General features: G+C 38.2%; 2 protein-coding genes and 1 long non-coding RNA gene across 4 annotated transcripts in view; 2 read left to right on the top strand and 1 right to left on the bottom strand.

Annotated features, from left to right (window-relative positions):
* Positions 1 to 2,476, top strand: part of stmnd1 (stathmin domain containing 1) — an 18,728-nt gene extending 16,252 nt beyond the window's left edge. Inside the window, exon 5 of the mRNA XM_015357350.2 lies at positions 2,159 to 2,476. Within this exon, the coding sequence (XP_015212836.1) occupies positions 2,159 to 2,188 (30 nt within the window). The 3' untranslated portion in view covers positions 2,189 to 2,476. The remainder of the gene's footprint in view (positions 1 to 2,158) is intronic.
* Positions 2,477 to 12,400: 9,924 nt separating this feature from the next.
* LOC138241634 (uncharacterized) lies at positions 12,401 to 17,749 on the top strand. The gene is made up of 3 exons (XR_011190895.1): positions 12,401 to 12,968; positions 13,329 to 13,450; positions 17,311 to 17,749. It is a non-coding gene; the product is annotated as an uncharacterized lncRNA (long non-coding RNA).
* An 11,886-nt stretch (positions 17,750 to 29,635) lies between these two features.
* cap2 (cyclase associated actin cytoskeleton regulatory protein 2) lies at positions 29,636 to 142,759 on the bottom strand. 2 transcript variants are annotated; one of them, XM_069195060.1, is made up of 14 exons: positions 142,549 to 142,759; positions 119,981 to 120,122; positions 102,867 to 103,000; positions 100,519 to 100,619; positions 90,737 to 90,814; positions 85,686 to 85,829; positions 81,577 to 81,662; positions 78,538 to 78,643; positions 68,682 to 68,862; positions 59,388 to 59,563; positions 58,241 to 58,364; positions 48,716 to 48,798; positions 41,189 to 41,329; positions 35,683 to 36,623 (listed from the first exon to the last, which is right to left on the bottom strand). In XM_069195060.1, the coding sequence occupies exons 3-14, from the start codon at positions 102,988 to 102,990 to the stop codon at positions 36,540 to 36,542; spliced, it is 1,428 nt and encodes a 475-aa protein (XP_069051161.1). In that variant the 5' UTR covers positions 102,991 to 103,000; positions 119,981 to 120,122; positions 142,549 to 142,759; the 3' UTR covers positions 35,683 to 36,539. The 2 variants fall into 2 exon arrangements, with proteins under 2 accessions (XP_069051160.1, XP_069051161.1); XM_069195059.1 differs by lacking the exon at positions 119,981 to 120,122 and having other exon boundaries at positions 29,636 to 36,623; positions 142,549 to 142,758.
* Between the last annotated feature and the right edge of the window lie 521 nt (positions 142,760 to 143,280).

The following is a 143,280-nucleotide window of genomic DNA, read 5'->3' as shown; positions in this document are numbered from 1 at the left end:
TGCGCTAGGTAGGGTTGGTGCTAGATGTAGGCGGAGTCAGAGTAAACTGGCAGGGGTCAGGATCCAAGAGAGCGTTCTAGAGGCGAAGGTACAAAATCAAGTGGCAAAGAGGTAGTTGGAAAAAGCAGAGTCAAGGTCCAGGGGAGAATCAGTAGTAAGGCGAAGGCTTAGATAGAAGGTAAGCTCAGGGAGAGAATCTCAATCGTGAGCACTGACCGGGGAACTGATGAGGGTTTAAGTAGAGGACTGATTGATGCGTGCACATTTGGTACGGGGAGAGAGTGGGAATGCGGGAGCGCTTGCCTGCGTGAGGGAGATTCGTGACAGCCCTAAGGCCAGCAGCATGGAGCCTCACTTTCCTGATGCAGTCATCTGTCCTGCCAGTCTGCTGAAACCTTCTCTGCAGTCAGAACACAGTGGAGCGGCTTACTCCATAGTGTCTGGCAACACTGGCACATGACATTCCTGCTTGCAGCATGCCAATGGCTCTCACCCTAGTTTCTGGTGACATTCGAGGCATTATGGAATACACAGAAAATTAAGTGTGGCCTTTTTCTTGCAGTGACCGAGCTTTGAATTAAGGTCTTTTTAAAGGTGACCTGTTCAGGCATTGTTCCATCTGGACCTTGTTGGGTACAAGTGCACCTAACAAGCTGTCCTGTGATTGGCAAGTTGCAATGTCTCACTGCACAAGCTGTATGGCTGGTCAGAGGACAACGTTTTGTGAAAGTACATAAGCTATAACTATAGTATTCTCATTCCAGAAAATGTTGCATTTCTTTTTTCCATCAGTTTATTTTGGAATCCAGAGTCTCAAACACTGAATGTGTGTAATTGTGCTGATATATTGCAGTTACTAGTCTGAGTGCTGCATCAGAGAGTCTATGTCCAATGATCTGGAGATAAGAGTGGCCTGGGGGAGTTGAAACAGTACTGACGGTGGATGAGAACAGGCAGGACAAGGGAGCAGGGGAAAGGAGTGAGAATTATGTAGAGGTGGCAGCAGGAGAAGCAGAGATGCTGCTGCACATCTTAGGAGGCAGCGCTGAGTGCACCTAGATCAGATCACTGAGGAAGGGTAATAGGTCAGCAACAGTAAGCAAGCAGAAAGCAACCAGTACAAAGGGTGATCCAAATGGCGGAGTCAGAAGGCAGGTGCAGGTTTGAGCACTCAAAGAAAGCATGCAGATAGCTTGGAAAACTTGCTGGAGTGCAAAACTAATTCACAGGACGACTACAAACCTGAAGTAAGAATGACTTAGAACTGATTCAAAAGCAATGACAGAGGGCTGGTTAGGGGCAGAAACTGGTATCTATAATCTGGTGCTTGATGATGTAATTGCCCACTAATCAGGGGCTGACAACTCTGAGCTCCCGAGCTGACCTGGTTCTCATGGCAACGGGCTGATCAGGTTCCCAAAAAACAAATACTGTCTGTAGTCATGAAAGCTGGAGGCTGTGAGCGTTACAGGTGTAATACAGGATTATTATTAAGATTTTTCAACAGCTGACAAATTTCTCACTCAGTGTCTGCTGTAATATTATATGCCCCCTGGATTCGGGCAATCTATAATACTGTTCCCAAAGTCTGGACACACCTAGAGAATTATAAATGTCACAAGGAGTACTCAAAACCTACGGATTACCCATTGCGTAATTACAAACTCAACAAGAGAAATGGACCTCACTCCAATGTTGCAGGTCCCAAACAAAGCACTGATCAATTAAAATAGCTTTTAAACAGGTTTGTGAGAAGCCAAAAAAGTGGCATATTTCTTTTCTATTATTATGTTCTTTTCTTTCCCTTTCTTGTTATTCAAAGCACCAACCACCTAGAGACAATGAATGTGAGAACAGTGCGGTAGGTAAATGTGACACAAGTAGTATCTTTTTTTTCCTGCTTTCCTGCATGTTGTCTGGAGCATGGTTCAATGAATGCAACAAAAAAAATGCAAGGAAAAGCTCAGCAGGCATGGGCAACCCAGATCTTTGTCTTTGCATCAGATTGGAGTGTGGCACTGCTGATTACACTGTAGAAGTTTACTGGAATCCCAGTACCTAATTGTAATTAAAAAAATAACCTTCTGTAAATGAAAAACATCCTAAAAAATGGTCAATTTTTGACTACAATAATGTTCAGCTATGATATCACCCTCAGCTCTGCCACCCTGTTGATCCAGATGAATAATCCAGATGGGAGGAAGGTCATCACAGTGCACAGGTGGAGGGGAGGAGGTCTTTCTTTCCTAATGGCGGGCAGTGATATGCAGCACAGCACACACACCAATGATGTCACATGCCCTGTCTGTGGATACCACAGGCAGAGTCATGTACATGTTGCTGATGTGATACAATACGTCATAATTATTTTTAGAACATAAGAAACAACGTGATGGTGGAAACTGTACAATATGAATGCCTAAGTCTGGGTACACCCATTGTAGGCAAACACATTAAATATGTCTTTTTATGGAAATTATTGATGGTTTTTATTGTCTTTTTTGTAATTGATGTTCATATTGTTTAGGTGAAAAAAAATATTTTTTAAGTTTAAGTTCACATTTATTTTACATTCCAGCCATATACAAGCATACAGTGGAAAGAAATATCGTTCCTCCTCGTCCACGGTGCAAATACAGACAGGACACTGACATAGACATTGTAGACAGGATACACACAGTGCAAAGTGCAGATAGTGCAAATACATAATACAATATACACAACACACTGGGGGGGATTTAAACCCTGTTTCTGGAATTGGGGTGGGTGCAAGTAGATTCCAGGGTGTTGAGGAGCCTGACAGCCTGTGGGAAGAAGTTGTTAGAGCCTAGTGGAGCTAGCCCATACATATCTTTTTCCCAGATGTTAGGAGGGCAAAGAGTTTATGGCAGGGGTGGGAGGGGTCATCTACTATACTGGAGACCCTGTGTAAGCAGTGTTTGTGATAGGTGATAGAAATGGAAAGGAGGGAGCCTGGCATTGTTGAAAATAGGATAATGCTGGTAATGAACCAGGTGAGGGACCCCCTAGTTTTTCTGGAACGTGTGTGAAGTTATGAATTAAGTTAATAACTGTTAAGTTGTCAAGTATCATACAGAGTTTTGGTTTTGTAAAATTGCACAGGATAGGGAGCTACATAAAAGCTATAAACACAGCCCATGGCACTCTACAATTAGTGACTTTGTACAAATACATCGGTTTTAGGCTAGGTTCAGTAATCTGCTATATTCACTTACAGTAAGTCACCAAGGTCAGTTGAATGCTGAGGATTTCTTAAATCACATCTCAAACCTCTTACGCAGCCATACAGAAGTCCTAACCTACGAAAATGGCAGAATCATTGACAAATTATGTATGGTGGTGCACGTAGAATATTTAAATCCATTCTATTCATTAGATCATTTCAAAGAAAAAAAGTGGAACTCATTGGTTGAAATTACACAGAGTAATTTTTGTTTTGCGGGCTGTAGATAGATCAATAAGATGTGTTACAGCAGTCCAGCCCAAGACAAGCAAAATCAGGCATCAGAATAGACAGAAAATTATACAAAATAAATATAAAATAAATACATAAAAATAAATACATAGGTGTGTGCAAAATATGATGATCATAGTCACTGTAAAAACAATAGAATATGTGCAAAATGTGCATAGGTTTATACAGATTGATTGTCCAAAAAGTACAATGGAGCAACATGCTGTCCATAGACGAGCAAATGAAGGGCTAACAGTCCTAGCCTAGGGCAGCGTTTTACACCCTGACAGCCGCCGGGAGGAAAGACCTGCGGAAACGTTCCCTTGAACACCGTAGCTGGAGCAGTCTGTTGCTAAAAGTGCTCTGCTACTGATACAGATACAGGTACAGTGTGTTGAAAAGGAGTTGCTATGGAAATGCTTTTAGAGACAAAACAGATACAGCAGGATTTGGCTATTCTAGAATGGTGTGTAAACAGTTTATCAGATGTTTCCATTTTTGAACCAATGATTCCAAAGTGGTCATTAGAGTTCTGTAATACTCAGATTCTGGCTTGCAGTAGTTTACAACACTACTCAGCAAACCATAGAACACTATTTATGCTCTTACACGATGAAAACATCTACAAGATTTTCAATATAAAAGCATTTCTGTCTGTGAACGCTGCCTACAAAACTCTCATTTGTGCACTTAAATGTGTAATACCTGTTCACCATGTAAGGAAAGGGCAGCAGAATTTAATACCTGTCCAATCTGTAGGTCTTTCTGCAGGAGCTCTGGTTGTCTGGAGAGGCACTGACTCTGTCACTGTCTGGTGTGCTTCAGTGTGAGAGCAGAACTGTAACAAGCAGTGTGAAGAACCCTATGCAGGTCAGGTAGCGAGTCCAGTAGGGCAAGGTGAAGACGGAGTCGAGTATACAGGCAGTGTCATTATCCAGGAGGCTGTTAAGAGGGTGCGAACAAATCCAGAGGGCGAGACGAAGATGTAGTCAGGTTTGTCATTAGTGTTGTTCCAGGAAGCATGAAGAAAAAAGGGGATTGCAAGGTTTCAAAGGTAAGAGCTAGGAAAATGGTAGACTGTTTAATACCAAGCGGTGAAGTAAAGGTTGAGGAGGTTTAAACAGCAGGTGCGGTGGGAAGCGAGAGACATGATAGTATGATTTAGCTTGTGTGTTGTCGTTTTCGGGAATTGGATCAGGCTGGTGCCTGATTAACAGGGGTCGTGGGAATGCGCTGGCATTTATCCGAATTATGCGGTTGATTATGTGAGAGCGTGACAGTACCCTCCCCTCCAGGGTGGCTTCTGATGCCCTAGACTGCCAGTCCAGGAAGTCTTGATGAAAGTCCTGGATCAGGGTTTGGTCCAAAATGTCCTTCTCCGGATCCCATGACCTCTCCTCCAGACCATAGCCTTCGCAGTCAACCACATATTGAAGAGAGCCCCGGAACCATCTAGAGTCCAGGATCTCGTTAACTGTTAAAGCCGGGATTCCATCAATGAGACGTGGAGGAGGAGGAGGACATGGTGGAGGTCTAACAAGGGGGGACCTGTGGAAAGACTTAAGGAGGGAGACGCGGGGTGAATCCGTAGCGTTGGTGGAAGCACCAGGTGGTAAGAAACAGGCATGATCCGAATGAGAACCCAGAAGAGACTGACATAGTGAGGACCCAATTTGCTGGAATGTTGATGGAGCGGTAGATTCCGAGTAGCAACCAGACAAATTGTCCTTTACGAAGTCGGGTAAAGGGTCTGCGGCGTCGGCGAGTGGCCCTTTTGTATCGACGAGTGGTCTTCTGCAGAGTACGTTTTGCTACTGTCCAAAACAGTGGGGAAGCCCCGTAGAAGAGATGGATAAAGAGTTGTGTGCATACTCTGCCCACGGGAGTAAGTGTATAAAATCATCCAGGGAGGCAGAAATGTAGGCTCTCAAAAATGTCAGAAGACTCTGATTAATCCTCTCAGTTTGGCCGTTAGCCTCAGGATGATATCCAGAAACCGAGACTCCCGGTGAATTACAGAAGGCTTTCCAGAATCTTGAGACAAACTGGGGACGTCTCTGGGGATGTCATGGAGCCTGAAAACGTGATGCACGAACAGGTCTGCCATCTCTTGGGCGGTAAGGAAATCCACAGATATATACAACCAGTTCTCCTAGAGATTACAAAAATGGTATTGTACATGCACCAAAACGAAGCAGAAGACCCCCTTGTATCCACAGAGATGACGACAGGATGGTTGACTGGAGTATGGTGTACCCTGAAGCTACCAGTGGCAATAGAAAAAGGTTAGTAGTAATGCTCTACAGCCCTGGCTAAAGTGATAGGTGACAGTAGGGTGGAGCTGAGTGCTTCAGGTGTGATGTCCTACTTCCACTTCCATCAGCTTGCAGATACATTGTCCATCATCAGTATTGTGTAAGTATGGAGAGTTTGGGCACCTTGTACACTTTACCATCTTCCACCCATCCATCAAAAATACAGTTAACATATCTTCCACTACTCTTGTGTTTCTAGACATAAGCCTATCTATTAACCATCCACGGCTCTCTACTTCGGTCTATTACAAACCCACAGATTCACACAGCTATCTCCTAATACCTAATTTCACTCCAAACATACTAATACCTCTGTCCCCTTTTCACAGTTCCTCAGACTACGACATCTTTGCAGTGATGACATGGATTTCCAAAACCAAGCACTCAAAATGCACTCTTTTTCTGTCAACAGAGAATATCCCACCCATGTTATCGACAGGGCCCTCACTCGAGCCAAAAACAGCCTTCAGATAATCAGATCAAGCATTCCTTTGTTGCTTCCCTACCACCCTAACACACTTCCTATCCCTAGGACCATTAACGACAACTTTTCCATCTTACAGGATGATCCCTCCATCTGTACCCTTTTTTCTGACTGCCCCATCATCGCCGACCACCTAATCTGCATTACCTTCTTGTTAACATCTCCCTTGACATCTCTCACATTCACATGAGGCACTTTCTCTTGCAACAGAACTTGCTGCATCACCTGCAAATATATAACTAATGGTACGCTCATTCAAGACCCCTCTAGACAAATCTGAATCACTCAGATGACATCTGAGTGATGCATCTCTTGCAGAAAATACCCAGCTATTTACATTGGTGAGACAGGAAGGAGACTGGGAGACTGCTTCAGGGAAAATGTCAGAACTGTGAGGATCAAAGAACTCTTCAAACTCATGGTTTCCCATTTCACCTATAACACCGTCTGTGTTCTCATAGAGGGCTTTTGGAACTCCTATTGGAGAAAGACATCCAAAACCAAAAGTATCCTGAAACTAGGATCACACCTTCCCCCTTCTCTCAAACAGACTTGTTTCTGTCCAATCCTTTCTATTCATTTGCAGGTTTTGATTTCAGGCAATACTTCTCCTCTCTTGGCTTCACACCACCTAAGTTTATTTTCCTCTTTTTTCAGTGTGGAATAAGCCTTTATTTGTTCATTTGCAGCTTTATTTGTTCCTGACACAGCTACCTACTTGATAGGACATATCCACGCTGACCTTTTTTTCCAGGAGCTCATGCAGAACAGGATGAAGATTAAAATTAAAATCACCCATGACGAGGACTTCAAAGTTAAAGTTCTCTGGGAATGGATGTTTGTGAAAAGAGTGAACGTGGCACCAGAGGTACTGTACGTTTGGGTCATATTCAGTTGCTACTCAGTGCCAACGCAAAGCAGTTGAACTCATCGTGCTCCTGGATCCTGATGAGATTATACGCCACTCTCGGGTCATTTTTCACGAAGAAGGTCATCCGGCTGGCTTTGTCCAGAATACTGGAATGAGAGGTAAAGGATAGCGGTTCATCTTTGTTACCTGACTGAGTCCCCTATAAGGGACTCAGATTAATCCGTTTTCTTGACAAAGAATCCAGGTCCTGCCGGAGAAGAGGTTGGGCAGATGAACCCGGTCCACAGATTTTCATTAATATATTCTATCATAGCATTTGTTTCTGGTTAAGAGAGCAAAATGGCATCTTCTTGGTGGTTTGCAGGGTGGGTGAGGAGGCTGGGTTAAGGCTCCTTGTGCAGAGGACACATCAGCTAAATTGTGATAACAGGAGGGGAGAGAAGAAAGATCAATGGTTACAGCCCTGACGGTAGGACTGTGCTGTGTGTGACGTGTATAGCTGTGTATAGAGATTTGTTGCAATAGTCTCCTGGTGTCTTCTAAACCGCGTGGCAGTTCCATGGTATGCTTGTGCTGCACTTAAAGTGTTGCCTCATGCCATGCCAGGAGCTGAGACAGGTCAAAGGCCTCCACTGAGCACTCCTTCTGTAGCTGTGTCATTCTGTAATGAAGCAGCAAGGTAATAAAATAGCCGCTTCTAACCTATAGCCCAAAGTAAAAAAAGAAAAGACGCACAAATATATGTCGTCTCGTGTGTGTCTATATGGGACCAATCACCGATGCTTGCTCGGGCATAACACCTTGTTAACATATGTTGTTAAAAAAAACATATCTAAAAGGTCTTAAGGCTACTGTATGTGGTTGACCTCATTTGCTAGATTGCTGTGCTGCTGTCTTCACATATAAATATACATTAATTAAAGTCAGGCAAGAGCAGAGTATTGCTATTTGTTGTGCTGCACAGATAGATCTCATACAAGCTATTTCTAAAATTGAGTTGAATACTCTTAAAAGTAATATAAGCCTTTTACCTAATCAAGGTGTAAATCATAAGAAAAGGAAAATGTTATAAAAGCTTCATTTAAAAAGAATGTATCTGTTAGAAGAAAGAGGACTCTGCTGAACCAGTTTGGTGGTTTTATTGACACATTACTCTAGGCATCACAATCCCCCTCATCATAGGACTGTTAGCAAACAGTGATGCAACATGCTGTGAAAATGTACATGGTGCCTCTTAAGCAACTGGAATGACTCTAGGTAGGACATTCTTTTGAAAATGATGTGAGGAAAATTAGGACTGAATTAGGAAATGAGGGGCATTCTCCACAATACATCTTTAAGTGAATATGATAAGGCAAAACTTTGTCAAGTGCTGCAGCATTATCTGGCTTTGGTGAAACAAGCTGCCGAGGAGAAGGAAACACTAACTCTGCATATGCCTGCACAAGAACCTGCTGATGGACTGGAAAGCAGCTCTCTCACAGAACCTATGACCAAGAAAAATGTTGAACTGTTGTTAAGGAACATGTCACACAATACCTCTATGGCTTTCTGGATTGAGAAATGTGAATTCATGCATAAGGGTCAGCCTGTGATTGGTAACCATGTGATTGACTTGCTCAATACATTAACACGTCCTCTAACAAAGCATACTAGACCTTCAGGCTGGGAACGTTTTATGAATGCTATGGCTGAAATCAATGTTCTTCTTACACTCATCCCCATCCAAGCAAACAGAGATTTGTTGGAAAGGCTAAAAAAATACTCATGAAAGGGCAGGGATAGAGGCCACAGTGACTATATCAGAGATCCACCCTGTCCCTAAAGATTGCTTCAGACAACATTTGTGTCTCATGGAAAATGAAAATTATTTACAACACAAACATGGTTAACTACTGTAAGTAAATGTGTATGCTTTTTTCATGTGTTTAGCTAATTATTTATACTTTTAAAAAATGTTTGTTATATTCTGCAGTGTGCAAAACATTGACTAAGTAATTAAGTTACTGTACATTTTGAAACTTTCTAAAACATTTACTAAGTTATATTTAGTGTGAAAACTTTCCACACAACAAAACTGGTAGTTAGAAAATAAATGGAGTGGTGGATTTAAACCTGTAAAAACATTCCAATTTAAATGCAATATGGAAGATAATTATTAATAGAATTAATAATGAACATGAACGAGTCGGCAAACTTGGATACTATCAACCGCAGGGGTAAAAACAAGCCTTAAAATTAACAAGTAAAGGTTTATTACATGCAGAAAAATGTAATAGAAGAAAGGAGGCACTACGTTTCAACTTCCTGGATGTAAAATGAAATCATCGATTTTCCCACAAGCCTCTAGACACAACATGAACAGCACAGTAGGAAAGGGAGAGCCAACTCTCTGTTCAGGATCAGATATTTTTATTCCTTCTGTTAGCCAATCCCCGTCACAGTGTTTTCCACCAGTGTTGGTTATTTTGAATAGGCAGTTTTGGTTGGGGGATGGGGCTGAATTTACAGTCTCTTGCCCTTTTCTTCATTGTTTGTTCCGCAATCCCATGCTGAAAATTGTTCTTTTTTTTTCAGCATTTCAGGAATTAACCGTCACTTGTTCCCACCGTCCATTAAAACAAAGTATGCAAGTCACAAAGTCTCCCTGTTCATCCTACAGAAACCCCCCCTTAATCACAAAATCATTACTTAGAATAATTTATCAGGATAAACACTCTCATGGTGGAGTCAATGTTTCCAGAAAGAATTAACCTCCCAGTATGTCTTTGAACTGTGCAGTACTGTGCATTATGTTCTATTGTGGAGTAGTTAAGTGCAGTATTATAATAATTGCTTACACTTATACTGTATAGCGCTTTTCTGGACACTCCACTCAAAGGACTCCCCTCCACCACCACCAATGTGTAGCATCCACCTGGATGATGCGACAGCAGCCATAGTGCGCCAGAAACCTATCAGGATTTGGGGAGGAGAGCAGAGTAATGAAGACAATTCATAGATGGTTATTATTAGGAGGCCATGATTGGTAAGGGCCAATGGGAAATTTGGCTAGGACGCCAGCGTTACACCCCTACTTTTTTCAAGAAATGCCCTGGGATTTTTAATGACCACAGAGAGTCAGGACCTCGGTTTTACATCTCATCTGAAGGACGGCGCTTATTTACAGTATAGTGTCCCCGTCACTACAGTGGGGCATTAGGACCCACATGGACAGTGGGGTGAGCACCCCCTGCTGGCCACACTAACACCTCTTCCAGCAGCAAACTTAGTTTTTCCCAGGAGGTCTCTCATCCAGGTACTGACCAGGCTCACACCTGCTTAGCTTCAGTGGTTTTGCAGTTGTGAGTTGCAGGGTGATATGGCTGCAATCATACCAATTACAATGTGTAATTGTATTTGGTATGATGTAATTGATATATAAATATATGGTACAGTATACACAGTAAATAGAGTTCAATGCCATATGGTTTTAAAGCCACTGCACTATTACTGCAGTACAGTCTGTGTGAAACATATTTTTCATAATTAGAATTTAAAGTTAAATTGTTTGCTGATTACTCATTGCTGAAATTTGCATTAAGGCAAAATAAAAATGATCTACATGCAGGTGTAAAGCTGAAAGAAGCACATAGCGTTTACAACAAGCCACAGTATATTAATATTTTTTTTAATAAGGGTGGTGTGGCACTGTGGCTAAGGATCTGTGCCTGTAGCTGGCAGGTTCCCTGTTCAATGTCGTGGCCGGCAGAGGAATCCTGCTTTGTTGGACGCCTGAGCAAGGCCCTTAACCCCAACTGCTCCAGGGGTGCTGTACAATGGCTGACCCTGCACTCTGACCCCAAACTTCTCTCCCCGTACCTGTGTGTCTCATGGAGAGCAAGCTGGGATATGTGAAAAAAGACAAATTACTAATGCAAAAAAATATACATGACTAATTAAATGATCTATACTGTATATCAAATGGAGTAATTTTGTTTTTGTAAAGTAGACCTACTTTCTTATTTGTAACATTTTACATACTGTAATACACAGATTAAAATTAATAAAAGTCTAAACAGTATACAACTTAAATTCTACAACTGGAAAAAAGATTGCCCCTCAGCATTGACCATGATTCAAAACCAGGCATTTTCTGGTGAAAACTCAATTGTTTTCACATACCATGTTAAGCATTCACTGCTCCACTGGTGGCTTTACAAAGTAGTGTAGTCCCACAGCAGAATATTTTTTAAAATGGGGAAAACTCTGCATTGACTTGTGGTAAGCATGGCAAAATGTGCTGCATTATCCAGTGTGCATTCTGAATGGTTGGATCTGTAGATTAGCTATCCATTACTGACTGATGAGGGCGTTACTATATCACAATATTAATATATTGTAGCACTCTTGGGTTCACTTGGGTATGCGCCTTCACCACTGCCACCTCAGGATGTCCCCTGGGGACTCGAATCCGGGCCTCCGGCATCACTCAACAGGGACCTAGCCAGTTGAGCTAAAGGGAAATCTCCCTTCAGCCCAAAGGCTTCGGTCCCTGTTATTTACAGGGAAGGGCAGTGACGTCACCGCGCTTGTAAGACAGCTTGAACAACCTGCAATGTTGACCGTATGCGTAACATACTCCCCCGCTTAATTCGCCATCCTCGGTGAAGGGCTAGCCCATCCCGCTCCTGACACCAATGTAGCACTCTAGGGTTAACGTGGGTATGCACCCTAGCCGCTGCCACCTCAGGTCGGCCCCCCCACTGATGGGGACTCAAACCCAGGCCTCTGGCAACATTCAACAGGGACCCAGCCAGTTGAGCTAAAGGGAAATCTCCCCTCAGCCCTACGACTGAGGTCCCTGCTATTCACAGGGAAGGGCAGTGATGTCAACGCGCTGGTAAGCTGGCTCGAACAACCTGCAATGTCGGCCGTATGCGTTACAAGATAATATCAATGAGCTGTGTTTACACAACCCTAATGGCAACACGCTTAATATACACCAAAATGAGAGGCTCTAATTTCAGCTTTCTGTATTTCATGCGTATTCATTTGCATTTATTAAAAAATAAGTTATTTTAAATTTGTTTCTATTATGATTTATTTCTATACATATTTAAAACAGCACCACAGTGTAAACCACAGTATATTGACAACATACAACGTAACGTTGGGAATAATACATCTGTAGTAATTAGCAATAATATAGACATAATTTTAAGTCTTAAAGTTATTCTGACTTTCAAATATCAAATATGTATTTTCTATTTTTTCAAGGTGTCATTTTAAAAAATGAATTGTCCAGTCAGTTAATCTATAAAGTTAATTTTATTGAACCGTATGAAAGGAATACAAAAAATGTTTGCTGCAAGTGTTCGTTACTATGGTAACTATAGGGTATGCTTGGTTACTGTTTGTTACTGTAAACCATGGTGTACCCACAAAACAATACTATTATTGTATAATTATATGACAAAGAGCTTTAATTTAAACTAAAGCAATAGGACAGGGCACGGAAAACTGTGTGCAGAGCGCCAAATATTTAAACTTGCTTATTAAACTCGAAAAACTCATGTTTAGTTAAAATAATAAAAGACTGTGTATAAAAGTGCATATAATAATTTTGTTAAATTATGGGGTTGCTAACGCATTATCAGATTATTATTTCTAAATACTATATTAATGAACATTACAAGTGTCTTTTAATTGTAATATGGATGGGAAATGATATTTTACCAGTTGTGCACTAGTACGCGGGACTCATGCGGGAAGTTCTGTGATTAACAGACCACGTGAAGATTAGGACCACGAAAGGTCTTGATGTACAAGAAGATACTACAGGTTTGTACTGTAACACTTGGATTAAAAATTAAATTATATTCAATCCTCTGTCAATACAGGTTTTGATGTGGGCATTTGATGTTTTTTCCCTTGTAGTACCCTGAAAAGGCTATTAACTGTAACTATAATTGATAGATCAATATAATAAGCACTAATACAGGTGTAAGAAAATAAGTGAAAAACATGCTTTTCATCCTTTGTCATACATCTCGTTTATTGTATTGGTATGCACAAGAAATTGTCAAGTAAATGAAAACAATAACACTTCCCAACATTATTAAATTCGTTTTAGATGCTTTATTGTGTTTTTAACTTGTTGGTGTTTTATTCATGGTTTCTCTGTATTTTTTTTTCTTTTAGATGGATGATGCGACGGTAGCCATAGTGCACCAGAACGCTCACCACACACCAGCTATGAGTGGAGAGGGGAGCAGAGTAATGAAGCCAATCCATAGATGGGGATTATTAGGAGGCCATGATTGGTAAGGACCAATGGGAAATTTGGCCAGGACGCCGGGGTTACAGCCCTACTCTGTTCGAGAAACCCACTGAGATTTTTACTGACCACAGAGAGTCAGGACCTCGGTTTTACGTCTCATCCGAAGGACGGCGCTTGTTTACAGTATAGTGTCCCCGTCACTATACTGGGGCATTAGGACTCACATGGACTGCAGGGTGAGTGCCCCCTGCTGGCCCCACTAACACCTCTTCCAAAATGTCTCACAATCCTGACACTGTGGTGTGAGAGACAATGTATCAGACTTTCAAAATCCTGAACTTCAGGAAATTTTACTGTACTGCACTATGGCATTGAAGAATATTTTATGTAATGCCGAAGTGTCATAATCACTGAAAAAAGTTTTTTTTCATTCAAAAAGTGAGACAATGACAAATCACTATGAATTGCAATTAGCCTGCCCTGATCTAGATTTTCAATGTACTTAAACATGCCATGTTCAGAATGTCACAACTCAGAAATGCAACAGTGAAGTGTACATGATGAGTGATTTTGTGTCTCTTACCTTAGTGTCGGACGGAACATTAAGATGTTTTGGTAACAGGGAAGGAGGGACAAAGCAAATCAGCAGGTGCACTATGTTGTTTACTATAAATCCTCACATGCCATGTGTCTTTTCACATGTTGTGTTCAGAGGGTCATATTTAAAAAATGGTACAGTAAATTCCTTGTACTTCAGGATTTTGAGAGTCTGTTACATTGTTTCTCACACCTCGGTGTCAGAATTGAGATGTTTTTATAATCAGAGGGCAGGGCCATAGTAATGAGCAGAAAATGCAATCACCTTTTCCCAGTGTAAATTTGTGTTATTGTGAGTTTTTAAAATTGGTTTGCGATTTTCTGCAATATATTCCATACAAAAATACAATTTGGACAGTCGCTATTTATTTAGATAGTCCCTTTCACTGAGGATATATACACTAATCCATCAGGATTAAAATGACTGTAGAGAGCCATCTAAAGGCGAAAGGTGGCATAACACCAAAGCAGCACCATTTAAAGTGGAACAAAAAACGCGAATAAGCCAACTTCAGCCTCGTTTATGTCTGGGAATTCACTTCGACAAACCGCACAGTACTACTGTGAAATTAATGATAGTGAAAGTTTAGTGAAGCCACTAGTACAACAAAAAAAGCTGGTTTCGTGATTTTGATGCGGCTGATCAGCAGAACTTGTCTTTTGTGGAGTTGCGTGAACCGTTTAAAAAAAAACCAGAGGAATTATGACCGTTGTATGACGTTAAAATTCTAGAAAAGTCAGGTGAGAAGTGAGTAATAAAATAAATAATTTGTATCAGACGAGTTAATTATTTGTAAGTCGAGCATAAGACATGCGGATCTGATTTTCAAAATAAAATCGGAGCACTGAAAGCGCCGTGGAAACAGTTAGTTTAAAGCACGATGTGTGTACACCAACAGTTCAGGAGTCGAATAGAAACCTATGCCCTCAGGCAGCGGATGTGGGGCCACCTGGTGCTAGGCGGGTCTCAAGACATCCGAACGTCAATGCTGAGCCAAGACAACTGAAAGAGACAAAAATATATAGCCCCACAGAGAGAGACACACCGGGCGGACAGCAAAGCACCGGAAACAAGAGACAGGACAGAGAAGGAGAGCCCTCTGGCTAACGAGGGCGTGACATTAACCCTTATGGGTTGTAAAAGTCAGTCTTAACATACTGTAGTACTGGGTCGATGATCTTAAGTTCTCTGTCTCCATGGAATTTGGGAACTTTTGCATCCAGATAATGTATCTCTATTAATTTCTCTCTTCCTCTCAATGCAGTGTTAACGTACTAAAGGATCCAGTCACTCCGTGTCTGTATTAACCCGTCTCTCTCTGTGTGGTTCTTAATATACTACCGGGGTAAAGTTAGCTTGAAGTTCAAAAACGATTTTGGCACGCCTGTAGAGTTTTCATGAAACCTCTTAGAGTTGCAAGAACACTTGTTTTGTGTATAAAATACTTTGTGAATGCTTTCTCATCCTTCACTTTGTTGTTTTTATGACATTTGTTTGACCACGCTCGAATATTATTTTGTCCATATCTTCGCAATGGAAACACAGAACACCTTCAAATCAAATGCATTTTAAAGACCACGACTTGTGGAAATTTCCACAGCCTCTACATCAAACTATCAGTGAGCTAATGATCATTTTTTAAACCTCCGGGTTTTCAATGATGTGCAATAATGCACCAACTGGAACCCGGGGGACCACAGTGTATACACGTTCACAACGCGAGACATACTTCTCAATATGGCTTCATGCGAAAAACCCGTATATCACCATAGGAAGGAGAACAGCGCAGTCTCCAATTACCCAGACTGTAAGCATGGGAATAAAGCTTTGTTTAATTTTTGTTTTACCCTTTCTTTATGTCCTGTTTTCATTCAGGTAAGGGTCAACTATATTCACAATACTGCTGACAGCAGGAATATTCAAATATTCTTTACTCAGCAGCTTATTAAAAACAGCTCCCATGATGTTCAAACCGATTTTTTTTTACACAGAAGACTGACACACCTTTGCATTCTGAATCTCTTTTTCTCATGCTTTTATTTAATGTGGCACAATGCACTGGGATAGGGGTATTCTGTTCACATACCAATAGCATTTAAACCACAGCACCCACAATGCTGCAAGTTAAGTGTTTTACACACTAAGCAGGTCCTCTAACCTTTCTAAGCCTTGCTTTGGCTGGTGAAACCTCTTTTATTTTTTTTAAATTATTTTTTCAATATGGCATTATTAGACATGCAATACACTGGGATAGAGGGTCTTCTTCATGGTTAAATAGCATTTCAAGCACAACAGCCACAATGCTGCAACCAAGTGTGTTATATACCAGACAGCCCCCCTAACCTTATACAGCCTTGCTTTGGGTTGTGGAACCTTTCTTTATTTTTTTAATGATTTTTTGACTGTCATCAAGTGTTGTGCTCACTAGGCAGACCTCCTGACCTTTCACAGTCACGCTTTGTTGTGTGAAACTTTAATTCTCTTTTTAGGATTTTTTTAACATGGCAACTTCCACCGAGATGAGTGGGGGATGGGGTGGTCCAGGATTTTAACAACTATTATTATTGTTTGCTAGAACCAAAACAAATCTATGTTAGACATTTTCATCTTCAGCCAAAAAAACACAAACTTGTGTGTTGTAAAAAACTATTGGTTCAGCTTGTGGGCTTGGTGCAGATCAAGCTCACGAGGTGCTGTATGTCCCCCAGCTCTGAGCCCATTGGGCCTGCTGGTGTGACCAGAGCTGCAGGATAGCCATGCTGGTGGGGGTCAGTTCGGCTTTTCTGTTGGAGTGAACAGGGGGGTTACATGATGGTATTGTCTGTAGTCTGGCTGTCCTGCTGGTCTGGATGAGGGGTACATAGTGTGGTGCAGGTTCTTTTCCCATCCTGCTGTTGGTCCAGGTTGGAGGGTTGCACCGATCCTGAGTCTTGTTAGCTGGTATGGATGGGTTTGGGGGTGTTGATACCAGAGTGGTCCAGGAGGGGGGTGCAGGTGTCTTGGGGGCATTCTTGCTTTTCTATGAGTTTAGGTTGATTCTGTTGGTTGGGCTGGGAGTGAGACAAGAACACACACAGGTAGTACTGATGGGAGCACAGCTGGAGTTTAGGCTGGGAGAGAGACTCGGAGGCAATACTGATCGACATGAAGCTGACACTGGACTGGGAAAGAAACACAGAGATAGTGCTGTGCACTATCCCAGTGCTGTGCACTGGGAACAATAGAGTCAGAGATGCACTTCCTTACTGTGTTGTGACAAGTTTTCTTGGACTGACAAACATTCTTCCCAAAATTTACACATCTAGTTCCAGAACTCCCACACCTGCCAGAATCACAACAACTCCTGATCCTACTGGGAGAAGGGGGATGGAGCTCGGTTGAACTGGCAGCCCAGTATGTGATCTCCTGTCACAGCCAGAGGAACAGTGAGCCCTTCTCTCAAAAATACTTCATATTTGTATGTAAAGCTATTATGTTGTGTCTGAATTGTAAATGTCTGTAGATCTTATGTTAATTGTATATACTTTGGCAACACTGATTTATTCACCGCTCATGCCAATAAAGTTTCTTGAATTGAATTGACACAGACTGTGGTGTACTGATGGTAAGGAAGGTTTTGGAGCTCACACGGGTCTGTGTAAGAAAGAGTCAAAGATGCAGTATTGATGGGCATGAAGGGTTTGAAGCTGATACTGGCCTGAGAAAGACAGCTGAGCAAAATAACTCACATTTTATTTCTGACAGACCGCCATTATGAAGCGGAAGTGGGGCACGCACAGTCTATACAGAGCCAGCCATTCAAAATGCGCAAAGTACGCTGCATCAAAACACAGTAGGCATGGCGCATCACAAAGCATCATACAGCATGTTATGATAACCACCTGGTGGAGTTACCTTGTAAAACCACCAGGTGGAGCTAATAAAGCTTAATGTCTCATGTACAACATTTGAGCTATCGCCAGGAATACGCCCGGTTTCGAATCCTGGTCACTGCTGAGGGACAATCTTTTTCCAATTAAGAATTTAAGTTGTATACTCTTTAGACTTTTAATAATTTTAAACTGTGTATTACAGCATGGTAATCACTAAACATTAGAAGTTGGTATATTTTATAAAAGCAAGATTGCTCAGTTGGACAAAACTACACAACCTTTCACCTTCAGCATAAATATTTTATGCATCAAAGTCTTTAACTTGGTAACTTGGTGGGTTCTGGTTTTAATGTGCTTGTTCTAACATTATTAAGCTTACATTGTGTACTTCATAAAAAAGTTATAATGTTTTATCCTTTTTTAGACTACATAGTAAGAACACCACTTGCCATTATTGTAAAAAGATAAATGTTGTAGTGATTTAACATCATATTATATTAATATGGAATCATGTAACCAAGCAGTTAAAATATAACAGGTGGACATTTCAGAAACATTTTGACATCCGTTTCTTTTTAAAAACATTTATTGTCCTTGTAGTGGTAATGGACAAAGCACTGCACCCAACGGTTCAAAGCGCAATCAGAGTATTACTTTCAGTTTGTTTCTTATGTAGTGAATACATAAAAATAGTCCACTATAATAGCTTGTTGTTGGCTCTGGCGTGAATTTGTGTATCTGGATAAATTAAGTGATGGTATTGTGATTAAGGATTTCTTTGTGAAATTCTTTAAGCTAAAGGAGGGAAGAAGGGTTATTTTTACAACTGGCACTCTGTGATTCTGATTGATTTAATTCCCCTCATGCTGAAACGGATAAAGAAATCATGCAGTAGTTACAGTAAAGGAACAAGTAATAGGTTTATTCCATGCTGAAAAGAGATGAGACAAAATACAATGTTTCGGCTGTGAAGCCTTCTTCAGATGTGAGTTGAAGACCCTCACACCCGAAGAAGGCTTCACAGCCAAAACGTTATGTTTTTTACTCTCTTTTCAGCATGGAATAAACCTATTACATGCTCCTTTGCAGAGTACGCATGCTGACCCAGCTACCCACCTGAAGTAGTTGGTCTTAGTAGTGAAGTAGAAGTAGTATTGGAAGACGCTCTCTTTTATTAACAGACAATCCGACTCAAACACGTGTTGTACAGTGATATAGACGTGGGTAATGTCATCCGCATTATACAATGTGCTTATCGCGCAAATCCTGCTAAACTATAAAATAAGACACAAGAAGAGTGTTATTGGACAATTTTGTGTGGCTCTGGCAGAATTTCTCTGTAAACTGAAGAGTTATAGAGGAGACACGTTGTATATCGCCTCTTTTTACACTTGTTAAACCAATGTTAATGCGACATGGAAGAAATTATTAATAACCATTTAAATCTGAAGCTGTTAACTCTACTTCACACCTGCATGTCAAAATCAAGGTTTCAAAACAAAAAAAACATCAAACCCTTGATTGGATGAGAATTTCATGACTGTTTCGCAAGGATGTGAAACGTGACAATTTGTTACAGATACCATCAGGAGAAAAAAAAATTGCAATGGCTGAATAGTTAAAACTTCTCAATTGCTTTGTCAGTTTGTCCGTGGGGGGAAGGGGGACTCATACGCTGGGCAAACATTCAAGGTCAAATTCTTCCACAAGGGTGGTACCTTAAAAGCAGAGATGAAAATTTTTGGTGCGCCTTCATTTTAAAGCCCTGGCCAAATATGAAGACAGTACATACAGTTATAATTCAAACTGAATTTCTTATTCGTTTAAACAGTGACTAAAATTCAGTCCACAAATTAAGGCAAATGAACATTTAGAACGTTAAAGTGCTAGAGGTGTAAAAATACAAAAATGCACATGAGCAAAAAACTTTAGAAATGGAGCAGGTGTTACTTTGAAAGAAGCAAACAGAAAAAAGCCATGACTAGACATAGTGCAGAAGAGGGATGCAGCAACACTTGCAAAAGCTTAGATGTACAAAACAAATCACAGAAAGGTATGTGTTACAAAAGAACATGCAAACATGAAATAGATTTGGCTGAGAGTGAGGGGCTTGAATAATCAGGTGCATTTCTGGCAGGGAGAGTATGAAGGTTTGATGGGATAGAGTCAGAAAATTAGCACACATAAAAAAACAGCAATTCTGTCAGAGAGCCTAATATGAATCAATTGCAAACATGGTTTCATGGAGGGTTTCTCACATAGTTGGGCATTCAGGTAGATTGCCAGGTGAAAGGATTTGTAAATATATTTTGTTAAAGCAGGTCCGTTTTTTGTAACACATAAAAGACATTTTTCCAAGAAAGTTTAGCCTTTGTCACTAATGAAACCACTAAATAAAGACATAAATATAGAAATCTAAAGATTTTGTATTCAATGTTTGTAGCAGGATGAACTGTCAGGTTGAGCTAAGTGTATATTTTGTCGCAGAGTTGCTGCAAGATGTTAACAGTGAAAACAGGTATTTAGAAATGATTCATTTCAAGAAGAAGAAGATTTTCAGAATAATTATAAATCTAGCAGGATAGAGAAAGTACTGAAAAAGGGTACTGTAGTTAGATTGATCAGGTAAGTAAGCAAAGCCATTTAGCAAAGAGGGTGTGAGAAGAATGACAAACTAAACTTTTTTTCTGAACCAGGGAAAATCTGATCATGTTTCTCTATAACACTAATATTTTTTTTATTTTATATACCACTTTTAAAAGTAGCATCTCAAAGCAATATAGAAGGTGTAAAAACAGTTATAAGGACCACAGATTACAAAGTAAATACATATAAGAAAGACAAGCAGTTAGAAGTGCTACTGAAATTAGAAAATGAAGCAGATTCAGGCACTAAATAAGTCTTCTGAAAAGAAAGGTTTTGAGAAGATTTAATTATTTAAATGCACTCAGGGTAGGTGACTCTGATAACACTGGGAATACAAATCCAGAGCACTGGGGTGCAGCTAGAGAAGTTCTGGGGAGCAAGAAGTTAACGGAGGTTTCTGACTGGGTGTCAGAGAAAAAGAAACTAGGAGAATGCGAAGAGAAATTGAAAAAGAATATGGCTTGTTTAGCGTTGTGTGGACAGAGCAAGAGTGTAGAAAAATGCATGAGTACTGGAGTAAAAATAAGCAAACTGAGTCAGGGCAGATATTAGGAAACATCTGAAATGTAGACAGAATATTATCGAAAAGACCGAATGTGATAAAACACAGAAGTCCCTGACAGAAATATTAAAAGCAATGGCGGAACGAAATGAGGTACTGTTTGCAGGAAAGGAAAAAGCTAAGGGAGAAGTTGAAAAGCTGAATAAGGAATTAAAAAAATGCTGCGACATAAATATAACACCCAAATTATATCCTGACCTGATATATACAACAAGGAGGAGGAGACGACTGGGATAAATATCCCGACTTGCCCTATCCTGCTGGGGGATCAGATTGATGATACCTGGTACAACAGGGACTGGGATGGGTCGCGCACACCCGGCGTAAAATTGTTCCCAACAACGAGAAGTCGGAGAGGAAGAAAGGCCTAAGGCGGGAGATCCCCAGGGCAGATCTTACATTAAAGATGATAAACCTAAGCCTGAAGATATAGACCGTTGGGCTAAAGAGGTTCTGCACCCTAAATCTGGTATGCAGCAGACATGGAGTGCTCTTTAAGAATTAAAAGTTATGTGCGGTATCAAACCCATAGAAGCTGCAATGATATTGAGACACGTAGGGGAGAAAAAGGCAGGACAGCTAAGAACATCATGCAAGGATCATAGTGATAAAGGGGGGTGGGAAATCATGTGGGCGTTCTTGAAGGAACACTACCCACCCTGGACAGATTGGAAAAAGGTTTCCTCATCTCAACAGAAGGAAAGTGAGGACGTTTCAGATTTACTGAAAGGTTAATTACATTATAGATAGAATATTCAGAGCTAGCAGATGAAGGGGGGAGTGAATAACGATATTTTGTCAGTGATAAAACAGATTTATCTGAGAGGTTTGAAGCCAGATATAGCTAAAACCATCATTCTAATGCCACCCTGAAATAAACGAAGGAGACGAATGACTCAAAATGGTCACCAGGGAAGCCCACAGAGTAGAGCGGAGCATTTTTGCCAAAGTGAGGGCTATGCAAATGGAAGGAAGTAGTGTAGCTCCTCAAAGTAAGGGCAAAGGAGGCCCTGAGGGCACAGGAATGGTGTGCTTTTATTGCAAGAAATTGCCTCAAAAAGAGGCTGGTAAAAATGGCAGGAGAGAAGATAGAGACCTCGCTTTTAATCTAACAGATAAGGAAGGACAGAAGGGGCTGGTGTCTCAGTTGAAAACTATGACAGAAGCAGAAAAAAGGGCTTTAAGAGATGTGCTTAATTTAAACTAGACAGACCCCTTGTGATCTCCCTAAGTTTGACACAGAGCCTAGGGAAAAGGGAACTAATGTTACAATGTATTGTAAATGATGTCCCTGTATTGCTGTTATGGGACATTGGAGCTCAAACATCTTATCTACTAAAACTGCAAAACAATGTCAGATACAGATACAGATACTTTGTGAAACATTTGGAGGCTACTGGGGTAGGGGGGCAGAACGTGTGTTATTCGTATGGGGGACAATGTACAGTTTCAATTGCCCATGTGGGTGGGGAACACTCCAGATCTATTGGGATGGGACGCCCTGCAATATTTACAGGGAGTTTCATTGCTAGTACAAGAAAGTACTGTACAGGTAAACATTTGGTCTCTGCAAAAAGATTACATAAAAGGGCATGCTATATGGTCAAAAGACAAGATGAGTGTTGGCTTTTGGTTATGCCACCTGTTATGTTTACAGGGAGTCAGCCTCCTTATACGAAACCACATAGGATTAGTCCTGAGGCAGAGCAGGGCTTACAACCTGTGGTACAGAAATTGCTGGAACAGGGAATCATCAAGAAAACTCTAAATAAAAGTAATAGCCCAATTTGGCCAGTTCAAAAGGCAAGTGGGGCTTGGAGATTCACCGTCAACTACAAGGTGGCAAACCAATATATTGAAAAATGTACACCCTTGGTGGCAGATCCCTCTACTATTTTCCAGTTACTGCAGCCTGACCAATATGTTCTCAGTTGTAGATATGGCTAATGGTTTCTGGTCTGTGCCATTGCACCCAGATGTACAGGACTGGTTTGCATTTGTGGCTGACGGGGATCAATATACCTGGATGCGACTGCCGCAGGGTTTCATAATAGTCCAGCAGTGTACCATATGGCCTTGAGGCAGCATCTGAAGGAACTACCTCCCACCATTTGTCGCAAGGCAGATGTATTCCATGGGACATGCAGGGGACACATAGATGACTCAGCGCTTTATGCAGCATCGGACTGGGGTGGGGTGTGCCGCGCATGCCCGGGATGTGGTGGATAGGTGCGGGGCGTGCCAATGAAACACCACATCTGACCAGGTCAAAATGCCTCAGAGGTGAGAGCCAGCACTGGAGGGGCCATTCCTACACTGGCAGATTGACTATTGCACCTTGACAGTTTGCAAAGGGAAAACTGGTCTCCTGGTTATGGAAGACCTTTTTTCAAGATGGGTCGAGGCGTTTCCAGTTAAACAAACAATGGCCTCAAGTGACTCCCAAATATCTGGTAACAGAAGTTATACCCCAATGAGGACTGCCCTGTCGGATGGATTCAGATCAGGGAACACACTTTACTGTCAAGAAGTTGCCAAACTACTGAGGATTAAGTGGGATCTGCACTGCCCTCGCCACCCCCAGTCTAGTGGAACTGTTGAGTGAATGAACAGAACACTGAAAGACCCTCTCAAGCGATATCATGCTGAGGGGATGTCGTGGGCAGACGCAATCTCACCTGTTTTGTGCATTGTACTAACTGGGCCGTGGGCCTCAGTCCATTTGAAGTCATCACAGGACGCCCAATGACTGCCTGGATCACCAGACATGGGAACTCTGAGTTTACTAACTGATTGTCTGTTACAGTATGTGCAGCTCCTTACGACAGCAATTCAAGAGGCCCGGGACCAAGTACTGGATGGCCTGGGAAAAACTGACAGAAGGAGGACATGACCTGTTCCCAGGAGAGTGGCTCTGGATTAAGAAAATTCACTCACAGACCCTTCAACCTAGGTGGGAAGGACCTTTTCAGGTGCTCCTGACTACAGATTCTGCAGTTAAGGTTGCTGGAAGAGACCGTTGGATTCACACATCTCACTGTCACTGAGCTACACCTCCAGAGAAAGACTGAAATAATGTGGGGACTCCTGGGGTTGCTCTATTTAATAAGTGTAACTAGGGGGATATACTGTACTGGAACAGCATGCACAGCACCGTCTAGATAAAGGAGAGCATGATGTCAATACATTCTTTGCTCTCTCCTATCAGCTGGCTTGAGACTCGAAAAGTTGTCTGTTGGGTGTGTTTAGCAATCCCCAGATATACAGTATGGGGGGGGGTTCCCCTCATGCCCATGCCTTACAATCTATCGGATGATTGGGGGGGTAGGAAAATGGTTACAATTTGTGTTCGGAACATGGGTAGGATCCCTTGTACAGTATATTTTTATAGGTTTGGGTTTGCTGGTCATTCTTATTCTTTGTGTAACTTGTCTTAAAGCAATAGGTGTTAAGGTAACTAACTCTGTTATGGTCGTTCAATATAATCATAAAGGCGAAAACCTCATTTTATAGAACATGATTGGTGATGTCACAATATGTTCTAAGGGGGGGACTGAGGGAATTAAGAAATGTTAAACTACTCTTCTTTAATCTTTCTTGCTTCTCGACAAAGAATTGAACTGTTCACCTCTGTGCCCCTGCAAGTACCATGGGATTTGTGCTGTTTCAGCATGACTAAGAATAACATGAGCACAACCCCTTATGAAACGTTGACCACATTTCCTCTTTTCTGAAGCTGTGTTCTAAAACTTACCATATATAGAATAGTTTTTCTGTTAACCCAGCTCAAGAACATTGTTAACATTTGTTAAGGATATTGTGTTATGTGTTGTCTATGCCAAACTTTGTTTGTTACACTGTATAAAAGGACTAACTTTATAACCTTTCAGAGAGACTGGCCGGTGCAGGCTGCTCTCCCGTATGCATACGAAATAAATGACTCTTCTTTCACAGACAGCAGGAGACTGTCATTTATATGACACAACATTTCCCAGGCCATTATCAGCTCCAAAGCCTTAATTTCCATTACTGTCTCTGTGTCTGTCTCCTAGCCCAGAGTCAGCTGTGAATCCTTCATGTCCATCAGTACTGCCTTGGCAGTCTCTCTCTCTCCCCCATGCCAGTGCCTGAACCAAACCATTAATGGCCATCAGTATTGCCTCTGTTTCTGTCTCTTTTCCAGCCCAGTGTCAGATCCAAACTGTTAATGTCCATTAGTAGTGCCTCACTGTCTCTCTCTCTCCTCCAGACCAGTGTGAGCTCCAAACCCTTCATGTACTGCGTGTCTCTGTCTGGCCCAACCCAGTGTCAGATCCAAATCCTTCTTGTCTATCATTGCTGCCGCTGTGTCTTCTCAAATGTTAGCTCTAATATTCGTTCATGCACACTGGTACTGTTATTCAGTTGTTATCAAATGTTCTCAGTGTTCCCAAATGTACTCCAATGTAATCTCATTATCATATGCTGTCGAATGTTCCCAAGTTTTTTAATATTCCCAGCGTTCTCAAATGTTATCGTGTTTCTATTGTTTCCAAAACAGTTTTTCAGATGTTCCCAGTGTTTTTAAATGTGAACAATGTTAGCAATGTCTTTAAAGGTGCACCTTTGTTTCAGCAACATTTTTTTCAGTTTTTTAGAAGGAAAGCTAGCATCAGGGTTAGTGCTTTTATACTGAGAAGCATGTGTCGCACAATTTCTACAAATGCTTCGTAAATATAAATAAGAGTAAATTCCTTTTTTAAGTACTACCAAATAAAAAAATAATTGAGTGAACAATGTCAACATATGCAGCTTTGCCAGAGAAAAAGGTCCTACTGTAGCAGCAGGTGTAAACCATTGTTTGCTGCTGTTTTAGGGGTCAGTAAGTTGATCCACAAGCTCAAAAGACAATCAGGCTTTTTTATTATTGATATAGAAATCTGTTTGGTTTCATGTATTTCCTAACATCCTCTTGAACATTGGATGGCATGACTTTAGGTAAGATCACAGATCTTTTGCAATGCTTTGAAGCTCTCTGAAACCTTTATGTTTTTAAAGTGTAACACCACAACATTAAGTTTATTTGTCATATGCAATAAAATGCTTATTTTCATGTATACGCCAATACGTAGACATTAAGGAAAAAACTAACATAAACACAGAACAGCAGTAACAACAAAGTTAAATAACATATAATTTAAATACAAGTCAGCACAAACAGTATGCCAAAAAAAACATCACGTCAGTGTGATTTAGAGGTCGAGGTAGAATACAATAATCTGACACTTTGTAGGAAGACGATGTCTCTGAGTCTTAAGGTTTGTACGTTTGTGCTCCTATAACAGTTACCACAGGAACCTGGAGAGAAAAGTGAGAAAACGGGATGATAGTTATTCTTAGCAATACTCCCATCCTTCCTGAGATAGCGAGTTATACAAATTTCCACAATAGAGTGGAGTTTTACTCCAATAATGGACTGGGTCAACCTGATCACCCCCTGTAATGCCTTTCAGTCAGAAAATGAGCTGCTGCCAAACCACACTGTTATACCACATGTGAGCATACTCTCAATAGAGAACCTACTGTATAAAAGAATAGTTGAAGACCAATTTTTTTCAATTTTCAACTGTGAAGTAAACGCATTGTTGCATCTTCTTTGTAGATTCAGTTACATGCTGGGACACAATGTTTCGGCTGTGGAGCCCTATTCTGCTGTGGAGCCCTATTTCGGCTGTGGAGCCTTCAGGCTCATACCGGAAGAAGGCTCCACAGCCGAAACGTTGTTTTCTTCCTTCTTTTTTCAGCATGGAATAAACCTATTACTTGTTCATTTATCAAGTTTTATGTTTTGTTTATACAGTATAAATATTACTGTAAACATTATTTTTTTCCATGCATTGAAAAATCTTATCTTCTGGTGCAGAACTTCTCCTGTCCAAGAAAGTAAAATAAAAAATAACAACAGTACACTTTAATGATGACAGAATGTTTATTGTACGTCACAATATTTTTTTAAATAATAAAACTACCATTGTAAAAACTGCGATGGAACAAGTAAAGGTTTATTTCATGCTGAAAAGAGAAGAAAAGAAACAATGTTTCAGCTGAGGAGCCTTCTTCAGGTGTAAGGGGAAAAAGGAAAACTGTCAGTAGATAAAGCATGAAAGAACAAAAGCCAGGATTGGAGAGGAGGCGGGAGCAGGAGAGAAGCAGTATGATGGTGTGTGAAGGTGTGAAGTCAAAACCTGCAAATGAATAGAGAAGGAATGAATGAATACTAGCAGGAAACAAGTCCGTTTTTGAGAGGAGGAGAAAGGTATGATCCGAGTTTTAGGATAATTTTGGTTTTGGATGTCTTTCTGCAATAGGAGTTCCAAAACCCCTCTATGAGAACGCAGATGGAGAGATCAGTATGATCATGGCATGATACTGCTTCTCTCCTGCTTCTGCCTCCTCTCCACTACCAGCTTTTGTTCTCTCATGCTTTATTAACTTCCGTTTTTTCTCTCTCCGTTTGCGACCTACACATGCTGATGCAGTTATCTACTAGAACTTCTTTAATTGTAAAAAACTGTAGTTTTGTGCATTTGCTGGGACAATTATTAATAGTAGCAGTAAGTCACAAAATTATTCTTCGATGGCTGTTAGAAAACCGACCTTGCAGAACAACTCAGCAACGAACACACACGGCTACCAATACACGAGAATATATTTATTAATACATAAAATGTGCATATAAACATAACAGATCTTAAGAGTGAAGGTTTGCAGAATACATAAGGTTTCTATTCAATCACAGAGAGTTACAAATACTAAGAGACATAAATTCAGTATACCATTCATTTATGAGCTTTGATTACAACTTCTACACTAGATACTCAAAAGCAAGTACATCACTCATAGGAATTAAATTGACATCAACTGGAATTGAGGTAACAATTGAATTCCAGAGCTGTAAGGTAGAATGTTGAATATTCATACAATTTATGTGGATTCAGATTTCCCATAGACATAAAGGAACAGTAACAGGCTGTTGCTGCATCCAATCGGTGTCCTCTGGCTCGGTGACACGTGGGCTTACCTTGCCCTACCAGTTTCTGATTGGCTGATCAAAGTGGAGGATGAGTAACAATGCTCTCTGACCTTACGGTTGTGAACACCTTGGGATGAGACTCTCCCTTGGAATCTCCCAGACAGAAAGGCACCAGAGATGATCATTCATTATGGTGGCTGGAGAATCTCAGAACTGTGAGTTCAGGAAACTCTGACAGAAAAACCACATGGAATGGCCTCTCTGTGTCCAGCACCCCAGAGATGAGGGAGAGAGAGACTGGCAAGGGAACAGCAAAGTTGATTCCTGTATAATTAATAAGCATTGCTGCTGCAAAACTATAGTCTGCCTATAATTTGCCATTGATCAGCAATTTTTAAAAATATTTTGAAAAAATACTGCCGCCTATCCATTGTTATTAGCAATAAGAGTAACTGTCACAAGGAAAATGTCAAATAATAGGAAATTGAGAAATACAGGTACACTTTGGGGATCTATTCTTGAAAAGTGCACCGTAAACCTACATAAATAATTTTCCCAATTAAAATTTTCAGAATTAAAGGATTCAGTTTAGAATTTGATTATAATCAACTATGTACTTTGTACCTTTCCTTCCTGCTGAGTGTGTTTTTCTGGACAGGATTTTTTGTAAAAAAATAACTAAATGTGCTGAGTTGACATTTTAATCCAAGAATAGGATAATACCATATAAGTAATAGGAAACATCCAGTGGAAAGCCAACAGACAAGATGTTAAAAGACCTCCAGCCAAATAGTCAATTTCCACCTGGAATGATGTTCCCTAAAACATGACCTTATTTGTAAGGTTATACATTAGAAGCCTGGTTTATATCCTAAATAAAGTCTAACCCCTTGGGCATTAAGTGTAAACCATCAGTTTTTTTGTCTTACTGTGTCCATTTAACAGACAGAAATATCCAGGACAAAAAAATAAAAAACAAGAAACTGATTTTTTTCTTGTCTTCAAAGATCGATTTTGGAAGTTGCAGCCCTGTCAGTCAACTAAAATGCTTGTAGACCTTGTCCTGTCTACTAGTTTGAATAAAAATTAGAGGGAAATTGGACAAATATAAAATATTCTTCATTATTTTTTGTGAAGACAGGACTAATAATTTTTACATATGCAGAACATTTATTTTAAAATATTAAAAGCTTGGCTGAGTGTTCCTGAGTCATTTTACAGAGGCAGTGACGTCTTATAGGGCTCTGAATAGTAAAAAAAATAATGAATGACAGCAATATAAACCAATTAGACACCCTTTTTTCAGACTTGGACATCATGGTCAGCTGAACAAATTTACTTTTTCGCTTGACCCAGTGGTTTAGCAAGTACATAACCACTAATGGTAAAGTATATATAACATCTAATCTTATATGTGTTGCTCAGCTTTTGATTTTTAGGTTGTATTTTTGTGTGAGATTGTTGTTATTATTGGTTTATGATGATGGTTCCTTAAAAAAGTGTCATGGAATTTTATCAAAGAAGAGCCAGGAGAGGTATTCTCATTCACTCAGTAAGGTCTTTATTCATATTGCAATATGGGAAAAAGCCATCACCCGTCTGTGCAGAGAAGTGAAAGCTGATTCAAAAGCAAGCAGGGAGAGCTCTCGTTTTATATCTTTTTTAAGCTGATGCAACACTTTAAGGACAGGCAAAGCAGTAATTTTCCATTCCTTATAGGTTTCTACTTTAAGCAAAGAAGAGCAGTTATTCAAATAGTTTCTCATACTCCCTTCTTCAAGCAGCAGAGATAAAAATTATTAAAACATCCTGTGCCCTTGACGAATTGGGTGCTATCACACTTTGTTCTAAGTATCCAGCTGCTTCTGCAGCACAGCTCTGTCCGTAAACAACATTTTTAGGATAAAACACCTTTTCTCAGTAACTTTCCATTACATTCCCTCCTTTTTATCCTTAAATATGTTCACACCACAGAGTCCTCATAGTAGTCACCTGGTGGGTCCCAGGGTCCTCGGAATCTGTTCTGAGCAGTGCATATTGATGCATAAACATTTTCATGACCATAGATCGAAGCATAGAAATAATACAACAGCATCATACAAGTCATACAACAGCACAACAGCAAAAACACAGTTTCAAGAAAAACAGTCCCCATGACCCAAATAATGATTTTAACCATGAAAAGAAAGTGGGTGTATCTTTGATGCCTCTCTCCTTATTCACACATTATTTCTTACAGCACAGGTAAATCCCTGTGGGCTGGAGCCCAGCATAATCTTAGGGGGTTTACAAGATAGGTCAACAGCTGGGTAATAAATCTACACATTGTCCCCCTGCTTCAGCTGTGCCATTTTGCAGAACAATTCTAGCTGAAGTTGTACAATTTCTCTTTGTTCCGTTCCTGCAAAACATCTTATTATGAACAAACAAACCACAATAATCATTTGCATCTAGGAGAATCACTCCCAAGGGTAACCCCCCTACAGCAGGTTGGGGCCCCGCTGTGCGAACCCAACATGAACTCTGATTCTCTCTGCTCACATACAAATGTGACAGAGCTAAAATGTATGTATTGCCATTCACTCCCTTATCAGTTGTGCTCATCAGTTCTCATTTTCAGTGATCTTTTCAGTCTGTACTTAATTCGTGTCCCACCATCATCCTGTTCTGGGCCTCTACTCTGGGCCTGCGATGTTCCAGTAGACTGAGGGTGATGGGTGCAATGAAGGTCCCATCTCACCGCGAACAATGCAGCCACAGCCTGACACACCTTCCCTGTGAAGTGTGTCCCTTGATCCTAATACAACTGGCAGGGCAGTGCCCACCGAGGGCGTATCTCTGTTATCAAGTGTTTGGTAGACACAGAGGCAGTGGCAGCAACCCACTGGGAGAACAGATTATAAGAGCCCAGGTTTCCCTTTACAATTGTCAATTTGCCAGTACATGAAAGGTTCTTAAGGAGCAGGCCTTATGTGCTGTAGCATCCGCACCTGAACTGTAGTTGAGTTCCTTTGATGAGCCTCACATCGAGATACCACATCCCCGCCCAGTTTTGGGTAACCGGCACACCATTTGACTCACACCTGGGTGTCCAACAGAGTGCATTTGTCGGGCTACAAAGGCTGTAAGGGCATGCAGGGCAGCTGGTGTGCTAGCAGCCCCACACCCAATCATCATGCAGCCCCACATTCTTTTCTAACCATGTCCATTTCTCTGCTTTAGAGGCCTCAGCCTGAATGTCTTGTAGCTGTCCCCTTTTCACCAACAGAGGTCTCACAGAGGTCTCAGACTCCTGCTCTACCAGGACTGCTCACCTGACAGCTGCATCTGCAAAGTTGTTCCCTTGAGTTACTGGAAACATTTCTTTATTATGTGATTTGCACTTTACCACAGCTTCTTCAGTCAGTAGCTGCAAAGCTTCTAACAGTTCAGAGACAAACCCAGCATTCTTAACTGGAGTCCCTGCCATGTTGAGGAAATCCCTATTCCTCCACCGCCATCCAAAATTGTGGCATACACCAAATGTATATACAGTCTATATAAATAGTTACAATTTTCCATTTAGCATATTTACAAGTTTCAATTTAATCTTTTCATTCGGTCTGCTGGTTCTACACCAGATTATTCAGAGTTTATACAGCCAGTCAGGTAGCCTGCACAACACATAAACATGGTCCCTTGGTCACCGCATTGAGGAGTCCTGAATAATAACCCACCAGATGATGCCTACCTCCATGCTCCTGCGCCAGCACAGCAGCTCACCATCCATTTCTTTCGCTTACATACAGATGATCTGTCTGAGAAGGAATTCACCCTGGCTTTATTATGTAGTTGGTTTTATACCCTTTTTTCCATCCGAAGATCTAATAGTTGGAGTAGCCTGGCCTTATGGATTCCCTCATTAGGTAAAACAATCACAATATCACATACTGTAGCTCTATTGAGGTAGTGCATTTAAATGCTATTTCATACAGAAATTCCTTATAAATGCTGCAGGGCATCCTAGCCCAATAGGTCTGGGGTGTCCCTCACCCACATCAATAGTTGAAACTGTACATCTTTTCCCAAGCATACTGTGACAGCTTGTATCTGCTTTAAACACAACCTTTGCCCCCCTACTCCTGTAGCCTCCTGTTACCCGTTAGAAAACTATATATCACATCTTTATGGTGTTTTAGTAAAAAAACAGGACAACTGTGCTCCTGTGTCCCCCAGTTACTGCACACTGTAAGATTATTTAACTTTTATTTAAATCCTGAGATAAATTTAGGAAGGCTACAAAGGGGCTTACTAGATTAAATCTATTATTTCACGTTACAGCTTCTGACATGTTCTTTAAATGTGAAATCAAGCCTCTTTCTTACAATTTCTCAAAAAAAACGCAATTTTTTTAGTAACTGCGCACCACCTTATTCGTAGTTTTATCTTTGGGGTTTCATCCTCCTTTTCCTCCATCTGGATATTATTCCAGTCCTCATTATTTTCTTGAAGGGGTCTTATATCTTGGTATAATATTTAAGTCGCAAAATAATTGCGACAAACTGGCGGCTCCTTTTTCTCCTCCTTGGGAGTCTTTTTACCTCCTATTTGCAGCGCTCGCACTTCTGCATGCATGCTTCGCAAGTTATTAAATCAAATCTGTCTCCGCTATCCGTAATATCAGGAAAGCATAGTTGTACATTCTTGACAACATCAGGTTTTAAATAGTTTTTGTTTTATTACTGTGTAAATATCTTCATTCACTTCCTTTTCATCGGCTAACCCCGAGTATACTATCCATAAAGCTATAAACCTTTCTGTTAAATCTGAAACATCTTCACTTCTTCCTGCTGACATGCTGCTAATTTTCTCCAATCAGTTTTTGGTGGGTAATGCTCTTTCAAAAATCTCCACAGTAATTCCCACCCTTCTCCCAGATTCTTTCTTAAGGCGTTCTATTTCTCTTTTTGCCTTTTCTTTTTCTGCATATATAACTTCTTTTCATCCAGCCATCGCTTTAAGCTTTTCCGTCAGGGATCTTTGCGTCTCATCCCATTCCGTTTTCTCTATGATATTCTGTTGAATTCTCAACTATTCCTCTAAAATAAAACCCTTATTTTTATACCAATGTTCATACAGTACACTTTTCTACATTCCTGTTCAGACTAAATTCCATATTTCTAAGTTTCACTTTGCATTAATCTAATTTCTTTTTTCATTCCTTTTCTGACACTCAGTCAGACATCTCTCAGAGTAAAAAAGGCTTTGGCTCCGGACCGCTTTCTAATTTCGGTGGAGATTTTTTCTTTTTAGTACACATGGCCATGACTTTAGCTGCAGCTTGCTGTTCTTTAGTTTCAAGACTAGCCTTTTTCTAAGCTTCCGATCATTTCTGTGATTCCTCTTTCCATGACATTAGTTTTCCAATTCACTTTCTTTCCATTCTTCTCCTTCTCTTCTTTCCCCTGTCCATTCTGACCACTTACAAAGATCCCTCATAGTTATGGGCCCTTATTATCAAATATAAATCATGTGCAAGTTCCCTTACACCTATTACCCTAGCTTCACAGTTCATGAACATAAAAATATTTTCTTCTGCTGGGACTCTAACCCAGACTATAATCTTTTATTTTCCTTCTTGCCGGGACTCTAACCCACCTACTCCTGCTTCTCTGCAGTTATCGTACATGTACTTGGCTGGGCCACTCAGCCCAGCTTTGCCTTTAGAGCTCTCATTACCCATTGTCGACAATGTCTTACTGTTTCTAGAACACTATCACATTAACTACTCCGCAGAGCAAAAACCACACGTCTGTGTTAAGATATGTTCGTTTCACGAGTCCCAGACTCGCCAGGTCCCAGACCTGTTAAAAGTCCCTGACTTATCGAAGAGAACATCCTTGTGGCTTGCTTTTCAAACTATTAGTTCTTTTAAGGATCACTTACTGATGTCAGACAGCTGCCAATTCTCCAGACGCGTCTCTGTAAGGATAAACAGATAATCCCCCGAGGTTCATCCAATTCACTAAAATTGTCCGGTCCTGGATGGAGTCTCGGCAGCCGTCCGCGTTCAGGTTCGTCATCCCATCCTTGTCGCCAAAGATTGTCGTGGAATTTTATCAAAGAAGAGCCAGGAGAGGTATTCTCATTCACTCAGTAAGGTCTTTATTCAAAATGCAATATGGGAAAAAGCCATCACTCGTCTATACAGAGAAGTGAAAGCTGATTCAAAAGCAAGCAGGGAGAGCTCTTGTTTTATATCTTTTTTAAGCTGATGCAATACTTTAAGTACAGACAAAGCAGTAATTTTCCATTCCTTATAGGTTTCTGCTTTAAGCAAAGAAAAGTAGTTATTCAAATAGTTTCTCATACTCCCTTCTTCAAGCAGCAGAGATAAACATTATTAAAACATCCCATGCCCTTGACAAGTTGGGTGCTATCACACTTTGTTCTAAGTATCCAGCTGCTTCTGCAGCACAGCTCTGTCCGTAAACAACATTTTTAGGATAAAACACCTTTTCTCAGTAACTTTCCATTACAAATGAAACAAGTAACAAAGGACTGTATATATACATAAAACTGTATATAGCAAAACAGTTTTAGAAACATTGTAACTACAAATTAACACAAAGCATAGTTTGGGCCAAACTTACATAAGAATATATACAACAGAACTGTGACATGTCACTAGAAAACATATTATGGGTGGCTATCTTTTATTTGTGGTTATACAATGTAGAGTATATATGCTGTATATATTTATCTATCTGCTCTTACAATTAACTAGTTATGATGAAGCAGTGTAGGAAAAACATAACATCAAGAAAATTTTAAAAAATCCAAAATATATGGGGTATTGTTTTTCTTATTTCAACTTACATCGTTCTGAAAAATTGAAAAAAAAAACAAACATTTAGAAGTCAAGATTTATAAGCAATCCTAGGAACAAGATCATGAACCAAAATAGTTCAACTGTCAATGAATATGTATGATAAATTAACAACATACATTAAAAGTGTTGTAATATGAATTACAATATGAAACAAGTCAACTAAAAAATTAGTTAAATTAAAATGTATTTTAACAATGGTGATAAAATACTTGGAATTATGCTAGCAGTAAATAAAATGAGCAGCTCCTGAAATAGTGTTGTAATTTCAGGGTTGTCTAAAGTATTTAATATGATTTAAGTTCTAAATGTTTTTAACTAGTTTGCTTTTGGGACAGAATGGAGTTCAGAAGTAAATTTGATATTTTCTGTTCCATGCTGTATGGATATATATAACTTACTGTTACATAAACATAAGGGGCCATTTTTAGTTTCACAGTATTATCTTGTATCTTTCCATAGTACTGTATTTAATTTATAGACACACGAAAAAGGGTCCACAGACGAAATATAGTTTGTTTTCTTCTCTTTTCGGCATGAAATAAACCTTTACTTGTTAATTTATAATTTATAGATGTGTTTTCTTTGTATTTCTTGCTTTGCAGAGTCTATCCCAGATGTGTTCTGCTGTTTAAGTCCCACCTACAGTATTTAGAACACGCATTTTCAATCAAAAGTATAGTTTAAAAAGCTTACAGGATTAACTCCAGTACTACATTGCACAATTCTCAACTGAAATGTTTTATTACAACAGCCACCAATCTGATAAAATAACCTTTATTAAATTGACACTTTCAAACACAGGACTTCAGAATAAGAGTTATTTTGTACATCAATAGTGTGAAGACTGACAACTTCATGACTTCATTGAACTTCTGTACATCCAAACTCACTATGATGTTAACTTTGTTCATGTTATGAAGAAGTTGCACTTGTTTTCATGGAGAATTAGATAAATCAGGTTTTCAGCCTAGATTTATCTAGGCTGTAAGTAGTTACCAAACTGACACCACAATGGAAGTAGATATGTGCCAAAGATAAAACATTGTAGAGCGCTTTAAAAGTATATTAAAACCCAAATAAAAATGTCAAATAATTGAGACTTCATAAAATATAAGTATCTTCAGTGAAGAAGACATTGAAATTGTAAATAAAAAACACAGTAAAGACATGACCTCATTTTCACATCAGGACATTGGCTCAATTATGAAGTAAATTCCCACTAAGATTGTAACAATAATCTATAAACAGGAAGTCATTTTAGACTATTCTTATATTTGTACAGCCAAGTGCTTTGGAGAGAAAGAACAAATTCTACAGTTTTCATTTGTTCATTCGAAACCTAAAAATGCAGGACAGAAAATTTACATAACAAAAAGTTTCTCATGCATCAAAAAACTTAATTATTTTATTATTTATTTATTAAGAAAGAGTGAAATGTAAATATCAGTATAGCAGTTATAAAATAAACATTTTAATATCAGCTATTAATATATTTAGAATCCTCAGATTCCAACTACAAAACTCATTCAAATTTCTACTTGAAAGTATTAATTAGAATCATAAAAATGAAATTAGCCAGCAATCTCAGTTGGTTCTGTGATCAGCTTTGATCCATCCCAGATTGTTTTGAACTGCTCAGGAACAGGAAATTCTCTCTGCAAAAGAGACAAAGTACCATTTATTAAAGGTAATACATAGTCAGCCCATCCTGTAATGATTACTTATCTTAAAAACTTAAATAAAAAATATAAGCACAGAAAACCAAACAAATCCTTATTTCTTACAAGTTTCATTATCTGTATCAATAGTGTTGCAAGTCTAGTCATGTGAACCAGAAAACAAAATGAAATAAAAGATAAACAAAATACAAATGTTTTATGTTTTTAATGTTTAACTTCTTAGATCTTCCTGTAAGGTCAGTGGCCATCTAGAATCCTCAGGGAAGGAGATGTTATATAGACGTTTATTTTTCAGATAATCTGAGGCAGGTTTGCATTACTCTGGAAAAAGTTGTGGCTGGTGGCACACTGAATCCGTAAAAGTACCACAGCTGTGTGTGGCTGTCACACAAATCATTACAGTATTAAATGTTTATTAACCCATTAGTGCTTTCTTGTGCTAATTAAACTGTATGTATACTGATAACAACCCGGTTATTGATGTCATAAACAGAGCTGTTGGACTCCCTCCTCTGGCCGTTTTCCACCAGTTGATTATTTCATCAACCAATGCACTAATCAAGCTCCCAAGGCACTCTCTATACCCAGTAAACATAAGTCTAACCTCACCCAAGGAGAAAATCAGGCGCTCCAGTCTCTCCGCAACAGGGATGATATCGTCATCAAACCAGCGGACAAAGGAGGTGCTGTTGTGGTGTGGCGTAAGGATCTATATATCTTTGAAGCCTCTAGACAACTAACTGACACTTCTGTCTACCTCCCTCTCCAACAGGACCCTACCACTGACTACCAAAAAGAAGTGGTATCCACCATTTCCCTTCTTATCAGCAGTAACGAGCTCCCCCAGGAGGCGAATCGGCTCATCATGGAACATCCACAGGTATCTCAATTTTACCTCCTCCCCAAAATCCATAAACCGAACAGCCCTGGACACCCCATCGTATCAGCCTTTCTCGACAGCCTCATGAGACCGCTGGTTGAAGATCTTCCCTCATACATCAAAGACACCAACCACGCGCTCCAACTTTTCAATGATTTCCAATTTCAGGGTACCGAATGCCACATTTTTACCATGGACATCACATCTCTGTACACCGTCATTCCCCATAATGACGGCCTTACAGCCCTCAAGCACACACTGGACAAACGCACAGTGCTTGATCCACCCACCCACACCCTGGTACGCCTTGCAGAATTGGTCCTCACACTGAACGCATTCTCTTTCAATAATCTCTTTTACCAACAGGTCAGTGGAGTTGCCATGGGCACCAGAATGGGACCCAGCTATGCCAACATTTTTGTCGGCTGGGTAGAAGAACGCTTCTTCGCCTCCTATACTGGCTATGTCCCTGACCTCTACAAACGATATATTGATATATTGATGATCGGTGCCGCCACATGCTCCAACGATCAGCTTGAATTCTTCCTGCACCATTTCACCAACTTCCACCCGTCCCTCAAATATACGGTTAACATATCTTCCACCACTCTTCCGTTTCTAGACATCCACTTGTCTATCAACTACCCCCGACTGTCCACTTCAGTTTATTACAAACCCACGGATTCACACAGCTACCTCCTGTACAGCTCATTTCACCCCAACCACACAAAAAACTCTCTTCCTTTTTCACAGTTCCTTAGGTTACAACGACTATGCAGCGACGACATCGACTTCGAGAACCAAACCCTCGAAATGTACTCATTTTTCATCAACAGAGGATACCCCAGCAGTGTGATTGACAGGGCCCTTGCCCAAGCCAACAACACCCCCCGGACCATCAACCCGACCAGGAACTCCCGCCGTAACAACCCCATTCCTTTGGTGCTTCCTTACCACCCTAACACACTTCCTATCCCCAGGACCATTAACCACAACTTTTCCATCCTACAGGATGATCCCTCCATTGGGGCCCTCTTTTCTGATCGCCCTATCATCTCATATCGCCGACCACCTAATCTGCGTAACCTCCTTGTTCACAGCTCCCTTGACCGCCCTCAACAACCATCCACACCAGGCACTTTCCCTTGCAACAGAGCTCGCTGTATCACCTGCAAGTACACAGCCACCACCACACTCATTCAAGGCCCCTCAGGACAATTCCGGATCACCCAGACAGCATCTTGTACCTCCAGCAACCTTATTTACTGTATCTCTTGCAGTAAATGCCCAGCCATCTACATTGGAGAAACAGGAAGGAGACTCGGAGACCGCTTCAGAGAACACGTCAGGGCTGTGAAGATTAAAGAACTCTCCAAGCCCATTGTTTCTCATTTCACCTCTGACGGCCACGACCACTCTAATCTCTCCGTCTGTGTTCTCAAAGATGGTTTTCCGAACTCATACATCAGAAAGACCACCGAAACTAAAATTATTCTGCAGCTAGGATCACACATTCTCCCTTCCCTTAACGACAGATTACTGTTCTTTTAAATTTTCTCCATTCATTGGAAGTTTCATTTCACACCTCTCTGCACCCATTCTGACCTCACACCTCTTGATTGGCCTCTCTTTCTGTCCCCTGCTCCCGCCTCTCACTCCTCCTCCCTCCCAACCTTTGTTCTCCCGCTACTTTACCTTTGCCTACTGCCCTGTCTCTCTCACACCTGAAGAAGGCTCCACGGCCGAAACGTTGTGTTCTCTTTCTTCTTTTTTTCAGCATGGAATAAACCTATTACTTGTTCCTTTGCAGCCTACGCATGCTGACGCAGCTACCCACCTGTATGTATACTGTACTAGCAACATCATCAAATACAATTTTTACATTTGTTGAGACAGGGTGTTGTTACCATGTTGACACCAGAACTATAAATGACATACTGTGTAGTGTGTCACAGTCACAATACTATATAACACTAATACTGTCACACTCAGCAGTTTTTAAACTATTGATATCACATTTTGGCCAGCAGCCAAATTTGAGACCCTGCAGCTCTCAAATGGCTACCTACTGAAGTTAAGCAGGGTTGAACCAGGTCAGTACCCTCATGAGAGACATCCTGGAAAGCTATGGTTGCTGCTGGAAGTGGTGTTAATGGGTCTGTGTGGGTCCTAATGCCCTGGTATAGTGGCTGGGACACTACACTGTAGTGGGCGCCGTCTTTCGGATGAGACATTAAACCAAGGTTCTGATGCGAAATGGTCATTAAAGATCCCTGGGCATTTCTCGATAAGAGAAGGGAGTTATTTCCAGGCAAATTAACCCCCCTTGACCTTTACCGTGGCCTCTAAATTGTCCCCATGTATGATTGGCTTGCACTTGCCCTGCGATGGAGTAGCGCCCCATCCAGGGTGTACTCTGCCTTGCGCTCGTTGCTTGCCGTGTAGGCTCCGGCTTCCCAGGACACCATATGGTATAAAACGGTGTGGCACATGACATGACTTATCACATTTTGCTGTTTTCCTTATGGTAAATGTTTGCAAGATATAAACAGTTATACCACGTAAGTTTAATGATCATTTGGGAAAGCAGGGGTGCTAGTAATGGCAGACTGCAACAATGACGCAAATCAGTACTATACTGTTGTTGATGTACTGTACAGTACTGTTAGGATATCTGTGAATATGATCATGTTATTCTCATGTGTCGCACGTCAGGAATTGTAGTCTATTTGTTCATGCATTTGGCTCACGTGGCCGATGTTTTAAAACTATAGTACAGCACTTGGTGAGAAGGAAATACTTCCTGTTCCATCTTAAATAGAACATTTTAAAATAAAAAAAGAAGTTAGACTATCATCAATAATCTTTAATCTCCAAAAACAATGTGCTATGTTTGTGCTGGTTTTTGCCGTTAAAAGCAGCATTCATGCAGTTTTTGTTCCCGAGATATAGTGCCTTTTTTAGGGGTGTCAGCTTCCCAGTTGCACAGAAGAACTGCACTAATCCCTTTTATTAATGCTCCAATATTGCCAGTTTGTGCCATACAATAGTACAATTAAATCTATATCTTAATGTTGTCATATAATAACATATTTTGAGTTTGTGGTTCTGCTTCATATGGTCTTTTGGTTATTTTGCATAAATACCTGTTAAACAGTAATTGAATCAGTGTATGAACTGACGATTACGCATAAATAAATAAATTGTAAATGTTTTATTATAACATATAACATTATAACTTTTTATGAAGTATATAAACTTAATATAGTCAGAAGGAGCACATAATAACTTTTCCAAAATAACCATGGTATGTAACTAAATGAAAGACTGATATATGCACACCACTATACATACTATATCACTATTTCCAGCACCACAGCAAATCGAGCTGTTGTACTCTTTGGATACTTAACCACTGTGTACTGGGTGCTGTCATTGATACTATTAAAAGCTCTGAGTGCACTGTCTAAAACCATAAAATATGTTATTCTCAGTACTTCAATAATATACTAAAACACACACCAATATCTAAAGGAATCTTTAGGAACATTCTATCTTTAGAGAGAATAATCTAGATTTTCCTTGAAATGACCTTTCATTAAACTATCAACACATAAAAATACAAATAAAGTGGGTTATTGTGAGATGCATTTAAACTTACATAATCACCATCCAATGGCACCAAAATGTTCATTTCTGAAGACTTGGCACTCACAATCTCACAGTTCAAAGATTCTTCACTGAGGTACACGTGGCAGCCTTCTGTTTTGTTAATAGAAATTAATGGCACCTTCCCCATTACCTGTAGGATATAATGAATGAAAAAAACATAATCAATCTTTAAGGAAAATGTGGTATAGCACGTTGCTTTAATTCTCAAGTAGTATTTATACTGCTACTACCATTGAACTGCAAAATCCCAAGTTTGCACCTGGAGTTCGCTAAACATTACTGGAACTTTGATTGGAACCAGGTTCTATGGTCAAACTAGACAAAAATAGAGCCTTTTGGTAATAAACACCAGAGTTGGGTTTGGTGTAAAAAGAGTCAAGGTCATGCAGAAAAGAACCTAATACCCAATGTTAAGTACGGTAGTGGATCTGTGATGTTGTGGGGCTGTTTTTCTTTCAAAGGCCCTGGGAATCTTATTAAGATACATGGCATCATGGACTCTATCAAATAGATAGATATAAACAAGCAATTTTATATCAAAATCTCGCTGCCTCTACCAGGAGGCTAAGACTGTGTTGTGGTTGGATCTTCCAGCAGGACAATGATCCAAAGCATACCCCCAAATCCACACAAAAAGGGTTCACTGACCACAGAATCAAGCTTCTGCAGTGCCATCCCAGTCCCCTGACCTAAGCCCCATTAAAAAACCATGGGGTGAGCTGAAGAGGAGTCCACAAGCAAGGACCAAGGACTCTGAAGGATCTGGAGAGATTTTGTATGAAGTAATGGTCTCAGATTCCTTTAAATGTGTTCTCCCACCTCATCCAGCATTATAAGAGAAGACTCAGTGCTGTTATCTTGGAAAAGGGAGGGTGCAAAAAGTACTAAATGCAGGGGTGCCAATAACTGTAATGTGTGAAATGGAAATGTAATGGGTAAATTGATTCTTGAAATGTAAAGAGCTTTAGAAAAATATATAACAAAGATGTAACTGCTGGGCTACGTGCAGGTTGTCAGAAGACAGTTTGTCAAGACGGGACGTACTGTCTAGATGACCAAATTAGCGAGTGTAACTGCTAAGCTTTGCAGAATATGTATTTCTATGCTGTAATCTTTCTTGTCCTAAGGAAAGGGGAAGTATTAGAAAAGTGCTGTATTTTTCCACTGCATACAACATCTTTATAAAAAGTTTGTACTGCCTGTAGCAAGTTGAGTCTCTGGCACACTCTGCAGAGTGACAGCAGGGCTCCCAATATTGCAATATTGAAACAAAGACCTCACTCAGGTGAGAACTCTCTCTTGTGGCTTCCTTGACATATAGATTTCCATAACATGTGTTTTTGAGAAAAAGGTATATTTTCTCATATGAATTTTTTTTATTTGAATATTTTTACCACACTGAAAGTTTAGGTTTATCTCATATTTTCAGTGTAAGATCAAGCTTATAAACAACAAATAATTTTTTTTGCTCATCATGACCAAGGGTGCCAATACTTCTGGGGGACACTGTATATGTTCTAAACACTGCATTTCCAAGCCTGGGTTTTATCACTGGCTAATTGTGACCAGGATTCCCCAAGCAGCAGCACACAAGTAGGTGTGTGCTATATTAAACTTATAAAGGGCTGAAACAGTTTACAAACAACATAACCAAAACAGCAGAATAAACATTTGCCTTCATCTTACATTTCTGCCATATTGTACATACAAAATGAACTATTTACACTATGTCAGCAGGTATGGAGGATCATGCAAAAAAAAACAACAATTGTCTGATAAGAAACACAACAAACAACAAAAACGTCTACACATAAATATCACTGCATATTTTCTCATAAACTAGAATCAGAGATAAATTGAATCCATGTTTCCCAGTATTTGCTAAACCTCTCTGCCTGCAATCTGAGAGAAAGTTATTTTTTTCCATTATGTAGATCTCATTCACAACATTAACCTATGTGTTGGAGGTTCTTTTATAAGCCATTTTCATGTAATTACTTTTTTACAAGCTGCTAGAAGAAGCCTTAATATATATCTATCCTTTAATTCAATATAAGTCGAAATTGCCCAAGTATATACAGTAACAGAAAATTCAAATGGTATATTCACAATTACTAAATTATTAAGAGTTAAATTTATAGATTTCCAGTTTTGGTGTATTTTTGGGTATGACCAAAATATGTTTGAATGTGTCACATCTTGCTCTCCACATAATCTCTAACAATCTTCCTTTTTGTTTGGCTTATATTTTAGGGCTGATAAACCTTGTCAAATTCTTCCAACAAACTCTCTCCAAGTCTGTGAACTTGTAGAGCCCTGTTGAAATCTACTCATATAGTTTCACTGATCCATAGAAATTGTTGTGTTGGTTTCTTTTTCCCATTTTGTTTTAATATATTCCGTTGAGTCTTTTTCATATATTCAATACTACTGTACCGCTTTGATATAATTTTTTTTCAATTTACCTTGCTGATATACAGCTACAGAGTTATCAAGCAATTTATTACTTTCTTTTTTACGTGGCTGCTTTCTCCAGCTATTTACAGTATATGTCTAATTTGAATATATTCATACAAATCTTCTTTTTCCAGATTATATTGTTGTGATAGATCTTCAAAGTTTTTCAGATGGTCTTGTTCCATCAAAGTACATAATCCCTTTTGTAGCCCAAATCTTAAACATTGAGTGTCAGATTGTGTCAGATTTGTGCAATTTCCCAGAGGGGAAATCTCAGTCAGAAACTATCCATCTTAATAGTTTTACCTCTCTCTCCAAGTCACAGGTTTTTATTATCTTAAACCAAATTTTAACTGGTAAAGTTATCCAAGGTGTAGCCGTTTTATATATAATTTTTTGCCAAACATCTATCTTCCAGGACCGTCTGTATTGGGAATTCACCTATAATTAAACACTCCATCTCTTTCCTTTTTGCAGTATAATATCCATCACACCAACATATTAGTGTTCTATGGTGAGCTGCTTGGTAGTATGATAGGGCTAATCCACCCTTCTCCCTGGAAAACTGTAGTGTTTTAAACCTAATTCCTGGTTTCTTTCCATTCCATATGAATCTTTCATTCAAATCATGTATTCCCCTTCATTAAACTGTTCTGATGAAATTTCCACTGGAAGAGACTGAAAAAGATATAGTAATCGCGGCAGAATGTTCATTTTAATGACTTCTACTCTTGATCCCAATGAAAATGGTAGCAGACTCCAGCCAGCCTGATCATCTTTTATTTTACATATTAGAGGACTGAAATTAAATTTATACCCTGATAGCAACCAAAAGATCCATCACTCTGACAAATGATTCATTGGGGTCATCCAAATATAGCAGGACATCATCTGCATACAATGCAATCTTATGTTTTTGTCCTTTAATTTCTATACCTTTAATTTTTGGGTCTTTTCTAATCCACTCTGCTAAGGGTTCTATATATAGAGAAAAAAGAGGTGTCAGGGGACATCCCTGTCTTGTACCTCTTTTCAAACAAAATCTCTTAGACAGATGTCCATTGATTTTGATTTGTGCTATAGGATTTAAATAAATTGTTTTTATTATGTTGATAAAATCGTCAGTAAATCCAAATCTCTCCAATGTCTGATATAAAAATTCCCAATTAACCCGATCAAAGGCTGACTAAAAATTGCTTCCCTCCTTTGATCATTAATATGCCTCATAATATGAAGGGTACGTCTAATATTGTCTTGTGTTTGTTCTGAATGAAACCAGTTGGATCTTAGTAATATTCTGAGGTCATATTTTCTCTAATCTTTTAGCCATTATTGAAGCATAGTCTACATTAAGTACAAAAATTGGGTGAAAAGACCCACATCTAGTTTGATCTTTTCCTTCTTTTGGGATAACAGAAATGATAGCTTCATTCCAAAAGGGTGGTAAATCCCCTCCACCTCTCATCCAGTTGCAAGTGGACAGGAGCAGGGGAGCCAACTATTTTTTGAATGTCTTATAAAATTCACTTGGAAAGCCATCTGTCCCTACTGTTTTATTAGATTTAAGATCTGAAATAATATGATTATTTCCACCTCATTTATTACTCTAGTTAATGCGTTATTTTGTTCCTAATTTAAAATAGGAAGGTTAAGTGACTCTAATACAAGTACTATATCTTATTAATTTTGAGTTTCAGAATTGGAATATACGTGTTTATAGTATTCTGTAAAGATTGATTGTATTTCTTTTAATTTGGATTGTATTTGGTCAGTTACTGGATTAACTATTTTGGAGATTATTGATTTAGACTGTTGTTTATGTAACCTTCTTGCAAATATTTTTATTGATTTAGCTCCTGATTTATACTAACTTTGTTTTAGAAAGTTTAGTTTCTTCCTTTATAATTTGTAATTTATTTATTTCTTCCCTAATTTTCAGTTATTGTTTACGTATTGTACAAGTGGGTGTTTTTTATGTTTTTGTTCTAGAATTTTTAATTCAGATTGTAATTCTTTTAATTTAGCTTGTCTTATTTTCTTTTTATATGGCCAAATAGAAATAAGTTTCCCTCTAAGTACAGCTTTGACTATATCCCATAATATTGCTGGGGAAACCTCTCCAGTATCATTAAGCTGCAAAAACTGTACAATCTCATGCGTAATTTGATCTTTAACATCATTATCATTCAATACACGATAGTTAATCTTCCTAGCCGTATTATTTTTTTTTACCAGATTTAAGTCTAAAGTCAGATAAACTGGTGCATGGTCAGACAAATCCAAGGTTCCAATTTCACAGTCCTTTACTCTTGATATGTCTAATTTATTCATAAGAAAGTAGTCTATTCTACTGTATTAATTATGAGATGCAAAAAATGTGTATAATCCATTCCTGTAGGGTTTAAAATCTCTCCATACTTCAACTAGGCCTAAATCTTCTATACCTCTATTCACATACTTCTCTAAAGGCTTAAGTTTCCTTTTACAATTCTTAGAGGTATCTAATTTTGGATTTAAATTGAGATTAAAATCTCCGAATATCAGCACTCCTACTGTTTCTGCAGCTATCAAATCAAACACTTTTTTGAAAAAAAAGACCACTTCCTGGTGGTGCATAGATATTAAACAATGTAATTAAAGAGTTTTCTATCTTCCCTCTTACAACGATGTATCTACCATCGTTGTTGTTGATCTCTGATAAATACCGAAAGCTAACTGTTGACAGAATGAGTATAGCTACTCCCCTTTTACGTCCCGCTTTATGAGACGAATAGAACACTTTATCAAAACCCATCCTTTTCAATTTAGCATGTTATTCATCAGATAGATGTGTCTCCTGGAGAAACACTACCTGGGTCTTATCTCGCTTAACTTTTATTAGTGTTCTACTTATTTTTATCGGATTATGTAGACCATTTATATTAAAATACATTACTTTAATATTCTGTGAAGACATCACTTAGATGAAGAATTCTACATATAAACCTCCCAGTCTCTCAACTATGCTGCCATTTTAAACTATTGTACAAAAACAATCATAAACAAAAAAGAACAACAACTTTTATTTTTTTAAACTTCAGAGCTTTACGTGGGGATTCTAGAATACAACCCCACCCTTTATGCCCCGATATCTCAGGGAATTAGGGAATTAGGGAACAAGAATAAAATTAAACCTCTTCTTTTATAAGAGGACCCTAAATAAATATACTACTATGTTTCTTCGCTTCTCTCCGTCTCTAATCTATTTGAATTTATTTAACAAGGACATTTTTATCATACAAAAAACTAACATTATATTAAATCTTAATTTGCAAGATTAAGTTTATTATTATGTATCTACATCAACCAAATTTATATTACAAAACACAAATAACTCCATAAATTTCTTACTTCACAACTAATTGAATCTAGTACTTTTGGAAGGTAATGAAAGGGGTGGAACCTTACGGTGAATTATAACATTAATCCCATAGATAAAACAGGCGCTTTAGTTGTAAGGCAATACAGTCTCTGTCATCTGGTGAAGTTTGGTGGCAGAAATCTTGGTCTGGGCTGGGGGTTCACTGGTTTAGGGGCAAGAGCTCTGTGAGCTCTTTCAATCTCTAAATCAGTCTCAGGGGGGAATTCAAATTGTTCTCTAATACATTTTTCAACGAACTTGGTTATTGACGCTACTTCGCTCTCCTCCGGGCTTCCATAGATCCTCAGGTTCTGTCTCCTCGACCTGCTCCCCAAATCTGTTATTTTGGCCTCTAACTGCTTCTGTTTCCGGAGCAGGTCTAAAAGCACGCCATCTGTTTTTTCACCCCACGCTTTGGTATGCTCAATGCGTTCATCCATTTAGTTTACCCTCTTACTCATTCTGTTTATCTCTGTAAATTCCATCAAGGTTTTGTTAATATACCTTCTGAAATCTCTCAGTTCGTAAAAAAAAAATGTCGAGGCTCACAGGGGATTCATGATCTTCACGAAGTTTATTGGACTGGCTCCTTAAGCCCCGCTGAGCAGGCAAAGTATTGCGTTCTCCCCGTTCCTTTTCAAAATCCTTTTTCAAGTAGTTTTGAGTGTTTTTACGTCCTTTTCCTCATTTTTCCATTGTCACCCAACACTAAGTGTTTGTTTTATATTATTTAAGACACAATTTTAACAAAGTTGTTGGGTTTTTTAAAAGATAACCAAGAGAGCGAAAAAATGAAGCCGCCATTGCTCACATGACTTCACTGGAAGCTGCCAGATGTACTTTAAAGGTCCTTAGCAATAAAACCATAACACCTTAAAGACCTATCTCCAGGAGAAAATATTAATTCCAAGTAGAACTGTGGCAGATTAAAAGGCTTGGGAGAAAATGGAGAAACAAGTCACTGAGAAGAGATGGTAGCAGCATGATGATTGGTATCTTACTAACCAAGGAGGCATTTCTCCAGATGCCTGGAGAAGCTGAGGGAACAATATGAAGGAATTAATTGGGTATAATCCTGACAGGAAGGAAGTCTGTCCTAAATCTGTCACTTCAGATATACTGTAAATCCCATTCATGAAATGAGGCTGGTAGCAAGGGTGCATTCTAGATATGCTAAGTTATAAATAAGCCAAGAATCTGTAGGGGAGTGCAAGTCCTGTAGAGATGGTTGGTTTGAAATGTGCTACATAATCAGAGATGATTGTGCTGACAGGTTATCTCTGTGACTCAGATCCATCTCAGGTATAGTTGTAGCAAAGGTATAGCAAATTGGCTGTATGATCACTGGGAATTAGAACAGAGAAGGAAAGAGAATCTGAGGCATATGAGTTATATTATATTATTATATTATTACAAACTCCTGAATTTTGGTCCAAGCTAGGGTGGTCATGATTAGGGTTCTGTGAATAAAAAATAATTAATCTACCAATTATCTACCATGTCCTACATAGTTTAGTATTGTAAATGAAATGAGTGTAAATACAGTTATTGTCACATGATAATGATAGCATCAATAATCACATAATGTCACAATATCAATATTTCCATTCATATCAATAAGGTCTTTGAATGAGGTTTTCAGCGGCCTTTGAGATTTACCTGTATTCTAACATCTCTTGAGTTTATTATCTCCACAATGCCAACCACATTGTTAAATATCAGGCCAAGCTTCTGGCAATTGTCTGAAAAAATAGAAGAACAAGGTATAAGTCATGGATCAAGTAACAGTTTAATTCATTCTTTGACTGAAGGTTCCATTAAAGATAAATAATTCATAGAGCTTCTCTTTTGCCTGTGTAAGAAAAATTATTTTGATTAATTTATTGGAGATCTTAAAGATGACACAGTACTACATACTTCAAGAATATAAAAAAATTATAAAAAGTAAAAAAGAAAACAAATTTTACTGAACAGGTTGCTCACAAACTTACATAAGCCAAAATGTATGCAAATCAGAACATACTCTTAAACATTATGTTTGTTTTCAACTGTTATTATTACTGCTGAACTGTAATAACAGAGAATTACACCATTACAATATTAATAGTAAAATAAAAAGTAATATTAATCACTACAGTATACACTACAGTACTTTAATAATAAAACTACTCTTGTAACACATATTACTCTTGTATCAATAATATAAACTAATTCTATCACGCTTCTTCACTGCACTTTCACATCACTACTTTTCAGCCACACACAAGGCAATCTGGAAAAAGAATGAGATCACATTAAACTCTGAGTCAGCTTTACGTAAATCAGCCTTATATAAGTTGAGTGGTACCTTTATATAAAACTTACACATCAAGCAAAGAATTACATATCAAGAAATCGTAAATACATGTATTTTTACAATTATTATCTAGAACAGGGGTTCTTAACCTTTTTGAAAGTGCAACCCTTTTTTAGGGTTAAAAATATTTTGCAACCCCCCCCAACAGATTTAAAAATTGTCACTTTGTATAAATTGTAAGCCCACTCACTTAATGGGATGGTTGAGCATTGTGCATTGATGCACAGAGGTGTTCCAGACATGGCTTAGTAGGGCCGAGGATGTCACGAATCATCTTCTACCCTGAGATGGGCTCTGTATCTGTTTTGAAGGTAAGTATGTGTAGAAAATACAGACTCACATAAAATTGTCGATGCGAAGGGGATAAGTTTTTTAAGTGCCAAAGTCTTCAGTCTTTGAAATTCAGTTTGTACTGAAGTCCAGAAGTAGGCCAGAGGCCTCTCCATGAACCTCTGCTTCAGGGCCAAATCAGTGGTCAGATAATCAAGATGAGCCCGAATAAGCACACACAGGTCAGCCTTTAAAACAGTACTTTCATTCAAAGTGCAGAGAAAGTTCTCGTCGACCAGCCGAGTTTGCCACAACACAGATTTCTACAATTTTGTTGGAGAAAAAGATGACGGATGCATTTCCCTTGCAGGCCCGCATTCAACTCGTTAAGACGTTTACAAATCTCAGCCAAACAGGCCAGCAGGACAAGTCATTATTTTCGGCAGAGTTCTTCTCAAATAGAAATGTTCTGGGCCCCTCTCAGAGTTTGTAAAGTCGACTCAGTACGTTACCCATGGACAGCCATTGTACTTCACTGTGGTACAACAGCTGATGATATTTAGATACTCCCAACTCTTGACAGAGAATCGTGAAAAGTTCTGCACTTGTTGCACTCGCCTTGATGGAATTTACAGTATGAACAGTTTCATCCTTTACTTGTTTGAGTTCGTGACTAGCCCACTGTGTTTGCCAGTCATAGCTCGTGCACCGACGGAGCAGATTCCCACACACTTGTTCTAGTCATATAAATTATTTCATGCTCACGTATATATGTGTCCAGCAAAACGAAAGTTGATCACCAGTGGCATGTGGGGAAAAGGAAGAAGGAAAAAGAAAATTAATTTCTTCGGGACATCAGTGGTCTCAATTGTAAAGAAAAATACAGACTAGATCTTAGTGATCACCTGGTCTTCCACGTATCTTGAAATACACCCAATGCAGTATCATTTGAGATTGGTATCAATGCTAAATATTTAAGAACTGTTCTAGGTTAATGTAAGAAAACCGGCTCAGGGACGCCAAATATGTAATCATAGTGGCTCTCTGAAGGCACCAGTTCTGTAGGGTTTAGGCATTTACTGAGACAATTAATTGTAGCAGTAAATCACAAAGTTGATTCTTTTTGATGGCTTTCCAACCATGCGACATAACTCAAACAACGCACACACACAGGTACTAATACACGAGGATACATTTATTAATACATAGAATATGCATATAAACCTAACAGATCTTCTCGAGAGGGTTATCAGAATACAAAAGATATATATTCAGTCAGTTACAAAGTGTTACACATATCAAGAGGACATACGTTCAGTATATCATTCATTAAGACCGTTTCATAAATGAACTTGGTTATAACTTCTACATTAGATACTCAAAATAAGTACATAACTCTTAGGAATTAAATTGATATCAACTGGTTGGGATAACAATTGAATTCTCGAGCTGTAATGCATTGAAGTTGAATACTCATCCAATCTCTGGGGATTCAGATCTCCTGCGGGCACAAAGAAACAGTTGCAGGCTTGTTGCTGTCCAATCCGCGCTCTCTGGCTTGGTGCCAGGCTGTGCTGTACGGCTTGCGACGGTGCGCTGCTGATGCTCACTGACCGGCTAGTTAGTGTTGTTTGTGCACAGGAGAAAAGATGACTGTGGGTCCCAGCAAGTCAGGAAGAGGACCGGTTCGTTCCTGATGAAGAGCTAGTTCTGAATAGTGATTCAGCTGTCCACAGTTCCGACCTGTTCACGAGGCCTGCTGCTGGTGCTAATCTCGGGTGGATCCTCTGGTTACTCTCTGGCAACCTCCGCTCTAGACTCTTAGAACAAAGGAAAGTTCTGGCACTCGGACACACTGGCCGTTCCGTGGTTGTCCGGGCTGAGTCTCAGGATGGTCAGGAGGCGCGCTGCGAGAATGTCCTGCCCTTGGGAGCCTTCTGCTCCTGGGGCGCCCTGCCCTGGAATTCTCCTTTGAATTCCTGTCACGCCCGACATCCCTCCCTAGAGGGCGCTCCACTGCTCTCATTATTGTTCGTGTCATTTAGCTCTCCAGGTGTACCCTTTTAGTGTTATTATTTAAAGACCAGCTCCTCCAGTCCTCGGGGCTCATCATTAAGGTAAGATGTCGCGAGGCTCGCCTAGCACCAGGAAACCCTACGTCTGTCTCTTGAGGGCATAGGCCTCATCCCCGACACCTCCCGTTTCCTGAGCCCGGGGTCTGGAGGATCTCGCCCCGTCACCCTTGGACCTCCATGTTTCGTTTGTCCGTGTGCTCCCCCCTCCCGGGGATTTTAACTTTGTCGCGTCCCAGGATGGATTTCCAGTTGATGGACTTTCGGACCGTGCTTTGACCTGCCCTTGGACCCGTTTGGATTTGGATGCCGTTTTGTCTTCCCTGTACACTGTCTCACGGACTGTCACTATTATTTTGTGCACTATTAAACCCCTGTGTGTTCCTTTTTACCACACCTCTTGTTTTCTCCAGCTCTTACCGCATCGCATAGGGTCTTCTACAAGATCTGACACGGATTCCAGTCCGTGTCCGTTACAATTCCCTTTAGAAAAGTCTCAGAAGTCTCTCCCGAATCTTACTGAATCTTACTGAATCTCTCAGGCTCTCTGTGTTGCCTGTTTTTACCTGGAGGAACTTCAGCTCGTTGATTGGCTGAAAGTTCCATGGGCATCAGAGTCCCACGTGGGTTACTCGGCCCTACCAGTCCCTGATTGGTTGATCAAGGTGAGATATGAGTCACTTACTCCTGACACTTAGGAATGCAGTCCAGATGTCCAACTGGCACTCCCTAGACAGATAGGCACCAATGGATGACCATTGATCATGATAGCCAGGCTTAGCTAAGTGCATTCCCCTTTGGGAGCTTGTTTCTTATCAAAAGAAAACATCTTAAATCAGCCTGCATGAATAGTTTCTCTGTGGCTGCACCACAGAGATGAACAGAGAAATGGGACCTCATTTGGGAAGCTCAGAAACACTTAATTCTGCCTTATTATTAAGCCTCGCCGCTACATTAATTTGAGAAAAATTCTGAGACAGACTCCTGAAACAGAAATGGGTAAAAATGCAAGCTTGTGGATTTCTAAATAGCCCCACACTATTTTTGAAGAACCTTATTTACCATTGGCAAAAGAGCTGACACGTATTATGTGTGGAGAAAAAGCTGCTAAACAGCTCGACCTGCTTCCCCCTCTGAAAGACACAGTCACTTATAGAATTATTGAAATGGTGGATGATATCAAAAGTACACTGATAGAGCACATTAAGATGAGCAGATGCCATTCACTGCAATTAGATGCGTCTGTAGTCGATTTGGCCAGTTTGCTCATTTACGTTAGATACGATTTTCAGGGTACGTCCCATGAGGACTTTCTGTTCTGTAAGCTGCTACCAAAAGGAACTACAGGAGAGCACATATTTCAGCTTGTGAATGAATTTATCGAAGAGAATGGCATAGACTGGATAAAATGCGTCCGAGTTTGTACAGACTGTGCTAGAGCAATGACAAGCCGACACAGCGGTGTAGTGGCACGAATTAGAGAGGTTGCTCCAGAAATGAATGGACGCAATGCAACATCCACCGCGAGACCTTTGCCATCAAGAAAATGCGTGACGATTTTAAATCTGTTAGACTCTGTTGTGAATTGTATTAAGGCTCGAAAAATGAATTCACATCTACTTTGCTCGACTAAACAGGCAAACCCCTCTCACTGAAATGGTGCTTTTTTATTGTTTAGTTTTATTTGATGTTGTTCCGTTTTTTTTTCTGTAAAGCGTTTTGAGAAGCAACCTCAAAACGCTTTACACTATATCAAATTAAGTTTATTATTATAACATTCATTATTTGTGTATGTGAGTGTGTGCGCACATGTGCGCTCATGTTGGTCACTGAGAATTTCTGGGGTTCCTCTGAGAAGATGACTTGTACGTGGTACTTGGATGCTTTGGTTTGATCAGAGGTGGTACTTGGTCCAAAAAGTTTGAGATCCACTGCCTTAGCCCATGATAAGACAAAAGTCTGACCTAATGTGTGTGGCTTCCAAGTTTTGACAAACCAATCTAAAGACGCCTGAAGTGCCTTCTGGTTCACAGGGTAGATTGTTGGCTTCTTAGCTCCTGTAGCTTTCATTCAAAAAACGGTCTGGTCTGCAAGTGGCACAGGAGTTTGGAGGGCTTGAGGCTTTCCTTAGCCAACATTTTGCCACAAATCACACATAGTGGTCATGCATCCTCTCCATCACTTGTTTGTGTAAATCCATACTTTAGGTTCTTTTTGTTGTATTTTCTCATTTTCTTAGTTTTTTTCTGTTCTGAATTTTCTGCTGCGCGCTTCTCCACATCTTTAGCTCTCATTCTTCCAGTGCCACCTATTAAAAAACGCCCAATTCCTAGGCTAATCACGACTGCTTTGCGCAGAAGAAAAAAGTGCTACCAATATAAATGGAATCATGGCCCACCTAATGGAAATTAATAAATGGCATTATGTTACATTTAGGTGGTGCCACACTCAGCAAAATTATTTTCTCTGTTTTTTCAGAACAATTTACTTTCACATCTTTATAGGGACCCCCGAGTTAAGAACCCCTGATCTAGAATAACAAAATGGTATTAAGAAGGCCACTGAAACATACTACTTTCTAAAACCACCAAGTAGAGCAGTGAATGTTTAATGTGGCGTGTAGAAGCATTTGGGCTGTCGCCAAATGAATCCCAGTCAATGAATAGCCCCTTGAGACAATCTATTTTGAATGATAGAATTTAAGTTGTATACTGTTTAATCTTTTATTAATTTTAAACTGTGCATGTCAAAAATGAAGTTAATTAAAAAAGAAAGTTAATTCAAATTAAAAAAAAGAACATAGGGTCATTTTACAAAAACAAAATTACTCAGTTGGATATATAAAAATAGTTTAGTATTATACTGTAGCTTGTTGTGAACTTGATGTACTTCTTTCAGGTTTACATTTGCATTGAAATAATCTATATTTTGTCTTAATACAAATTTCAGCAATGAGTAATCAGGAAGCAATTTAAATTTACATTTTGATTATGAAGAATATATGTCTCACATACTGTACTGATTGGCTTTTAAAGCCGTGCGATCATACATATGCCATACGTAGATGTTAGTCGTAGCTAAATTTAAAAAAAGTACACAACTATATCCCAGACTTCTTCAAAACATTTAATGCATCAGTCTTGTGCTTGTTCTTACTATATAAAGTCTATATTCTTCATAAAAAAGCGATACTGTTTTAACTTTTTCTAAGAATGCCAGGGAATATACAGATGCAGCCATTCAAAATGCACGGTACAAACCCGCGGTACGGGAAAGCACCGCAGGGCGGTAAGTGATTGGCTGGCCAAAATGACCGACAGGGGCACTCGTGGTGCATTGGTCGGTAGTGAAAAGATTTAATCATTTAAACTCTTTACTGTGCACATTTTAATCCACTTAGTATTGAATATTTATATGAAATTTTACCACTAAAGGGACATTTTAGTAGCTGAGCATAAAAAGAAGAGGAGCATAATGCATCTGAAGGTCATTTAGGAACATAAACATTACTGTATGTAAACTGTACTGTGTATGGCTGGTAGTTTAAAGAAAAAATACACACCAGTCTTCCATTTCTCCCTAAACATTTTAAGCATGAAAGTTTTATGAAACAGTACCCAAATATGTGATTGCTGTATAGAATGAATTTTAATTTAAAACAATTATTTAACACGCAAATTAAGCGGTTTACATCTTCTGCCTGAGAACATACTGTATTCACCTGTTGCTACCCAACGCAGGAACACAGCCACTAACTAACAAAGAGAGGACATTACCTAGCCAATATGATAAAGAAATAAATTATTATTTTGTTTATTTCTTTTGCACATTTATTTGAACATTTCCATCGATTGTACAAGCACTTGGAAACTGTCCAATCCCTAGTTCATCAGGCATTTTCTTTTACGCTGCGGGCATTCTCCCGGTCTGGGGCCGTCTAGGATATAATGCCAGCTATTTTTTGTTAAATTTTGGGTTTCCTTTAATGCCGCAGCAAACTCTTGTTTTTATGTCCACTATAACAGACAATCTCCTTTGCTTTTAACCGAGCGTTTAATAATTTCCTAAAATGAAAATGATTTACTTTATTTCCCTCACGGGATCATTAAAAGTATCTATCATCTATCTAAACTATGGAACAGAATTCTGGGGTCTCCCTATACCAGAGATTACGGTAGGGCTTCAGAATGGTGATTGGCTGTCACCATCTGACACCCCTCTGATTGGTGAAAAAAGACGTGCTGGTCTGCTATACAGACTGTACCAGGAAGAGGATTTCTTTCTATTCGAAACGTGTATTTTAAAAGTTTAATTAAGAAGTAAAAACCTTACAGCATACTCAGATTTCTAAACTGATCAGGAGGAAGAAAAATCACCCGTGTTTCGTGCATAAAAAGTGTTTTATTTATTTTATTTTTATTTAGATGAAGAGTTCCTGTCACCCCCATTCCCATTTAAATTACAAACCCCTGTTTAATTAAATGTCTTTTAATGTAAATCGCTATCTTTGTCACCACTCTGTCCAGCAAATTATTTATGGGTTTTAAATAAAGTCGATTTAAACGGGATTTAAATCAATATAAATGTTTATAGTGTAACGCATAGGTGACTATTCATTGTTAATAAAATGACTTAAATTCGATCATGTGATATTTAGAAATATAAATTTGTTTGGTGCGAGTGACGTTTTATTTAATCTCTGAGCCAGGGAAATGTTTTATTTTTTCAAAGAAATGTTTGTTAAAAAAAAGTCATGGCTCCAGTTGGATTTGAACACACAACGTGTGATGTAGGAGTCAGGAACCTAACCCACAGCGCCACCGGCAAGGTCACATGAGGAGTGTTGAAAAAGCCCTACAAACATTATCAACAGACATCGTACAGCGTGTACTATTCTTGTGTTGCGGTACATGAATATAATTATATCGTTATTAATTTCTTTAGATACGCGATTCCATATTATATTTCCTTTTAATCAAATTCTAAAAGTATGCTTGTTGACTCCGATATCACATTAGTTAAAGACTTCGATGCTTAAAATGTTTAGGGAGAAATGGAATACTGGTGTGTATTTTTTCTTTAAAGTATAGAGACCAGCCATACAGTATACTGTATGTTTATGTTCCAAAATTAATATCATTTATGGCCTTCACACACGTTACAGTATGCTCCTATTCTTTTTATGCTCAGCTACTAAGATTTCCCTTCAGTGGTAAAATTCCATATAAATATTCAATACTGAAACGGGCACAGTAAAGACATTAAATATACATATACATACTGTATACAGTACAGTTTGCATACAGTAATATGTTTATGTTCCTAAATCAATCTCTTTTATGAGCATGTGAAAGGCATGGTTAATCGGAGATTCAAAAAAATTACTTGCGTGATTGGAAACAAATGCGATATTGCGAAATGCTGTGGTGTTACTTTTACAAAGACGGTCAATGAAAAAAAGAATATGGACCAGGGCAATACTTTGAGTTTAAAGCTTGTCCAAGGTCATTCATTATTAATACTATTAGTAATATCTTCGTTAAAGACTTTGATGGCAACAGCGCAAACATGAGAGGTTGAGCTTTATTAGCTCCACCTTGCGGAAATTCCGGATACTATTATTTTACTTGCGGTATTCTAGGAGAATTTACGGTAACTCGCGGTAGACTGCGTAAAGCGCACCGCAAAATAATGCGGTATCGCCCGCTTGTTTTGAATGGCTGCATCTGTACAACATTTTTACAACAATAACGCTAGCAAGTATTAATAGAAAAAGATAAAACATTATAGCTTTTTTAAAGTATATAAACTTAATATAGTCCGAATGAGCGCGTAAAATGTTTTCCAAAATAACCACAGCAAGTGACAAAGTTACAGGCTTTGATGCATAAAACGTTTATGAAGAAGGTGGAATACTGTTGTGTATTTTTTATTTTTAGCTACCACTACCAACCGTATAAATATGTACAATATATTTACTGTATATTCCTAAATTAATATTGTTTATGACATTCAGGACGTTATGCTGCTTTTATTGTCAACCACCACAATTTCCCTTTAGAATATTAATATTCCATATTAAGTGGATTTAAAAATAAACAGATGATATTTCACTAACGTCTATCGCTCCACAAATGCCATATATTGATTGTCTTTGGCCTATGAATCACATAACTTACCACAACAAATGACACATTCTGAATGGCTGCATCTGTACTCTTAGAACTTGCCTGGTGGTGCGTATATGCAGAAATTGCTCTTATGGAAAGAAGAAGATTTTTTGCTAAAGCAAAACCTAGCAAAATATAGAAGTAGCCTTTTCCTATACTAGAAACTCATTTATTTACCCACTTTTTCCTTGCCTTAATGTGAGATTTTTTACTTTTTGTGACATTTTGTTTTGTGCTGTTTGGCAAATCATTAAAAATGTTTAAATGCCATCTGGGTATTCTTTGTAAAATGAAGTAAATATTCTAAAAAACTCACCAACAATAATGGAATTGATTTTGCCTTTTATCTGTAGTGTGGAATTACTGCACTTGAAGATGTATATCACCTGTTTCAGCTCAGTTTCAGATATGACAAGATCATTTGACCCATCCTGGTATTCCTAAAAAGAAAAAAAGAATGGAAAATAATTAACTTCATCTGGCCCATGTGTTCAACAGTGAGATAAATGTGCACATGGTTGCTTCACTATAATTGAAGATATTCAGTAAAGCATGTTGATCATTCAGATCATTTACAAAAGAAATTCTAAAAACCAAACTCTACCTAGCAAGAAAAGTCTGAAATTTAGCAATAGCTTAGTGAAAGCAGTGAAATGACTTAAATGAGCACCAAGTGCAAGGATATAAACTCTAAACCCTGCCTCTTCCCCCTGTGCAATGCAAGATGCCTTTTAAGCCCAAGCTGAGTCAGTATTTAAACTCACACCAGATGTCAGACAACAGATGCAGTCTGCCTGACCACAGGAGTACATGAGATGAAAACGGGGGGGGGTTGTTGTGTTAATCACATATTTTTGAAAGATCAGAGTTTGTGTTTATCAAAACAAAGTTACACAACAGTTTACAAAATTAAACATTTATTTGTAATACATTACAAATTTATTCCCCCCCCCCCCCAAAAGTGCCAGAATTACTGGCACCCCTATTTTCGGTTCTTTCTTTGTGTTATTTCAAAGATAACAGAACGGAGCTTTTTCTATAATGTTTTATGAGACTGGAGAACACACGGGAAGGGATCTTATACCATTCCTCCATAAAATTCCTCCAGATCCTTGATTTTTCAGACCCAGTCCACACATATAGGCTTCATCAATTCAAAACACAGGTTTTCAATGGGGAAACTCAGATGTCCACTGCTAAATATTGATTATGTTGTCAATTAACTACTTCTTCTTAGATTTTGATGTGTGTTTGAAATCAGTGTCTTGCAGAAAGATCCACTTATACCAAATACCAAAGCGTCCTGGTATTTGATAAGAGTTCATGATTTAAAAACAGACCCAGGACCATTGGAAGGAAAACAACCCTATAACATCAAAGATCCACTACCATATTCAACAGAGATAATGTTCTTTTCTGCACACACACACATTCTAAAGCAGCCAGGTTCTTAGGGTACATACCACTCTCCATTTTTTGCCCTCGAGCTGAAGCAGTGGTGGATGGTTGTGGGATGGGCTTCTAGGGCAGGGTAGGTTGGAACTGTGGCTCTTGCTTGGTGGCAAGCATCCTACCCCACCCTGCAATCTCAGGTTTGGGTTCTTGTAGGTTTTTTGGTCATCAGAAATATGCCGGAGGCCTGTGATGCAAACAAAAAAAAATACAGCATACTATTGCAGGTGAAAGAATCAACGACTGACACCAGAATCTAACCCAACTGAGGCTGACTTACAAGTGCAGCCATTCAAAATGCAAGGTACAACCCCATACCGCGTAAAATTATCTACAGTTCACCATGTTGTACCGCAGTACTGTAGGTGATTGGTTGGCCAAAACAACCGACTGGGGCACTCATGGAGTATTGGTTGTTAGTGAAACGATTGAATAATTTAATCTCTTTACTGTGAATGTTTTAATCTGCTCAATATTGAATATTTACATGGAATTTTACAACTAAAGGGAGATTTTAGTAGCTGAGCAGAAAAATAAGAGGAGCATAACGCGTCTGAAGGTCATAAACGATATTAATTTAGGAACATAAACATGATGTAAACTGTATTTGGCTGGTATTGGTAGTTTAAAAAAATACACACCAGTATTCCACTTTCTTCCTAAACATTTTAAGCATCAAAGTCTTTAATTCTGTTTCATACTGTGGTTATTTAGACAGTTTTCATGTGCTCCTTTTGACTATATTAAGTTTATATACTTCATAAAAAGTTAAAGTGTTTTAACCTTTTCTATGAATATGTGTGCTCGTTATTGCAGTTAAAAAACATATTCTTTAGAATTTGATTAATAGGGAATATAATACAGAATTGCATATCTAAAGAAATTAATAATTATATAATTATATTCATATAGCTCAAATTATCACAGTAGAACAATTTCCCTGTAAACATCTGCAGCAGTTTAACTCATTAACCTGTGATTACGTGAAAACAATTTGCCTGCCCTGTGCAACTACAGCTTAAGCTGTTAAGCAACACGTTGGTGTAATGGGCTAGGCATGTGTTATGCTGGAGGTCAGGGTTTCGAACCCAGCTGTCAATATGAGTTGTCTTTTAACAAATAAACATTTATTTGAAAAACTAAAATACCAAATATTATGGACACTATATACACATTTTTGATATTTCTAAATATCACAACATGTTCGAAGCTAAGTGATTTATTAATAACAACAAATAATTTCTAACTCCTACTGTACTGCCAATAAAGTATATTTTGTGGAAAATACATTTATTTGTCCTGCATCAAAATTTAACTCATTCAGAGTGCCCTACATTACAAACTCCAAGCGTTTCATTTTGTCTATTGCTACAATATCAACAGCAATGTAGTTAAAAAGAAAATGTCAAAATGTTTCCAAAATAACCACAAGTGAACGAGTTGAGGGATTTGAAAATAATAGAGAAATCATAACAATGACCCCATGTTGCTAATCATGCATACCCAACTGAAAGAAGGAAACTTAAATCGACACGTGATGGTTTTGTGTTTAAGTATTTCTTAATGGAAATCTTTAAGTTAAACAAAGAAGGGGGAATAGTTATTTTTTTACAAATAATCGCAGTAATCGGAGAAAAGCCTATCAACACAAGGGCAAACATTTTTTTTATTTAAATAAATTAAATAAAAACTAAGATACAATGAAGTGTTCCTGCCTAACTCAAACATTGTGTGGCTGTAAAAATGGTTTAGATAGTTAAAAACCACTTTTTATTTTTTTTAATAATGTTTAAACTACTTGAATTTAATAAAAGTTGTACTGATTTAATACCTATTGATAGTAATATTAATATGGAGTCATGTAACTAAGCAGCTAAAATATTTTGGAAACATATTTTGGACATTTTGGAAACATTTTGACATTTTTTTTTAAAGCTGTTCTTATAGTGGTAATGGAGAACATACTGTACAGTATGTTGAAACCGTACCATGACAGTGAAGACGTGTTACACCTTCAAGTAAGCCAGTGACTGTTGAAATGAGGTTGTGTAACCTTGCAGACATCATTCTGTACGCTGAAGAGTTATAGAGCAGGCATGTCGTGTATCACCTCATACACTGGGTTCGAACCCAGCTGTCGCCAAGAGTTTTCTTTTAACAAATAAACATTTCTTTGAAAAACTAAAATAGTAAATATTATCTATATTTATAGCAATATTATTGAATTTGTTGGGATTTCTAAACGCTTGTTATTGCAGTAAAAAATGCATACTTTTTAGAATTTGATTAATAGGGAATATAATTTGGAATCGCTTATCTAATGAAATTAATAACAATATAATGAAATTAATAACAATATTAATTTAAGGATCTAAATATATGTATTTATAAAGCTGGTAGTATTACTGGAATCCATTTTCTTTGTAAACGTTTTATTTTTAATTTAATTCATTCACACATGATGAATTGTGAGAGAGTGATAGATGGAGACAAGATGGAGGTTCTTGTCAAAACTACATTCCCTGGAATGCAGTGGGAAATAATGTGCCACCCTCAGTCACCTGACTAGCTGATGAGTGGAGTGTCCAGAAAAACGCTATACAGATGCAGCCATTCAAAATGGGTGGGGTGTGGTATACCCCGGTGGGCGTGTCGCATCAAAACGCAGTATCACGCGGTATATCGCGGCATTTGACATCATGCCGGAAAGTATCCGGAATCACCTTGTAAAACCGCCAGGAGGAGCCAATAAAGCTTAACCTCTCATGTACAGCATTTGAGCTTTTAAATTTAAACTGTGTATTACAGCATGTTAATCATCAGTCATTAAAAAGTTGGTATATTTTATGAAAGCAAGATTGCCCAGTTGGACAAAAGTACACAACCTACCTTTATCAGAAATATTTATGCATCAAAGCCTTTACCGAAGATATTACTGATAGTATTAATAATGAATGACTTTGGACAAGCTGTAAACTCAAAGTATTACGCTGGTCCACATTCTTTCTAACTGTCATTTTAAACAAACATACTTTTAGTTTTTTCTTTGACAAACAGGACATTAGCTAGCCAATATGATAAAGGAATGACTTTTTTTGCAACAGTAATTTCTTTAGCACATTTGTACAAGCACTTGGAATCTGTCCAAGCCCTACTTTGTCAGGCATTTTCTTTTACTGCAACGGACATAAAAACTCTCTTGCTTTTAACAGAGCGTTTCATAATTTCATAATTGATTTTTCATAAAATCAACGCTTTCTTTTCCATATACCAGATATTATGGAACCACTTCAGAAGGGTGTCAGCCAGTCAGATTCCAGGAATCGGTACTTTAAAGAAAAAATTAAATTTCTCCCTAAACATTTTAAGCATCGAAGTCTTTTACTAACTTGTAAAATAGCGTGTAAAAAAGTGGTAGTTTTTAGCTTTTCTGCTAATATAATACGGAATCACGTATCTAAAGAAATTAATAATGATATGATTATATTCGTGTACTGCGACATTTTTTAAAAAAAAATAGAATAGCAATATTATGGACAATTAATTGACTTTTATATTTCTAAATATCACAACATGATCGAATTTAAGTCATTTTAATAACAATGAATAGTCACCTATCCATTACAATATAAACATTTATATTGATTTAAATCACGTTTTGATTTAAATCGCAAACACGTGTTTAAATATGTGTTTTTGGATTCACAATCAGACAAATGCAACATAAATTGATATCTTTGTCTTCTAAGTATCTTAATAAACTTTCAGCATGGCTTTCTCCCCGTTTAGATTTATTTTTCTTGGGATCTTGGGATCAAACGTGGAAAGATTAGATTGTAATTGTTTTTATTTTTTAAATCCATTTTAGAAAAGTGTAATCAATACTAAAAAGCTGTACACCACCTGCTATAAAGATACATATTGTAATACTTTCGGGCTTGGATAGGACGGACAGTTAACGGATAGTTAAAGCCTTGATTTTATATATCACCTTTAAAAGTGGCATCTCAAAGCAATACAGATTACAAAGTAAATACCCCAAACTGATTGTACCCATCTGTCATGCTAATAAAGCACCTTAAATTGAAATGAATCGAGAGAGGGAGGGGGGGAGCATGTTTGAGCTGTCGCCATCAAAGTCTTTACCGAAGATATTACTAATAGTATTTACAGTATAATGAATGACCTTGGACAAGCTGTAAACTCAAAAGTATTGCCCTGGTCCACATTCAGTATGTATATGTATATTAAATGTCTTTACTGTGCCCGTTTAAGTATTGAATATTTATATGGAATTTTACCCATCGTTTTTAATTTCTTTAGATATGCAATTCCACATTATATTCCCTATTAAAAGCTTAAAACTACCACTTTTTATACACATGTTATTTCACGTTAGTTAAAGACTGCGATGCTTAAAATGTTTAGGGAGAAATGGAAGACTGGTGTGTATTTTTTCTTTAAACTACCAAGACCAGCCATACACAGTACAATTTACATACAGTAATGTTTATGTTCCTAAATTAATACTGTTTATGACCTTCAGATGCGTTATGCTCCTCTTCTTTTTATGCTCAGCTACTAAAATGTCCCTTTAGTGGTAAAATTTCATATAAATATTCAATACTAAGTGGATTAAAATGTGCACAGTAAAGAGTTTAAATGATTAAATCTTTTCACTACCGACCAATGCACCACGAGTGCCCCTGTCGGTCATTTTGGCCAGCCAATCACTTACCGCCCTGCGGTGCTTTCCCGTACCGCGGGTTTGTACCGTGTATTTTGAATGGCTGCATCTGTATATAAGTGTAAGCAATTATTATTATTATTATTATTATTATAAGGTGACTTTCTGCTATCTAAACCATTTTTTACAGGTTTTAAAATCACGCAATGTTTGACTTAGGGAGGAACATGTCATTGTATCTTATTTTTTATTTCATTTTTTTAAATAAATATAAGGCAATCAGCAATCAAATGTCCTGTTTTTTTCTTAACACTAATTTTTCCATCAATATTGTAGTGTAGCGGCGAGGCTTAATAATAAGACAGAATTAAGTGTTTCTGAGCTTTCCCAAATTAGGCCTCATTTCTCTGTTCATCTCTGTGGTGCAGCCACAGAGAAACCATTCATGCAAGGTGATTTAAGGTCCAAGGACAGCTCCCAAAGGGGGATGCACTTAGCTAAGCCTGGCTATCATGATCAATGGTCACCCATTGGCGCCTATCTGTTTAGGGAGTGCGAGTTGGACATCTGGACTGCATTACTAAGTGTCAGGCTTAAGTGACTCATATCTCACCTTGATCAACCAATCAGGGACTGGTAGGGCCGAGTAACCCACGTGGGACTCTGATGCCCATGGAACTTTCAGCCAATCAATGAGCTGAAGTTCCTCCAGGTAAAAACAGGCAACACAGAGAGCCTGAGAGATTCAGACAAGATTCAGAAGGAATTCAAAGGAGAATCCCAAGGGCAGGACATTCTCGCAGCGCGCCTCCTGACCATCCTGAGACTCAGCCCGGACAACCACGGAACGGCCAGTGTGTCCGAGTGCCAGAACTTTCCTTTGTTCTAAGAGTCTAGAGTGGAGGTTGCCAGAGAGTAACCAGCAGCAGGCCTCGTGAACAGGTCGGAACTGTGGAAAGCTGAATCACTATTCAGAACTAGCTCTTCATCAGGAACGAACCGGTCCTCTTCCTGACTTGCTGGGACCCACAGTCATCTTTTCTCCTGTGCACAAACTTTGCTAGTTAAAGCCAACACTAACTAGCCGGTCAGTGAGCATCAGCAGCGCACCGTCGCAAGCCGCACAGCACAGCCTGGCACGGAGCCAGAGAGGGCGGATTGGACAGCAACAGCCTGCAACTGTTTCTTTGTGCCCGCAGGAGATCTGAATCCCCAGAGATTGGATGAGTATTCAACTTCAATGCATTACAGCTCGAGAATTCAATTGTTATCCCAACCAGTTGATATCAATTTAATTCCTAAGAGTTATGTACTTGTTTGAGTATCTAATGTAGAAGTTGTAACCAAGTTCACTTTACGAAACGGTCTTAATGAATGATATACTGAACGTATTTCCTCTTGATGTGTAACTCTTTGTAACTGACCGAATATACCTTTTGTATTCTGATAACCCTCTCGCTAAGATCTGTTAGGTTTATATGCATATTCTATGTATTAATAAATGTATCCTCGTGTATTAGTACCTGTGTGTGTGCGTTGTTTGAGTTATGTCGCATGGTTGGACTCTAAAGCCATCAAAAGAATCAACTTTGTGATTTACTGCTACAATTAATAATTGTCTCAGTAAATGCCCAAACCCTACAGAACTGGTGCCTTCAGAGAGCCACTATGATTACATATTTGGCGTCCCTGAACCGGTTTTCTCTACAGTAGTTTGAGTCTTTGTGTAAGCTGTAAATTCTTTTTACTTCTTAAATAAACATTTGAAACACTTTAATTTTGTAAACGCAACAAATTTCTGTACAAAAATAAAATAATGTTTTCTACTGGTGTTAAGCACATTAGCCAGTTGCTGACAAGATAGCGCACCGTCCACCACTGACCAGTGATATAACTTTAATATAAACAAGATCAAGAACTTTAGATTTTTATTTCCCACAAATTGTAAATATGACGTTTACATTGGCGTTTTTATTAAGTTTTCACTTAAGCGTATGGAGGAGTGTCAGCTGTGAAGGAGAGTTCCCCTCTTCCCTCCACGGACAGACTGATAAAGTAATTTTGAAGTGTTAACTATCAGGCCATTGCAAGCCACTGCAGCAGCTACAAATAAATAAAAAACAACCTTTTTTTCTCCTGATAGTAACTGTAACAAATTTGTCACGTTTCACATCCTTGTGAAACAATCATGACGTTTTCATCCAATCAAAGGTTTGATGTTTTTTTTATTTTGAAACTGTGATCTTGACATGCAGGTGTGAAGTAGAGTTAACAGCTTCAGATTTAAAAGGTTATTAATAATATCTTCCGTGTTGCATTAACACTGGAATGTTCTTACAAGTATAAAAAGAGGCGATACACAATGTGTCTACTCTATAACTCTTCAGTTTACAAAGAAATTCCACCAGAGCCACACAACATTGTCCAATAATACTCTTCTTGTGTCTAATTTCTAGTTTCGCAGGATTTGCACATTGTTTGATGGGGATGACATTACCCACGTCTACTGTATATCACTGTACAACACAGGTTTGAGTCGGAGTGTCTGGAAACAAAACACAGCGCCTTCCAATACATACAGTATAACTACTTTATGATTTCTTTATCCGTTTCAGCTAAATGATTGGAATTAAATCAGTCAGAATCTCGGAGTGAAAATTGTAAATATAACCCTTCTTCCTTCCTTTGTTTAACTTAAAGAATTTTGCGAAGAAATCCCTAATCACAATACTACTGTATCACTTAATTTATCCAGATACACAAATTCATGCCAGAGCCAACAACAAGCTATAATAGTGGACTATTTTTATGTATTCACTATATAAGAAACAAACTGAAAGTAATACTCTGAACGCGCTTTGAACCATTGGGTGCAGTGCTTTGTCCATTACCACTACAAGGACAATAAAAGTTTTTTAATGGATGTCAAAATGTTTCCGAAATGTCCACCTGTGATATTTTAGCTGCTTAAAGCCTTTTTAAAGACCATGCATCTGTTCGCTTATGTTCACTTTTTAAGGTTCAACTTGCAGCTCTTCTGATTAGGGTTGAATATTGAAAAATTTAATTTTCCTGTTCGCACAAACGCAAAGAAAATACTGATATTAAATGCAAAATCAACCACTTCCCACCCCCTGGGTAAACAGAGAACTGAAATTGCAGACATTGTTATCCTTGCACCAGTAAGAGAATGTTTGAATTGAACAGACAAGGTTACGGGAGGTCAAAGTCGCTGTACATGATCACGTGATGACCCGAAAAAGAAGGCTCTATATCTTGGGAACTAAAGCAGCTGGGAAGCTGCTTTCAATGGCACACACAAGCACAAATGCAGCACTAATGCATGAGTTTCAGCATTTGAGCTGTTTGTAGGAGTGCCAACTTCAGAGTTTTAATACTCTTTCAACACCCTACAGCGAATTTAGAATGCAGAAGCTAGAATTGTTACTCAGAGCAGAAATTAAGACTATATAACCTCCATACTTAGCTTCATTGGCTTCCTGTTAGGTACAGGGCGGACTTCAAAATCCTTCTACTTACTTACAAGGCTCTCAGAGGTCAGGCACCTGTCTATCTAATTGGAACTTATTAATGTATACCATCCAAGTTGTCTGCTTTGATCACAGAATACAGGTCTTCCTCATATTCCACGCTTTAATAAAAAAAACAGTTGGCGGTAAAGCCTTTAGTAACAGGGCGCATAGTTTATGTCTCCCATCCATATTCAGGATTCTGAGTCGATCTCAGTATTCTAATCCAGACTGAAGATCTATTTCTTCAGCCTAGCCTACTCACACCTTACATCATAGTCTGCTGCCATGGATCCAAGAGGGACGTCGTGGATATAGCTATTTTTTAGGAAGATTTTGCTGGTCTACAGAGATCTTCATGGAGTACTGACATACAGAAGACAAGATGGATGGATTAATACCCTCATTCATTTATTTCTTTTTTTAATTGTATAACGTTAGCATTGAATTCTTATGTGTTAACACAAACTCTTTTGCGAAGACAGCTGCCTATGAGAGCAAGGTAACCATTTATTTTGTACTAACTCAACAAAGGTTTGATTTACAGATTTTTTAGCACTTGGGTTCCAACTAATACCCACTACAGCTGCCTGCAACACAGCCATATTACAACCCCTGATGTCAGTGTTTAAGCCTGTACTCCTCCACCGATGTCTGAAGCTCCTTGCTGAGTCATAACACCTATACAACCATTTCACTGTTTAAAGTCTAATGACTAATGAGCCCTAATAAAGGTGAAACAGCTGTTTGTGGCTTAGCTTTTAATTTAAAATCAGAAGTTTACTGTATGAACTGACTCAAGTAAATTATCAAGCCATACAGTGGAGAATAGATATTTCACAATTAAGAATTATTTTTTAAAGAAAATGTTCTTTCTGCTGAGGAGAATAAAACAAAACACTGATCAACCCACTTGGAGAATCCCACTCAGAGCTGTGTATAGATCTGTGTATGTCCTAGGATTGACCTCATAATCATAGAGTTTAACCTAGGCCTGGGCAAGTGTCTTTACTGGTTTAGTTACTCAGTATGCCCCAAAAGCTTTTGAAGAATCTTTCTCTTCTCTCATTGACTTGCGCTTTGGTTACCTTTGGTGATAGTTTCTCCTTGGTTGAGCTGGGCAAAGAGAGCAGAGTGGAGTGCTGATGAGTCTGTCTTAGGAACTTCATTTTCCTGGACAGGAGGAGGTCCAGGAGGAGGAGGAGGGGGGGGTGGACACTGTCCTCCAGGAAGAAACCCAGCAGATGAAAATTCAGAGACCAATGGGCCCTGGAGAGGATATGAAAGAGAATATAGTTCAACTCATTATCACTGTTTGATACCATGTAGTTCAACATGGTACCAATGATGATAATGCATTTATATAGCACTTTCCCTCCCAAGTCTAAAAGCAAATACAGGAAGAGATCCACTTCATCTACCACTGAAATGCTACACCCATTGTGTTTACACATGATAGCCATTATGTACCAGCAGCTCTTAAATAAGTGAGACAGTGCTTCAACAACTGACATTTTCACAAATGTCTCAATGTCAGAACTCCCCTTTCAGCTGTGTTTGCTTAAATTTATGCAACCAACTGGGCTTCTGCCAATGGAAAAACAGCAATTGTTTGATATACTGTCATTTTCACCTACAGATCCAGCCATTCAGAATGAGTGCCGGAATTCACCAATTTACAGTGTGCACACCCCAGCAGAACATAACGTAACACCGACAACAGTAATTAATAATTGCTTACACTTATATAGTGCTTTTCTGGACACTCAACTCAAAGCGCTTTACAGGTAATGGGGACTCCCCCCCCCCCCACCACCAATGTACAGCCCCACCTGGATGATGCGACGGCAGCCATAGTGCGCCAGAATGCTCCACCACACATTAGTGGGGAGGAGAACAGAGTAATGAAGCCAATTCATAGATGGGGATTATTAGGAGGCCATGATTGGTAAGGGCTAATGGGAAATTTGGCCAGGACGCCAGGGTTACACCCCTACTCTTTTCGAGAAACACCCTGGGATTTTTAATGACCACAGAGTCAGAACCTCGGTTTTACGTCTTATCTGAAAGACGGCACCTGTTTACAGTATAGTGTCCCCGTCACTATAATGGGGGATTAGGACCCACATGGACCACAGGGTGAGCACCCCCTGCTGGTCCCACTAACACCTCTGCCAGCAGCAACCTTAGTTTTTCCCAGGAGAGAAGTGGTAGCATCGAAATATAAGTTAAAAATAACCTTATAGCTAGAGAATTGAAACAGGTGGGTACAGTTTAGAACTTGTATGACTTAAGTGGAAAATATAATTTAAGGGATTTAGCAACAGTTGCTACACATCATCTAACACAGCCATGGGTGCAAGTTCTTAAAATCAGGATAAAATCAGGAAACTATGTAGCAAAAATTATGGTATATTATAAAGATATTTCAACATTCAATGCATGTATCATTATGGAAATTCAGAAGCCAAAACTGATATGGCTAAAAATGATATGGCGTATTAACGTATTAACAAACATCAACAGAACAGGTGCACTGGAAGAAAAGGGATAGTAACACAGTATTGTTAAATATACACTTAAATTTTAAAAACAGTCTAAAAATAAGGTTAACAATTTTAAAAACTGCAAAGAAATGAGGAAGGCTTACAAGCAGTTAGCTAAAAAACAGATACATAATCAATAGTTAAAGACTGGTCATATTTCAATAACACAATGCTAATGACTCAAAATGAATTTATTTTTTAAAACATGAAGATTAATGCTATAAAAGCCTTAGTTTAATGGAAATATTAAACATCAAAGTAGGAGAGTGTCCTACAGTATGCATAAAGGCTTTTATAGGCTTTTTATAGGCTTGGAGATTCAAATACAAAAAAGAATACTGTATTCTGCACCTTGGTACAAGCTGAAAAAAGACATTAAGAGTAGTCATTACAGGGAAACTATACTTTAGTTTCCACATTGGGAATAACAGTAGATGACAGACATGCTAAATGAACATCTCAAATAGGTTTATACAGTAGAAGATGTCAATGGCATGCTCCATGTTTGGATTCTCCATAAGCACAAAACTCAATTCAAATCAACCTGCAGTTAAATCTCTCTCTCTCTGTACCCTGGCTACCACAAAATAAATATGTAGCCTATTTTCTCGTTCTAAAATGCACAATAAGCAGGAAAGATGTCTCTAACTGAGGTATCTTTTACTCATGCATGTTCCCTAAAAACACAGCTAAGCAAGCTCTCCTAGCAAGATGTCTGGATGTCTGGATGATCATGAAGTTGGGGCTCTTGCCTGCTGCAAGCTTCAACTTCCAACTCCTCTTGGGTCATCTCTGATCCTGTTTCTCCTCTACTTCCTTGTTTCTCGTTGTTCCTGCTTCTTTTTTTCCTTTGTGCACTTAATGTGATCTTATAGGGTGTGTTTCTGTAAAGCTCCTTGACAGTCATTAATCCACAGTTTAGCTAGGTATGCCAAGGTAAACTTTATAATAGTTTCTGCTCAAGGGATCCCCCACATTTCAGCAAACATTCTCTCTGCTTTGAAGATAGAAGTGCCAGGTGTCAAAAACTTCTAACACCTAAAGCTGTAACAATACATACTGTTTAATGCTTTCTTTCGGTGTAATGAAAAAAGTAATGCTTGTAGTTTTTAATTCATGTCATCCAAGCAGAGGTGGTTCAAGAATTTTTGTCTGTCATGTGGAAGGTTTGGGTTCAATTTTTCGCCAATATGCAAGCTGTACTTTCAACAGATTGATCCTTGGGGATAATATAGACTCTTTTTCTAATAATACAAAAATAATATCCTACATTTACAATTTTATTAATTTTATGTATCACTGTATGTTAAATATTAAATTAATATTAATAATATAAATAGCACATAGAGTACAGTGCAGCAAACATGAAACACGGGGGCTGTTTCACATAGAGCTGTTTTACTCAGCAGGATACACAAAAAATAGTTTATTGTGCAGCCTGTTGTGACGTGAATGTGGTCTTTTCAGGTTTACATACAAATTAAACAATTTATATTTTGTCTGAAAGCTAATTTAAGCAACAACATCAATGAAAGAGGCAGCTGTCAGTACTGATGTAACCAGGATTTATATTTGGAGTGGCAGGGACACCAGCATAAAACAGTAATCCCAAGATCTGGAAGTGTTGCTATTTGACAACTAGAGTGCAGAACTTTGCAGCCACTTGCCAAAAATGTGGCATATCTAAGCAAATCTGGTGCGTATGCTTTCCTAATAATGTATTTCTGATACTCCTCTCAGAGGCTGTAAAATTTGTTATTTCTGAAAACCAGGGCAACCAACTAAGTACAAGAAATACATTTCTCTTACAAAGATAAACTGCCTTTTTATTCATTTGGAGATAGTTAAGAGGGTAAAATGTACCCTATATTAAGGTTACGCTATACTAAGCTAAGTACATAAAATATTTCATTGATAATGTCAACATTACAATTGTTAGCAAAAGTGGCAATTATGTTTGCATGTAAAATACTTTTGGAAAGTAACCTCTTGCCACAACAACAAAGATTTATGCTACTTACTTAGCTGGGTGAATATGTGCTGTCTGCCATACACAAGAGGAGTATCAAAAGCCCTAATTGGGAGAAAAAAAGTATTGTGTACCATACCTGAATATTTTAGAATAAGACGGAATTTGTGTAGTAATACTTTACACCCACCCACACAGCCATTACTGGTACAATACATGTCTTGTAAGTATGACTTGCATTATTAGGTGAAAAACAGTACAATTGCAATTATATTCAACATTGTATTAATAGTTACCAGAAGTACAAATTCTAAACCAAATCTGAAATCTTTTTAAGAAACAAGTTATTAACTTTGTTTTGCACCCACTTGAGAGTTCAAGCAGGGTGTGCTCAACAAATATTGTGTTAAAATTACTGAGGGTGTTAAGATTCAATGAGCTCCACGGCGCTGTGACACAAAGTGAAATTACTCAGCCAGATAAGTTTTGTAAATTTCCTGACAAAAGTCTGTAGTTTTCGTTTCATGAAGCAAGATCAAATTGTATATGGTTAGGTCACTAGCTCCTAGACTGCAGTCCACTGTCGTGGGATTAACAACTACCAATGCTTTTTGAATACACTTGTGATGCATCAGTTTGTATCCATGTAATCTGTAGATATTTTGCTTTTCCTGCAGTAAGAATAATGCCACATCCACAATGTCTGAATAGTTTTATGGTGAAATAAAAGTAAATGTTTCAAGGATCATTTTCACATACCTATTCTCATAAACTTTCTATTAATTGCAACCAAATAATTGTTGCAATGTCCTGGTAACTAAGACCATTTTGAAATAAATATGCACAGCCACTTCCATCATGTCATGTACTTAACTCTGAGGTCTCATCTATGCACAAAAAACACTGGAGATATTTAAGAGTTAATAAATTCTACATAGGAGATAAAAGTCCTAATCAGGGGCAATTTGATTTTCCTTGTGGCACCAGGATACTGCCATAGTTCATACCCTTGCATTACCTTGCAATTATCTCCGTGACTTTGCACCCTTTGTTGGCTTTGACTGGTGTTGCTTAACAGAATGCAAGCTGCTTGGTCAAGGCAGCACAAAGATTAGAGATCTTTAATAACATTTAATTCTAAGTGAAAACAAAAGGCCTTGTCCCAACACATATTATGAATCTTGTGTGAGTATTGGAGTCAACCTTTCTTTAGGAAAACCCTTTTATTAATAATAAATACAGTATTATTTATCATGGACTGTTATTCATATACACCTGAGACAGGAAATGGGTGTCAGAAAGTGGCTCAACCAATCAAACCGTAGTATTTACCCATTTTGACAAAATGTGGGGTGGGGTAATTCAGAGTGTATTTTGGGCCTAGAGTTTTGAGAAGCCTCTTCCCCTTTTAACCCTAGCTCTTTTTTTAAACTATTTGTAGCTTCCTCTGTGCAGGGGGAAGTGGAGAGCTACAGTACATGTCTCCAGATGCCTTGGGGAAATGGCCTGTGAAATTGCTGTCTAAAGAGTCTCAGCTATGAGAGATTATCTACTTTCTTGCTGGCTTTAAAAGGCCTTGACAAGCACAGGTTAGAGTCTTTTTGTTGATGTCATATTTTGGACTTTAGTAAAGGACAAAGTGAGTAATACTGGCTTTTTCTCTGGTAGTAAAAGGTTGAGATCCCGGATGGATGTGATCCAGCAACCCCTGAAAACGTCACACCATGTTAAGAATAAGAGTTAATTTGCAATTTCATTTATTTTTGGTTTCATATGTGAATAATAAATGATTAATTCACCCTCTGATGCATATGACCACACATGTGAACATACCTGACTGGTCCTTGTAGCATACCATCACAAATATGTATTTAGAATGCTAGAAATGGAAGCAGTTACAGCTCTAGTGTTTTGTGTTTTCTGTTTAGCTACAGTAGCTAATATGGAACTGCTTTGTGCTTACAAACAATTTGTCACAACCGTCTCTTCAAACTTAAGTCTTGTTTGGTAAGATGATTAGACAGTGTCTTGAGTACAAAACTTAGCCACACAACTTTCTTAAAAAAGGCTGAAAAGTAGGATTATATAAGAGAAAAAATGTCATAATTATTTCTATTAGACAAAATTGTCTTGCTAATTTGAGTAATCTTTGCCCTACATAGCTGTGAAAATATATTTGGTCAATTGCTAAACATTTCAGTGAATTAGGAAACCTGAAATAGAAAGATGGTGTTATTGATCTGGCAGCACAGTAAGCGTACTTCTGGTCACATCTACGAGGTCACAGCCTAAGGAAAATTGAACCTGTCTTTCAATAAAGCTGTGTTGTGTAGCTAAATGTCTTATGATGAGTTTGTCCTATATTTGTCTGTAGATGTTGTGTTGATTGTACACGGTTTGGCAACACTGTAATTCAACTATATATCTTAAAATGGTCTTTTTATTCCTTTCTTACATTCTCCACAAGAGTTAATGATGTTTCAACATAATTTTTAGAATTCCCAATTTGTGTTTGTAGTTTGTTTTTTGTACCTGCTTAAGCTTAGACTTGTCAATATCAAATCTGTGGAGTGATTGCTCCATCTTGAATTCTACATCCTAAACAAAAATTAAGAGAATTTAATCTGTTGCTTCAAAAAATGTTGGTCAATCCTGCTGTTTTGTTTTCATCTGCAAGTATGACTAGTTTACTTTATCAGAAACTCAATAAAATACAAAACATAGCAATTCCCATACAGATCCCTGTGATACTCCTCAAATAATGTCATCCCAATTTGAGCATTTACCTCTTAGCTTTATTCTCTGCTTTCTACAGTTCTCAATTAAACAATATACATTTTCCTAAATGCCTGCACTGTGGAAATTAATATTTTAAGATACAGTTTCTGGCGCTGGAAAGATGGCGACGGTTTACAGAAAGCTCTCTCGTTGTGTGTCTGTTTTAATGTTTATTTATACGTTAATACTCTTGTTTTGTGTTGGACGCTCAATGTCTGTCATTACTTATGATAGACAAACGCTTTTAAACCTGAGGACAGACTCCTTAAAGTCTTCAAACAACTTTTTTCACGTACCGGACCCCACCTGCTGGATCAGACAAAGATGCGGCGAACAACAACAACAGGTGGGCAGCAGACGCCGGGGAAGACGAGCCGGTGTACTTGCGTGACTACGAAGGCGTCCGCACAGACCACCGCTGCCGTCTATTTTGTTAGCTAATGTTCAGTCACTGGACAATAAGATAGATGAGCTACATTGTCGGATCAACGCGGAAAGGGACCTGAGGGATTGCTGTGTTTATGCCTTCACTGAAACCTAGCTGAATGCATGTGTCCCGGACACCGCCATCCAGCCAAAGGGGTTCACCGTTTACCACCAAGCAACCGGCAAACACAAAGGCGGAGGCGTTTTTTTCCTGGTCAACAGCAAGTGGTGCACCGACGTGAAGGTAATCTCTAAATCCTGCTCGCCGAATCTAGAACACCTGACCATAAAATGTCGACCCTTTTATTTGCCGAGGGAGTTTTCCGCAACTATTATCACAACCGTTTACATTCAACCTCAAGCCTGCGTGGAAGCAGCACATAGCGAACTCCACGACATTATCAACAAGCACAAAAACTCCCACCCAGATGCCGTCTCAATTGTAGTTGGGGACTTCAACCACTGCAATCTGAGGAAAGTTCTGCAAAAATACATTCAGCATGTCACTGTACCGACAAGAGGAGGCAATATTTTAGACCACTGCTACACAACAATAAAAGGAGCATGCAAAGCGCTTCCCAAACCGAGTTTCGGTAAGTCGGACCACATCGCTCTCCTGTTGCTTCCTGAGTACAAACAGAAGCTGAAAACCTCCCCCATTGCGAACAGGTCAGTGCGTTGTTGGTCTGTTGGTTCAACCACGACATTCGCAATAAAATAAAAGATAGATCCACCGCGTTCAAATCAGGGGACAAAGAGCTGTACAAGAAATCACGGTATGCATTAGAAGAAGCCATAAAACGCGCCAAACGGAGCTACAGAGTGCGGCTTAAAATGCAGTGCGCTGACATCCGGAGGCTGTGGTAGGGATTACAGTCAATCACAGGCTACAAGGGCTGCAGCCAGGAGATTGACACGAAAAACGCATCCCTGCCTGACGAGCTGAACCACTTCTATGCCCGCTTTGATGCTCTGAACACGGGCAATGCTGAGAAGACCCCAAGTGTGCAGGGTGAGTTTGTTCTGAAACTCTCAGAGCAGGACGTGCAGAAGACTCTGAGCAGGGTGAAAATCTGTAAGGCTGCAGGGCCTGATGGGATACCACCTCGCGTCCTGAGGACATGTGCAGCCCAGCTGACCACAGTGTTTACAGACATCTTTAACTCCTCCCTGTCACAGTCCATGGTCCCCACCTGCTTTAAAAAAACCACTATTGTTCCAACCCCCAAAAAGACAAAAGTGACATGCCTGAATGATTACCGCCCAGTGGCATTAACATCTGTGGTGATGAAATGCCTGGAGACGCTGGTGTTGTCACACATCAACTCCTCCATCACAGAGTCCCTGGACCCCCTGCAGTTCGCCTACCAGAACAACAGATCAGTGGATGATGCTGTCTCCCTGGCTCTGCATACAGCCTTGGAACACCTGGACACTAAGAACTCGTATGTGAGAATGCTGTTTGTGGACTACAGTTCAGCATTCAATTCCATCATACCCAGTCAACTGGTGACAAAGCTCAGGGGATTAGGTCTGTGCAACTCTGTCTGCAACTGGCTGCTGGACTTTCTTATCGAGAGACCACAGGTGGTGCGGATAGGCAATAAAACATCAACACCACTCACCCTGAGCACTGGAACCCCACAAGGCTGCTGTCTGAGTCCAAGGTTGTACTCCCTATTTACTCACAACTGCACAGCAAGACACAGCAACAACCGCATCATTAAGTTTGCCGATGACACCACTATAATAGGACTGATCAGTGATGATGACGAGTCCACTTACAGGGATGAAGTTGTACAGCTGCTTAGGTGGTGTCATAGCAATAACCTGGACTTGAACATAAAGAAAACAAAAGAGCTAATAGTGGACTTTCGGAGACACAGGCCACACACTCACACCCCACTCAGTATTGATGGAACGGAAGTGGAAACAGTCACCAGCTTTAGGTTTTTGGGAATTCACATCTCTAAAGATCTAACCTGGACTGTGAACACTGACTCTATCATGAAGAAGGCTCAGCAGCGCCTTTATTTCTTGAGGTGCCTCAAGCGATGGGGGATGCCAATACATGTGTTGGTGAACTTCTACCGCTGCACTATCGAGAGCGTCCTCACCAACGGGATCACCGTGTGGTATGGCAACACCTCTTCGCAAGAAAAAAAGGCACTGCAGAGAATGGTCAATATGGCCCAGAAGATCATTGGCTGCGGTCTCACCAAGATTAAACAGCTCTATGAGGACCGCTGCCGTGGTAGAATTCTGGCCATCACAGAGGACAGTCACCACCCCGGGCATGAGCTCTTCACCCCACTGCCCTCAGGCAAGAGATATAAGAGCATATGGTCACTTACCACTAGATTCTTCAATAGCTTCTATCCACAAGCAGTGAGACTGGCGAACACATTCAGCCATCCCCCTTGGACCACACCTACACCATCACCATCTACCTCATTGTAATTTATTTATTGTACGTCTCCAGTCATTGTTTACACGTCTGTATTGTTTACATTCAAACTGTCTGCATGTTTACTTGCACATTGTCTATTGTTTGTTTGTACATTGTCTTGATGCACTGTTTGCACTTTGTTTTGTTTTTTACACTTGTTTTACAAACGAGAGACTTTCTGTAAGTAAGAATTCTATTGTACCAGTACCGGTTACATATGGCAATAAAGTTCAAGTTCAGTTTGAGATACTATTCTAACAAAAACTATTCTTAAATGTATTGTAATGTACAATATGGAACTTACATCTACATTTCCAACTCAAATGTCTGAGTAAACAGCTTGCCCTGTTTTCATATAATCTGTGTTTTATTGTTCACTGTATCTATGTGAATTTTTTCTATTATGATACATTATACATTATTATTACACTTCTTATATTATTATATAATATGTAAGCATTTTAAAACATTACATACTGTTCCAAATAGTCTTCAAATGCATCAATTGTGCCTCTGACAATATATTTATAATTACATTGTAACAAAAATGCAAAACAAGGAAACTTTTTTAAAACTTACACATATTAATGCTTTTCTTTACACTTCAGAGAAGTTTCAACTTTTCTTATCAATGTTTTTTTCTGAGAATGCATTATAGAGCTTTAGCATATACCAGTAGCTGCAACAGAAGACACTGTGTGAAGGCAAAAACATGAGACCTGAGCTTCTCAGCAGCTCAGTATATCCTGTTGGTACAAAAACAGTACAGTACTCACACTCTTGCTCCAAGCCACCCCTGTAGTGTGGTGCTCTTTGATGTAGGCTTGCAGCTCTGTCCAGATATTCAGATATGACTTTACCCAGTCTACATGTCGCTTATCACTGTAAAGCAGAAAACAAACGCTGGAATTATGATAGGAGCCTTGGGAAGAATGAAATTAAGGTAAAATGGGAAGTACTGACTATTATGGTGTTAGCTGTATCTTTCTGTGAACCTCAACTTTGAAATATCTAATTCTATTGCTATACTTATTATTATTATTATTATTATTATTATTATTATTATTATACTGAAGAACATAGAAAATGCAATGGTCCTTGCTGTAACTCCACTAGCAGCTACTGGCACCTCATGTCCTGCTAGTATGATCCTCAAATTCCTGTCAGCATATAGCTACTGGCACCTCAATGCCACACCACCAGGCTGTGTCTCACACACTCAAACACAATTAGCAGCTACTGGCTATACCTGGGTTCAGCCAACTGTTTCTCACACATTCTCAGGCCTGCACCACCAGGATGCATCTCATACACTCATTAAATTCACATAGCAGTACCGGCTCGACTTGGGTTATGCCAGTCTCCCTCTGATACAGTCATGAAACACAATAATAGCTAACATAAAACACACTCAAATCTCTTATTTGATTATGTAGATAATAATGGCAACAGAATGAATTCTGAAGTGTACAGAAACATTTTGACCCACTAATGTACAAAATTCTTCCGTACTTATTAGGAGGTGCTTTGCCATGCAGTGTAACAATGACCAACAATTGAACAATATAAACAAAAGACCAAGAGGATTATTTAAATCCTGAAGAAAAAATTAAAGTGAGAACATTCCAAGAATACACTGAAGCAAAGGTCTGGAAAACCATCTCAAATGATTACATAAAGAATGTGTATATGAAAGCTGTAATGGACTTCATATAGCTATTGGCTTAATGGAATATGCAAGAACCTTTACACTCTCAATTTACCTTAAAGAAAAAAAGTCTCAATACTTTTGTTTAATTGATTGTACTGGATTCTAATATGATTTTAGCCAAAAATGATACACAGATGTAGCCATTCAAAATGCACGGTAAATCCTCGTACCGCAGGTTTTGAACTAAAGATGGCAGCTTATGAAACCGAAGAAAAAAATGAAAAGATACAAGTTTGAAATTATTATTATTATTATTATTAAATTAATACTGTTAATAATGACCAGACACATTATTATAGTTTAATTGGTATTTTTAATACCACTTTTTTATTCTTGATTCTAATTACAATATATATGATTTCGTTTTAAGGCTTGAGTCTGTTAAATTGCCCCACTGAATAAAATGTTTTGTATTAAACCGGTTGAACAGTTGACAGTATTCACGTTTGCTAACTCATGTTTTTATTTCATTATTAATATAACTTAACATTGAATATGTGATAATATATATATATAACAAAAAAACATATAATTAATATAGTTCATATAGTGTTCATAATACTTCATCATGCGTGAATGAGCAAAATTAAAAATAAAACGAGTTTACAAAGAAAGCGGATTACAGTAATACTACCAGCTATATAAATATATTTAGATCCTTAAATTAATATCGTTAATAATTTCTTTAGATAAGCAATTCCATATTATATTCCCTATTAATCAAATTCTAAAAAGTATGTATTTCTTTTACTGCGATAACGGGCACAAGTATTCATAGAAATGGTTAATCACTTAACTCACTTAAACTTGAATTTGTTGTGATATTTAGAAATATCAACAAATTCAATAGTGTTGATAATATTTACTATTTTAGTTTTTCAAAGAAATGTTTATTTGTTAAAAGAAAACTAATGGCGACAGCTGGGTTCGGACTCAGTGTAAGAGGTGATACACGACATGCCTGCTCTATAACTCTTCAGCGTACAGAATAATGTCTGCAAAGTTACACAACCTTGTCTCAACATAGTAAACAACAGTCACTGGCCTACTTGAAGCTGTAACATGTCTTCACTGTCATGGTTTGGTTTCAACATACTATACAGTATGTTCTCCATTACCACTATAAGAACAATACAAGTTTTTAAAAAAACGAATGTCAAAATGTTTCCAAAATGTCCAAAATATGTTTCCAAAATATTTTAGCTGCTTAGTTACATGACTCCATATTAATATTTCTATCAAGTGGTATTAAATCAGTACAACTTTAATGTTTTTACAGTAAAAGCACGTGGTGTTCTTACTACAGTACATATTCTTAGAAAAGGATAAAACGTTATAACTTTTTACAGAATATAAGCTTAATAATGTTAGAACAAGCACGTTAAAACCAGAACCCATGTAAGTTACCAAGTTAAAGACTTTGATGCAAATAAATATTTATGATGAAGGTGGAAGGTCGTGTACTTTTGTCCAACTGAGCAATCTTGCATTTATAAAATATATTGACTTATTAATGTTCAATGATTAAGATGCAGTAATACACAGTTTAAAATTATTAAAAGTCTAAAGAGTATACAACTTAAATTCTTAATTGGAAAAAGATGGTCCCTCAGCAGTGACTGGGATTCGAAACCAGGTGTTTTCTGGTGACAGCTCAAATGCTGTACATGAGACATTAAGCTTTATTAGCTCCACTTGGCGGTTTTACAAGGTGCTTCCAGATACTATTATATTTCAATTTGCATGTGGTATAATGCGGTATGATGCACCATGCCTACCGCATGCCACGTTAAGCTTTCACTGCTCCACCTGGCGGTTTTACAAAGTGGTGCAGTCCCACAACTGAATATTTCTAAAAAGCTACAGTATCCCACAGACACTGAAGTGCAAACTACTGCAGAATCTCCCACGCATTCTGAATGGCTGGATCTGTAGGATACCATAGTGTGTATGAATAATATTTTTCATATTAATCACATATACCATTTTTTACTTTATTGACCAAGTACTTTTGGTGAGCATTGTTATTCTTTTAAAATGTAATTTTCTAAAATATAAAGTACTAATTCTCAGCCTTAAGCTTCTGTAAGAAATGAAGACTTACCTGTCTTTGTAATCCTTTAACACCCTGTTAGTATAAAAAATGGCTGCATCATTCATCTCTTTGACATAAGGACCTGGTTTTTGTGACTGAAGCAGAAAAACATTAGAGAAGGAAATAATCAGTTAAAGTAATTACACAAGTAATAATCTCTAAAAAAAATGTGAATGAGGTTTCAAATACATTTTTTCATGTAAAAATATTTTGGTAAAATATAAACGATATAAAATATAAAATTTGAAGATCTTATCCTTATCAGAGAGTATTGGAAATTATAGAATCTCAAAGATAACTAGGGAAATTTTATAGTTGTAAGGGAAAAATATTTGGATCAAAACCAAGTCTAAATATCCAACAGGCTTTAAAATGATGTATGAACTGAACAGTGAGTTATTAAGGAACAGGTACATACAATAGATACATACGAAAAAGTGAACCCCTAGTTTCATACACTCAATTAAAGAAATAATTAGAATCAGGTGTTTAAATAATTTGGTCGATCTTGGGGGCCAAGTTTAAAAGGCCCCATCTTGTATAATGATCAGAAACATTGTGACACTGGTCTTCACCATACAGGTTTTTAGATTATAAGGAAATCAGAAAGGACTGCTCATCGGTCTGAAACTTTTTCTAAGGATTTTGGTTTTCAACAAACCACTGACAATCTATAAATGGAGAAATTTCAATACCATAGCCACACTACCTAGAAGCTGTCATCTTACAAAAATCTCTAAAAGAACAAACCAGAAAATTAAGAAAGTTGCCAAGACCACAGAGTAACACCCAATTAACTGCAGACCACTCTTTTCTAGGTGAATGTGACTCTTCATGATGCAGCTATCATTACAAGAAGAAAAACACAAGGCTTCTGAAAGAATGGTCTCTAGACTCCTTGACCTCAATGAGAAATGTGAAAATTTACTAAACATTGTTTAGTAAGACTGTTAGTATTCAATTCAAGCTCTATTGTCCCCTAGGGGAAATTTGTTTTACGGCACAGTCAAACACACAACACAACAACAAATAAACATCATCAAAAGGGAAGAGAATACAGTAGCGTTACAGGAGAAAAGAAACAAGAGACAAGGAAGTTATTTGGAATTTTCTAAAAGTGTAATTGCAGTGGGAATGAAAGATTTCCTGAGTCTGATGGTTTTACACCTGGGGGCACAGAAGCATCTCCAAGATGGGAGAAGTATTTATTACCACTGCTATCCAGGGAAGATACAGTTACGGTTTGTGTGGAGACCCCCTCCCCCTCCTCTAAAGGGAGATCTTTCACAGGGGTTCACAACCTTTTTCTTACCAGTGTAAGAAAATTTATTTTTAATCTATTAGAATCACAATGTATCTTTCCTATCTACACAAACCAATATTGACTAATACAATTCTTCAATTTTGTTGTAGCTGGGGAAAGAGGTAGGTTTTAGGAATGTTAGCAATGACTGTAGTCCTCGGTAAAGTTGCCTTATTATGATGGTTTAAGACGATGGATATTATTTTGCTGTATAAAGAGAGCTTCTGTTGGCTTTTGCATTCAGTTTATTCCTTCTGCTTCAGAACTGGACATTGCTTTGGATCCTTGTCCTAAACAAAATGCTATCTATAGCCATAATGTTCCATGCTATTTTTTTAAGTAAGCAATGCAAAAATGCAGAGCAGAAATGTATAAAAACAGACCAGTTTAAGAAAATACTAAGGTCTGTTCAGTTAATGTCTGTGCTCTGCTGCTCCGAGTTTTTCCCAGTCCCGTAAAGATTCCATGAGCTTTCACTACAACTCTGTTATATATATGATGAAATGTTTTGTGTGTTTTTCTCAGTAAATTCATTCAGCATTTTTAAAATTCATATAATTTTATTTTCAAAACACTTCTGGTTCAAACGTTATCTGTTTCGTAGTGTTTTAATTAATACAGCAGGTTTTCCAAACTTTTTTGCAAAAAGGAACCTCCATAGTATAGAACTAGCCAACGTATGTGCAATGGCCCATGACAAATATCTATTATTTATCAATAATAAACATTTGTGCTGTCTAATTTTGGGTCTGATTATTACTCTATTATTAAGCTGTACTGAGGTAAAAATGATACTCACTGACATTAGAGGTGAAATTATCTTTATAACTGATTTAATGACTGCCATGAAATTATCTTTATAATTGATTTAATGACTGCCACATTTTGTCATTTTATTATACCCAGGTTTTCACAAAATTATGAAGCACTGACTAAACATTCTAAATATTTACTAATAAAATCTTTTAGTACTTAGTCTGAGAGTAGAGTAGAGTGATTCACTACTTCCTGAACAAGGCTAAATGCAGAGGATGTATCCATCCTTGTTGCAGCTCAGCTGTTCCACTCTCAGCAGTAAAATATCTCCTACAGTGCCAATAGAAAGTCTACAACCCTTTCGAAAGTTACACATTTTCTGGCCTAACAGCCTGAAATCAAGATGGATTAAATTAGAATGTATTTACCTTTATTTACACATTGTAACACACAACTTCTAGGTGAATAATAAATGCCAAAACATTCTGAAAAATAAGTACCAAATCCTAGAAAAAGTAGTTGCATAAATGAGCTACGTAAACGTTTGTGGAATCACTTTTTGCTTGTCACTGGTGTAGAGGCTCTTCTGGAAAACATTTTAACCAGGTTAGGTTATCCAGAGGAGCTGCATAGTGACCAGGGTTGGAAATTCGAGTTAGCTGTCTTTGGGGAGGTTTAGGGATCTATAAGATTTGAACAGCTCCATGACACCTCCAGAGTGATGGGTTGATGGATAGCTTCAATTGGACACTTGCTACACAGTTTATCACCCCTTACTGCCACTCACCATGAGGAATGGGACAGACACTTGTGAAGAGTTTATTGAATGTATTCCAGCAGATTTGATGCTGGGGCAGGAACTGTGTACCCAGTGAACATGAAGTTCAGTAGGCCCCTGGATTACTACTGGGACAAGTGGTCTCCAACAGAGTATCTAATCAGCCTCTAGGAAAACATGGGCAATGTACATGCATTTGCCCTATGACATCTGTCTAAAGTAGGAGCCAGGCATAAGAGGAAGTGTGATGTCCACCAGGCCGGATGGACCTTTTCTGCTGGTGTGCTGGTGTGGATCTATAAGCCTCAGAGGGAAAAGAGTCAGTCATTCACCATCCTGGGAGGGCCCCTTTACTGTGCTTAGTCAGATATTGGATGTGCTCTACCAGGTGAGGCTCGGGCATTGTCACTGGTAGCTGTGCTGCACTGGGACCGGCTGGCCCCCTATGAAGACACAAGGACTCCACATCAGCCAGTGGCTTAGACCCAGACAGGCCAAAGGAGCCAGGTCCAGAAGGTCCCACACAGGACCTTTCTGATGTATCCCCATAGCAACAGAAGCCCCACTGGAGCTTTCAACATGTATCTGTATACCCACAAGCCTCTTAGGGGACTTTGAGTGTAGCCTTGTAAGACTATTAGGGGCCGATGGAGATGTCTAGCTTAGGTGGGGTGAAGCGCGACACCTAGAAAGAAAAGAAAAATAACCACAACACTGCCTTAAGATACTACTGAGGGCAATGATGGCACATTAATTATGTAGCCTGTGCCCCAGAGGTGCTGCTGAGAAAAGACTAAGAGTTGCTGTACACACATACATTGTCTTTGTATGGTTGTTTCTTCCCTGTATCTGATCTCCCAATTTATTTAATCTCCCAAGTTAGACTTCTCAGCAAGTTGGTGTTTGCAACCTTGTCAGCAGTGGGACCATCAGTTTACTGAAAACTGGACACCAGTGGTCTATGGACAGGCTGTTCTGATGGTGAGCAGTAGCGTGTTTTTTTTAATGTTTTGGTGATGTTTTTGTAGTTGAACCAATATGGAGGATGTATTTACCGCAAATCTGTTTTCATCCTGAGTGTTGTCTTAAAAAATTCAGTTTTCCTTTCCAATTTGTTACTATGGAAAGGATGTGTAGGCTTTCTATAAACCCTGTATTAGTTGTGAGGCTTACTGTAATGGACTAGCCTCCTGCCTTTATCAGCTCTTCTAGGCACCCTAATGATCCTCCAAAGAATGAATAGGATAGCAGGATATGAAATGTTTAAAAGCCGAGACCTACCACAGCAATCCAACCAAGGGCAGGGATACTTTCACTGACAGCTGACAGATGGTTGAACAGCTTGCTACCACGATTCCTTTCCCTGAAGTTTTGGATCTCCTGGATCTTTTCTGAGATGGGCTCCAGGAAGGTGGCCAGTTCTGCCTGTAAGAGCAAAAAGAAATAGTGGGCTAAAAATAAGAAACAGCAGGTTGTTATCTCTCATCCCATATAAAATTAATCTCTTGGCTTTGTTTCTCATTCAAGACTTTTGTTGAATGCAAGATTTAAGAAATGTATTTGGCTTAATTACATATGAAACTTTTAATCCTCATTACTGCATTAGTGGTAACGCAGCATAGCACGGCATGGTTCACTGGCCAAAGACGATTGATACAGATTCAGCCATTCAGAATGCAGTACATTACAGTGTGTGCTGTGGGGCATTGCACATTTTAAAAAATATTCAGTTGTCAGACTGAATACGTTGTAAAACCGCCAGATGGGGCAGTGAAAGCTTAACACGTGGAAGCATTTGGGCTGTTGCCAGAAAACACCTGGTTTCAAATCCCAGTCAATGCTGAGGGACAATCTTTTTCCAATTATAGAATTTAAGTTGTATATTGTTTAGACTTTTAATTTTAAACTGTGTTTTACAGTATTTTAAATATTAAATTAATTAAAAAAGAGGGTAGGGCTATTTGACAAAAAAAAACATTACTTACTTCGATAGATGAAAAATAGTTTTTTATTCTAATTTGGCTTGTTTTGAAAAGACGTGCTTCTTTCAGGTTTACATCCACATTGAGATAATCTATATTGTGCCTTAATGCAAAGTTCAGCAATGACTAATCAGAATAATTTAACTTTAAATTTCAATTGTGAAAAACATATTTCACACATACTGTAATGCAGTGGCTTTAAAGCCATATGGTCTCATACAGTACATAGTATATACCTAATGTACATACAGTAGATGGTAGTGGTAAAGCTATGTTTAATGATAAATGAAGCATTTCAAGTTAAAATAAATTATTTACATTTCATTATTAAGGCAGACACGCTCAGTACCATAAACACTGCAAGCTGCAGAACTGTCTCCTTACAGTACCGCCTCTTCTCTGACTGAGCTCAGTGGGCGGTGCGTTATTTTCTCAGCCACCTGCTAATTTTCTTCACACCAAGGGAAGACAGGAGAATGTAATTGTACTGTATCTGTAGGAAATGTGTGTTGTGTTTACAAATTTGAAATGTTTAAAATGTTTAATTAAAAAGTTAAAAAACTTACATCTTACACAAAGATTCTATGCTGATCTCAAGGGAAAAAAATCACCCGCTTTTTGTGGATTTCGTGTTTTTAACTAAACCCGTTTTTATGGGTTTTAAAACCATTAAATGTCTATCTGAGGCACACATGTTATTGCTTCCTATTTTTTATTTTCTTTCAAATTAAAAGAATGGGTTGCCCATCATGCCACACAATATGTTACATTTTTATGTTTTTGAGAGACTTCAGAAGGCTTCAATTGAAGCACAAAAATATAGCATAATGCCTTCTCACGTTATGAAGTCACTTGCACCTGGGATCCGCTTCAAACTAAGGTTTCTAAAAATGCCACCAGGTACTAGATATTTTTTAAATAAAAGCTGTGAAATTTTTCACAAATCACAATCTTTAAATCTGTAGGTTGCAGGCTCTGTGTCATTCACGTTTATATTTCATTAATATTAATATCATTTAACATTGAATATGTTATAATATATAAAAAAACACAAGAAATGTTAATATAGTGTACATAATATTAACTATTTTAGTTTTTTAAACAGTCTTTGTTAGAAGAAAAACTTGTGCCCAAACCAGGTATTAAACTCAGATCACCTAGATAAAACCCCTATCGGCAAACCAGCTGTTCCAACGGGCTGCTCTGAAACACAGCTGTGACGAACAGCTTAAAAATGTTTCTAAAGTAATCATGCGTGAATGAGTCAAATTTAAAATAACACTCGTTTACAAAGAAAGTGGATTATAGTAATACGACCAACTACAGAAATACATATATTTCGATCCTTAAATTAATATTGGTATTAATTTCTTTAAATAAGCAATTCCACATTATATTCCCTATTTATCTGATTCTAAAAAGTATGAGGTTTTTTATTGCGATAACGAGCGCAAGTGTTCATAGAAAAGGTTAAAATATGGAATACAGAGGGAGTTTCAGAAATTAAACAGAGGTCTGGAACACCCTGTCTCAAAAATAGACGTTTAATGAATTGAAGATTGTGAAAACAGTCACAAATCCCCCAAACAAAATACAATTTTAAAATACAAGCAGTTCGAAATTATTAGTCGTTATTAATAAATTTAAAACTTTGAATGTGTTGTGATATTTAGAAATACCAACAAATTCAATATAGTGTTGATAATATTTACTATTTTAGTTTTTCAAAGAAATGTTTATTTGTTAAAAGAAAACTCATGGCGACAGGTGGGTTCGAACCCCTGACCTCCAGTATGCAAGTCATATGCCAAAACCATCACACCAATGTGCTGCGTGACAACTTAAGCTATAACTGAAAGGGGCAGGCAAAAGGTTTCCAAGTAATTGCGGGTGAATGAGTCAAATTGATGCAGATGTTTACAAAGAAAGTGTACTACTGTAATAATTAGAGATATGTGTATATAAGTATATCAATATTAATTTATTTAGATACACGCTTCCATATTACATTCTCTATTAATCAAATTCTAAAAAGTATGCATTTTTTACTGCAATAATGAGCGTAAGTAGTCATAGAAAAGGTTAAAACATTATAACTTTTTATGAAGTATATAAACTTACATACTGTAGTCAGAAGGAGCACATAAAAACTTTTCCAAAATAACCACAGTATGTAACCAAATGAAAGACTTTGATGCTTAAAATGTTTTTGAAGAAAGTGGAATACTGGTTTGTATTTTTATACCAATACCAGATATACCAATACCAGCAATATAGAGTTTACATAATATGATTATATTCCTAAATTAATATCGTTTATGACCTTCAGACACATTATGCTTCACTTCTTTTTCTGATCAGCTACTAAAATTTCCCTTTCTTTGTAAAATTCCATATTAATATTCAATATTAAGCGGATTTATGCACAGTAAAGAGATTAAATGAAACAATTGTTTCACTAACAACCAATGCACCACGAGTGCTGCCTCTCTGTCATTTTGGCCAGCCAATCACGTATATATCACGTGGTATAATGCGCTAAACTTCGCAATTCGCGTGGTATGGGGTTTTACCATGCATTTTGAACGGCTGCACCTGTATATTTATTATGAACTGTTGAATCATTTCTGCTGAATGCAAACTTCTGTACACATCAGTTAAACCTTTGTCTTAACCTGCAATTCTTAATACAATAGCTACTTTCTTTGCTCTATGTTTAACACTACGTTGACAATCCAATTTTGAATTCACCACCAAAAGTTGAAAACAAAAGATGGAGAACTCAACTAATGCTATAAATTCTCATTTGTTATGTTTTAATTACTTTCCATTATATTAACATTTTCTATTGGTTAATCTTTTTTTTATCAATCTGGAAAAGGTTAAAAATGTGGGTACCCACATTTCAATATCCCATATTCTTGTACAAAAAAACAACATTGTGAATTGTGCGTATTAGTACAAATTATAGACGTAATACTAAAATACAAAACAAATTAGCTGAATATTTACAAAAAAAAACAACAACTTGATATTGCCATGAGATGAAGGCCAGTAACCTGCAGGGGAGTTTGCAGAGGTCAACAATAAATTTTCTCTTTTCGTTTTTTCAGAAGCTGTTTCAATATTCACATTTACAGAAGAGTTGGTATTGATGTTTGAAATAGCAGCCAAGAAAATGAATCCTAATGACTGTAAATCTTCCCACTCTCCTTGCTTTTACAGTAGGAATGATAGTGTGAAACTGATCACATCAGGATATGTTTTTGGATTCCAAGTCACCAGAACATTTTCTGAGGGTCTGAAGTCCAATCCCGGACTATATAAAGAAGACTAACAGCACCTGTCTGTTATTTATTTCCATAGTATAATTATCAATGTAAAACTTGACAGTTGACACAAGCTTATAACAATAATAATAATAATAATAATAATAATAATAATAATTGCTTACACTCCACTCCACTCCACTCAAAGCGCTTTACAGGTAATGGGGACTCCCCTCCACTACCACCAATGTGCAGGATCCACCTGGATGATGCGATGGCAGCCATAGTGCGCCAGAACACTCACCACACATCACCCATCAGTGGGGAGGAGAGCAGAGTGATGAAGCCAATTCATAGAGTGATCTGAAGCTTGGTGAAAAGTGTGGCTGGCATCTATATATTAGTTCATTTACAATATTTTTAAATATTTCATTCTTTTGTCTGAATGTTTACAAATTTGGTATAGAAATAAAACTTAAAATTAACAATGGTGAACAATAAAGTTGTCACCTTCCTCCAAATCTAAAGGTTAGACTTTAGCTTAGTTGTTTTTAGCACAACACTCCTTGAAACCATATACTGACACTGTAGCCCATTCACACTTTGCTGACTACAATTCCATCACCAGCTCCAATTCTCACAGCAGAATATTTTTTTAAACTTAAAGCTCCACCCAGTCAATAAAGAACTTATCAGCGCAGACTCTGTAACATGGATGATGAGGTTAATAGAAACAACATGGAGAAACTAAAAGAGCACAAAATACTAACACAAATAACACATTGTACTGAACAATTAATTGTACTGATTTTTTTTACCTATTCAATAACTCAAATTCAAATTTTATTAAATAGTACTTGGTGTGATTGAAACAATGACCATTTTGCAAATGTGATCATCGAGAGGAGACTAATTTAAGACCGAAATTGTTGAGAAATATCATTTGACACAAACAACAGTAGGGTTGTGCAACAAACTACTAAATCTTGTAACGCTAAGATTCCGAAACCGATTAGCTTCTTCCTGAACATATTCATCTTATTTTTAGTAATATATTAATAAGGGAAATGGTACAACCAACCTCAGGTGGCTGCTGGTGTAAACTGGCCAGTTTCAGAAAGCTTCTTTGCACTTGGAAAGCAGCATTCACCATTTCAGCCTGTAAAACAACAAAACAAATATCAACAATATTTGATATGCCAGTGTTAAAAAAGTAATATTTAATTTCTTGCCTCTTCACCTTTATCAGAAGTGCCTTATTGTTTTAAGATGTTCACTACACCATGTGAGGACAATTCAGTCTTAGGTTCACCATCTTGGTCAGTAACAGTTTAAAATGATAGCAGTTTCGAATGTGAATCTATTGACATAAGCAAGTACAGTGTCTTGCAATAGAATTTACCCCCTGCCAAAAAGATTACATTGATAGTAATGTATGTTTTCATAAAGACTTTATTCAAAACTGGAATGATCAAACTGAACACTACTAAATACGGTATGACAGAGGATCAATATCAGCAAAACCTGCAAAGTGTATATTCAATGTGAAATTTTATAATAAAAATAAACTTTATTTCATATTACACCTTTATAAAATACAACAACAATATTGTACAACAACAGTAAAAAGAATACACAAGATACACACAATGAGAATACAGATAGAGGACACAGTAGATGGTGTTACTAAATACAGTAGGAGCAAAGGGGTAAATAACAGAACCAGTTAAGTAAAGGCTCTTCTAAAGAAGAAGGGTTTGAGTTTGGATTTGAAGGAGTTTAGAGAAGGTGACTCTCTGATATCATTGGGGATAGTTCCAGATCTTTGGGGCATGACAGGAGAAGGCTCTGTCACCCATTTAGTGTAGACAGGCTTGGGGGACAGATAGGAGACCAGAATAAGAAGAGTCAAGGCTGCGACATGGGAAGTAGGGCGATAATAGCTCAGACAGTTACTGAGGTGCCAAGCCATGCAGAGCCTTATAGGTGACCATGAGGATTTTCGACACAAAACTTGACAGCAAGCCAGCGCAAGGACTCCAGGATAGGAGTAATGTGATCGCTTGTACTAGACCTGCTCAGGATTCTGGCTGATGAACTGTAGACATACTGGTGTTTATTCAATGTGGATTTAGAAACCCCAGTGAGTACAGTTACAGTAGTCGATTTGGGAGAAGACAAATGTGTTTATCAGCTTTTCAGACACAATTAGTGATAACACAGGAGGTAGTCTATCGATATTTCTGAGGTGAAAGAAAGATGTTTTGACAATATGCTGCACATGTGGGTCGAATGTCAAAGCCTAAATCAAATATAACCCCCAGGTTTTTAAATTTAGACTGAAGCTCAAGTAAGGTACCATCCACAGATAGGGTTACAACATTGGCTTTACTAAACTGAAGGGGGATACTAATAAGCATGACTTCAGTTTTGTCACAGTTTAGATGAAGGAAAGTTTGAATCATCCATGTGTTTTTGTCAGAGATGCAATGAGATAGGGTAGAGACAGTCACATCCCAGTGTCAGGTTTGGTATGGATGTAGATTTGAGTATTGTTAGCATAGAAATTATAGTTGAAGCCATGTGATCTTAAAAGCTGACCAAGTGGAAACATGTAAATGCTGAAAAGTAAGGAGACCAGTATCGTGCCCTGAGGAACACCAGACTTAACAATTCCAATTTCAGACCTAAATCCACCAAGAGAGACAAAGTGAGAGTGATTAGTGAGGTAAGACCTGAACCATTTGAGAGCAGTGTCAGAAACTCCAAACACAGTCTCAAGATGAGAAAGTAAGATATCATGGTTAAAAGTGTTGAAAGCAGCACTGAGATCAAGAAGAACGAGGATAGAAAGAGAACCAGAATCAGAAGCTATAAAAAGATCATTAGTGACTCTGACCAGGGCAGTTTCTGTGCTGTGAAGTTTCCAGAAGCCAGATTAAAGGGGTTCAAAAGGTTATTTGCAATTAAGTGTTTATATAACTGAATTGTAACAGCACATTCTAGAATTTTTGCAAGAAAGGGTAAGTTGGAGATGGGGTGAAAATTGTTTAGATTGTTCAGAGCCATGTTAGGCTTTTTTGGCATGGAGTAATGGAGGCAATTTTGAGGATCATAGGTACAACACCAATGTATATTGAGGACAATGGGGCAGAGAGAAGTGAAACAGGACTAAAATAAAGGGACAGGGATGGGATCTAATATACAGGTGGTGGATTTCATATGTGAAGCCAGTTTACTGATGGATGCAGAGTCAAGAAAAGAGAAGTTGAAGAGAAGGGAATGATATACATAGTGGAAAGAATGTAATGGTAGATGTTGTAGATTTTGGAGCAAAAGAAACCTAAGAATGTGTTCCAAAAAATTATCTTTAATAGAGGTAATTATCCTAGAGGATAACATACTTTGTCCAGCATAGACAGTGAAAAACAATGTGTTTAATATTGACAAGAAAAAGTACAATTTTTTGTGTGTTATATGTTTAATCAAATTTTGTGTATCTATTTTTAGGAGGAATTCATCCAGGAACACAGATGATTCCAAAGAGTTTAATTATTTTTTTCTCACAAATGTATGGAAAAATTATCATGGTATATTTAAATTAATGGAGAGACCAGCTCCCTGCTGTACCACAAGAGGGCACTGTGGAATCAGGCCAGTGGGATTCCTGTAGGCTGATACCTGTACTATATTTTCAGCCCTGACCCAAATACTTGGGCCAATAGCATATACAGCGTACAGGTGTAAGCTTGCTGAACTTCTCACCCACAAAAGACAAACAATTATTCTTACAACTATTTATAAAATCTATTTTCTTTTTCTGGCTTGCTGCGGCAATACATAATGTAAATCGTCTGCAAGATATCATTATTTTAAAGCAAAAACGTTGTATTTGTATAACACATTGTAACAAATTGTATTACACATTTGGTATTTAACAGATCAGTTCTGTTTTAAATCTTGTTAGAATCAGACAGCTTTCCACCATTTCAACAGAGAAAAATGTAATTTATTGATATTGTAATTAACACTGACATTATGGTTTAAAAATTCCCTCACAAGTGCCTTAAGAAGTAAATATTTTATTACATGATTAAGTGTAACATATAGGGTCAAAGTATGAATTTGCACTATCCATTAAAATAATATTTAGAAAACCTGTCAAGCTGTTAATTATAATTCAGAATCCAGTCCAATCAGTGTAAAAAAAACTAGAAACTACAAATTTAAAGAGTTTTATACCTGATCTCAAGTTTCCAAAATACTAGTTGAATGCATTTTTTCGTTTCTTTTTCTATAGATTTTTTACAGTAAAAAAAATAATGAGATGGTTTTCCTTTTCTGGCATCCAGTAAGCATTTCATTTGTTTTAGATCATTACGTATTGTGGTTCTTACATACATTTTAGTGTGAGTTGGTAAAAGTGTGTCTCATGGCCACAATAAAAGGACTTTATGAAATAGATTTTAAATGTAATTAAATGCAGTACTGCAATAAAAATACACTGCTTAAAAATACACTGATTTACTGATATCAATATTTTTATTAACTTATTTTTTTCTAAACTACCTCATAGGATATTTCTATAAAAGCTTTCTTTAAAATTAGATTACCTTACTGTTGATTACATTAAAACAGGCAAAACCAGAATTTTCAGTAGTACATTAATTTTGAGATTATTTAGTCTCATTACTGTGATGAAACATTCAATATTTCAAAATACACAACAAAATCCACTTTTACGAATATAGCGGAAATTATTTTAACATATTTCAAACCAATAATGCAAGCATTTATAATGTATCTACCACTAGAAAAAAAAATGTTTTCAAGCCCCAATTGAGCTCTTAATACAGTCTCTACCTAGGCTATATGGCTTAAATAGTCATGACGAAGGCATGGCAAAACAGTGGGTGGTAGCTACAGTTGCATTACGTTTTAAAGCATCAAGCTCAAGGGCTTTTAGAGTTATACAAGCTTCAGAGATGACCTTAACCAACAGGTTGAAAAAACAGTGGAAGTAACAAGTCACAGAACTAAATTTGGAATGAGATTTGGAATTATGAGGTGATGAACAGCAAGGTAGCTCAGGAGGGGCAGAGATCATTCTGTGTATCTCTGTCTTCTGTCATGATTCATTGCCTGATGACCTCATCACCTACGGAGAGGATGAGATTGACACTCTAGTAAAATGGTATAAAACCATTTTGCTGAAGAATGGGCGTGATTTGGAGGTAATGCAGACTGAGTGCAGATTGCTCAAATTGCTCATCAAAGGCCAGTTTGCAGATGTCCTACAGTAGTTTGTTGGAGTTCATCTCGACAAAAGAGTACATATCTGTACAGATTTCCGGAATGTTGTGCATTTTGTTCAGATCATGCTTGTGCTACCCATATCAACTGCACAGTGTGAATGAGGCTTTTCTGCACAAAACAGAATCAAATTAAAAGTGCGCAATTCACTTAATATCTCAATGTTTGAGGATTTAATCAGGATCAGCTCAGAAGGCCCTTCACTTTTCACTTCACAGTTTGATCCCGAGCCCTGTGTGAGGCACTGGCAAAGCTCAAACAAGAGGAAGAGGAGGCCTCTGTATACAGGATGGCCAAGTGACACTAATATTTTGATGGTCAGTGACACTGGCTCATAATCTGATGAGTATTCACTCCATTTGTGACTGTATATAGTTTTAATGTTCTAACATAAAGAGTACATAGTTTTAAAGTTTGAACAAAAGACCAATCAGCCATCAGAGGTCAGGCACAATGGAGGAGGGCAAGAATCAGGCAATAAAAGAGGACAGACCTAAAGGCACAGAACAGACACAGTAAGTCTTTTTTATGTTAATATGAATTATTTTGTTTCTGTAATTTGGCAACTAAAAAAAGTCATTTGGCTCCTAAATGTTTCATTTTAGGAGCAAGTGGCTCCCAAGTAATTTTTTTAGTCTGGAGCCCTGACACCCGAAGAAGGCTCCACAGCCGAAACATTGTGTTTCGTTTCTTATCTTTTCAGCACAGAATAAACCTTTACTTGTTCCTAGACACTATCATTACCAGTACCAATTATCTGGGAGATTATAACATCCCAATTAAACAATGTACTAGCTAAAAATATAATTTACTTTAATAAATAAATGTTTCGTTTCAACTAATAAAAAAAATGGTTTTAGGGTTTTTGTTGATTTTGATTTATTTCCAAAAAAATCAAATACTATGAAATTACCTGTGGTCATGCTCACAACAATGTGAATTACTGTTGTATTTGGGCATGCTTAATGTTATTTTCTACAGATAATCAGTTCTGGTTTATGTTTAACTGAATAGTCAGATTGTGAGATCATTGCTTGTATTCGTGCTGACTACAATTAGCAAACTGCTGGTTTAAAAAAAATCTATTCTTCAGCTTAAGTCACAATACGTGGACACAGTTCATACACACTATACAAATGAGTTCATGTTAATAAAAACAAATGATCATATCTAGTAGGCATGAAACCCTCATTCAGTACTCCTTTTAACTCAGTTTTCCAATGTAATCACTTTAGCAGAGAATTATTCAGAGACTTGAATCAGAGAAAAAGATTAATTAGATAAACTGCAGATCTACAAACTAGTTCTCTAGTTTAGTACTCTAGAACTAAAAAAATCAAATGATTAAAACTCTGAATAAACACTGTCTTGTTTCTTTGAAACACAGCTCCCCATTCAGGGTGGTAAATTATCCTCTGTAATGGCGAGAGAAAATTATCTGGTATTGATGTATGAATATATTGGTTCTGATCAGAGTCACCTAATTAACTGTAAGACACCTTTGCACGTCACTACAGAAAATGTCTCTAGGGTTTATCATCCTTTTTTAAAAGGTCTTATCCACGTAAAAACAAAATCTTAAAGCACCCATTCACACAACTCCTTAAAGCTCTTGTAATGGTACAAATGATTTTTTACAAAGGACTTTGGTAATTTGTTTCAAAGCCCCAAATCTCTCCACATCTTTTTTACTGTCTGAAATGTATTCAGTCTCCACAGCAGTTTCCTCACTGAGCATGATCAGGGTTAATTTTTTGGATTCTGAACCACTGTCATAAGGTTCACAAAGTTTTCCATTAAATTCTCTTTAACTGCTCAATATACCTTAAGTCCTAAATAAGTACTCTGCTCTGCTTTCAATTGCAACAAAACCTTTTAAATGACCAACCTTGCAAGTTTTGTTGGTTGTATGCTATGCTTACTAGACTTGAAGCTAGGAGCTATAGTAAACAGATGTGTCTAACAGTTTAGCCTGATAATACCTGTAAGAGAGCTAAAAATGCTTCACTCCAATAAACACAATAAGTGCAAAATATTCTTTATATACTACCAACAACCACATCATATTAGCTGCAACAGTAAAATCATCTTATTTCTGTTTCACATAGATGTCATGTTCAGACCACAAGCAATGACATGTATCTCAGTTCAGCGGGCCACGTGAAAGTTCTACTTTCTCCTTTTTGTAATCTAATAACCCACACAAGTTACCACCAAAATAAGCAGACAAAAGATATCATAATGTGTTCAAAACTCACTTTAGCATTCATTACATTATATATATATGTTAATAATGGGTTAGAATGCAGAACAGTCTTTGAAAATAATATTTGGATAGATCTGTCGATTGAGTGCACATGGGAGTATTTCATTTTTACGTATGGAATCTCAATTAACAGCACTGGATTTTGAGGCCAGTTAATTGAACCATAAATTGATTTACAATTTACTAAAAATCAAGAAAATGGTAGGTAGCAAACAAAAACCAATGCATTAAATGCATTATGAAAATAAGGGTAGTTCAACAGGATAGGGGTCCCGATTCTTATCCTGCAGAACTAAACACCTGTTGACATTCATTCCAGCCAAGTTAAATTACCTAACTGAAGCCTTCATTTAACTAAGTCCTTGATCAGAATTTTTGCAAGTACTTACAGTTGCGCATTTAATACTACATAGTAGAAAATGGGCTTAGTAATGTAAAATAAACTCTCAAAATGTTTCAAATCTAAGTACTGGAGTTTTAGGCATCTCAAATAATATATAAAATTTAGTGAAATGCAATTTAGTTTTGGTGACAATCCAAACCACAATACTAAGACCTATACATGGTTGTGTATATACAGTGCCCTCCAGAATTATTGGCACCCTTGGTAAAGATGAGCAAAAAAAGCTATGAAAAAATCTCTTTGTTGTTTATCAGCTTGATTATACACCAAAAATATGAGAGAAATCTAACCTTTCAGTGAGGTAAAATTATTGAAAGGAAAACAAATCCTTATAAAAGAACACACATATATAGGGATCTGAGACCATTACTCCATACAAAAATCTCTCCAGATCCTTCAGAGTCCTTGGTCCTTGCTTGTGGACTCTCCTCTTCAGCTCACCCCATAGGTTTTCGATGGGGTTAAGGTCAGGAGACTGGGATGGCCACTGCAAAAGCTTGATTCTGTTGTCGGTGAACCATTTCTGTGTGGATTTGGGGGTGTGCTTTGGATCATTGTCCTTCTGAAAGATCCAACCACAACCCACTCTTAGCCTCCTGGCAAAGGCAGCCAGATTTTGATATAAAATCGCTTGGTATTTGATAGAGTCCATGATGCCATGGATCCTAACAAGATTCCCAGGGCCTTTGGAAGAAACAGCCGCACAACATCACAGATCCACCACCATACTTAACATTGGGTATTAGGTTCTTTTCTGCATGACCTTGACTCTTTTTATGCCAAACCCACCTCTGGTGTTTGTTGCCAAAAATATATATTTTTGTCTCATCTGACCACAGAACCTGGTTCCAATCAAAGTTCCAGTGATCTTTAGCGAACTCCAGGTGCTCATGTTTGTGGTTTGATGACAGTAGAGGCTTTCTTCTGGCAAGCTTTCCAAATAGTTTGTTGGCATGGAGGTGGTGTCTAATTGTAGTTTTGGAGACTTGGTGACCCCAAGATGCAACCAACTCATGCAATTGTCCAACTGTTATCCTTGAAGAAAGTTTTGCCTCTTGGACCATCTTCCTCACTGTGCGTGGGGGCAAAATACACTTGTGTCCTCTTCCAGGCAGGTTCATCACAGCTCCAGTTGTTTAAAACTTTTTAATTATTGTCCTTATAGTGGTGATGGGTATTTTTAGGTGTGAAGCTATTTATATAGCCATTGCCTGATTTATGAAGATCATTTTTGCATTCTCTGGTCTTCCCTATGTTGATGGATGACTTACAGTGTTTGGCCTGCATGATACTTCATATTTATACCCCAGTGAAACACGAAGTCATGGATGACCACTTAAGAGTTCCTAAAGACTCAGGTGTGCTTACAAAAGGTAAAATATGAATTAGATTTTGTTCATAGGAATTTCTAGGGGTGCCAATAATTGTGACACCTGTGTTTTTGAGAAAAATGTTTTTTTTTCCCTTTGAATATTTTTACCTCACTGAAAGGTTAGATTTCTCTCCTATTTTCAGTGTAAAATCAAGCTGATAAACAAAAAATACATTTTTTCATAGCCTTTTTTGCTCATCTTCAGAAAGGGTGAAAATAATTCTGGAGGGCACTGTAAAACAAGTCCTTAAATTATGCAGTTGTAGCTTATTTTGATTTTGAATTCTAATTCTAATAAACTGTAGTGCCCAATAAGACAATAAATCACACACACACTAAAAATAAAAAGGCTATTTTTAGGCTATAAAAAGGCTATAATTTTAACTATCAATTACAGAAGCATTCTGTGAAGGGGTCACTTTGGAAGGCCTTGTGAGAAATTGGTTTCCTAGACCGCATATTTTTCAAAAATAAATCAGTTCAATCAACAGCTATCATAGGAAGAAACCTGCAGAAATCATCATAAGATTACATAAGAACTTTAATATGTTTATTAATAATTACAATTTTAAGATATTGTTCAGCTGCTTCATAAATTACTCTTCAAATCTGCACTTTGTATAGAGTAAATTAGAAAGTGAAGGACACGGTGTACTAAGAAATGAGTGTACTAGTTTTCCTAGGATCATTAAAATTATTTTTAAAGGGGCTTTTACACAGTAGTTTTTAAATCAGATTTAGTAGTATTTTCCCCTAAAGGTCCAAATGTAGCTGTAATTAAAAGAATGTTCTGTCTTTTTGCAAGCTACTGAACTGTTTTTTTCCCTGTGGAGCCTCCAAAAAAGTTTTCTTTTCAACAGGTGTTGAGTTTTAGTATAAGAACTGAATATAGCTGCTATATAAATGCACACATGATAGCAGCTGCAGAAAGCTCAGAGCTTTATCAAATGTGACCATACGTATTTAAAGAAGCCCTTTGTTCAATTATTTTGGGTTGGCTGCAGTTGTTGGGCTTTCTTTGCACACATCAACTTAAATAAGACTTTGAACTAAATGACCAGCTGTCTTTTAATATCCCCCCTGAAGTGAATACTGATCCTCAATCAAACTGAGAAGCTATTTAAAACATACATTTTGCCAAAGGAGAAAAAGAACAGTGATTGTCAATTACTGCATTATCAGATTTAACTTGTTAATCTTATCTACATCCAGGAACATATATTGTTTGTTCACTAAAAATGTGCTATGAAGGAAAAGAAAAGTCTTAACCTTCATAAAAGTTTAAAAATGTCCTGTTTTAAATATAATCTGAATTTCAACTAAGTAATATTATTCAGGAATTTGTCATTCTTGTATTTTGTAAATAGCTCCACTAACACTTATCATGGAAGACACATGATGCACCAGGGCTTGAAAATTTGAACCGATTTGGAAACAAAGGAGCTACAATATTTTATATAATTTGTTCAATATGCTGCTTGATAAAACATGCTGACCAGAAGTACTCACATGTTTCTCCACATCTTCTCCTATGTCCCTACTGTTCTTGAGATACCTGGTCACAACACTGGTCAGTAGAATGTCAAAGGCCTCTAAAGAGGGTGGCACACCTGTGAAGTAGAAGATCTTTTTGGTTACACAGAGAAGGAAAACCAGACCTCTTAGCTTTATTGTGGAATAGTTATAATTCTAACATTGAGGTAGCAAGTGATAAAGAACGGATTTAATAATGTGGAATTTAGTTAAGATTTCCCATACAGGTTCTCACAGACTTTTCATTTTGAACTATACACACACTCTGTGTTAAGTAAGGGTTCTGTTCTGCAAGTTTTTACCTGACCTGAATCTTATATAAGGTAGAAGTCACCATTTCTTAGCTATCGCATGTACCTGTATATAAAGAATTTCAGTTCATGATATTGCAGCAATCTCCCTTATCTTTCTAGCTGCATGTGTGAGTAAGAAAAGGGGGACAGGAAAGCAGAAATTCAGGCTCAATAGTGTTTATTGTTAACAGGTATGTGTGCTAATCATGAAGGAGAATAGAGAACCGAAGCTAGCAGAAGCTGGAGGTAGACAAAAATTTTAACTTTTTTTTTTATATAGAAGGAGGTCTGTATAAATGTCAGGGATTTAAGTATGGCATCCACAGCATAACTTTTATATTCTCATCTCACTGAACCCCATTGCATTACACAAGAAGCAAGAAAATTAGCACTGCTCTGCTTCATCCTGTTTGAATTGTTATTATTTGTAAGGCAGGGAGGCAATGTTCTCAAACTTGTTGAGAACAATGTTGTTAAACTTGTTTTACTGTCTTTCAAATGAAGATGCCAGACAAAATCTGAAATTCAAATCTCCATGCAGCTGTCCTTTGTAAGTCACTGCTGTTGTCTTTTTTCATATTTTACATGAATACCACTTTATAACATTCTGGAAATTACTAATTTTTTATTGTAAAACTTACATTGCAGTCTGCTGTTGTCAACAGCTTTCTGCTACTTAGAGCAGTTCTCACTATGACCACTGGCCATTAAAAGGTACAATTTAACGGATTTTAAGTCCATGGAAGTTAATGCAGCACAAAACCAAGCAAACAACCCTGCCTATGTATGTCCCATATGTTTTTTGTTTTTTTGGGTATTAAGAGGTATGTCATTCTTCTATTGGGACTCCTCCAGGATACTAGGTTTTACTTGTTATTTAAATTGCACATGCTCATCATACTTATTAGATCTTTCCATCACCTCTTCAATGTCCTTTTAAATCTGCCTCTTCATTAATCACCAGGCATTTCAGTATTCCCCACAGTGTCGCCCAATTTACCAATCCTTATTCACTAACTCAGTCAAGCACTGGAGTATTCAATCAGCCTCACTGCATGTCACTTAGCCACACTCTTTGCATTATCTTGTCTTTTTCATGGTGTATAGAAGCACAAACCAACATCAGTCACACATTTTATTAATCTGTGCCTGGGCATGTATAAATTGTGGTTTCAAACAATCACACACATCCACACATACCCAATTAATTTTCCTAATCTTTTTTTTGTTTTTCAGCAATTTAGCCAATTTACATAGCAAAAATGACTACATAATTACAAAGGTATGACAACTCACCAACACAACATTGTAGATCTCCCTGATTAAGAGATAACATTTGCACCCCTCTATATTTTTAATCCTAAAAAAACTATATAGTGAAATTTTTTAAATACACATTAGTAAAAATAAATTATTTTGACGAATCTGTAATTTGGTAGGACATTTTCCAGGTCTGAAAAACAGTTTTAATTTTCAGTGACGTCTTCAGGATTCTCTGACTGTACAATTGCTTATATATTGGAACTAGGAAACCAATAAGCTTAATTTTCATTTAAATTGGAGGTAACATTTCAGATAAAGTTTTAAACCCTGCAATAAGGGATAAATATTTTAAGAAATCTCAAAAGCCTACTATGGTTGGTATTTTATAATAAAGTGCTTCAATTAGTATAGCTTGACAGAAATTAATATTGTGATACTCCCCTCTGCTAACACTAATCATGGAAGAGAGATGATGCACCAGGGTTTGAAAATCTGAATCCAATTTGGAAACAAAAGAGCTACAATATTTTTGTAAAGATCACATCACAAATAGAGAATACAGAAAAACCTTAATTTTGAGACACTGTGAACACATTTGTATGCTAAACATTAATACAGAATCAGACGGCTTAAGCGTAAATTAAGCTATGAAGCTAGAACTTGTTCAAGGACTCATCAGAATACACCTTCTGTGACCAAATAGATATTACCACGCACAGGGTTCTCTTATTGTATTGTGACAGTATGCTCATGATCATTATACACTACCTCCATTAAGCCCATTCACAATGTTATCCTCGGTTAAAGGTGATCTTTGTAGCTTGGATGACACACTTTCAAGTCGTATCACAGCTTTTTCTAGACGTTCCATTAGGCCTTCCAAGTCAGACATTGTGGGTACACTGCAAAAACAAACATGGGATAACATTCTGTTCATTACAATTATCAACACACATACTAGACATTAAACTTGTACATTCGTGTTAAAGTACACACAGCATCTTCTAAATATTCTCTCATGCGTTACACTAAATACAGTGTGTCCATATTAAAATTTGTTCACAAAAAGACACCTACAATTATCAGAGCATTCCACATTCAAAACCAAAACAAATTTCAAATCACACATACTTCCAATGTACAATGTACAGTTCAATGTTAGCTCTATTAAAGATCTTATGGACCAAAGATTTTTCTGTACCTACTTTTAACAGACAGCAGAAAACTCTGGATTCTCCTTTTTTATAACACACACTTGAATCACTTTTAGTGCGATTCAATTTGTCCTCTATTGAGTTTTAAGTGTCATATAGAAAATATGGTTGTCACACACCTCAAATAAAACAGTTGTCACATGTATGGTGTTTTATATTAAAAACTTAAGTTTAATGAGTCAGTAAAAAGTTTCAAAAAGTCATTTTCTACCAGAAGCCTATTTAGACAAACAAGCTTCCTACAAGGACTTCTACAACAAATTATATAAAACATATCATTATCTTGTTTGTGAAATATAAGGCACTGTTATAGTCTGATTTTATCAAAAACAAAAGACAGGTTCTAAAAGATTTTTGATTTTCTATTTTTCTAGTTCTAGTTATTTTTCTTGTTCTAGTTATTTTTCTAGTGAATGCACTGAAATGAATGGCAACAACCATCCAACTACAGAAGGATTAAACTTTTGTCTGGGCTTCACCGTTTCTATATTGTCTATATATGTATACATGCTATAGACACCCTCAAAAATACTTTTTAATACAATGTTTTTGAGATTATATCCAAAAACTGAAAAGTCTTAAGAGACATTTTCAGTTTTCATTTAAACCTTATTGAGATGTTTTATTAGAGTTAGGGAGTTTTTCTTTGTGTCATAACATTTCCTTAGAGTTTGACTACTGACAGTATGGAGAGGAGCAAAACAGAGCATAAATGGTGAAGAGCTTGTCTAGGAAGCACTGCAGTTGTTCTGGAGTGTAGTTCTGGCAGGTATCAAGTACGCTTAATTTATGATGGAGCTTTTGAGCTCCGGCAACTCACAATTTGAAACTATTGAGACTCCAGGTTCTATTGAGGCACAGTTCCAGTAGAAATTCTATTAAAGAAGTCAGCATTTTATGATTTGAACTTTAAAGAGAACAGATCATGACTCAGAATTTAGTGCTTTGCTGCACTGACATGCTGCTAGTGTAGACTTCGTCTACAATGGGTATGGAAGAGGAGTGGCGACAGATGTACAGTATGTTAAAAATCTGTATTTTGGCATGCTAACTAGTTACTCTGCTCTGCATGGTCGGCGTCCAACTTCTTAAAAGGACTAGCTGCATTCAGCTGCACAAGATGAAGCTGCCCTTTATACTCCCCATCTGTCACAACTACTGTTTGAATGTTTTAATAAGGTCCTCGGATTGGCTCTGCCATGATTTAGGTAGCTAACCAACTTAAAGAGTTTTTTTAGCAAGCAACAGTAGGAATAGACGCATATAGTGTATTTTGATTTTATAAAAACAACAACTTCATTTTATAAAGCACCTTTTAAAGTATCTTCACAAAGAGCTTTACAGGAAATCAATAAATACATTTAAAACTGATGATAAACTATTGTATATAGCACTGTTAAAACTGGCTTCTCAAAGTGGTTTAGAGGACAGAAAAAGCACACAATGAGAGGAGACAGCAGAATTACACAATTGCAATAAGAATTTGCAATACAGTAGGAAATCAAAGGGACAGACTTACAGTAGAACCAATTTAAATAAAATAAAATGGAATGATTTCAGTCTTGATTTCAAAGTGCTCAGGAAAGGTGACTCTGATATCCTTAGAGATATAATTCCAGAGCTTTGGGGATTAGCAAAAGAAAGGCTAGTCACCCATAGTACTGTATGTAGACGGACCTCGAGGTGGTAGACAGAAGACCAGAACTAAACAAACAAAAGTTGTGAGGTGGGGAGTAGAACAATAATAAGTCAGATAGGTACTGTACTAAGGTACCAAGCCATGTACAGCAATTTAGGTGAGCATGATGATTTTGAAGTCATTATGAAACCTGGTTGGAAGCCAGTGAAAGGACTCCAGGACACAATATTTTGCAAATGTGAGTCACACATCAAGCCTAGATCAAATATCAACCCCAAATTCTTCACTTTAGATTGAAATTGAAGTACAATCTCGCAGCAGTTTAAATAAAGGAAACTGTGAGTCATCCAGTTATTTATAGCAGAGATGCAATGAAACAATGGAGAGACAGCCATTTAAGTGTCAGGTTTAGTATGGAAGTAATGGGAGGCAGCAATGCTCACCACTGCACCACACCTGGTCTTAAACACTAGTCCTAAATTAGTTCAAATGACTTTATTCAATTCAACTTTATTGTCATTAAACTTACACAGGTGCATAGTATAATGAAAAGTGTTTCTCATTAGTCGCTCAGGTGCAATATATAAATAGGACAGCTGATAAGACAATAGACAGTTACACAATAGCAATAACAGTAACATGTAATAACATAACATAAATAACATGTAATCAAGTAATCAAAACTGTGCAAAATTCCACAAACAGAGAAAATATAACAGGACAAAAACAGAGCAAGGTAATTCTTGGAACAGTGCAAAAATAGTATGGTTAAAAATAGTATGGTTCGTTAAAAAATATTAAATATTATTATGCCTGTTACAGTTTTACTGGGCTATCGAGGGGACAGTACAATTTCGGCTTACATGTGTGTGTGGTGGTGTTGGAGTACAGTCGTTGTGGGTACAGGAAGACGTTAGGAGAGATCATAATATGGTGGGAGGGAGTGGGGGCGTCACCAACTTGACAGCTCTGGGGAAGAAGCTATTTTGGAGTCTAGTTGTGTGCGACTGGAGTGACCGGAACCTTCTGCCAGATGGTAGGGGAACAAACAAGTTATGACTGGGGTGAGTGGGGTCAGACATAATTTTGGTGGCTTTTTTCAGACTTCTGTTGTATATTTCCTGGATGGATTGTAAGGCACTGCCGATGATGGGCAGTTTTGACCACCCGCTGTAGTGCCTTACGGTCGGATGCGGTGCAGTTGCCATACCAGACTGTGATGCAGCTGGTCAGTATGATCTCCACCGTACATCTGTAGAAGTTGGTGAGGATCAGTGGATGTAGGTGTATTTTCTTCAGCCTTCTCAGGAAGTACAGCCGCTGTTGTGCTTTCTTGATGAGACTGGAGGTGTTCAGTGTCCATGTAAGGTCCTTAGAGATGTGAACACCTAGGAATTTGAAGTTATTCACCATCTCCACCTTAGACCCTTCTATGTAGATGGGGGAGTGAACTTTTCCTTGTCTTATGAAGTCAACAATCAGCTCTTTGGTTTTGCTGATGTTGAGACATAGGTTGTTGGTTCGGCACCAGTCTGCAAATTGTTTTATCTCCTCCCTGTAGGCAGTCTCATCGTTGTCAGTGATCAGGCATACGACTGTGGTATCATCAGCATACTTGATGATGGTGTTTGTGCTGAACTTAGCAGTACAGTCGTGGGTGAGCAGGGAGTAAAGCAGGTGGCTGAGCACACAGCCTTGAGGGGCACCGGTGTTAAGGGTGAGTGTGTTGGAGGTGAGGTTGCCAATCAAAACAGTCTGGGGTCTGCTGATGAGGAAGTCAAGGATCCAGCTGCAGAGCGTTGTATCTAAACTTAGAGCCCTGAGTTTGGTAGAAAGTTTTATGGGTATGATGGTGTTAAATGCTGAGCTAAAGTCAATGAACAACATTCTTGTATAGGTGTTCCTTTAATCCAGGTGGGTTAGTGTGGTGTGTAAAGCTATAGAGATTGCATCCTCTGTGGAGTGGTTTGTGCGATAGGCAAACTGGAGAGGATCCAGTGTTTTTGGAATGCTGGCTTTAATGTGCGGAATAAGTAGTTTTATAAAGCACTTCATTATGATGGGGGTGAGTGCAATAGGGCGGTAGTGGTTTAGGCATGTGGGGGCTGATTTTTTCGGTACTGGCAAGATGGTTGTCGTCTTGAAGCAGCTAGGTACTGTACAGTGGCCTGGGCCAAGGACAAGGACAAGGACAAGGACAAGGACCCTGGGGCAAGTGGCCTGGGCCAATGGTAAATGACTTTACCATTGATATAAGTGTTCGCTTGATTTGCCTCAAATCTATGGAGTAGATTTGAGTATCATCAGCATATAAATGGTAATTAGGCCATGGATAAATGTATAGTGGGTATAGAAAGTCACTACCCCCTTTCAAAACATTCTCTTTATGTTTCCCTGAAGCCCAAAAAGAAGACAAATAAAATCAGACTATTTCTAGTTTCATTTACAAATTGTAACTTGCAACATCCAAGTGAAAAAAAGCAAAATTCCTGAAAAAAAAAGTATAACTGGGTTGGATAAGAGAACACCCCCCTGAGTTAATACTTGGTGGAAGCACATTTTGCTAGAATTACAGCCTTGAGTCTGTTTGGATACATCTCTACCAATTTTGCACACCTAGAGGGAGGAATATTTTCAAGCTCAGTCAAACTGCATAGTGACCGTTGATGGACTGCCCTCTTCAAGTCATTCCAAAGATTTTCGATGGGATTTAGTTCAGGGCTCTGATTAGGCCACTCAAAGACTATGCCAATGCTTTGGCAGTGTTCTTTGGGTCATTGTCATATTGAAAGGTGAATCATCTTTCCATTTTTAACTTCCTGGCTGAGGGCTGCTGGTTTTCTTCAAGACTTTGCTTGTATTTTGCTCCATCTTCCCATCTATCCTGACAAGTGCCCCAGTCCCAGCTAAAGAGAATCACCCCCAACAACAGGATGCTAGCACCACTGTGCTTTACTGTATGAATGGTGTTCTTTGGATAGTAAGAGGCAATGGGTTTTTGCCAGACGTACCATTTTGCATTCCGGCTAAAAAGTTAGATTTTGGTCTCATTTGACCACTGTACCTTTTGCCACTTGGCCACAGAATCTTGAAGGTGATATTGTTGTCACATGCACACAATGACCAGTCTTTGCCTCTTGGTAGCCTCTCTGATCAGTCTCCTTCTTTCTCTGTCATCCAGTTCGGAGGGACAACCTGATCTAGGCAAGGTCTGGGTGGTGCCATATGCCTTTCACTTCTTAATGATGGTCTTGACTGTGCTCCATGGGATACTTAAAGCCTTTAAAAAATCTTTTTAAACCCATCTCCTGATTTGTGCCTTTTCACAACTTTATCTCTAAGTTCTTCTGAAAGCACCTTTCCCCCCTCCATAGTGGATTCTTTGCTTTGAAATGCACTTGCAAGCAGTGGAATCCTCTAGAAACAGCTTTTATTCCGAACTAATCAAAACACCGCAATTAATCACAGGTGGGAGTCAATTAGTTTTTTGTATGATCTGTAAGGCGATTGGTTATTCCTGAGCAAGTTTACAAATGCAATTGTAAGGGCAGTGTTCACTTATCCAAATTAGGTATTTTACGGTTTACTGTAATATTAATTAATTTTCAGAATGTTTTAGAAAAAATCATTTTCATTTGGCTAATGTGGGTTACTGTGTGTAAATAAAAAAGGAACAAGCCTAATTTAATTTGCTTTTATTTTGAGAGTGTCATACAACAAAAGGTAAACATTTTGAAAGAGAGTGGTGACTTTCTATACCCACTGTAAATGTGGAATAGTAACGGCCCAGTATCGAGCCCCAAGGAACACCAGACGTAATGAGTCGAATTACAGAACTGAAGCCCCAAGAGAGACAAAGTGCTGGCAATCAGTAAGGTAACCGTTTAACCCTTTAAGAGCAATGTCAGAAACTCCAAACACAGTTTAAATATGAAAAACTAAGATGATTAACAATGTCCAAAGCAGCACTGAGGTCAAGGAGAATAAGGATAGATAGAGAACCAGTAATAAAGGCATAAGAATATTGGCTTTTAAGATTTTCAGTTAGGCTTTGATAAAGTTCCCCATTTTCAAATTACAGGCAGCTGGCAATCAGGAAATACAGTATGCACATTTGGATTTAGCATAGGTGTCAATGCTTTTGAGGATTTGAAAAGTCAATGCAATGGACTTCAGAATGAACAACGAAACATGAACGAAACATGAACCACGAAACTACACTAAAGGACCTTTAAAACGGAGCACTGGAGGCATGTTTTTTACCTTAAGGGTAGTGGGAGTATGGAACAAGCTATCCAGAAATTTGGTTGAAACCAATACCCTGGCTTCTTCAAGACATGGCTTGATAGGAAACTTGGATCAATAGGCTGTGAACTATTAGTGGTCCAGAAATTATCATTTCTGATCTTTCGTATGTTGTTATTCGTTATGTTTGTTTCCTGAGAAACTAGGAGAATAGTGCAAACATAGAGTGCACTCCAAAAATCTAACTAATACAAGATGGCTAATACCTGTAGTTGTTACTATGTTACTGTAGAAGGCTGGGGGTTTTAATTTACTGTTACAATCAGAAATTGTAACAGTAAATTGCCAGAGTTCAGGAACCAGTCAAACATTTAAAATTTACAGTCTCACACATAGATTCTAAATATACAATATACAATTTATTGATATAAGCAAACATGCATAACAACAAACTACACAATAGAATATGTATCTGTTAACAATGAGCTGCTGTGAACATGAATGCTGTTTATTGACACAGGGATTAAAAAGATCAGAGTTAATAACTTCAGAATTAAAATATGCATCAACTCTAACGTGGTAAAGTCTAGTTCCTAGGCTCTGTCTCATAAAACTAAATCTCATTTATTGTATATTCTCAGACACAAGTATATATTTACGATCATAAATTAAACAACAAATGTGTTTGTAATAGCTCTCTCAAGAATGATGTGATTAATAAAGCTGAATTCAACAAACCATTGTCCAGACGTCCTTAATGAGTTTACATTTCGTGCTGGAAAAAAAGTTGGCTGGGTTTCCATAGCAGCTAGAGAAATGAAAGTACTTTTCCTTGTGCTGGAATCAGACAGCTCTGCCAAAGAAGTGTCTTGCTGGCTTTGGTCTTTATAACAGTGTGTGCACAGTTTGTCTTCCTGAGGTTCACAAGGTTTTCAAGATGAAAGGGGAACTCAGTTTGTTCCATGCTATAGCTTTGTTCAGAATATTCTGGATGTTGACAAAAAAAAAGTACAACTGTCTAATTTAATTGATCCCCAGTAAAAATAGCTGGGTTCATAACAAAATTTATTCTGTTTCAGAGAGAATATCTTGGACAGAATTCTGTACTTTCATGACTCACTCTCCTGGCTTCTTGGAGAAAAGCTGAAGTCCTGACTTGGAATGCTTACAGTCACATGGTCATAAAAATCAGTTGGTCAGTTCAGAGAGAGATTTTCAAGTCAGTGTGTTTCATGGGAGGACATCACCAGTTGGCCCTTGGCCAAGATGCTATCAGGTTTAGTTCTGGTATCCACCTTAAAGATCACGTATTGGAAGATCTTCCTTTGGGTGGTGGATAGTAACATTTGACTTATGGTACTGGGAATGAACCAGCCTGGAGACTTGCTGGAGCCCATCTGCTCTATAGCTCACTAAATGTACAGCTTGATTCTATGATGTCTCCTATCAGACGGACTTCTTTAGCCAGATTCCTGTTCATTTAGGGAGAGGCACCAGGCTGGTTTGTCATGGTATAGAAATCTTTAATAACATGTAATTTTAAGTGAAATAAAAGTACTTAAATTATGGTTTTAGGAAACTAATGAGGGAAATAATGAAATAGTAATAGATTTCATCCATAAAACAGAAAAATATATTTTTGTCATAAAACATTTAAATTTAAATGTAGTTCAGGTGGGTAGCTGCGTAGGATGCAAAGGGAATACTGAAAAGCACTGCTGAAAAGAGAAGAAAGAAAACACAACGTTTCAGCCGTGGAGCCTTCTTCAGGTGTCAACATTCTTGTTTACATTTAAAAAACAGAGTAGGCCTAATGGCATATGATTAAGATATTTTTAAATTAATAATTAATATTTAAGTTACCTTTTTATCATGTTACTGATGATGGTTACTGGTAAGGGAAGAATTAACTTGAAAGCCTCTGCATTTATTGTTATAGGACTTTTGAGGTACACTTCAGACAGTTTTTAAATTTTTAGTCACGAATTTGCGATTTGTAAACAGGCTAAAGAGGGTGAATTACAGTTTCTTTTCTTCAACAAAAAGAGTGATTTCTTTGTTGGTCTGTGAACACACACTATAGATTTTTATACTTACAATCTAACTTAATAAAGTCCTTAACTTGTCATCTGCAGTTTGTGTAATGTACAGATGCAGCCATTCAAAATGCGCGGTAAAAACCTGCGGTACAGTAACCTACCCACAAGCCACCGCAGGGCACCGCGGTAAGTGATTGGCTGGCCAAAATGACCGACAGGGGCACTCGTGGTGCATTGGTTGGTAGTGAAAAGATTTAATCATTTAATGTCTTTACTGTGCACATTTTAATCCACTTAGTTTTGAATATTTATATGGAATTTTACCACTAAAGGGAAATTTTAGTAGCTGAGCATAAAAAGAAGAGGAGCATAACGCATCTGAAGGTCATAAACGATATTAATTTAGGAAAATAAACATTACTGTATGTATATAAACTGTACTGTGTATGGCTGGGCTTGATAGTTTAAAGAAAAAATACACACCAGTCTTCCATTTCTCCCTAAACATTTTAAGCATGAAAGTTTTATGAAACGGTACCCAAATATGTGATTGCTGTATAGAATTAATTTTAATTTTTAAAAATTATTTAACACGAAAATTAAGCTGTTTACATCTTCCGCCTGAGAACAGTCACCCAACGCAGAATAAATAAATGTTTGCAAAGTCATGTATTTTAAAAATCTTAAGATTTTTATATTTATGCCTTTATTTAGTGGTTTCATTAGTGACAAAGGCTAAACTTTCTTGGAAAAATGTCTTTTATGTAAACCATGTTTGCTATTAATTCATTCAGGGCTAAAATATGTTCATTGTCGTCTAATGAAAGAAGGGTTCCTTTCGCCGTAGTTGGGTTGAAATTAGAAGCTTGCCAGGCCCGGATTGTTACACCAACGCATTAGCATGTTAAAGCGATTTCATTGAGGAGCCTAGCCTTTAACTAGTAAGTACTGTACTTACTGGGTTTTTGAGGTGGGGGGGTGTCTTACGTTGGAAATCTTGCCTGCTTCTACTTTGAAAAAACTTGTGAAACCGGTTTAATTAGGCACATACAGTAGATGGGAAAGCCAGAGCCGACCTCTACGCCGCCCACGTGTTATGCTCTTCGTTAATGTCTAAGCCGGAACACATCATTATATTTCATTTTGTATTTCTTAAAAAAAAAAATTGTTTGCCCAGCCTAACAATAGTATTATTGTTATTGTTTTTAACCTGTAAAGCACTTTGAGGAGCCACCTTTAAAGACGCCATATACAATAAAGTTCATTATTATTACTATTGTTAATTTGCTGGACAGAGGTGAACATTATTACACAGAAGACAAAGATAGCGATTTACGTTGCATTGTGCATTGTGCTGCTGTAATACAGTTTTAAATAATTAATAGTCTAAACAGTATCAGCTTTATTTATGGGTTTTAAATAAAGGCGATTTAAACGCGATTTAAATCAATATAAATGTTAATATTGTAACGCCTAGGTGACTATTCATTGTTATTAAAATGACTTAAATTTGATCATGTTGTGATATTTAGAAATATAAATTTGTTTGGTGCGAGTGAGGTTTTAATTAATCTCTGACTAAGGAAATGTTTAATTTTTTCAAAGAAATGTTTGTTAAAAAAAAACAGTAGGATTTGATCACAGACCATGTGACATGGGAGTCAGGAACCTAACCCACTGCGACACCAGCAAGGTCACGTGCAGAGTGCTGAAAAAGCACTACAGAAACATTATCAACAGACAATGTACAGCGTGTACTATTCTTGTGTTGCGGTACATGAATATAATTATATCATTATTAATTTCTTTAGATACGCGATTCCATATTATATTCCCTTTTAATCAAATTCTAAAAGTATGCTTGTTGACTTTGGTATCACGTTAGTTAAAGACTTCGATGCTTAATGTTAAGGGAGAAATGGAATACTGGTATGTATGTTTTCTTTAAAGTACCGAGACCAGCCATATACTGTATGTTTAAGTTCCAAAATTAATATCGTTTATGGCCTTCACACGCATTGCAGTATGCTACTATTCTTTTTATGCTCAGCTACTAAGATTTCCCTTCAGTGGTAAAATTCCATATAAATGTTCAATACTTAAACGGGCACAGTTAAGGCATTAAATATACATATACATACTGTATACAGTACAGTTTGCATACAGTAATATGTTTATGTTCCTAAATCAATCTCTTTTATGAGCATGTGAAAGGCATGGTGAATCAGTTCTCAAAAATTACTGTACTTTGCATGATTGGAAACAAATGCGTGATTGTGAAATGCTGTGGTGTTACTTTTACAAAGACGGTCAATGAAAAAAAGAACGTGGACAAAGGCAGTACTTTGTTTTACAGCTTGTCCAAGGTCATTCATTATTAATACTATTAGTAAAATCTTCGAGACTTTGATGACTTTGGTGACTTTGATGACTTTGATGGCAACAGCTCAAACATGAGAGGTTGAGCTTTACTAGCTCCACCTTGCGGAAATTCCGGATACTATTATTTTAATTGCGGTATTATAGGAGAATTTACGGTAACTCGCGGTAGACTGCGTAAAGCGCACCGAAAAATAATGCGGTATCGCCCGCGCATTTTGAATGGCTGCATCTGTACCCTGGAAGAACTTCAGCAGCCAGACTACAAATGTAAAAACTGCCAAAAACACTTCAATCTCAAAATTGTAAATGTCTTTATACAGAAATACAGAAACTGAGAGAGTATTATATGTTGTCAAAGAAAATTCACGATGAGGAGATTACCAGTACTTGGAAGGAAGGCTTCAAGTACTGACTGAAACACTGTAACCCCAAGTACTGAGGTTCAGGTACCAAGCAAAACAACTTCAATCAGTGCCAGTGCAACCAAAAAAACATATGAAAATAGACAAGGTGCTGTTGGAGACAATTCTCAAGAACACTTTGAAGCGCGAGAAGCAGATGAGACTGTAGGACACAGACAGGGGATCTACACAGCAATATTCCAACTAAAAAACCGCACAGTGACGCATGCACACATGGGCTGAGCTGTATGGACAGTGCACTCTCTACAGAGACTGCTCAGTGCTGCCTGCACACAAGAAATCTCTGCTGCGCTTTAGCTTTGCGATTCGCCAGCTTTGACCCCCGACCTCTTGACCATGATCTTGGACTGTGTTTACTTTCTGGTTTCCTAGCTTGCCACAGCATCACATAGAGATGCACAGCAGACATTTCTTGAGAGTAGTCGGGGTTCTGCAAAGTATGAAATTCATACAAAGTAGCAAAGCACAAGGGGAGAATCCAAGGTGAAGTCATAGGTAAACAAACAGGGTGCAAGCCGACTAAACAGAGCCCAGGGGATATCCAGGTACAAGTCATAAGCATAAGACAAGGTCAAGATTCCAACAAAGCAAAGGACATATTGAATAATGCTTGAAGGGCTCAAAGACAAAATTCTGTGATGAAGTCCAGATCTGAGTTAAATATTCTGAACCAACTTGAGTAGTTATTCAAGTTTTCAATTGCTAGTTCAAGAAGTTGGAAATCATCTTAAGGTGGTTTAGATCCTCTGTCAATTGGTATCAGCGGTAATTGGCAGACAAAAACAGGTTTGAAGGTGCCTTGGATGTTAGGGAAACAGTTGCTTCATTTGATCAACTTCCCTACTGTTTATCATCTTTAATTGCACTTAATATGGAATATGAATAAGGGGTGCTGCAACTAAAGTGACATTTTGGTAGCTGACAATAAAAATAACAGAAGCATAATGTACCGTAGGGTTACCATACGTCCTGATTTTCCCGGACATGTCCTCTATTTTGATTCTTATATCTCCGTCCCGGGGGAATTTTCAAATATCCAAAAATGTCCGGGATTTCGACCCCATTATTTTCGTCATGAAGAATAATTAAAAAAAGTTTTAAGGACAACAGATGAGGAGGTAAGAAAGAGAGAGAGAGAGAATTTCTTAACTTTTCTAGTTCGCTTCGCGACCTACATCGTTGTTCAGTTTTCATCCTTTGAGTTTACTTGACTTGCAAGCTCATGTTGTCTCGGACAAACACAAAAAGGCAATTTGTGGAGAGAATTTATCAACCAAATTAACAGATTATTTTGTCAAATCTGGCAGCAAAACAGAGGATACTGTTACTTTAGCAGAGGGACTTTTGCATTTCACACAGTTAAACATCATCACAGTTAAAAATCAATGGACTGTTCCTCTGTCTTGCCAAGAAGATATTTCCTGATTCTGAGGTAGCACAAAAGTGTTCAAGTGCTAGAACCAAATAGGAAGCAATTGTGAATTCTGTCTTTGCACCACTCCGTTGATCAAGCCCTGATCAAGAAGTAAATAGCATTGCTTACTGTGGCGTTGTTACAGCTGGGAGCAATAATGGCTCAGTCAAAATGTTCCCTTTAATTATTAAATATTTTGACTGGAAGAATGATGGTTTGCAGTTAAAGCTAACTGAGGTCCAAAACACACCAAATGAAACTGTTGAAACAACAATTGCAAACTACATCAAAGATACTCTTAAAAAAAAATGTGGTGTGTTTGACAAATGTATTTCATTCACAGGTGACAACTGCAATACCATGTTTGGTGGACTTCAATCAATTAAAGTTTATTTATCAAATGCACAACAATACAGCATGCAGCAGTAGTTGCTGGCAATTAAATGTCTTTTCTACAAGCTCACGGGGGGGGGGGGGGGTGTAAAAAAACGCAAAATTAAGGTTACGTAATAGAAATGTGATAAAATAAACTCAGACAAAACTCAATAGAAATAGAGCTGCTATGTGTCCATGGTGTACGCAATATATTATGTCCAAGTAGTGCAGTATGCACAATACAGTGAAAACTGTATGTCCATGTAGCCATTTGGGTGATTTGCTAAAGGAGCTGCAGGTTGGTTATTTAGCAGTCTTACTTCCTGGAGGTAGAAGCTGTTCCATAATCTGGTGGACTTTGACCAAATGTTTACCAGACAGTAGGTGAGAATACAGTTTGTGACTGGGGTCCTTGAGAATGAACCTGGATTTCTTAAGACATCCAGCTGAGTAGATATCCTGGATGTTTCGTAGCTCACAGCCGTTAATGAGCTGCGATGACTTCACCACCCTCTGCATTACTTTGTGATGTGATGAATAAAGAAAGAATGTGTTTGCAAATTTAAAGAAATCATTAATTGTTGTTGGTTGCCTAGCATGCATTTTGAACAACTGTGTACATCATGCAGCAGAAAGAATGAACATTGATATTGAAAACATTATCTTTAAAATTTACCAGTACTTTCACATCTACATTGTTCGAACAGAACAGTTGAAGGAATACTGTGAATTTGTTTAAATTGAATACAGAAAGTTGCTCTCTCACAGTAAAACAAGATGGCTGTCATTGTTTCCGAGAATTGCAAGACTGCTACAGATGTTTTCAGCCTTAAAGTCTTTCATTCTGTCACCCACAATGATTAATCTTTTTTTTGAGCATGAATTGAGTGAGATTTATCTATAGCACATGCATTCTCCAATGAGTGTTTTCCAAGTTCATATTCAAGAAATTGAAAGAGAAAGTAATTCTGTTGCTGAAGTGTTGAAAGGTTTAAACTCTGTTCACACCATCCTTGTTGAACGTAGAAGTAATGGATGGAGAGTGTGACAGATTATCTGCTGAAGTAGATAACTTGTATAGTAGTTGCATAGAATATTTGGAGAAATGGATTAAACCCCTAGAAGAATTATCTTGTTTTCACTGGATGGCTCTGAGTGAAACCATGTATCAAATATCTGACAAAGGAGCACCAATTGATGACGTGAAATGCTTTGATCAAATTAGCAACCTAAGGAAATTTTCAGAAATTAACAAGAGTGATGGAGAGTTTGCTGGCCCATTAAAAGTGAACCAAATACTTTGAAAAATCTAAAAATACTGAGTGTCACTCAGAACTGTTGGAAATTGCACAGTTCCTGTTTGCAATACCTTCTCATAATGCAAATGGTAAGAGGGTTTTTTCACTAATGCAAAGCCAGTGGACAAAGGAGAGAAGTAACTTGACAGTCAAATCTCTGAAAGGCATTCTGTCTGGTACAGTACAACTTCAAAGACACACGTTGCAAACATTTCCATTTCTTCCCCATGAGTAATCAACCATTGCTGAGAAAAATCAGATCTACAGAGAAATATGCTTGGGCACATTAAGGGTAAGATAAGTAAAGTTCTACACAACAAAGGAGGTAAGCCAGATTAAAATCTTAGTAATTATTAGATATTTTTATTTACAGGCACAGGACTATTCTGTACTTATACCTGATATGCAGGTAGATTTACCAACGAAGATAAAATGTGGGATATTTTAAAAACCCTTCCCATCCCCAACCCGTTTCCAGATAAAGCAATAGGATAGTTCCTCATGGTGTCCTCTTTTTTTAATGTCTCTGAAACTCATAAAGGATATTATAGAATATAATTAATAGAAATATATTACTGTAGCAGCGAGGCTTATTAATAAGAAAGAATTAAGTGTTTCTGAGCCTTCCCAAATGAGGCCCCATTTCTCTGTTCATCTCTGTGGTGCAGCCACAGAGAAACAATTCATGCAGGCTGATTTAAGGGTTCCTTTGATAAAGGACAGCTCCCAAAGGGGGATGCACTTAGCTAAACCTGGCTATCATGATCAATGGTCATCCATTGGCGCCTATCTGTCTAGGGAGTGCCAGATGGACATCTGGACTGCATTCCTAAGTGTCAGGAGTAAGTGACTCATATCTCACCTTGATCAACCAACCAGGGACTGGTAGGGCCGAGTAACCCACGTGGGACTCTGATGCCCATGGAACTTTCAGCCAATCAATGAGCTGAAGTTCCTCCAGGTAAAAACAGGCAACACAGAGAGCCTGAGAGATTCAGTAAGATTCGGGAGAGACTTCTGAGACTTTTCGAAAGGGAATTCAAAGGAGAATTCCAGGGCAGGGCGGCCCAGGAGCAGAAGGCTCCCAAGGGCAGGACATTCTCGCAGCGCGCCTCCTGACCATCCTGAGACTCAGCCCGGACAACCACGGAATGGCCAGTGTGTCCGAGTGCCAGAACTTTCCTATGTTCTAAGAGTCTAGAGCGGAGGTTGCCAGAGAGTAACCAGAGGATCCACCCGAGATTAGCACCAGCAGCAGGCCTCGTGAACAGGTCGGAACTGTGGACAGCTGAATCACTATTCAGAACTAGCTCTTCATCAGGAACGAACCGGTCCTCTTCCTGACTTGCTGGGACCCACAGTCATCTTTTCTCCTGTGCACAAACAACACTAACTAGCCGGTCAGTGAGCATCAGCAGCACACCGTCGCAAGCCGTACAGCACGGCCTGGCACCAAGCCAGAGAGCGCGGATTGGACAGCAACAAGCCTGCAACTGTTTCTTTGTGCCCGCAGGAGATCTGAATCCCCAGAGATTGGATGAGTATTCAACTTCAATGCATTACAGCTCGAGAATTCAATTGTTATCCCAACCAGTTGATATCAATTTAATTCCTAAGAGTTATGTACTTGTTTTGAGTATCGAATGTAGAAGTTATAACCAAGTTCATTTATGAAACGGTCTTAATGAATGATATACTGAACGTATGTCCTCTTGATATGTGTAACTCTTTGTAACTGACTGAATATATATCTTTTGTATTCTGATAACCCTCTCGAGAAGATCCGTTAGGTTTATATGCATATTCTATGTATTAATAAATGTATCCTCGTGTATTAGTACCTGTGTGTGTGCGTTGTTTGAGTTATGTCGCATGGTTGGATTCTAAAGCCATCAAAAGAATCAACTTTGTGATTTACTGCTACAATTAATAATTGTCTCAGTAAATGCCTAAACCCTACAGAACTGGTGCCTTCAGAGAGCCACTACATTTACATTTTGGCTATGGCAACATTACATTATACATATTGTATATAGCTGGTAATGGTAGCTAAAAATAAAAAACACAACAGTATTTCACCTTCTTCATTGATACATTTTTTTGCCTCAAAATCTTTAACTCAGTCATTTACTGTGGTTGTTTTGGAAAAGCTCTGACATGCTTGTTATAAGTATATAAAGTTTATACCTAAAATCCACTTAAAATGGAATATTAATATGGAATCATGTAACTAAAGAAAGTCTGGTAGCTGAAAATAAAAATAGTTTCTGAACATCATTAAAAATATCAATTAATAGATCTAAACATATTGTTACAAATGGGGGATTGTGAAAACCGTGAATATCACAGAACATCAAATTGACCGAGCAGTTTAGTCAACAAGTAAAATAATTATTCATAACCCCAAATTGTAAGTAATTTCTCCAGAATATACCCAAGCAGTTGGTATAGACAGAAGCACATTAATTCTTTGTTCGCTTTGGCAAAATAAACAATAATTTAGGCTCACTTGGTTAAATATTTATTAACAATGACAATACAAATACTACTCTATTCACAACAAAAATATACAACACACACATGTGTATTTACAGTACATTATGTACAGACAAGGTGTTTCAGAAGCCTAAAGTTTTAATCACACCAAAAAACCCAGATTGCTATCAAGCTGCCTTCTAAAAAAAATCTGAATGCTATACAACCTGCAGTTAAATTTCTCTCTCTGCAAACCTGGATGCCACAAAATAAATCAAACTTCCCTAAAAACACTAAATGGCAAGCTCTCTTAAGCAAGATTTAAACACTTAGCTCCCATCAGGTTTTGTCTGGATGATCATGAAGAAGGGGCTCTCACCTGGTGCAAGCTTCAAGTTCCAACTTCTCCGGACTCCTCTCTTTTTTGTGATCTGACCTCCCTTCTTCTTTTTTTGTCTTCTGATCTGATCTAATCTAATATTGTGTCTTTTTGAGCTGTTATTTGACACTTAATCATTTACCTAGAATTTAAAGTAAAACAGAAGGTTCTTTTGATCAGTGTTTCTCATACCCAGCACAACTGAGGAAACATCAGTTGGTCTGAAGCTCTAGGAAGTGAAAATACTGACACCAGTTACATATTACCTATTATGTCTAAATTCAATCCCCATTGTCATATAATTCAGCCTGTAACATTATCCCTCCTCTTAAAAAAATATTGTCCCCAATAATTGCTTTCATCAAATGACCTTATCAAGCACAGAGCTCATTAAACAGATGAAGGTAACAGATTTCTGCTTTTACCTGAAATATATTTCAGTATTTAGACTACTAATTTTAAATCCCCCCATTTTAAGAGAAAACCAGTAGCTCTTACTGACAGAGTTTAAAGTGTTTTCCAACTTGATTCTATGCTGATGAGAATGTAATTCACTAGGCATCCCAAATCAAGCGAGCATCTGATTCACCAGTACTTCGACTACAGTGTTAGCTTCCTGATTCTTTAATGGATAACCCTCTGACCATTAAGAAAAATAGTTCATAGCTACCCAAAAATATTCAAAACCAGACTTTGATCTTGGGAAAGGTCAGGCAATATACCAACTGTAAACCTTTCATGGAATCGTCCCACTTATTACATTATGTGCGGCCATCATTTCAAATTGCCTGATATAAGTAAACCTTTCAATTTGTTCATTAAATGTTGAAACCTTTAATAATGCTGGGCAACTGATTTTTTTTAAATAAAAAAGAAGAAACAATGACGTGTCCCTGCCAAGCTGAAAAATTGCATGACTTTAAAATCTATAAAATAGGGGTTTAGATAGTTAAAAAACATTTTTTATGTGTGAAAAGCGGGTGACTTTTCTTCCTCGTGATCAGTTTAGAATCTCTGTGTACACTATACGTTTTTTACTTTTTAATGATACGTTTAAAATAGCTTAATTTCGTAAATGCAACAAGCATTTCGTACAGAAAAAATTACATTCTTCTCTTCCTGTGGTGTGTAGCAGGTCAGCAGGTCTTTTTTTTCCCCACTCAGAGGCTGAGAAAATAGCGCACCGCCCACTGAGCTCTGTCAGAGAAGGAGGCAACACCAGGAGAGAGAAGAGGCGTGGAGCTCAGCAATACAGAATGAGCGTTCTATAGCCGTTCTATAGGAGAACTTACAACACCTATCGCGTCTGCCTTTACAACTTTTTTTTAATTAAGCAATGTAAATCATTTTCTTTGACTTCTAAGTCCTTTAATTATCATTAAGCATAGCTTTCTCACCAGCTAGATTTATTTTTGACACAAATTATTGTACTTCCTAACGACATTACACATGGAAACATTATAGATTATAACATTATAGATTTTAATCGTTTTTATTTTTTTATAAATGTAAAAACATTTTCATCTCATGCACATTCTCTCTGGGTTCACGTGGGTTTTCTCCAGGTGATCTGATTTCCTCTTGCAGTCCAAAACATACTGTGGCTTGTGGGAAAGGTGGCCTTGATGTGTTTGTGTCCGTTTGTCTGCCCTGTGATGGACTGGCATTATGTCCATCATAATGCCAACTGGCTTGCTTGGATAGGCTCGAGATACCCTGTACTGGATAAAGAGATTAGAAAATGGATGGAACTAAAAGGCACTGTGTAACTATACACAGTGATAGAAACAGCAGTTATCCTCACTGGGGATAAATTATTTTATAGTGCTGGCATAAGGAAACAGCCTTTCCACCTCTCTGGCACATCAGTATCCACAACTCATCTGTACTGAAACAAATTGTCTCTATATATAAACATCTTAAGATGCTGGCTCCGTGGATCAGCATCAGCTATGTTTGCCTATTCCTTCAATTTATGAGTATACACACAGTTCAATGCTAGCGACTATACAAAATCTAAAATACAATCCTCATTTTAGTATCTATAGAAACTTTCAGCAGTAGAAATGCAAGGAGTCTGTTAACTTCATCATCTTCACTAGGGTAATTTAATCTACACCAAGCAATCTCCAGTATGTTCAGAAGTTGGCAGCAAGCATCCTGACCGGGTCACAGGCAAGCAATCACATTACCTTTGTTCGTCTAACTCTAGTCTTATAGATGTGCTCAAGACCATCTACATTCTACAGGTGACAGTCTTTTGTTGTACCCCAAATATCTGGATTTGTATCCCATGATATCAGTTACCTGAGTGCATTTTAATCTAAACTTAAAACCTTTATTTTCAGAAAGGCTATTTAGTGTCTGTATGTACTTCATTTTCTAACTTCTGCAGCACTTCTAACTGCATGTCTTTCTTATACAGTATGCATTTGCTTTGTAATGTGTGGTCCTTATAACTGTTTTACACCTACTGTATTGCTTTGAGATGCTACTTTTAAAGGTGCTATATAAAATAAAATAAAGTTAATTATTATTGTTATAGAGAAACATGATCGAATTTTATCTGGTTCAGAAAAAAATATGTAAATTATATTGGTTTGTCACTCTTCTCACACCCTTTCCTAAACAGTGTTGCCTATTTTCTGTGCTTGCCCTATCTTGTTACATTTATAATTATTCTGAAAATGAACCAGTTCTAAAGACCTGTTTTCACCGTTAACATCGTGCACCAGCTCTGCGACAAAATATACAACGAGGTCAGCCCGACAGCTGCTGAGTCCTAAGTTCACCCTGCTACCAACACAGAATAAAATATCTTTCGATTTCTATTGTTGTCCTTATTTAGTAGTTCCATTAGTGACAAAAGCTAAATTACTTTATTGAAAAAAACTCTTATGTTTTGCAAAAAAACTGACTTGTTTTAACAAAATATATTTAGAAATCCTTTCCCCTGGCAATCTACCTGAATCCCCAACTATTTCAGAAGCCTTACATGAAACCGATTTTTCAATTAAAACCATTTAAGGCTCTCTGACAGAACTGCATGGTTTTTCATATGTGCTAATTAATTATCCCATCAAACCTTCATACCCTCCCTGCCAGAAATGCACCTGTTTCAAGCCCATCTCTGCCAAATCTACTTCAGGTTCACATTTTCGTTTGTAACACACAGTATTCTGTGATTTTGTTTTAAATCTGTTTAAAATGTTTTCTTTCGCTTGCTTATTAAACTCTGAGATTCTGACTGATTTTACTTTGTATACCCCAAAATGTAGCTGAAACGGATTTTTTTTTAATTAACAGACACTCCTACTCAAACCTGTGTCGTACAGTGATATAGATGTGGGTAATGTCACCCCCATTAAACAATATACTTAGTGCGCAAATCCTGCTTAACTAGAAGCACTGCAGAAGGTGATATACTGTACATTATTTACTGGAAAGCAGTTTAGTTCAAAGAAGAAAGTCCATGAAGTCCCGCTATTAGGTGGTACCAAACATTGATGAGATGTCACAGTTCTGTACAGATTAAAGAAAACTGAATGCTGAAATGCCACCAGACATCGTATGTACTGTTTAACGTTAAGCAAGGACTGATGCGCTGTTCCCTTTTGTAATAGGGTTATTTCCTGGGAATTAGACACAAGAAGGGCAATGTTGGACAATGTTACTGGGAAATTTTTCCGAAGAGTTATAGAGGAGATACATTGTGTATCACCTCTTTTTATACTTGTAAGAACATTCCAATGTTAATGTGATACAGAAGATATTATTAATAATATTAATAATGAATGACCATTGACGAGCTGTAAACTGAAGAGTTAAAGAGAAGACATGTCAAGTCTTGTCTTTTTAGTCTTCTTCAGCTTTCCAGCTTCCTGTGATTCCTGTGTGGAACAGCGGGAGGTGAGAGCCGGCGAGGGTGGGCCTGGGGGGGATTATTTTTCATTCTAATATGAATGAGTGTGCTATGGCATATCATCCAAGCTTCAGATTTATAAAAAATAAACCTTTAATGAGTTTGAGAGAAAAAAGTTCTTTTTCAGAAGTCGTGTACTGCGCAAAGTAGGTGAATTGGACAGCTAGTTGTTTAAAGAATTTAAAATCTATCCGATTTTACTTTAGATCTCATGTAATTGAGCAGAAAGTCACCTTGCTCTCACAAGCGCCTGTTAGTTTGGGTTAACACATTGCACCCTTTTGAATGGATTTTTATCACCTTCATCGCCTTTGTCTTTCTGGACATGGGGATTGAATGCCTTCCACAGCTTAACATCTGATATATCCCCAGTAAACCCAGAGACTAAAACCCACTATCTGCCTTGCGACATTTCCCAGACTGTCCCAAAGCCCGGCGCAGAATTAAATCCACTAAACTGAAAGCCACAATGGACACCACAATTACCCATAATACAAACTGCAGTACCGCAATACCTGTAATACCAAGGACCACTACAAACTAAACCAGCAGCACGCGTGAATCAAAAATATTGGCTCCACAAAACAAATCAATGATCCTGAACAAGCCCCCAAATATGCTACATCCCCACCATAGTTACGGCAAGGTGAAAGTGGGAAGCTAATTTTTTAACATTTTTAAAAGAAAATCAAAAATAAGAAACAATGGCAAGCTTAAAGTTTAAACAGTAGAACCTAAATTATATTCGTCATTGTATTTCCAATTCCACCAGATACAAATCTTAACACAAATCCAAAGCCTTTTAAAAACAGAAGCTGTGAACTACTTCACACCTGCATGTCAAGATCACAGTGTGCCCAGCAGCTCTTTTGTTTGGATTATACTACAGATAGGATAAATCCCTAGGGCATACCATCCCAAGGTTTTGAAATTAAAAAAAATCAAACCTTTGGATGAGAGAAACGGGTACAATATCTTCAGAGAAATCGTGTACGAATTGCAAAGAATCTGATTTTGACAAACCTTAAAAGGCTAGTTTTGCTTGAAGAATTTAAAATCTGTCTGCCTAACTGTATTGAAGTTTATTTAATCGAAGTGTTCCGACACCTACGGAGAAACCCAATATAAGTTTAAGGTCTACTTCTTTCATGGTTTTGTTAAACAGTCCAAGATCCTGACCGATTTGACTTTATATTTGCCCCATTAAGCTGAAACAGAAATAGAATATGTTCTTTAGTTACTTTTTAGAATTTGATAATAATTATAATAATAATAAAGTGTTGTTGTTGTTGTTAATAATATTATTATAGATTTTTTTATAAAACCACCAACATTGACACAGGTGCTGTTGCTGTTCATAGCCTCTCAGTAATTTAAAAGGCACTGAACTCAGGAACCCCTTTGAATTTTTAACATCTTTATCACCTCTGTCTGTCCAGGGTGGGTTCCCCAGTACAGCACTATGAGAACATAAATGTTTTCCATTACCATCCCCCAAGCATAACTGTCTATTCCACATAAACACAGCGGGGTGTAACACTCCTAGTCTTTGTGACAAGATGTTTGTTGAAGAAGTACAGACCTGTGTTACATAAAGTGGCTGTAATACATAAAAGTTAATTCCAAGTGGAAAAGGAAAGTCTCTTCGATATAGCTATAAATCCACCAATTTTTAATCTGTAACTGCTTTATCCAGGACAGATAGTAGTCTCAGCTATACTATTTTAGTTACATTTTTTACGATTCTGACAGACTTCTGTATGCTTCGACTGATGCTTAAAAAAAGGAACATAATGCGTACTGTGGTGAAAGACCCAATAAGCACAGAACATCTTTCCGCCTGTAAAAATATTTGCATATGTAGCTTATTCTTATCTGTGTGAAAATAGGAAAAACAGAGAGTTTCACAAATTAAAGAGAGGTCTGGAACACCCTTTCTCAAAAATAGGTGTTTTAATAAAAAAGAGAAGGTTGTGAAAACAGTCATAAATCACCCCGAAAAAAATACAATTTCAAAATACAAGCAGTTTGAAATTCTTAGCTGTTATTAATAACATTGTTAATAACATATTCATATTGTTAATAAATATTAGATACGTTATTATAGTTCAGTTTCAAAGGTCTTTTTAATACCGTTTTGTTATTTGTGATTATAATGATAATATATACAATTTCGTTTTAAGGCTAAAAAAATCAATATTGTGTCCATGACATCTACTATTTTAGTTTTTTTTAAAAGAAATGTTTACTTGTTAAAGGAAAACTCATGCCCTAAATAGGATTTGAACCCTGGTTTCCAGGGTACGAGTCACACACTTAAAGCCATTATGCCATCATGCCACTTGGTAGCTGAAGCTATAGTTGAAAAGGACAGGCAAAATGTTTCCAAGTAATCACAAGTGAATCAGTCAAATTTATGCAGATGTTTACAAAGAAAGTGGACTATGGAAATACTTTCAGCTATTTAATAATAATAATAATTAATAATTGCTTACATTTATATAGCGCTTTTCTGGACACTCCACTCAAAGCGCTTTATAGGTAATGGGGACTCCCCTCCACCACCACCAATTTAAATATATTTAGATCCTTAAATCAATATCATTTTTCATTTCTTTACATACACAATTCCATATTATATTCCCTATTAAGCCGATTATAAAAAGTACACGTTTTTGAGGGGGCGTGGCCCCCCTAAGAGGAGAAGGACGTGTATCTGTTGAGCTCCTCGCTGAATTTAGCAAAATAGGCATATAAATAGTCTTTGAACACAAAATACTAATATAACACTCTTACAGGGAAATAATGTAACTTGTCGACTATTTCGGGCAAACCCTGCTCACCCAAAACCAAACAAAAGCATCAATAAAGACACGATGACAACAGAGAGAAGGCGAGCAAGATGGCGAATTCACTGGGGGAGACGGTACAGTTGAGACTAACCTAATCATAGAAAAAGTAACAGCAAACATCACCGAAATATTAGATTCAGAACTCGCAATGATTCGAGAACCTGTCACTGCTATATACAATAGAATCGACATAGTGATTAAAAGAATAGATTAAGTGGAACAGCGAGTTTCGGACCTGGAAGACGGCAGTGTAGCGGCGGGCAATAGGATACGGGTGCTCGACACAGACCTGCGCAAGGCACTGGATCGTCTTGAAGACTTTGAAAACAGAAGCCGGCGGAAAAAATGTGAGAATCCTCGGGCTAAGAGAAAACATCGAAGGAAACAACCCAGCTGAGTTTTTTTGAGAGATGGATCCCTGAAACCCTTGGCATGAAAATGAAGGGGGACAAAATCAAGTTGGAACGTTGCCATCGCATGGGACCCCAGCACAAGTCGGGGGAGGGCGGAACACCTGTACCCAGGGCCGTGCTGGTGAGGCTGCACAACTACTGGGATAAGCAGAAGGTAATGGAAGTGGCCAGGGCCAAGAAAGAAATCATTGTGGAGGGGAAAAGAGTCCAAGACTTCTCGGTAGAAGTGCAGAAAAAGAGGCCTATAACAGCCAAAGTGAGAAGGAGGCTGTGTGATGCTGGACTGAGGTATTCGTTCTTGTATCCCGCAATCATTAGAGTGTTTGATGCCTCAGGGCCTACTCTTTCCAGCTTTAAAGAAGCAGAGAACTTCCTTAAAAATATTCAACAGCAATCCTCCACGTCTGAATAGAATGTGAGAGGTCCACTGATAATCAAGCAGCCTTGGCTTTAGTTTGTTGATCTGATCGAGCAGAGAACTGAGCAGTTATGCCTGTGCGTGGAACCTTCTCTGACATTTTAAATGTTCTCTATCTTTAACATTCTGTTTTTTTATATTAATGTTAATGTTGAAACACAGATGATACTGTTTTGAATAGAAAAAGACCGTAACAAATTATTTTGGTGAGGAGTAGACAGTTTTTGATTTTAGTATAATAGTTGAGCCCCCTATAACTGAGCGTGCTTTATTGCTGACTGCTGCAGCTACGTGACCAGCGGCAACCTTTAGTTTCACTTTTCTGTCAACTACGCAGAGAAGCTAAACAATTGCGTTATACCTTTTCTTAGTTTAATTTGCAGACTGAGTCTAGCTATCTTGTTCTAAGACTGTTCTTTTTGTCTTTATCACTGTTAATCGATGTTCAGAAGACTAACAAAGTTCCTTTGTTTCTTTCTCAAATACCTGACAAGTGCTGTTACCTCATGTACTGTATGTGGTCACAAACTGATTTTCATTCCAAGACATTTTTTGTCTCTTTTTTTCTTCAAAATATATGGAACAGTTACAAGCAGCTGCTCTATTTGCTATTCACTGTTATGTTGCATTATACTGCGATTCAGCCACCGCGTTACCATATTAGGACTAAAAAAACACCATGAATAGTGTTAAGATATGCATTTGGAATGTAAAGGGGGTGAACAGCATAGTTAAAAGGGAAAAGATTCAGAATGTCCTGAAACGAGATAAGATTAAAATAGCATTTTTACAGGAAACTCACTTGATGATCTGGAACATAAACTTAAAAGGGAATGGATAGTTCAAGTTTATTACTCATAGTTCTCCACCAAAAAAGGAGGTGTGATTATTCTCATGCATAAGAATCTCCCATTTACAGTCAACTCAACTTATGTGGATAAAGAGGGTAGAGTGGTAATAGTTAAGGGATTGCTATATGGGGAAGAAGTGGTGATAGGATGTATATATGCCCCTAATGAACAAGATGAACAATTCTTTATTGATGTGTTTGGACAACTCACTAATATGGATTGTAATATTATTATCCTTGGAGGAGACATTTATTTTTCCTTCTGACCTAGGTTAGATAAGATGCTATCATCTAAAATCTCCAAGGTAGTGACCAATGGATGTTATTGATATATGAACATTCTTCAACCCAACTGCTAAGGGCTTCAGATTTTACTCCTCACCAAATCAAACAGCTTCTGGTATTGACCACATCCTCCTATCCAGCCATATGGTATCCAGCCACATCCTCCTATCAAGCCATCTAGTAACAGATATAGGTATTGATCCAATTACTATATCAGATCATGCTGCTGTGACAATGAGTATGTCCTCTCCACGACCAGTGGAGCGCTCTTGTATGGAGACTAAATCCATTTAATCTGCTGGATGATGAATTCAGAAAGTTCCTTAATGAACAAACAAAGCTATACTTACAGTGCAATGACATTGAAGAAATCGATCCTAGGGCAGTATGAGAGGCTTAAAAAGCATACATGAGAGGTATGTTAATTTCTTATACAAGTACAAAGAAAAAGGAACAAATCTCTTTGCAATTAGCATTCGAGAAAAAAAAATCAAAATTGGAAGAAGAGTTCTACACTGCTAAATCTGAGAAAATTCTAATTGAAATAAAAGAAGCTAGGTCACAATTTAATAACCTATTGACAAAAAAGCTGAAAAAGATGTTCTATAACAAGACAGCATCTATTTGAAAAGGGCAAAAAACCCAACTGCCTTCTTGCAAGAATGGCAAGAATGGAACCATCCAAAAATTTCATTTCTGCCATTAAAGATGAGAATGGCCAGTGAACACTAGAAAATAAGAAAATAAATGGCATCTTTAAGAATTTTTTTTTGAGAAGCTATATAGCTCAGAAACAGATAGAAAAACTGCTTCAGGAGAGCACTTTTTTAAAGGCATAGATATACCTCAAGTCAATGATACACAGAAGGAACTTCTAAATAAACCTATCTCCAGTAAAGAGATTAAAATAGCTATCATATCACTACAGTCAGGAAAGACACCGGGACCTGATGACTACCCTGTAGATTTTTTTTAAATAACGAAGGATCAGATCTGTAACATTTATCTCACGGCCATCAATAAATCTATTAAAGAAGCTTCCCTACCAGAATCTATGAATACTGCCAACATAACAGTTATTCACAAAAAAGGAAAAGATCCTGAACTATGTATCTTATAGTTCATGAGTTTTATTAATGTTGATATAAAAGTGCTAGCTAAAATACTGGCAACACGCTTAGAGAGAATAATGACTAGCATTATTGACCCAGATCAGACAGAGTTTATTAAAGGAAGAAACTCATTTAATAATACCAGGAGATTGTTTAACATAAGGCACCATCTTGACCAGCTACAGGTTTCAGGCCTCCTTGTGTCGATGGATGCTGAGAAGATATAGTGGAGTGGGAAAATATGTTTGATGTTATGAGCAGATTTAATCTGGGTGAAGACTTTATCAAATGGACTAAGTTATTATATACTGCACCTAAAGCCACAATACAAACTAACGGTCTCATCTCCCCCCCCATTCAGGCTGCACAGGGGCAGACGACAAGGGTGCCCCTTGTCACCCTTACTATTCGCTATAGCAATTGAGCCACTGGCTATATATATTCAATGTAATCCAAAAATCAAGGGCGTCCAACTGGGGGGGAGACATCACAAAATTATGCTGTATGCTGATGATGATATTATGACAGTAACAACCCTGTTCACTCCCTACCTGAAATTATTACTGGTATAAAACTGTTCTCAACCATATCAGGCTATAAGGTCAATTTCAGTAAATCTAAGATTATGCCTTTGGGAACATGGGAAAAGGAGAACCCGCCTATAATAAACCATTACACTGGAATCCTAGAGGTATCACGTACCTTGGGATTCAGGTGACCCCCAAAATCTCCCATCTATATTCTGTAAATATAAGACCTCTCCTGATACACTTAAAGGAAAACATGAATCAGTGGACAAACTTACCAATATCTTTCCTGGGCAGAATTAACCTGGTAAAGATGATAATATTAACCTAGACTTCTCTATCCTCTATCTACGATATTCACTACCATGACTAAAGCTGACATAAAGGATCTGAATAAAGCAATATCAACATTTGTATGGACAGGAAAAATAACAAAAATCAAATATAAGACTTTGCAGTTACCCATGGATTTCGGTGGATGTGCCTTGCCAAATCTGAAATACTATACCTGGGCAAGACAAGCTAGAATCCTCCAGCAGTGGATTCATGTACCACAAGACTCCACCTGGGTGGATATAAAGGCTGAACTCGGTAAACCAGCTTCTCTTGTAAACCTCTTAGGCAGGAAGATGACTAATGTACCCCCACTTGCTAAAAAGAACCCTTGAATAATAAATGTACTGAGAACATGGGTCAAGATAACTAAATTTTTAAGTTATCATCCCTCTCTTTATATGCTATCTTCACTTGTGGTCAACCCGGACCTACTACCTGAAAAGACAGGCGTCCTTATTTATGGTGTTTTTAATGAAAGTTTGGGAGGAATGAAGGCAGCCAAGCTCATTCGACACAGCTGCTGCAATTCCCACTAATTTTGACGTAAGCAACCAGTCTCCATATATACCAAACATCACCCTCTCTTCTTCCTCGTTCGTTTTCTGCATGGCTTGTTTTCGCGTAGCCCAAATCCATGCTTACTTCTCGCGCTACCACTTCTCATGGATCTGCAAATCACCTGCTCCGATTAAGGCCTTTTCAGCAGTGCAGGGGACTCTCCTACGTCCCCCTACGTCTCCTTGTCCAGTCCTCCGCCCCTGCTCCCCTTACCTCCATCATTCGCCGTGCCACACCAGCGCCGCTCATCTCCCAGCCAGTCCTCACAAGATCCAACTCCTCGCCAAAGACGGTGTTTCGCTGTCATAGTCCCTCTCTTGTCACAAACCCAGCCTTCCTGTTCCTCTACGGCAAAGTCTCCAAATAACCCCCGCTTCTCACGAGGTCGTCCCCGCCACCGCGCTTCACGCACATCAGCTGCCCCTTCTCCTGGATCATCTCTCGTGATTTCCAATTGTACCGTAGCAAGCCTCCAGAGGATACTTAGAAAATATGGCGTCCGTTTTAAAAGAAACGCTTCCAAAAAGGCTCTGTTTTGCCTGTACCTAACTGCAGTCTACACAAAGGAAACCTCGGCTCCAGAGCTTCCCCCGGTGCCCTCTGATGACATCACCTGTGCCGCTGCCCCTCATCCCAACGTGAGGACCCTGAGGCCGCCTGCGCCTCTGCCTGCCGCGTCTTCCGTCTCGTCTTATCTGGGTATATCTGTGGCCGTGTCTCTTCCCAAACCAATCCATACCTCTGCTGGCCAACTGCACCTAGCCTCTTCCACTCAGCCTCCTTCCCTAAACTCCTTGCTGCCGAGTCCAAGGCCCCAGGTTCATATCCCTCCCCCATCCCCTTCTTCTCTGCTTAATCTAATTTCTGCACTCCCCTCTGTCTCTACCTCCGGTGTCCAACACAGCTCGGGCTCCGCCTGCTTGGTGCCTTCGACCCCGGTTTCTTTTCTTTCGGCCCCTGCTGCAGTCTCCATGGCCCAAAAGACATCCAGCAAACGACATGCAGCTCAGCCAGCAGGTGGCCCTTACCCTCCCCCACCCCCTGGCGTACAAGATAACTCAGCAGCCTCCTCTGTTCTTCACGCAGCCTTTGCCCCTGCTTCAATTCCTCCTCAACAGTCTTCGGCTTCCATATCCCAAGCTACCGAGCTTCAGGCCCTAGATCTGTCTAACCCCTCCTACCACAATCTGCTTTCCACTCTTCTTCCCTCCTCATCTTCTCCTATCCCCGGTGTCCAACATGGCATCAGTCATCCCATGCCTTCGGCCCCGGATTCCAATCTCCCCTTTACTAGGGACTTTTCTCTCCTAACAGCCGTTCCTCTCCCAACTCCTCCTAACGCACTAAAGTTTAGTCCTCCTCCCATCCCCCTTTCACTCCAGCAGCAAATTCTACGAGGTGCAGACATCAATCTAGCTCACCTTCTCTCTTCCTCCACTTACAACTCCGATTCTAGAACAGTCGACTGTGGCACGATCTCCGTTACTCTCAAATCTTCCTACCCTCACTCTGCTTCAGACCTTAGAATTTCTGAGTTCTGTCTGGCTTTCAGTATTTTTCGTGACATCATGTGCTCAGCCTTTCGCAAACGTCGCCAGGAACTCGATTACATGCACATTGTCCTCAATTTATCCGTCCGTTTCGAGGGCTCCCTGATCTACGATTATCCCTTTCTCGGCCAAGGGCGCTGCCTGCCTACTCCAATGGAATCGGCACACCTACTGGGGAGCCCTCGACATCGAGACATTGAGCTTTACTGCCGCACTTTCGCCGGCGTCGGAGCTCTTTCCTGTGACTCTTTCAAATCTTTGCCCAGATACCGTCTGCAAGCTTAACCTCAACTCCGCCTTTTCTCCCCCACAGCATCAATTTTCCCACTAGGTCTTCTTCAAACCTCGGTCCAAAGACGTTCGCGGTCGCCCCATCGTAACGATCGGAGGCCAACAATTCTGCAACAACTTTAATTCCTCGACATCTACCTCTTCCCTTTGTCGCTTTCTTCACATTTGCAGCCTCTGCCGCGAAGCTCATGATCTCTCTGCCTGCCCCCGCCAGCCCTTCCATGCTCGCTCCACTTTCAGCGTTCCCAAAAGACTACTGGCTTATCTGTCTACCTCAATTGATATCCCCGCTCTTGCTTCCGAACTGCTCCGTCACCCCGACCCCTCTTCCACTCACATCTTACTCGACGGCCTTTCCTTTGGATTCTCACAAGGCCTGTGCACACTTCCTTCTTCCCTCGTCTTTTGCAAAAAATCTGCAATCTGCTACTGCCAATCCCCAGTCCGCCGATTCCTCGCTAGCATCCGAAGTCGAGAACGGTTTCATGATCGGCCCACTTGACTCTCCCCCATTCCCTGCATACCGCATTAATCCCATCGGTTATAATTGACTTGTCAGCCCCTCATAACTCCCACATGCCAAGTCTTAATAGCCTCGTTCCCAGCTCAGACTTCTCCCTCCACTATGCCACAACTGACCACACCATTTCTCTCATCAAAATAGCAGGTCCGGTTGCCTGGCTTGCTAAGGCCGACATCTCTAGTGCCTTTAAAGTAATGCCCTATCGACCCAGACTTCTGGCACCTCTTCGGAGTTTATTGGCGGAAGTTCGTCTTTGCAGTCTGCCTAACTTTCAGATGTAGGAGTAGCCCAAAAACTTTCGATACATTAGCTGAAGCTCTCTGCTGGATCCTCTTGAATAACACCTTTGGCAGTTATTCTTGGCCAACTGGAATGGCATCTCTCTCTTCTACAACGACTTCCTCTCTGATCCTGAGAATATCCAGCTTTCCGCAGACGCAGCCTAATCAGTTTCCGGAGGCTATTACCAAGGCCAATGGTTTGCGGCCCCTTGGCCTCCTGAATTCTCTTCAATCCCTCTTGCCAATCAGTCATCGGCCTTATTCGAAATATTTCCTATTGTCGTTGCCGCTTTTTGGGGCCACAATTGGAAACAAAAATCCGTCCTCATTCATTCGGACAACTCCACAGTAGTTCATATAATCAACAAAGGAAGGTCTTCATCCCAATCTATCATGAAATTTCTCCGCCGCCTTATATGAATTTCTCTTGCACACCAATTCATCCTCGTAGCAGCTCATATTCCAGGCCACCTTAATGAGATAGCTAACTCTCTCTCTCGCTTTCAATTTCAGAAATTCAGGAACTTGGCACCAGATGTAAGACTGAATCCGTGCACAGTACCTCCCTATTCTGAACTCACATTCCTCTGAATCATCCCTTCCATCACTATCTCCAGCTGGCCCAGCAAACTATGCTCTCAGGGATTATCCCTCAAACTCAGTTCTTACTGGACTGCCTGGAAGGGCTTCCAATCCTTCCACCTCTCAGCGAACATAAAATTCCCTTCTTTTGATATTCTCACCATATCATCCTTTGTTTGCTATTGTAGAAACTCACTCAAAGTATGGGTATCCACCACCAAAGTATACCTCTGCGGCATCCACTTCTTCCATAAACTGCTTTTTGGCATGACCTGTCCATCCCTTATCCACCCTCAAATTACTCTCCTTCTTAAAGGCTTTCAGCGATCTGAAAAACCACTTCCGAACCAGCGTGCACCACTTACCTCAGACATCCTGGAATCCTGCATCTACGTTCTCAGGTCTGGTTACCACTCACCCTGGGTCGACCGCACTCTCTAATCATTATTCTTGCTAGCATTCTTCGGCTTCCTGAGGTGCTCCGAACTTAACACTGCTTCCGCATCCTTCGATCCTTCTTCTCAACCCTGCTTATCTGACATCTCTATCTCATCTTCCGATACATTGACCTTCTATCATAAGAAAAGCAAAACTGACCAACTCAGGTCCGGCACCCTCATTTATTATTTCAAACTCCGTTCCTACATAAGAGCCTTTATCTCTTTACGCGCATCTTTGCAGCTCTGCTGGAGCTTTACCTACCGAGCCTCTGTTCCTAAACGAGAAGGGCCTTATCGTGACCCACGACTGGTTTCTCTCTCACCTCCACAACGTCCTTCTAACTGCTGGATACCCTCCTGAACGATTCTCTGGTCATTCCTGTAGATCAGGGGCCGCTTCCTCTGCCGCTCGCCAAGGCATACCTGAGTATCTTATCAAACAGCTCAGCCGTTGGTCCTCCAAGGCTTACCACGCATACATTAAAACTAACCCTGGTATCCTCAAGCAGGCACTTTCTCTCCTCGGCTGAATCAGTTCAATAATCATTGTTTTTCTGCAATGGTGACTGGGGGTCCCGCTTGGTTCTTTTGGGGGTCCTATTCTCCCCGTCCAACAGCCGGGAGGTTGGCCCTCAGCCAAGCAGGTTAAGCCAAGTCTTCACATCCCAATAAACGATTCTAATTTCTCCCAACCTTTCGGCTGCTGTCATTCCTCGTGAAAATAATTGGCAAACAGCATGTATACATAGAATTTTTTACTTATTTGAAGGAGGGGTATTTAAATTATTTGAACGTCTTCAAGCACGTATACCAACATATATACCAACAAGAGACTTCTTTAAATATCTCCAGGTCAGGCATTATGTGGGTACCAAGAATGGTGGTCTTGATTTGTTCAGCAGTTTGCACACACTAGAAAAAATCTTTCTAAAGAACGGGAACTCAAAGAAATTTCTATCCAAGCTTTACACTTTCTTGTCTAGGCATGAGGTTGACTCCCAAAAATCTTTGCAGACAACCTGGAGCCAGGAACTGAGTTGCTGTATAGATGATAACACTTGGAAAACTATTCTTTCATTGCCTTCAACAATCTCCATCTATAACCGGTATAAAGAAATGCAGAACAGTTTGTTACATATATATCTCCACAGATCTATAGCAAATTTAGCACAGACATATCACCTAACTGCCCTAAATGTAAAACCCAGGTTGGAACACTGTTCCACTGTCTGTGGGAATGTACATATGTCCAGAAGTTCTGGGAGAAGGTATGTAGAAAAATCTCTTTGATCTTTGTAATACAGTTAGATCCTCATCCTCTGACGTGCATCTTGGAAGTCTTGCCTGTTCAGCTGCTGAACCATTGAGAAGTAGTCCAGCCTGTTCTGATGCTGGCAAGAAAGGCAATCATGATCAGGTGGGTGGGTGATGAGCCTCCCTCTCTAGCTCTCTGGGAATTACTAATAAGAGACTCGCTCTCTTTGGAAAAGTTAAGATTCATCCTAAAAGGTGAACTGGACCGTTTTAAAAATTTGTGGGATAAGCCTCAGAGAGCACTAGGTTTAAAAAAGGAGCTCAGTATATACTCCTAAGCCATTATATATAATTATGCTATAACCTTTATGCCTTTTTATGGTAAACTCTGATATAGCTGTGACTGTACCTGTTTTTGGTTTGTTTTTTTTTCTTTTCTCTTTCACTTTTTTTCCCTAATTCCATTCTTTTTCTTACATTCATTGATATTCTCTTACAAAGTGTAAAAATTGATGTCAATTAGAAGACAATTCCTGACATGCCACATGAATCACATGAAGTTATGTCCTGAAACAATAGTGTACAAGTCGATAATCGGTATACTATATAAATATACTGTATATACAGGACGTACAGTATGATACTGTATGATTTTAAAGCCATTACAGTACAGTATGTGTGAAATATATTTTTCATATACAAAATTTAAAGTAAAACTGTTTCGTCATTACTTATTGCTTAAATTTGCATTGAGACCAAATATAGATTATTTTAATGCAGATGTAGACCTGAAAGAAGAACATCACGCTCACTATAATAATAAACATTTTTATATGTCCGACTTAATAAAATAACCTTACTTTCTTTTTAAAATTAATTTAGTGTTAAACATACAGTAATATACAATATATATATAGTATGAAATTAATAAAAGTCTTAATGGTATACAACTTAATCTCTATAATTGGAAAAAGATTGCCCAAAGGGGCTCAGCACTGACCCGGTTCCGAAACCAAGCATTTTCTGGCGACAGCCCAATGCTTCTACACGCCACATTAAGCACTCACTGCACTAACCGGCAGTTTCACAAAGTACTGCAGTCAGAATATTTTTTTTTTTAAAGTGCAGCTCGGTGGGTGTGTACACTGCATTCTGCTGCATTATTCGCCATGCATTACTACAATATAATACAGTCTTAAGCGGTTTCTGTGGTTGACCAATTATATTATAATAATTATATATTTATTACTATAAATATGAACAATTCTGGCCAATTTCCCTTTACTCTTAATACTCAGGCTACCATACCACACAGCGATACAAAATGTAGGGATGATTGATATCATCATGCTCAAAGAGATACTATGGATCTTTGAAATGTCCGTGCCTTTATCTTTATCCTTAAGTTGTTTTGAAAGTTTCTTGGTCTCATGGTTTAATCTCATATTGACATTCACTACCTGACTGGAGGGGTTTACAGAAATAGGTGTCTTAACTTTGAAATCATGTGAATCACTATTATTACTGTACATACAGGTATTATACCACACAATTAATTGTGTGGCTAATTAATGTAATTTTGTACACATATATTAATTTAGGTTTGCCATTGCAAAATAATTTGAATACTTATGCAATAATGACTTAAAAGACTATTTACATTTTTTGTTTAGCTTTAAAAGTGTGCAGTAAATTGTGTACATAACATGTTAATTGCTACTTCAATGCCATGGCTTTAAGCATTAAAGCAACAAAATGTGCAAACTGTGCAATGGTCTGAATACTTTTGCAAAGCTCTATAAATTGAAAGCAAGAGCTTCTACGCAGGTGTGGCTCATGCATTAAGCAAATAACATCCCAGTATTATGTTTACATTCAGCATCTACACCAAGCATGTGTTATATATAAAGCGCTGGTCCTCGGTGACTTTGAAAGAAGAGTGATTGCTGGGAAGCATTTATCAGGTTCTGTGTCAGATTCAGTGACCAAACCAATTCATCTTGCTAATATTTAATGAGCAATGGTATCTAAACTGATGTCTGCAAGGAACTCCAAAGGAGTTAGGGAAGGGAAGAAGAATAACCAATTAAATAAACCTCAGACCACCATAGATTAATTATAACACAACTATTAATGTTATTATGTTTTTCAATAAGAAAATCACGATTGTACATGTAAATAAAAATTCCAGGTCACCACTTGTAAGTTCTACATCATTCAGAGATTTAAAGTACACATCAACTGTTGACATATTGCAGTCAGTTTCCCAGCTGTTTATCACATGTATTACCGTAATTGTTTCCTGGCATTTTAAAACAATTTGGTAGGTAAGAGCTTTCCCTTTTGGTGGTGCCTCCACTAACTGGGTTTACAAGTATTCATTAACCATCTAAACCATATCAAATGTCAGCATCTATATTTCTTATCACAATATCTTCATGTGTAAGAGATTAAGATCTTCCTGTAATTTCACATTACCTTTGATACATACTTTACCTTGCTATTCATATCATATAGTATGCTAATTATGGATTAGGTGATCTGTAGTAGACCCCTATTCTAAGTTCTTAAAATTTAGTTTGGTTAAGCCCAGACGATACAAAGCACTACTATGGCAAATGACTGTCTTCTACCATGGGAGAATTCTATTCTGTGTAAATTTCATGACATCACTTTTTTAACATGCTCAATACCACCGAGCTATGTTACATGGGCACCCTTAGTCTGACATCCAACTGCACCCCCTAGTTTGTGCCAGTGATGTTTAAGTTAGCATTGTAACTGGTTAGACATGCATCATTCTTCCAGTTAGCGCTCGTTTCAATAATGCCATGGGAAGTAGTCAAACAGTGAGCAGCTTGACACTGTGAATGTCACAGAAGAGCATTCTCTTTGCTGGTCCAAAACCCTTTTTATTGTTTTTACTACCATCTTCTTCATGCAGTATATGTTTCCAATGTGCCAAACAAAATAGCTGAAAACAGTGTTTAATGACCAACATACACAGAATGTATTACACTGTATAAAGACTAGGTTTTATTTCTTTATTTTTCTCTACATCTATTTCATGACCCCTTCAAGGTCACTGTTGGTTTTTCGTTTAATTGGAACTCTCCCAAAGCTCGGCTAATATTAAACACAATATCTTGCCAAGTCTTTATTATATACAAAAAATAATCTCCCAACTATCGTGGAATACAAATTTGTGACCCTGGGAAAGGAACTACTAAGCTATACTTAGCTGAAGTGCCCCAGTTTGAGTTTTAATGCAAATACAGAAGAAGAAACCACATCGATACTCAAAACAAAAGAGACCACTCAGAACATAAACAAACATGTAAATTAAATATAAATGATTAAACTACAAATTTACCAATCTAATGCTTTAGCCTTGCCTTTTATGTGCCAACCAAAAATTACTGCCCTTTATTAGTGTATTTACCTTATTTTTTACCATGCATGAAAGACTTAACTTTGCTCTTGAGTGCACCCACAAAACCAGCTAAGCCATCACCAAAATCATACAAACCTTGTGGTAACTGCTAATGACCACATTTTTACTTTCTTCAAAAAGTGAATCAGTCTATGTGACTGAGGATCCTTTTGAGTACTGCCTGGGTTGATGAACGAGTTTTCATTTACAATTCTCCTGAAGTACAGATGTAATCCAAGATTTGCTTACAACATTCTTCTGCTTCATCATAATATACATCTACACCTCAATAATGGACTCATTACAGCTTTGAAATCCAGGTGGGCATCAAACAAGGAAGTGAGCACCATGTTCGATTTAACAACAATTCTCTGCTGGAGTGTAGCTGACCCACCTAATAGACAGTAAATTATTTAACCATCAACAACTCAAGATTATGAGGCATGTGAGAAGAGGTGACTGTGAGAAGTAGTTTTGTGGGAAAGTCAGCATAATGGATCAAAATTCAAGTCCAGTGGTTTGGCATTGAACCAAGATGTCTGCCTGTTAATTGGGAAACCCTGCATAATGAGGCACAACAACATTTTAATAAGTCATTCGCACTCAGAAGGTGTGGTATTCCACATAAGGGAAAGGAACTCTGAGGATAGTCCTTGCATGGAATAAGCCACTCCTTGGGGCTAATTATGAGGCTAATAAATCCAGTTGGAAGGAAAAGGCTTGCAGGTTCAAGGAGAGAAGTAGGGACAGAATGAGTTTTTACTAGTAAAGGAATGGTCTGGCTTATAAGCCTGTTGGACTCAGCAAGGTAGGGAAGTTTGAAAAAGATACAGCTTAAGCTGTAATGAGAAGTATCACAGGCTCTGGATAGGGGGGCTGCATCATAGTGTGTGTGCCAGACCCAATGGGGAAGAAATGCACTAGCAGGGAACAAGGTTGGCTTGCTAGAAAAGGAACAAGTAAAGGTTTATTTCATGCTGAAAAGAGAAGAAAAGTAAAAAACATCATTTCATCTGGGGAGACTTCTTTGAGTGCGTCAGAGGGCTCCACAGTTGAAATGTTGTTTCTTTTCTTCTATCTTCAGCATGGAATAAACCTTTATTTGTTCCTTTGTAGCTTACGCATGCTGACGCAGCTACCGACTTGACCTACTTGCCCGGAAAAGAGCTGACTGCACTTAGCACTTTAAGGTAGCGGCATGTCTTTGGTGATTTAAAAAAAAAAAACACCATTAAAAATACATTTTTACTTCACTTCATTTTCAAAACTGGGCAGAAAGTGTTTCTGGATGCACCATTCAGTCTGGGCTCTGTTTCATTTATCGTTAATTAAGCTTACATAAATGATTAGTCCATAGAAATTGGAGCATTTGTAGAATGTTTGTCCCCTTTGCTCTAATCTTTTGAGTCTGAAATAAAAGATCTGACAACACGAGCATCATAAGAATGTGATCTCGTAAGTTTGCACATTTAAAGGTTAGTTTTGAATGTGAAATAGTATCTTCCTCCACCAGGATTCGATCATGGCCACTTAAAGATGTCTCTGGTTTCAAAGCCCCAATGTAAAAAAACTTTCCACTGCACCAAAAGACCAGGTCCCCATCTATGGGAGGATTGCGAGCTATCCAAGTTCCAAGGTGATGTCACCTTCCGTAAAAGGCTAAGTGGCAGTGAGCCATGCTGTATGCCCTCCCTCTATACTATTCACAGTTTTGGATGTTTCTATCTACGTCCACTGATACAGAAGCAAAACAATGGTTGTTTGTTAACCATTTCACACTATAAAAGCTAGACATTGCCAAATTCTTCAATGCTAGGAGAGGGCATATCTGTAATTTTAAGATCTGCGTCATTAACATTCAGGATAATAAATAGTACATCCTTTGAGGTTTGTATGAAACAATACAGTTTTAACAGTGGTTAGATAGCAGTGGGTAGGGCTCTGGATCCACTGAAATGTCATAATCTCAATTCCAATGTGTGGCACTGCTGTGGAACTCTTGATTAAGGTACTTAATTCAATATAAGCTTGTTTTGAGAAACGTGTCAGTCAATTTAACAGGAAATTAAAATAAACAGGAAAAAAGGCAATTAAATAAAAATTCCAAAATTTCAAAAACTCTTATTATGTGATATGATGCTATTCTATCATCTATTCTGAGGCCCAACCTGTTGTATGACTGAGAAGGGCACAATTCCTTAATTTCTCATACATTGTCTGAGGGCAAGTCTGTGAGCTCAACAGAATTTTTCTAATAGTTTAATGTAAAATCCAATGGGGAACCACAAACATTGTTTATTTTGTAAACAACACCATAGCATTAAAGCTTTTGCTGCCTTGGATGGTAAAGTGTGGTCTAATATACCAACAATTGTATACAATAAGTACTGTAGCACAACGGATCGCATTCCAATAACTGTTGTTTATTTGATTGGCTTTTTCAGTTAAAAATAAAATCTTCTTACCTGAACTGATATTTGCATTTAAATAATGTGTGCACATAAACTGCAATTCATAACCTATTACCTTGAGTTGCATTAAGTGTGAAATGCAAAATAAAGGAAAACCAACAATAAATACCGACATAATATCGTGAAAAGGGTACTGTTCAACTAAAAATATAAACGCGTGGCTTCTTGCAGTCTGTTAACCTTGTACCATGCAACACAATAGAAACCGTATCACTCCAACGCAATTTTGAAAATACAACAAAGTATTAAATAAACAAAACTAGATTTTAGGCGTAGTCAAACTAATACCGTATCTGATTACTGCCACTTCCGCACGCCCCTCCGTTATTTCCTGCCAAAACACCATGATGGTCCCTACACCTACAAACGATTTTATTATTGTGTATAAAATACATCAGTTAAATCAGAGTTCTTGACTATATTATGCCATCAAATTACACTGCGTAGTAAATGTAATGTAAGAGTACTACCTGGATCTGTATGTCCCCCTTTTCCTCACCACACTGATCCCTGCGTTGTGAAAGGAATGCCGCAGCTTGCAACCCTGGTGTTTCAGTAAAGCAGTAACAGTACAGCTTCCGGGACTTCCAAATAAAGCAAGATCAGTGAACCTAAGAAAACGGAGGAAAGCTCGATGGACAGCTCCCAGCTTTCGTGGCTACCGCCTAATAAGGAATGCAGGAATGCTTGCAGCCACCAGGAGAAAGTGTGGACTCAAGAATGAATAGACTTAAATTCAGGTGCTGAGATGTACTGATATGCCATCACTTACTGCAGTCTTAAAGCTATTGTTCAAGCTGCGTCTACCGCAAAAACAGAATGTGAAGGTCTCGCATTAATCCTAATCTAAATGAACATTATCCAATAAGAACACGCTTCGTTACAGTATAATATCAACAATATATAAACAAATATGTATGTTGTATAAAAAAAGTTAATTCATATTCGTCTGGCATTGCATGATGTCTGGAATTCAAACAGAATCTGCGTGTCCTGTATATGTTTGTATATACAGTATGTTTTATGTACAGTAGTTCAGGTGGGTAGCTGCGTCAGCATGCGTTGTCTGCAAAGGAACAAGTAATAGGTTTATACCACCTATTATATATTTATTCACCCATTATAGGTTTATTCCATGCTGAAAAGAGAAGAAAGAAAACACAACGTTTCGGCTGTGAAGCATTCTTCGGGTGTGAGCACCT

This window comes from Lepisosteus oculatus, chromosome 10 (genome assembly GCF_040954835.1).
Source record: "Lepisosteus oculatus isolate fLepOcu1 chromosome 10, fLepOcu1.hap2, whole genome shotgun sequence".
NCBI lineage: Eukaryota > Metazoa > Chordata > Actinopteri > Semionotiformes > Lepisosteidae > Lepisosteus > Lepisosteus oculatus.
The sequence above is the reverse complement of the archived record's forward strand: the minus strand, read 5'-3'. Positions and strand labels throughout refer to the sequence as shown.

Bases quoted from the DNA above. Each gene is read 5' to 3' on its own strand.
- cap2 (XM_069195060.1), bottom strand. From the start codon at position 102,990: ATGTCTGACTTGGAAGGCCTAATGGAACGTCTAGAAAAAGCTGTGATA. The intron at 90,815-100,518 runs GTGAGTACTTCT...GTTGTTTTACAG, and splicing joins GAGAAGATGTGGAGAAACAT to GCTGAAATGGTGAATGCTGC. The intron at 78,644-81,576 runs GTAAGTCTTCAT...TCTGCTTTACAG, and splicing joins TTAAAGGATTACAAAGACAG to TGATAAGCGACATGTAGACT.